Here is a 144,179-nt window from a genome sequence, read left to right as displayed (position 1 = left end):
TAGACATGATATATGTAGTCAGTGGTAGAGTTAGGGCCTTGAGTCGAGAGGATAAAAGTCTAAATTTGCCTATTAATTTTTTTTTATAACATACTAAAATGATCATAAACTCGTATTCGAATACGCATACCCAGATTCATCTACATATATATATATATATATTTATATGTGTGTGTATAAAGTGGGTTTGTCTCTTCATATTCTTAAATTATTGAAAAAATTATTATTTTTTACTCTTTTTAATCCAAATTGTATTTATCTTCTCTCTTCTTTTTTTTTCTTCTTTTTTTTTTTGTTCTCTCTCTCATCTTAACTGACATTACTCATCTTTTTTATTTGAGGGGGGAAAATATTAGAATATATGGTAATTTATACACAAAAAAGAAGGGCAATACAGGTAATTTTAGAAGTTCGGGGGGGGGGGGGGGGGGGATTGCCCACCCTCACTTAGTTGTAGATTCGCCCCTGTATGCAGTTCAAGTATTGTCTCAATTCATGGATAAGCCATCTGAGATTCATTTACGAGCTGCCTTCATAGTTATTAAGTATTTGAAGGGATCATCGGGATAAGGATTGTTTCTGTCTGCTACTTCATCTGCTAATCTCGTAGCTTATTTTGATAGTGATTAGGCAGAGTGTCCTGACACTAGAAGATCCATCACAGGGTATTGTATATTTCTTGGAAATTCTTTAGTAAGTTGGCATTCTAAGAAGCAATCTCTACTAGCTCAAAGTTCAGCTAAAGCAGAATGTTGGGCCATGGCTATTACCTATTGTGCATGGTTTGGTTGTTGTCTTTGTTTATTGATTTGCAGGTTAATTGCACTTCATTAGTTGTCCTTCACTGTAACAATCAATCAGCAATATATATAAGTAAAAATCCTGTATTTCATGAATCTGCAAAACACATTCAACTTGACTGCCATTTTATTAGAGAAAAGGTTTTTATAGGGGTGATTTTGCCTAAGTATGTTCTTTTGTACAATATGAGTATTCTTGATATTCACAATGTTTTAAAAACTAGACCGGAGAGCAAACCGGCCTATTAATTGGGTCACGGGTCAGTTGATCCGACCGATTAGACCGGAGTGGTCTGATCGGATGATATCATATATATATATTTTATAATTAAATAATATATATATATTTGAAATATTAATATTCTATATATTATTATGAGAAATGCTATTATTAACTAATATACAACTAATATTTTATATATGATTGTTATATATGTTATTAAAAAATTAATTAAGAATTAAAAATTTAAAAATAAGTGTGAGAAATGCTATTATTAACTAATATACAACTAATATTTTATATATAATTATTATATATGTTGTTAAAAAATTAATTAAGAATTAAAAATTTAAAAATAAGTGTGAGGGTGAAAAAAATCGAGGTCAATCCAGTTCCCGATTCACCGGTTCGATCGGATTTTGATCGATTTTAACCGAATTAAAGAAGATTTGGTTTTTTATATCAAACCGGACCGGATAGGCCACCGGTTCTCGATTTTGCCGGTCCGACCGGCCGATCCAGTCCGATTTTTAAAACAATGGATATTCATGCTCTTCTTGAGGGGGTGTATCAAGAATCTAATATTACAACCGAGGAAAATATTAACTGTGTAGCCAAGGAAATTACTTGGTGAGCTATCATTAGTTGTTAAATATAGAAAATTATTAGAAAGTTAGTAGAGTTAGTTGGTCAGTTAGTAGAGAGTTAGGTAGTTAACCTTGTATAATTGTAAATCTTTTTGTATATATATTCTTCTTCATAATAAAGACAGACAGAGCATTTTCTCTGCCCAACTCTAGATTTCTTTAGCTTTAACATGATTCACAAATCACCCTATATAATTTGAAGGCAAAGTACTAAATTAGAACCTCTTCAGTATTATATGTTTTCTAAGCACAAAAAGTTTTTATTAGTATTTTAAAAAAAATAATATTTAGTAAAACATTGTTATGTGTCTTTTAAAGCACTAGTGCTTTTTCTATGAGTTTTCAAATACCAGTTTAAACCAAAAATCAATCAAACTGAAATAACCAGTTTGGTCTAAGATTTTATGTATATTACTATATTCATGAGTCTTCGGTCGAAGATTTGAAAGGATTTCGTTTTCAATCCAGTTCGATCTCGATCCAAAATTGAAAACTGAATTATTCATATAATATCTTATTATTAAACCCAAATTTTAAATATTGTGTCGTGAAAAGAAAAATAAGTAATAAAATTAAGTTGGTTTTGTATGGACTCTCATGTATATGTGTATATTTTTTTTCTTCAAATTCAAATTAAAAATAAGAGAAAAAAAAATGGCTTGGACTAATTGGGACGGAACTGGATCGTGTCAATTTCCCATTTTATGATCCCGATCCAGTTTGGTTAAGAGTTGTGCCAAGGAACCTTTATAATTTTATAAAAAAAAAAAAAACATTATTTTAATGAGACACACAATCATTAATAGGTTATTTACTTTTATATACATTAATTATTTTCTTGATAATTATATTACTTTTCAAAGTAGTTATTTAATATCATAGTATCTTTTTTATTCATTTTACTAACATATAAAATATAATAACAAAATATCAACCAAACACTTTTTATTTTCTTTTAATATTAACAAACACAATGCACTTTATCAAACACTATATATTTTATCGATATTACTTTTACAACGCAACATATTAAAGAATTAATAGTATATCATTGGTAATACCAAATAAGCCCTTAGTCCCCTAAACTTTGGTTTGGGAGCTAAATTAGCTCTCATACTTTTAAATAGTCAAATAACACATTCTACTTTTAGATATTTGTGTGAAAAAATCTGGTCTTCTTACTTTTTAAAGGGCCAAACATATAACATCTCAAAATTTTACAAAATTTGAAATGTTAAATCATAAGGAAAATCAATTGAACGAATAAATTGAAAATCTTTATATTTATGAGATTGCCAAAATTGTTTAAGATTTTAGAGTATAAATTTTGATAGAAAAATCTTTAAACGAATGATCTAATGATTTATTTGAAAATTTAGGTATTAGTATAATTACTATAATTTTTGAGACTTGAGTGATTAGGAAATAACAAATCCTGTAGCAATTAATTCTTCAAAATCGATTCTTGAGGAATTATTGTAAAAAAAAAAAAGAAAAATTGATCTGCAGTTAAACTAATCGATATTCGGGTATTAGTGTATAATACAAAAAATGATGAATTCTTTTTTTGAGTAGACTTCACATGTTTAACTCGATAAATTATTAAATATATATGTATGTATACATATGTATATATATATATATCAATAAAAGAGATGAAATAAAACTTAAAAATATAAAATAAAGGTTCTGCGATAAGCTAGTTGTAGCAATTTGCTTGCTGCCATGGGTAGCGAGTAAAGCCAACCATATATCCCCATTGACTAATAAGTAAAAAAATTAAATAAATTTATTGTACTATTACCTAATTGATTTTTCAAGACAATAAAAAATATTCTTCCCGTCAATTAGGAAGAGAAGGGGTGGTATTAGATCTTTATTGACTAAAGAGAAAGTGAGATTAATGTGGAAAGAATACAATGGAAAGAGGAGGCTCAGTTAAAGAGAAACTATGGCTAAAGAAGAAGAAAAGAAACTAGGAAGGTTCTAATTCTTCTTAAGTAAAGCAAGGTAAGGGGTATGATCAGTAATTTTCTTTTGGTTTATTTAATATGATGATTTTATTTAATGCACTCTATTTTGAATACTATATGAAAATTGATGAAAATAATTATGCATATACTTGTTAAGTATTCAATAAAAAAAACATATTAATTATATGTGAATATTTTGATGTATTTAAATTAAATTTGTTGAAAGTGCAATACATGCCAAAATATTTATGTGATGCTTGATAAATGTATAACTCACTTACAAATATATATATTTTTTATAAAATATAAATATATTTATAATAAGGGAGAATGATTTTTGAAATTGAGAGACAAATGTGAGGGGGACATTTTTTGATAGTTGAGATGAGTTTTAATTTTTCATCTATGGTTGAGACTAAGTATGTTTCCACGCCCCCCCCCCCTCCAAAACTATCCCATCCCATTCTCTGCCTCTTATGTCTTGCCCCTCCCACTTTCTCTTTCTCTCACAAAACGCCAAACCCATTGTTGGCCCCTCTGCCTCTATCCCTCCCTCTTCTTTCTCTCTCTTTCTCTATCTCCCTCGCCCCTGCAGTCGCTTGGACTACCATCGCCCCCTACCTGACCACTGCCATCGCCCCTGCAGCCGCTCACACCCGTCGTCGCCGCCACCCGGCCACAGTGCAGCTCGCCTCGCCGTCCCCGTCACCCTTGCCAACACCACATATATGTGTATGTATTTCTGTGTATGTATGTAATGTACGCCAGATATGATTGTGTGTTTGCTGCTCACGATTAGATTGTCAAGGAAGTAGTCAAATTTTATATGTATGTACGCTGTGTATGTATGTATGTACGCCATTTGGAATCTAATGTTTGCAAATCTATGTATACATTTCTGTTTGTTGTTCTTTCTTTAATGTTTAATATTTTCTGTTATATATATATATGTATATATATATGTATATGCAAGATCTTAATGTTTAATCCATTTGACAGAAACGCTCCCATCTCAAATGAACTCCATTTACATTAATGTTTAATGCAAGATTTCTTTCCTACTGGTTCCCAGTCCACTTCCCATCTCACTTCATTTTAACTTTTTCCCTCTTTTCACGTATTTTCGCAAAGATTTCTTTCACATAATTCTTAATGCAAGATCTTAACAGGGGAAGATTTCTTAATGCAAGATTTCTTTCACAGATTTCTTTTCACGCATTTCCCATCTCACTTCATTTGACAAAAACTCCATTCTTAATGCAAAATTTCTTTCACATAATTCTTAATGGATTAACAGAAATGCATATATATAGCATTTTTGTCAAATGAGCATTTCTGTCAAATTTTTAATTAATGAGCGTTTCTCTCTTCATTTGAGCGTTTCTGTCAAATGAAGTGAGATGAGAGCGTTTCTATCAAATGGAGTTCGTTTCTGTGCATTTCTGTGTATGTATTTCTATCAAATGGTTTCTATCAAGATCTTAATGAGCATTTCTATCAAATGGTGTTTGTTTGCTGCTCCATTTATGTATATATTAATCCTTTCTGTAACATCCCGCTCGAGCGATAGGAAGAACCGGAACAACTTATCCTAATGGGCCTACACGAACTTCCCAGGGGGGTCACCCATCCCTGGATTACCCCAGGTCAAGCACGCTTAACTTGGGAGTTCTTTGCCAACATTTAGCCCAAAAGGTATCCAGCTGGTGTTATTTCCTTTCTTACACTATCCTCGATATATACTAACTTCTCTGGGCTCTCGGGGTATTACATTCTCCCCCCCTTAAGCACATGACGTCCTCGTCATGCGACCTTACAACTGGTCCCAGACCTTCTCCCCTTGGGGACTGCCATCCTAGAAGCCTTCCAGAAGCCGCTCCTTGTACAGGCCCTCAAGCCCCGGCGCCACTCCCCGCCCTCATCGGACCGCCTTCGCCAAGGGTCGGCTCTGATACCACCTGTAACATCCCACATCGAGCGATAGGAAGGACCGGAACAACTTATCCTAATGGGCCTACACGAACTTCCCAGGAGGGTCACCCATCCCTGAATTACCCCAGGTCAAGCACGCTTAACTTGGGAGTTCTTTGCCAACATTCAGCCCAAAAGGTATCCAGCTGGTGTTGTTTCCTTTCTTATACTATCATCGATATATACTAACTTCTCTGGGCTATCGGGATATTACACTTTCTCACTTGAATGTATATAGACAATGAGCAGCAAACAAATACACGTATGAGTTCTGACAAAAGATGCTCTATTGTTAATTAAAAATTTAATTTATGCAACACATGTATGTGTATGTAGCAAAAGATGTTGTGTATGTATATGGGCGGCAAAAGATGCTCCATGGGCGGTAATTTTTTTAAATTTTTAATTAACATTAATTGATTCTATGCATACATAAACATTAAACAGTTTATCAGCAAACTAATGTGTATGTGTATGCACAAAAGCAAACTTATGTGTATATACATAATGTTTAGAAGCAATTAAAACATTATGGACTACACTACATGTTTATGTATGCACAGATGCTCACGTTTAAAATGTTTTTTAATTTTCAGTTTGGAATCTAATATTAAGTATTCTAAATATCAATTTTTAAAAAAATTATAGACTACAACATTTGAAATTTTTTAAATAAAAAAAAAAACCAACCGTGTAACGCCCCATAAATGACAATTTAATTTAATTTTGGGTAATTTAAATTAAAAGAAATAGTAAAATAATTGGTTGTGATTAAATAAAATTAAATTTTGTGAGTTTAAGGAAATAAGAAATTAGGGTAATTAATTAATTATCTTAGAAAAATTCTGGAATAAGAAAAAATTCAAAATAAATTAAATTGTGTGATTTTTAGAAGTTATGGGCGTTACTATAATTATTATAGGGGGTGAAAGTGTAATTAATGGAAGTTTAGGGGTGCTGGCATGAGTTGTGAAAAAAGCCAAACTTCACTTTAAATATAACCTAAAGTATATATAGGTTAAAGAGGCATGCGGGCGCGCGCGAGGCAGGCATAGGCGAGGTCGAGGGATCGAAATGCAGGGGTTGCGCGTGAGGGAGGAATTTTTGGCTAAATTAATTCAGTCGCTGGACATCGAAACAACGTCGTTTCGAATGAGGCGGTGGCCTCCCCAGCGGCCGCTCCAGCGCTGCCACGTGGCGCCCCCTCCCTTGCTCCTTTTTGGCAGCATTTTAGCTCGATTTCGGGCGTGAATTTGAGCAGGCAAACAGTAAAAGAATTTCAGAAAAATCCAGCGAGCTCGCGTCGTGAAATTGAGAATTTTGAGCTTCAAAATTCAAATTAAACTCTGTTTAATCCCAGATTTAATTATCCAGGAATGTAATTAAACTAGTAATTAATATCCTGTGCGGTTGAAATTTTATTTAAAGCCTAATATTATTAATTTTGTTAATAATTGGGATATTGAAGTTTGTATAACTTTGATCTCGTTTGGTCAAATTGAACCTAAGGCTATCTTCGGAAAGGCAAGTTCTTTATACCCTCATTGTCGATTCTTTTGATGTTAATTTATTTGACCTCCCTTCGTTGATTTCGGCTGTTAATAAATTATGAAATTTAAACGGTACGTTTAATAATTTAATTTATTAACCTGGTCTCGAGGGTTTTATTCGTTGATTGCCTACGGGGGTTTATGCCACCCCCAAGCCTATGGGAATGATGTCGTACTCACCCGGGGCTAGGTTCTTAGCTATCGGGTATTATTATTGAATTTTTGGTTGTTTATTGGCTAAAGCGGTTGTGCAGTAGGGGCAAGGATTAGTTGTTCGGTGACGGTGCGACTGTCGTATGGTCCATCTTAGACCGTTAGATGGTCTCTCCTGGTCACGGACCGCTGACCGGTGTCAGGCACTGCTGACTAGCTCTGCCGTTATGTGATTATAGCATGCCTGATTATGTTTTATTCTTGTTGCATGGTTTGGTATGCACATGGGTATGGGCTACATGTCGAGATTATCATGATTTGGTTATGCTTGATCACGGACATCCTAGTTTGGTCAGGTTGCATCCAGCACGGGCATATGCATCGCGTGTGGTTTACTATATGGGCGGAGCATGGCCTGATGCCTGGATGTATGGGCACCTTGTATCACGTTGATGCTCATTACGCCTTGCATTTTATATGCACTACATGGTTACTGGTAGTTATTAGTTCTTGGACGGGAGTACCGTTCCGAGGGAGCCTATGGTTCGGCTGTCGGGAGTACCGGCAAGGATACCGGTGACGGGAGTACTGCCCCAGGACAGTGCGCACAGGTTTGTTGTGGATCTATGTTGCCTTTCAGGGCAGCGGCAGGTTGGTTTGGGACTTGGATGGCAGGTGTTTTTATGTGGGCCCCGAGGACCGGTATGTGTTTTATTATGGTGCACTATTACGTTGTTACGTCACATGGCTTGTGTGTACATGTGGATTTATATTTGGGGTGATCTCATCTTCTGTTTCATTTACCGCCTTCATTTTCATATAAACTTGCTGAGTCTTGCGACTCACCTTACTTTCCATCATTTCAGGTAAGGGTAAAGCAAAAGTCGAGGGCGAAGACCGCGCCACCTAACAGCCAGCCGTGTCGGTAGGGTGTACAGTTAGCTACCCCCGTCTTCTCTAATGTTTTGTTATGAGTTCTGACTCTCATTTTTTACTGTGCCTGGTTGTTCCTTATATCTTTTATTGTTGGCACAGGTGTCTGTATATTTTTATATACTCATTGACTGTTGTTCCAGCAGGGTACTTGTGGGCGTGCTTGTATATTATTTCGCTTCTGCTGTTGTATTTTTCGTATGTATGCATGCCAGGGTATTTTTGTCTTATGTCTAATTCGCTTTCCCTTATGTAAGTGCTTCCATTCGGATGGACCGGGTGGATTGGGATATCTGGGCGGAGGTACTTACAAACCGTGTAAATCATAAATGATTTAATTTCAAAAGAAATAAAAACTTCTTTCTTTAATGATGATGAAAGGCGATTTTTATTATTAAAGTTTAAATCAAAATTGGTTACTCAAAAAGAATTCATTTATTTGTGTTATTTTTTTATTTTATTAATTCTATTTTTTATTTTATTATAATAAAATTTTTTTAATTAAAATAACATAAAAAAAACGTGTTCCCCGACCAAGAGTTCCTGACCCATGGGGGTAGGGGAATACAAGGGTTCCCGACCACTCGCGGTCAGGAACCCAAGGTTCTTCGACCCCGAATCAGGGTTCCTTCCATTGATGGCTGCGGCCATGGCAGCCAGCAACAGGCGATGGCTGCCATGGCTGCAACCATGTGTGTTCGTATATATATAGAAATGTGTGTGTGAAATAATTATTTATTATTATTTATAAAATGACTTTGTTATCTGTTAAAATTTGTTTTTTGTACCTAAATTTATGTTTGGACTTTCCAAGTGATAATTATTCATACCAGGTTTTAATTTCATTAATATAAAAGTGAAGTCGGTTAGGAAAGATAAGAATTCAAATTTGAACAATTGTTATGCTTCAATTCTAATTTTATTATTTTAATGTGATTGTTAAAATACATCTTGATTATAACCCATTAAGTATTTTTTATCCATGACAGTTATTTATTTAAATAAAATATTAAATTTTATTATTTAATTTTATAGCAACTGATTTGGAAATAACATAACATTACCAATTAAATCCATGTTAACAATTTAATATGAAATTGACGGGGTTTGAGGAACTTGGGACTCGGTTCCCCAAACCTAGCGTCCGCCATGGGTGGTCGCCAATTGATTTTGTATGTATATATTGATTATGTTCGTGTGATTTTAATATTTTATTAGTATTGTTTATTATATGTAATATATGTATAGATTATTTTTGTTTATTATAATGTTGTTTGAGAAATCATAGTAAACTGTCAACTAAATTTTTGTATGGATTATTTTTTATTAATTAAATGTTATTATAATATTTTGTGTGTAAGTAAGTAGAATGAGGTATCATTGACGAAGGTGTTAAATTTTTTTATATTTAATTTATAATTTTAATGTAATATAACTTTAGTTTTAATTAATTTTAATTAAATTTACATGTTGATGCTCTTAATTATAAATAAATAAAAACAGTCTTCTCATAAAATAAAATTAAATCTATATAATAAAGCAAGATGATTTTTGAAAATTATTAGTGAATATTTGATTTCAATGGCTAAAATTAATTTTTAGTGTATATGAATGGTTGAGATTGGTCGAGATAAGTGGATCTTCCCGCCCACTCATTTCTTTTATCTTTCTCTCTCTCCCCATGTTTTTCACTCTCTCACAAACCCACCATTCACTCACTGCCCCTCTCTATCTCTCAAACCCACCCACCCACCCATGCTGACAGTGGGAGAGGCAACCTGCGAGGGGCAATAGCAAGCGGTGTGAACGACGGGGGGTCAAAGGGTGGGGGCGACCGACTAGGAGGGCGATGGTGGAGGGAGGGGTGCGAACTGGGGGGGCAGTTGACGGCCGACGATGCTAGCGACAGTAGCGGGGTGATGAGTGGCGATGGCAGTGCTCTTTGCTGTGGTGGGGACGAGGCGGTGCGAGCACAGAAGAAAGGGCGACGGGCTGGTGCTCGCGGCGGTGGCGGGGTGAGGGGAGCGACAGTCGGTGAATGCTGCTCTTTGGGCGATGGGTTGTTTTAGACAGAGAGAGAGAAAATGATGGCGGAGGAGATGAAGAGACAGGCGCGATGGCAGATCTGGTCCGGTGGTGTGGTGATGGGGTGCGACATCAAGCAGTGCAAACAGCGGAGGGCCAGCAAGAAAGGTGCGAATTGAGAGCGATGGTGGTGGGGCGAGGGAGGGCGATGGCAGACAACAGTGCTCTTTGCGGTGGAAGGGTGCGAATTTGAGTTTAGTGCTTGATTATTTTGTGTTCAAATTCAATGTTTGATTTTTTTAGTTGCATCGTGCCTTCAGGCACGGGTTATCCCTAATATATATATATAGATGTGGAAGTGGATATTGCAATAGCAAAAGAGAAGATCATTGAATGAAAAATATGATTTTTGAATATGACGTATATATAGATGAACATTTTATTTAGTTTTAGTTTCATATTGTAAGTTTATGTTCTTGTGAACTTTTAAATTACATAGGTTTTATTTTGGTGGGGTTTTGTATATATAAAAATGAACCCTTAAGTTGTAATTAATATGGAGACCATTAAAGGGTTATTGTGATATTAAATAAGCTAAGTGGGGAGTTACAAAATATGGCTTTATACTTTAAAGCTCAGGCCAACGATAGTTGAAGTATAACAAAAATAATAACATTAACAACCCAAATCATTCCTCATAGGCAATCACATGTCACAATTGTATTGTAAAGTCATTTTATATACAATCGAAAGAACCTTATTTTACCCAAATTAAATGCAATGACTCTAGTCGTAAAATATATGTGATGTGATTGGATTTGATTGAAATCTAAGTTTAGAGATTAGAGTTTGGCTTCGAGTAGAGTTAATTTCATTAATAAATATAAACACCCTTTAATGACATTTAAAAAATAATAATCTAATAATTAAAGACTAAAACCCCAAATCTAAAAATACAAGAAGTTGTTTGACCCTCTTAAAAAATAGAAATGTTAATCTGAGACCATAAACAAATTAACAATCCATTGAGAACAAATGAACAAATTTACAAATAAAATTCCAACCATAAACAAAAGCATTTAACACCAAAATAGTAATCTCCAATTAAAAATTAAATCAATTCAACAATCTTTAATCATGTCCAAAAGATATTAAAAATATTTTGATGCCAAAATAATTTTTTCATCCCCACAAAAACATTAAAATGATCATTAACTCCGCACCATTTGTTTTATTCCCACCAAAATATTAACAAATAATCTAATAAGTTCTTTTGCATTCTGTTTTTTCTTCATTCCCACCCTTGCCTATTAATCCTTTTTTATTAATTTCATTTCAATTTTTATTATTCTTTCTCCACAAAATAATTTTCATTTTTAATTCTTGTCATCATTGAGTCACTGGTTATGAATTCTCTTTAAAATTGTTAAGAAAATTTGTTAGTTTTTAGTCTTGAAAATAGTAAATAGTATATATCAAATAAAGCTTTTTCCTTTCTCGTACGAATATGATTAAATTAAAAAATACTGTACAAATTTACTATAGATATTCATAAAGTACTTTCAATTTGGAGTTGAATTATTAGATGATGATCTTCTTAATGTTTTGGTGGGAATGGAAAAAGATATATTTTGTCATTAAATTATTGTTTAATATTTTTAAGAATAATTAAATATTATTGAATTAATTTAGTTTATAGTTAGAAATAAATATATTGGTATTAAATTAATGCTTTGGATTTTTATTTGTCAACGCGTGTTCCATCCCATCCAAAGGAGAGCTTGAGGGAGTTGACATAATATTGAAATTGAGGGGGAGCTGCTCCCAACCCACCTGTCCATGGACCACACTGGCAAAAGTTATATATATATATATATATATAAGAACCACTAATAGGATGGAAAGATTTTTTTATGTTAAATTAGGTAATTTGAAAGATGAAACATTTAAGACGGTTTGTAGACTTTGGGACATTAAGAGGTGCCGAAATTATTCTTTCATAACTTAGGAATAAATTAAGTCTCACTATCTTACTTCTGTGTTTATCCAAAAAATAGACTTTGATCTACATTTATGTTCGAAGGTATATTTTGTTTCAAAACTTAGAATATTTTAACAAATGCAGGCTCAAAAATTGTCTAAAAAGGATTCTTCTACCATTAGTTATGAATTTTCCTGCAAAGACTCTCTAGAAAACATGGAATAATATACTATTGCATAAGTGTAAGCATCTCCGCCTGGATATCCTAACCACCCGATCTATTCGAACGAAAGCGCTTACATAAGGAAAGAGAAATAAACATAAAATAAAAATATCCTGGCATACATACATAAGAAAAATACAACAGCGGAAGCAAAACGATATACATGCACGCCTACAAATACTCCGCTGGAACAACAGTCAAGGAGTATATAAAAATATACAAACACCTGTGCCAACAAATAAACGATACAAGGAACAACCTGGAACAGTAAAAAATGAGAAACAAAAGTTCTAACAAAATATCAGAGATAATGGGGGCAGCTAACTGTACACCCTACCGACACGGTTGGCTGCTAGGTGGAACAATCATTGCCCTCGGCCTTCGCTTTACCCTTACTTGGAATGATGGAAAGCAATGTGAGTTGCAAGACTCAGCAAGTTATAAGAAAATGAAGATTGTAAATTAAACAGAAGAGGAGATCACCCCCAACACAGTCCCGCACGTACACACAAGTCATATGACGCGACAATATAATAGTGCAGCATAATAAAAGCACATACCGGTTCTTGGAGCCCACATAAGACACCTGGCACCCAAGTCCCATACCAACCTGTCGTTGTCCTGAAAGGCAACATAGATCTCCAACAGACCTGTGCGCACTGTCCTGGGTCGGTACTCCCGTCACCCGTATCCATGTCGGTACTCCCGACACCCGAGCCTTAGGCTCCCTCGGAATGGCCGAGAACTAAATACTACCAATAACCATGCAATGCACATAACAATGCAATGACGTAGTGAGCATCAACGTGATACATGGCACCCATACATCCAAGCATCAGGCCATCCTCTGCCCATATAGTAAACCACACGCGATACATATACCCGTGCTAGATGCATCATAACCAAGCTAGGATGTCCGTTACCAAGCATAACCAGATCATGAAAACCCCAATATGTAGCCATTACCCATGTGCACACCAAAACATGCAACAAGAAATAAATGACACCAGTCATGCTATAATCACGTAACGGTAGAGCCAGTCAATAGTGTTTGGCACCGATCAACGGTCAGTGGATAGGAGAGACTAGCTGACGGCCTAAGATAGACTGTACGACAGTCGGTCCGTCACTGAACAGCCGATCCTTACCCCCACTGCCCAACCGCTTTAGCCGATAAACAACCAAAATCCATAATAATACCCGAACAGCTAAGAACCTAGCCTCGAGTGAGTACGACATTATTCCCACAGGCATGAAGGTGGCACAAACCTCCGTAGGTAGCCAACGAATAAAATCTTCGAGACGAGTTTAATAAATTAAATTTTAAAACAAATTGTTTAAAATTCCATAATTTATTAACAGGCGAAACAAAGGGAGGTCAAATAAATTGACAACGAAAGAATCGACGAGGAGGGTATAAAGAACTTGCCTTTACGAAGATATCCTTAGGCTTGATTTGACCCAACATGGTAAAATTTATACAAACTGCAACATCCAAATTATTTGTCAAAATTAACAAATTTGGACTTTAAACGAAATTTCGACCGCACAGAATATTAATTAATAACTTCTCTACATACCTAGAAAATTAATTCCTTGATTAAACTTGATTTAATCCTGAATTTCTTCCAAAATCTTCCAATTTTTCTCTCGCACGCACACTGCTTTTCATCCAAAATTTGCTGTTGATTCTGCTGCATTAAAAATGCCCGATTTGGGCTTTAAATTCGTGCAAAAAGGAGCGGAGGAAAGGGTGCCACGTGGCAGTGTGTGGGCCAGTCGCTGGGAGGCCACCGCCTCAATCGAAACGACGTTGTTTCGACCCCTAGTGGCTGAAATAAATAAACCAAAATTCTAGCCTCGCGTGCCTGCCCACCCGCGGAATCAAACCCACGTCCGCTACCTGGCCACCTCGCGCGCGACTGCTCGCGTCCGCACGCCACCTTCAACATATATATGCCTTACGTTATATTTAAAGTGACTTTTCGGCTCTTTCTGGAATTCGCACCAGTACCCTCCAACTTCCATTATTCACACACACACCCCCTATAATATTTACACTAACGCTCGAAACTTCTAAAAATCCCATAATTTAATTTATTTTAATTTTTTTTATTCCAGAAATATTCTAAAATAATTAATTAATTACTCTAATTTCTTATTTCCTTAAAATCACATAATTTATTTTTATTTATAACAATAAGTCATTTTAATTTTTTTTAAATTAAATTACCCCGATAATGAATAATTAAATTAAATCGCAATTTACGGGGCGTTACAATAACAATCCACTTCAATGATTTATTTTTACTTGTTTAAGAGATACAAAAATATGAAAAAATTACACATAATATTTCTGAAACTCTAGTTTTTACAAAAAATTGTTTTACTACAACCTTAGATGTGTGCAAAAAAATATGATCGATTTAGTAAGACTAAATGACACAATCAATCTGTGAAAACAACTAACTTTGGGTCAAGTTGAAGAAGAACAAAATTTAATAAAATTAACTGAAATTTGAATATGTTGTAAACCATTGAATAATATTTCCAATGGTGTATGACTTAGAAGATAGGGATTTGATTAGTTAAATACCCTAAATATTAAGATGTATCACATTAAGAGCAAAACTGTGAATAATCAAATTTATACAACTTTTTAGAGGGTAAAATAGTTTCCTTTCTGGATGATATTTTTATTTAATGTCGAGTTATGAGTTTTTAGTCTCTAAAAAATTCATAAATTTTCACATTGGTTGTATGTATTGAAAATTTAATTTTAGTTAGACGTTGGGTTGTAACTATGTCAAATAATTAAATTGATAGATCTCTTAAATCTAAGGATGAGTTGAAGATGACTCTAAAATAATATAAAATAATAAAATTATTAGATATCGATCCAAACACATTTAAATGTATTAAAACTCTAAATTTTTACTCTTAATCAAGAATTTAGAACAAATCATCACATTTTTTCTTATGAACTTACTTAACTTATTAAACTTTTTAGGGATGATCCAAGTAACTTATTATATGAGCTAAGGAGAAGAACGTTAACTAGCAATAGAAGTTAAAAAGATTATTTTATTTTATAAAAAAATTCTCTCAAATTTAATAGTACGTCTGTAAAAGTAAAATGTTACATAATCTATCTATAATCTATTGCTTAGTTTGGCTACATATTTGTTTTAAAGCTTTTTAAGTTAGTTAGTGTTTAAGTTGTTAATAATGTTTAAGTTGTATAGCGTTTAAGCTGATAACGTGTTTAATAAAATATATTTTTAAATTATTAGTTAATAATTATGTGTTTAATTTGAAATAACTGATAAGTTATCAGAATATGATAAAAAAATAAAAATAGACATATTAATGAATAATACAAAAAATACACAAAATATTTATTTTTAATAAAATTAATTATAAATTATTGTTATATAAATCTATATATTAAAATACGATGGTTTTTGAAAATATCTCACTTTTGAGACATTTGAATGGCCGGAATGATTTTTGATGTATTTGATGGTTGAGATTAAACCATTTGCCGCCCAACAATTCTTCTCCAATTTGTGGCTGCTCAATAGCTGGCTGATTGATGGACATGTGGGTGGCTCTCTCTTTCTTTCTCTCTCTCACTCCTTCAGTCATTGCCACCCACTCACCCGCCGTCTCACTCTCTCTTTTTCCCTCTGTCGACCGCATGAAGCTCCATTCAGTGTGTATCTCTTCACTGTGTATCTCTCTCATCCCTTATCTCATCCATTTCTGTCTGTCGCCGCGCATGAAGCTCTAAGCCACTGCTCAAAGGCACCGTATGTATATAGTCATTCATATTCACATAGCAATTCACATGGTGTATATAGCTCACTGCTCAAAGCACAGTATGTATATAGCTCAATTCATATTCACACAGCAAAGCAAAACACCCACACCCACACCTATTTATATATGTGAGTGTATGTATCTCTCGTGACTGTATTTATATATGTGAGCGTATATATGGAAGCCATTTGGTTGTTTTTAGAGAGGTTCATTCATAGGCAAGGTAGATATCTGTGTGTATTTATATATACACTCAGCTGCCGCCGCGCATGAAGCTTTAAGCCACTGCTCAAAGGCACGGTATGTATATAGTCAATTCATATTCACACAGGAAAAAGCTCAATTCATATTCACACAGTGTATATAGCTCACTGCTCGAAGGCACGGTATGTATATAACTCCAATCATATTCACACAGCAAAGCAAAACACACACACCTACACCCATTTATATATGTGAGTGTATGCATCTCTCGCGATTGTATTTATATATGTGAGTGTATATCTGTGTGTATTTATACATACACTCACATATATAGTCACTGTGCGTATATAGTTCCTTTAGTTATTTATAGTCACAGCTTTAGTTTTAGTTTTTGTTATGATATCTTCATTCTCTCTGTGTGTCTAAGTCACGATTGTGTGGGCGAGAGCGAGATAGAGAGAGAAGGGAGGGTGGAGACGCAAGGGAGAGTGAGAGAGGCGATGGTGGGTGGGTTATGCCCGAGAGGTGAGAGAAACAGAGACGGAGGGAGGGGGTGGGTTTGCGCGAGCGAGAGAGATGGAGAGGTGATGGCACAAGGAAGAGTGAGAGTGAGAGAGCGGGAAGGATGGGTGGGTGGGTGGGTTTGTGCTCGCAGAAGTTTGAGGGAAAGAGAGAGAGATGGAGTGAAATGCATGTGTGCGCGCACGCGTGTGTGTGCGCCTGCGTGTGTATATAGATGTATCTATATCTGTGTGTATGCAGGAAGGAAAATGGGTGGAAAATGGTCCATTTGGGATGCAAAATAACTATTTTTCAATCACAGACACACGGATTAGTTGTTTATGGGTTTAAAAATGATCCACTTAAAATAACTTTATCAACATTGTGAATGTGAAATAATATTTGTTGTGTGATAAATTGATTTATGTGCTAAACTTTCATGAATTTTAATTTTTTTTTGAATAAAACTAGGGAATGTTACTCTTGCGTGTACAAGGTCAGGACTCTTTTTCTTTTTTTTAAAAAATTTAATTTGTAAAGCATTTAATACTTAATTTTTAAGTATTCTAAATATCAACATTATAAGTTTTTGAAATATCATGTAAGTTTTAATACTTAATTTTTGAAATTTTTAAAATAAAAATACCAAAAATGTAAGTTTTGATGTATAATAATTTGACATGAATGATTCAATTCCAAAAGAAATAAAAATCTGTTTTTTAAATCATTGATGATCAAATGTTGTTTTTAGTTTAAAACTTTATTCAAATAATGATATCAAAATAGGAAACTTAATTCAAAATTTAAGGTTGCGTTCTCTTTACTGTTTTTAAGTCAATTTTAGTTTTTAATTTTCTAAAATAATGAAAACGCGTTCTCTTTATTATTTTTAAAAATACATTTTTAAAAAAAATTATAAAGAAAACTCAAAACAACTTTTAGTTGTTTTGAGTGTTTTCATTCAAAGCAAACTTTAAATTTAAAACACATTTATTTATTTATTTATTCATATTTTATTATTGTAATGAAAAAAAATATTACAAAATTCATTAACTTTAAAATGTATATATATTTTTAATAATATATTAACATTAAATATTTATAATTTACTAAATAATTAAATTTATTGAATAAAATATTATTAAAAAAATATTTTCAAAATTTGAAAGAGAACGCGTTTTTTAATTTTCTGTTTCGAAAAATAGTTTTTTAAAATGATAAAGAAAACACGTTTTCAATTTTCTAAAAACAGACTATCAAAACAAAAAATTGAAAATGAATTCAAAACTCAAAACTGAAAATTGAAAAGTAAAGAGAACGCAATCTAATATTTTTATCTTTAAGAATTGAATCTTTGATACTTAAAAAATGTGAAATTGGTTAATTTATCATATTGAGTTACTTATGCAAATATTCAAAAAGAATTTTTTTAATTTTAATTTTATTTTATTAATTCTATTTTTTATTTTAGGCACAATAAAATTATTTTTAAATTAAAATAATCTATATAAAATGAAAAAATAGAATTATTTCATTTATTTGATCACTTACGATCAGAACTCAAGGTTCTTCATTCTAATTCAATTAAAATGAATGAAAGTTATTTAATTAAGTATTTTGGTCAAAAGTATTAAATTTCATCTCATCTATTCATATACATTTCCATGTAATATAACTTTAGTTTTAAAATGAATGAAAGGTGTTTTAGTGTCATGTGTATGTGTATTAATTTAAATAATAAATTAAATTTAAATTATAAATTAGTGTCATGTGTATGTCATGTAAAAATTGTAAATTGTAATTTTTGTCATCATTCAAGAGAAAGAAAATTTTGTATTGGAAGCACCAAAAAATATAACAAAAGAAAAAAAAATTAGGACATTGGGTACACTTTTATTCAAACATTTATTAAAAAATTTGCACCAAATATTTTAATTTTAACAATTTCTAACATTGGGTACAATTGAGTTGGACCCAAATATATAATTTTATCTTTTAAAAATTTTATGGGACGAAAATGAGTTGGATCCAATTATACAATTTTATTTTTTATTTTTTTCATATGTGTTTATATAGGTCCTACTCTTATAAAATTATGTGTTTATATAATTTTATTTTTTTCATGAGTTGGAGCTAAATATATGTGTTTATTTTTTTTATAACTCATTTGAGTTTCTCTAAGAAAAATTATAACTCATTTTTTTTTATATCTTATTTAAATTTCTCTGAGAAAAATTATAATTCATTTAAGATAATTCGTGCTTAAAGTCAAAAATTATAACTCATATGAATAGTATACGTAAATTATAACTCATTGAGAATTGTAAATTTAAATTAAACAACTAAAAATAGTCTTTTCATGGAATAAAAGTGAAAATTTCAAGCCAAAAATCAAGCAAATCCTCTATCAAGGTCTAATTTGCCCAAAAGCCCATTTAACCCAACATCAATGGTAATTTTATATAATGGAACATAATAAATGCTATTTTTTTATTTTTATAAAAAATTATCGGGTGTAAAAAATCAGGGTTGTCATCTTCCTTAATTTTACTTTCCAATTTTTTCTCTTAGACTTTCCAAGTGATAATTATTTATACCAACATTTGATTTTGGTTTTAATTTTATCATTTTAATGTGATTGTTAAAATACATCTATTCTAAATATTGGGTTAGCCTTTTATCATTTTGGTTTATATTTTTTTTTCTCCTCATCATCTATTCTATCCATGGTAGTTATTTATTTAAATAAAATATTTAATTTTATTATCTGATTTGGTAGCAAATTTATTTTTTAGGTTGAAGTGCAACAATTATGGACAATATTATTATTTTTGGTCAAATAATTTTTTTTTTCTTCATATAAATTTAATATAAAGTCTATTTTTTTTTTTTGAAAAAATTACTTATCATATCTAATTTTTTTCCTCATACTTACAGGTGGATGGAGACTTATACCGAACTGTAATATTGACTTCATTTAGTAATTTTTTTATTTATGTGTATAAAGTTTTATTTATCACTCTAAAGTTTTTATATGTATAGGTTCAATTTTTTCAAGAAATAAATTTTTAATGTTGTTATTCGCGATGAGCGTAACCTTAATACTATTCGCATTCGTGAGGTAAGCCTGAAAGTCACTTCAACATTGGATATGTATTTTCTTATCATTTAAAAAAAATTATAAATATAGTCTACTTATTTTTTATTATTATAGGCAAAAGAAAAAGAAAAGGCTATCTTTTTTGGCAAATGGAAGAAAAATGCATATCCCGTGGTATGGTTTTTCCACAATTTTTAGAAGTTTATTTTTCGAATATTGTCATATAATTTTTTTTTATGAATTTAGATGTTTTTTTTACGAATTTATTATTTCAAAAATTGTTGTGTTTTTATTATATAGATTTTTTTTTCAAATATTTAATTTGAATTTTGTTTTTCTAAAGCATGTTAAAGTAAGCATTGATATGAAGTATGTTAAAGTAAACATTAAAAATAGAAGAAAACGAATAAGAGAAAAACACATGTTGCATTTATAGCATAGCATAATAATACATAAAAATATAAGAGAAAGAAAACGAATATATGATGAAAAAAAAACTTCATTTTTTTATTTTTTTTTATAAGAAGTTCTTAATAAAATAACAAGAAAAGTGAAAAGAAAAATAGAAAATATTAGACGCAAAAGAGATGGGTAGTAAGTTTGGACCTTTGTGTGTTTAATGTGTATAGTGAGTTTTCATTAATATATGTATTGGTTCTTATGTGACTAACAATTCAAAGTATAAGGAGAAATACAACTACCTTGCTTTGATGGGGATGTAATAATGTAATTTCAATCTCAAAGTATAGTTTGATTAGTACAACAAATGTACTAATTTATATTTTTTTTGTTTCACAAATTACCAAATTATTGTGCATGTTTCTTATTGGAGATACATACAATTTGATACGAAAACTTTTTGAAAAGTAATGAGGAGGAAGTTCCGGCAAACACATGTTTGAAGACATGTTATTGACACATTTTTTGTAAAGCATACATTTTTTTGTAAAACTTTAACCCACTTTTTGTAAAATTTTAACATATTTTTTTGGTGAATGACAATATAATGTTTATTTTTCTTATGTAATTATAATTGATTGGCAGCAGTAGCACTAATTGGTGTGCATTTTAATTTTAATTTTTTTTATATTTGATTGGCAGCAATAGCATTAACTGATATGTATTGTTTGATATTTAAATTTTAATTTAATTTTTTTATTTTAATTTTTAATTTTTTTTTATATTTGATTGGCAGTAAAATTATTGTATATTTGTTTTCTTTAATTTTAATTTGTGCATTTTAAAAATTTTTAATTTAATTTTTTTATTTTTTATTATAAAACATTAAGAGAAAGGAAACAAATATATAATAATTTTTATTTTTTAGTCAATGTTTAATCTTAATATTATTTAATCATATATTATATTTACAGCATGCCTTTAGGCATGTGCATTCCCTAGTGTATATATATGTTAAAATTAATTAAAAATATAGTAATACAATATATATATGTATATAAATGTTAAAATTATTGTTATATATATGAGAGAGAGAGACAGTGACGAGGAGATGGACAGACAATGGGGGTGATGGGGTGGGAAGATGGCAGACAATAGGGGTGATGGCGGATGATGAGGGCGACGACGGGGTTACGACGATGGCCAAAAAATTGGTGGTGACAATGATGAGGAGGAGGCAGAGTGTTGAAGAAGAAAGACAATGAGTAGAAATTCTTCAAAAGATTAATGGTAAAATGATTATTTATTTGGTCAACCTAGCTTATTTAGTAACAATTTTTTTTTTTTCAAAAGTTGGTGGATGATAGCTTTTGTAAAAGGATTGGTTGATGTACGGGATGACTAAAGACATCAAATAACAAAAATATCTTTATCTTGAAATTGTCACCTCGCCTCAAATACACACTGCGCGTACGTCTAAATAAAGTCCGAGCTGCCCGAACTGAACGGGCTGACTTCATCACAAATGAAGTCCGAACAATGTTGGATGAAATCCGTTCGTTGATGAAATTCACCCAAATTGAAGCTAGATGAAATCCGCCCAAACTTAATAGCTGGATGAAATTCGTTCATTGATGAAATTCGCTCGAACTGAAGTTAGATGAAATCCGCTCGAACTGAACAGACAGACTTCATCTGTGATGAAGTCCGCCCAGTACAGTGTTGGGCGGATTTCATCATCCACCCCCACCTTGGGCGGACTTCATATGTGATGAAGTCTAACTAATAATTTTTTGATAAATTTGTGTGTCAATTATTTTTCGGCATTGTAGTAGGACTCTTTATAAAAAATTAATGCGTGAGCATTATAATAAAGCTACTGCATTAACTTTCCAGCGGTCAAACCGCTTTGTCAAACGAGCCTTATGTTTATGTTTGATTGCGTTTGGTTTGATTGGCGAGTTGAAAAATGAGCATCATTTGATTGAGGATTCTTGTCGGTCTGTCCACAACAAACCCTTCTTTTCTTGCTTCTTCGCCACGTATATATACGTCCAATCAAACCGAAGGAAGATTCATAGAAAAGCAAACAGGATATGAACGTTGGAAATTTTAACTTGCTGTCAAGCAAACAGGATATGAACGTTGGAAATTTTAACTTGCTGTCTTTTGAATTGATTGAGGAATTAGTTAGATCTTGCTTGCAATAATAACAAAGTTTTAAGATACTTAATTACCAATCAATCTGGTTTCTTACTCATTTCTTGATACGATAAATTTATTTGGATAGAATTTATTCAGATAGAAAGGTATTTAATGTTTATTTTATATTATTTTAATTATATTAAATAAAATAAAAAGACAATTTTAATTTTATAAAAATTTCATATTTTCACTAAGTGGCAACACATTAAAACTGCACATTTCTAAAGCAAAAAAAATTAGTTATGAAAATGAATAATGATAGTCATGACACTTAGGTGGCAGCACACCATTGGCTGTAATTAATGTATTCTCTTTGCATTCTCTTTCTATTTTATTTCATTCATGGATTATTTTACTTTGTTTAAATTGATTGACGCACGGGATAACTAAAGACATCAAATAATAAAAATATCCTTGTCGACGGTTCGATTTCAGCCGACCGTGATTCGTTTTAGTCGCGATGAGTAAATCCAAAATACCAAGAAGAAGAAAAGAACCCCAAATTCCAAACGTGAGTCAACATTGAAATTTTTATGTGATTCGGCCAAAACGATACATACTTTATGACCGTACTCTGATTATTCTCTCAGAATAGTCCCTACCTCTGACTTCTCAGCAACTTTACCACTTATGCGAATTAATGATCTTAGGCCAGCGACCTGAGTGGTACAACGAACTGAGGGTTTTATAGCGAGCTCGTTCGTCAATCGTTGAGAGCTCGCCATGAGTTTTATCAAGAGCTCGTAAGGTGCTTGCTTTACAGGCTTCAGGCTTCGGTGGTGTATGGATTTCATTTGACGAGGTTGCTGGGATCTTTCCGAGCTTTGGGTGATTGGGCCAGCCCATTGGACTGAGCCTGACCCATAAAGGGGTGATGTTGGAATAGCGTATAACAATCCTCATCTTAAAATTGTCGTCTTGCCTCGAACTGAACGGGTGGACTTTATCTGTGTTGAAGTTCGCCCACACTGGGCGGATTGCATCTGGCGAACTGCATCTAAGATGCAATCCGCACTGAGATGTAGTTTGCTATCTGGTGGACTGCATATTGCATCTTAGATGCAGCCCGTTGGGATGCAATCCACTAGCACTGCATGGCAGATTGCATCCCGCCAGCATTGCAGTCCGCTGGCGGGCTGCATCTGCAGTGCTGGCGGGCTGTATCTAAGATGCAGTCCGCCAGCACTGCCCCAGAAATTGGGGCATGTCTGAAGTGTTGGGTGGGTTTCATCATTAATTTTTTTGTCATTTAATGTTTTTAGTGATTTCTTGCGTCAACCAATTTGGGCAAAGTAGGATAATCTGTATTTAAAGTCATTGTGACTCTTAGGATTTTAAAAATTCATTAAATCAAGTGAGAGACTAAAATTTAAATTTAATAAGGAAGAGAGAGAATGAAATTTTGAATTGTAACTGGAGAGGGTATTGTTGGTAAATAAAATATTAAATGACATAATTATCCTAATGTCAATAATTGAAATGACAAAGAAAGACAATTCTATCTGGATAGATTCTATCCAAATAGCAAAGTCCTTGAAATTATAGTTATTGTGTGATTTTTTATGGATCATGTTCTCAATTTTGATAGAAAAAATAAATCACAAATAGAAATTGTCTCATTGTGCATGACAAGAAATTAAATTTATAATTTACTTGTACAAATTTTGACTTATCATAATCTAATCATTTGACTTATATTCTAAGAGTTTTTGATTTCTACTCGTTAATGTACACATAAGGAGAACCAAAAGCAAGAAAATGTAAATATAAATATTTAGACACACTTTAAGAAAATGTAAATATAAATATTGATACTATATATATATATATATATACACACCCACACACACTGATATATGACTGATTAGTACCTAATGCAGTTAAAATTATTTACACTCAAACGTAAATGCACTACTCTAATATGAGAAGACTATCTCTCAAACCTAGAGTTTCTGGGAAAATGTGTCAATGAAAGGCAATTTTTTCATCCACATCTAGGCATTGCTTTAATACTCTTGCCTCTTTTCACACCACCCCGCGGGCCAGCCCCCCCCGCCTATTGTCGACAATTGATATTCCCTCACAGCCTGCCGCTGCCTCAGTTCTGCTTTTTCCATTGCTTAGCACTAGGGCCGGGTCAAGGGTACGTGTGGGTCCTAGGTAATAATTAATTTAGTGGCCCTTTTAAAAAAAATAAAAATTTATTCACCTTAGAATCCCTCATTATCCCAAGCCCTCTAAAAACCTCTTACCGTCTGCACTTCCCACCAAAACCTTATTCACCTGCTGTAATATCTGAAAAGGTTAGAAATTTTGAATCTTTTTTTTCTGTAAATTTTTGAATCTTAAAGAATTAATTTTTGAATACTTGAGAACTTAAACCCAAGAGAGGTCATAGTGATATTTTGGCAAATTATGAATCTCATGAGAAATTCTGAAGAGACAAAAAGTGAATTCACGAAGAAATGGGTCTAACAATAAATTGTGAAGAATGACAAGTAACTCTTTTGAAAATCTTTGGTTAGTGTATTTTTTATTCTTTTATTTTGAACTACCTTTCATATTTTACATAAACTTAAATCATGAGTACGCTTGGGAAAGGTGTATTTTTTGAATTATCTTAGAATGTGACAATGAAAGAAATATCTTCTTGATATTTGTATTTTTTTTTATTATTAGAAGAATTATATATTCTTCTGTTCTTTAGTAGTTTTGATCTTCTTGATAAGAGAGATTACTTTGCCAAATTACGGAGTTAATTTTTGAGTATAAAATTCAACTAAATTAACTGAATCAAATTAGGTTGAATAGAATATTGATTTCATAGACAATATAAAGAAGAATTTGTGCAACCTAATTTCTTCAAAAATAGCCAGACAAATTAAAATATATTCAAGTTTAAAATGAGTTGAAATACACGATGAATTAGTTGAGTAATGTATTTTGAACCTACATAAAACTCGATCAGAACCAGGTTGAGACTAACTGAAAAATAATTAAGTGCCAAAAGTAAATATAACCAAGAATATGGGAGTGGCTTTAGATTTTGATATCACCGATCAAAAATAATGGAGCTCAGAAGATTTTGGAAATAAATGTCAAGACATGACCAAGAATTTAGAAAGACGATTTTAAGATCGAATTTATAGCAAACAAATTCGAAACAAACCAAATCGTTTGACGAGTGTCACTGATAGAATGTAATTAAAAGGGCACTTTTAATACGTGTTTTGGACCCTATGAGAAAGATATGGGAAGTAAAAAATTGAATAAGAAAAATAATCGAAACAGAATTCAATAGTTTGACGCAAATTTGCTGGATTTGCCAAAATCACTTGGATATTGATTGGAAATCAATCAAGGACCCAAGCGCTGCTTGAAAAGTGGTAGAAACGACAAAAATTGGCCAAGAATCCCCACAGCTAAAATGCACCACAAATTGGGGAACGAAAATGGAACGTTTTAAGCTATAAAAAGGGGCTTCAAGACTTCTCTGAGCATTGAGAGAGGGCATACGAGCAAGGAGGGGAAAAATAGAAGGGCGGATTATGGTGACCAGGGGGGCCGATTCTGGTGAAAGCGATGACGACGAGCAGGGCACCTGGCGACTTCCAGCGTTCCCAGTAACAGGAAAAGGGCAACGATGGTCGAAAACGGCTCTAGGGAGGTTCAGCGTGAAGCACTGCAGCGGTCGAGGCGACTGAAAGTGACTGGAGGGCTCTCTAGCGGCGAGGAGACGTATTGGAGAAGACACGGACACGGGCGGCATTTTGTCAAAAGTTAGAACTTTGCTAGGTGACATTACTACCCCAATACTTATACGTTATTGCACTTAGACCTAATATTTTATGTGACTTATGCATACACCCTCTCTTTTTGTTCAAATTGCATGAACACCCTGAAAATTGTTTGTTATTACAGTTGTACCCATTATTTTTGCATAAATTGCACTGGTGACATGAGGTTATACCGTGGTGTGCATGCATATATGACTATATCAATGCTCTCATCTATAATGCACAGAAAGTCTTGGGCCCGTTTTGACATTCTTGAAATGTTTTTTTTCGAATTGCCAAAAAATATTAAAAAAATATTTTTGAGTTATTTATATAATTTTAAAAATATTTCAAAATTATTTTATAATATCAAAAATATGTTTCTGTTCACAAATATGTTAGAGATGAAAAAAATTATGTCTTCAACTCAAAATTTTTAATTTTTTCTAGAATTTATTTGAACACATCATAGAATTTATGTTTATTTTAAATTAAATAACTATTTTTATAATTTTTTATATTAAAAATTATATTTACAAAAAGTCCCTATATTTCTTTTATTTACGTATTTTCCCAGGTTTCCGTTTTTTATTTTTTATTTTTGAAAAATGTTATTTTTTTTGTTTTCATTTCATATGATATTTGTTTTTTATTTCCATTTATGCGTAACTTAAATTTTCATAACTTGGCAAATAACAAGGGGATAGATGAAACATGGAGAAAACTTAACTAAAAAAAAATAAAACATAAATGTATTTTTTGAAGAAAGTATTGATCCAAATGATAGAACTCAAAACCTCAACGCCAAAAAAAGAAAAAAAAAAAAAAAAGCCTCAACAATGATGCAGTTTACATCTAAAAGAGAAACGAGAGAAAGCTTTGAAGGAGTTCGAATGGATCTACATTTCTTGACCGGTAAATGAAACGGCACAACGGAGACAAAAATACATGTAGTCGAGGGTGAGGTACACTACATCTAAAGAAAGAATGATTATGTAGCCTATGAGTGGCCACATTAGATAGTATGGGCTGACATTTATTTCGAGGAGGAGGTAGGTCTGAACGCAAGCTGTGACTGTAAAGATGGCTGAGACAAACAGGGCAGCCAAAGAACCAACGTATCTCAATGGCAAGGTCATGTAGAAGTCGTCGTTGGTAAACCTCGATAGCTGAATCAAAAGCATGGTTGCCAAAGCAATTCCAGAGCAAAATAAAGATACCCCAACGTACCACAGGAACGACAAAAGTTGATCTTCTTTCCTAGTACTAAAAAACTTTGGACGACCGAAACTTTTACCGTCTTTAGTGTCGTCATTATAGCCTCCAGGGATGGTAAATAATGTTGCGTAGTTGACAGTGCCAATGAGAGTAGAAACCAACATTAACCCAGTGTTCATATCTTTGAGTGCCTTCTCGGCCTTTTCTCTTAAGATGACATGATTTTCTTGAAACAGTTCACCTGGAGTCTTCCCCTCTAAGTTACGGTGATATTGGAAATGACAGGAGGAATCATACCATACCCTCTGCCAACCAAGAAGAAAAATATATTTACACACACATATAAGGAACTCAATGCGTACGTAATTTATTCTTTATTTTGTAAAGAGTAGTTGGGATATATTTATGTATATCCATGTGTTGATTGAATCACATGACATCACTCTATATATATAAACAAATTAAGATTTACTAGGTATGCAGCGTACGTACCTTAAACCAACATACATCCCAGGCCATCTGGTTCATATGTCCTAGAAGAATTCTAGGGCTATTTCCTTGCTTTGTTGCAAGATGCAGAATGGTGTTTCCCTGGTCATCAATGGCCGTCAGCATCACGTCCTTGCGAACTTTTGTCTTCAAGTAGTCATATAGCAGCTTATCTTTCTGCTCCACTGCTATATGCAGTACGTTCTTTCCATTCTTGTCAACAGTATATGCTGCATCCGGGAATTTTTCTAGTATTTCCTCAACCAACTCTTCAATGCTGTTCTCTACGGCTTGAATGAGCGGGTTTCTCATTTTGTTTTTTTTGGGTGAAGCAGTAACTGCAGAAAAATGCATAGTAAGCAGTTGTATAGGGTGTAGAAGAGCCGAGTCATTGGTTTTGCCTTGATTTTTCCTTAGGTCCATTGAGCTTTCACCATAAGTGTAATGGCTCCAATCAGTTTCTTTTGCAATTAGCCTTTTGGCTAGCAAGACTGCTAATGCGTGCTTTTTCTTTACATCAACAACTCCTCTAATCAAAATGGAAACTGCGCGCACAAGAAGAAAACATCCAAGGATATATATGTTACATATATAATATTGTGGAAAGTAAAAATATATGAAAATAATGTATTAGGCATAGAAAATGAAGAAAATTTGTAGTAATGCCAGCTGTGCAATAAAGTATTTTCTTAAACTATTCCTTGAGTATCTTCCTTAATAAATAAAAATTAATTGTATTAACAAACTAAAATTCATGATATCTAAAAAATATTAATTTTTCAAATAAATTTTTTATACTACACCCACGACTTATTTTGTTTAAAATTTCTTGAAAAAAATTAAAAAGTAAATTATAATATCAAATGATACCTTATATAAGTAATTCTATTTATGCTGGTGTATATATAAGAGAAACTAAAATGATTAGACAAGCATACGGCTTTTAATGAGCTTCTTGTTTGGTCTTAGGTACTTCTTTAATTTTAGGTTCTTTTTAATTAATATTCCGAAGATGCTCTGATTTAAAGCATCCGATCAAAATGCTTTCTAAATGTATTCCGAGCAATTCTTTCAAAAAATCTTAAAAGAAGGTCTACTAAAAGTATAGTATGAAAATTCATTTGCCTGGTAAGTAGAGTTCTGTAAGTGAGCAATTTTAAGTTAGAACAACCAACCTGCTCTAAGAATCCATCGGTACCCTGCAAGAATGGTACGCTTAGATTAGAATCAAATAATTAACAAGAGTGTAAAAGAAAATAAAGATGAGACAACACAAGCAAATAGCAAAGCCAAGCTCACTGGAAGCGAAGATACATATATACTTGTAAAACATATACTACCTATAAATATATATTTATAGATAGGTGTGGCTGCAGGTGCTACCAGCTGTGGATGCAGATGAAACATCTGGGAGACCAAAATTTAGTAATAAGGTAATTGTGTTTTAGATAGTTTTTTTAATATATTTAAGTGTATAAGTCTTTTAAATTTATAGAATTTTTACATTAGTTGGGAAGGGAAGAGGCAAAATTTTAGTATTAAGATAAATTAAGTTGAATAAGTAATTAAAGAGAAAAATACCTGATATTAGTTTCCATTTTAGATCCGTTAGCGAAGACGCTATTTGTTGCAGGATAAATCGATATAGAGGTTGACTCTCCGCATCTGCTATCGGTATTGTTCTCTCATCTATTGGTGGAATAAACACTGTTTAACATGGCACGAAACGAACACAGATACTTGAGATCAGATTGCACATTATTGCAGGGAGAGGACATCTAGCTACTATATACAATTAATTTTTGAGCGAACAATCGTCTGTCGACTGTGTAGATTAATACTCACGGAGATAGGAGATACAGCGAATCAGTTGTCCTGGAATGAATGATCTACCGCCCAGATTTATGAACGAATATGCCGACCCGCTTTTGAAGGAAACCGGCTTGCAGGCCAACAGATTCAATGCAGTTTCTCCTTTCTCATTATGTGCTTCAACAAGATTTGGAAATGATTCCACTATGTCCAAAGCTAGACCTGCAATTAACAAGCCCAAATAGTTTTCCATTTTGTCGCTCTATGATTGACGGATTAGAATTCAAGGTAGAAACTTACTGTAGTATTCTCCCAGTACGGCGGCGTGGAGTAGAGTGCAGCCATCATTTCTCCTTGTAGTAATGGTGTCCTTGACTACTGATTTCTGCATCACAAAATCGAACACATTTTTGTTCCCGGCGGCAACCGCAACGTAGGGCGGCGTCTCGCCCAAATTATTGCGCACCAAAGCCAACTCGGGGTCCCTCTCCATTATGATTTTGACGACATTGAGGCGCCCAAAGCTCGCGGCTTGGTGCAAGGGCGTGTCGCCTCTGAAGTTTCCTTTCTTCAGCATTTGGATCGTCGGCAGGCCGTCTTTGAAGAGCTCTCTGAAGGGAACTGGATCTCCATCGATGGCCAGAAAATGGAGAACTGTGTTGCCTTCGACGTCGACGTGCGCCAGATCGTCGCCTGTCTGCCTCAAGTAGTCGCGGACGACTTGGACTTGGAGTTGGAGTGAACGGTTCTTCCGATCTAACACAGTCCTGAAGGCGTCCTGATGGCTAACAATGGTGGCGCCGGAGCTGGTTGCTAGGGCCGCCATGTTTAGAACTGAACGTTTGGACTCAGAGAGAAGTTGCTGTTTTACGTGTAGCTTCTGAATTAATTAAGGTAATCTCTCTTAGCGGGAAAAGAACCTAGGAATGATATTTAATTGGTCTTTGCTTAACGAATGATGAGACCCAAAAGAGGTAAGCACGAGAATAAAGCCCCTGCCAGCGTTCCAAGAAAGGAATAACAAAGCAGTGAAAGTGCTAGCGGATCAAGCTGCTTTTTAATTAATTACAACGTTTTACGTTTTCAATGACAATAATATTACTGTAATGTTTGGCCAGATCCAAACCGTGGAGTGTGATTTTGTTCACCCCTTTAACGGGGTGAAGATAACCCCCAGTCCTTTGGGGGTTATCTTTCACATAGGGGCAGCCAAACATCAAATTAATTGGCTGTCCCTCTGTTAAAATAACCCAAATTTGATGATTTGATGTTTGGCTACCCCTATGTGAAAGATAACCCCCAAAGGATTGGGGGTTATCTTCACCCTCGTTAAAGGGGTGAACAAAATTGCACTCCAAACTGTGGGCCCTTGTGGAATTTTGAAAATAAATAGGATTGTTGATGTGGATGAGATGGCTTGGCATTTTATGACAAATGTGATTTGGACGATTTTAAAGGTTAACTTTAAGGAAATTGGGTTAATGATTTCGAGTCATCAGCTTTGCTGATGAGGTTTATGCTTTTTTGGATAAATTCCTTCGTTTAAGCCTCAAAATTAACAATTTTTCTATTTTAGGAAATAATGAATTCCCTAATAACTTTCATTAGAGAGTGAATTTTTACATGCCGTTTTGAGATATTTTCCTTATTTCTTGTTGATTTTTAATTCTGTAATAAAATCTCAATTTTTCTTTTTTTAGTAAGATTCGAGATTTAGGGTTTTTGAATGTTTTTCAAATTATAGCCTATAAATTCTTTGTTATATGAGGTTTTGAATCAATTGATTGATTTTGAATAAAGTTTCTGTTGAGATTTTCCCTTAATTCTCTTTAATTTATTTGGTATTCTTTAAGAATCAACGAGCTATTGTTTGATTCCTATAATCTGGTATTCGTGAGTGAATCAACGGATTATTAGAAAGCTTCCGCTACGTCAGTTGGTATCAGAGCCCGGTTCGTTCCTTGACAGTCACTATGCCGCCAAGACGGGCCGCTCGCAACCAAAATGTAGAGGAAGTATATGCCCAGGATAACACAAGAGAAATCCAGCGTTTGAATGGGCTCGTGAATACTATGATGGAGCAGATCGCGCAAATGAATCAGACGATGCAAGAGTTCATGATTGGACAGGGAGGTGAACGAAGGCGGCAAGAAGATGTCAATCTGTTTGGTCCTCTTAATCAGGGAGGGGGTGATGCAAACGATGGTGATAGCGAGGAAGATTTCGAAGAGGAACCACACAGACATTGTAGAGGTGGCGTGGGCGAAGACAATAGACGTTGGGAATATGGGATGAGGACTGAAATTCCAAAATTTTATGGTGAAATTAAAGCCGAAGAATTCTTAGATTGGGTGGAAACGACGAAGGAGATCTTGGAATTTAAGGAGATGCCAGGGAATAAACGTGTGCCATTAGTCATAACGCGATTCAGAGGTAGAGCAATAGCATGGTGGAAATAGATGAAATTAACCAGGACCAGAATGGGAAAACCTAAAATTTCCACATGGGACAAGCTGAAAAAGAAGATGAAGGAGGAGTTTTTGTCCCATAATTACCAAAGGTTGATGTACCAGAGGTTGCAGAATTTGAGGCAGGGAACTAGGACTGTGGATGAATATACCACAGACTTCTACCAATTGGTTGCAAGGAATAAGCTACAAGAAACAGAAGATCAGTTGGTGTCAAGGTATGTTGGAGGATTGAGATTACAGATTCAAGATGTATTCAACATGTTTGATTCTGTATCTGTTTCAGTGGCACATCAAAGAGCATTGCAGATGGAGAAACAAGCCCGGCGGGCAGGAAATCTCGCAAACAGTAGCAACATGGCTGCTGGTAGTAGCCGAACAGGAGGCAGTGGTAGTGTCCGGAACATGAATCAGGGTACTGGAGGAGGGATTAGAGCAGCCCCTAGCACAGGCCAACCAAACAGAAACAACCCTAACGACAATCAACCTAACAGATCTGGTGGCAACAGTGGGATTAGGTGTTTCGGTTGTGGCGAGATGGGTCATCGACAATCAGAGTGCAAGAAAACAGCTGGGAGAAAGGCGCTGATAGTTGAGGCAGGGGATGAAGATGATGAGTTCACAGATATGGAGCAAGAACTAGTATTTGATACAGAAACCTATGAGGAAGAGGAAGAGGTGGCTGGTGACACAGGGACTGCTCTAGTGGTTCGACGATCCTGCTTAACTCTTAAAGCTACCAACGAAGACAACTGACTGAGAAATAATATTTTTCAGTCTACATGTACCATCTTGGGCAAGGTATGTCATTTTGTTATTGATGCTGGTAGTTGTGAGAATATAATTTCTGTTGAGGCTGTCCAGAAGTTGAATTTGAAAACTAAAAAGCACCCAGCTCCATACAAGATGGCTTGGCTTAAGAAGGGTAGTAAGGTTATAGTATCTTTACGTGCTTTGGTATCCTTTTCAATAGGCTCAAAATATAAAGACTTTGTATGGTGTGATGTAATTGCTATGGATGCTTGCCATTTATTATTGGGGAGACCTTGGTAGTTTGATAGGAAGGTAGTTCATGATAGCAGGGCAAACACTTATAGCTTTGTATTTGAAGGGTCAAAAATTGTGTTATTGCCCACTAAGTTCCTAGAAAAAATTAAACCTGTGGTGGAGGGTACTAATCTGCTGTCCTTGGCAAGATTTAGTGAGGAATTGCAGGAGTCGGAGGTGTTATATGTGTTGATTGGAAAATACATAGGAACTGAGTTGCCGGTTCCCACAAAAGCAACTGCATTAATCTTTGAATTTTATGATGTCTTTCCTGAGGAGCTGCCTGAAGGGTTGCCACCATTGCGGGATATTCAACATCAAATCGATCTTGAGCCAGGGGCAACTTTGCCAAATAGACCCCATTACAGAATGAGTCCAAAAGAGCAGGAAGAATTGCGCAGACAAGTGGAGGAGTTACTCATAAAAGGGCATGTGAGAGAAAGCATCAGTCCTTGTGCGGTTCCAGCATTGTTGACTCCCAAGAAGGATGGGTCGTGGCGCATGTGTGTGGACAACAGAGCCATTAATAAGATCACAGTAAGGTATCGCTTTCCTATTCCTCATTTGGATGACTTGCTAGATCAAATTAGTGGTGCCACAATTTTTACTAAACTAGATTTGAAGAGTGGATATCACCAAATTTGTATCAGACCTGATGATGAGTGGAAAACAGCCTTCAAGACTCATGGGGGCTTGTATGAATGGTTGGTCATGCCTTTTGGATTGTCTAATGCCCCTAGTACTTTCATGCGTGTTATGAACCAGATTCTAAGGCCTTTTATTGGGGAATTTGTTGTCGTATATTTTGATGATATCCTGATTTATAGTGCTAATGTCGAAGTGCATCTTCAACACTTGTGAGAAGTGTTGTGTGTTCTTCGCAGGGAGAAGTTTTACGCTGCTGTTCAAAAGTGTGTTTTCATGACACCCAAGGTGTTGTTTTTGGGATATGTGGTTTCTGGAGATGGATTACAGGTTGATGAGTCCAAGATAGAGGTGGTCCGACATTGGCTTCAACCTAAAACACTTACTGAAGTTTGAAGCTTCCATGGATTAGCTTCTTTTTATAGGCGTTTCATTCCTCACTTCAGTAGTATAATGGCTCCGGTTACAGATTGCATAAAGGGTGGCAAGTTTGAATGGATAGATGCGGCTGAAGAGGCGTTCCAACAGATTAAGCAACGCCTTACAACAGCCCCAATTTTAGTGCTGCCAAATTTTTCCCAACCATTCGAGTTGCATTGTGATGCTTCCAAGGTGGGCATTGGAGCTGTGTTGAGCCAAAACAGTAGGCCAGTAGCTTATTTCAGTGAAAAATTATCGGGTTCCAAGCTTAACTACAATACCTATGATGTGGAATTCTTTGTTGTGGTTCAAGCAGTCAAGCATTGGAAACACTATCTTCTCCACAAAGAGTTTATCTTATATACAGATCATGAAGCATTGAAGCACTTACACAAACAGGATAAGGTATCTTGTAGACATGCTTCCTAGGTAGCTTATTTGCAGCAGTTTACTTTTGTGATTAAACATAAGGCATGATTGACGAATAGGGTAGCAGATGCTTTGAGCCGCCGACGGAGTTTGTTGACCAACATGAGAGTTGAGGTACCTAGTTTTGATGACTTTCGTGACCTGTTTGCCACTGATGCATATTTTTCTCCTATTTTGCAATAGAGGTGTTAAAAGGGCCGGGTCGGGCTTTGGCCCTACTCATTACTGTTCAAACCAGCCGGGCCAAAGAAATTGGGCCCACGGCCCGGCCCGTGGCCCGTTGGGCCCTTATGGGCCAGGCCCATGAGGCCTTTATGGGCCAGTCAGGCCCTTACTCTTTTTTTTTTTTTTTTTTTTAATTTTGTTATTCTTTAGTAATTATTGATATTGGATACTAAAAAAATTTAATTTCGCAATATATATAAATAATAACCATTAATTTATTTAAAATTTTTAAGTTAATTTTTTTATATATTTAAATTATAAATAAACATTCTCCTTTGTATATGTACATTATTTTTCATATCAATTCACAAGAAAATTTATAAGACATATAGAATTTTGAAATACAAAATGATGAAATAATATTTAAAACTTAAGAATTAAGATAGAAAGTATTTTAAAAAGAAAAAAATTGATTTTTATATATGTATTATTTTGATATTTATATATGTATATATTATATGCATTATTTTAAAAAAAATATTAAAAAAAGAAAAAAAGGGCCGGGCCCACCGAGCCCGGCCCGCTAGGCCCTGTGGGCTAAGGGCCTGGCCCGGCCCTCTAGCCCACAGGCTGGCTCGACCCGGTCCGGCCCAGCCTCTTTGTAAGGGGGCCGTAGGCCGGGTTGTAACAGCCCACTTCTTCAGGGCGTGTTATGCCTTAGGAAATTTGGTCTTTTTTTATTTTTTTTATTTTTTTTTTATCTTTACATTATCCCGAAATTCCCTAAGACCTTATCTAGTGCGAGATATCTACACTAGAAAATAAATACAAGCGGAAGCTGAATTGAACCTGCTCATATAGTAATAACTAGACATGACATTCATTACAAAGTTAATTCATAAGCGCCTGACAATAAATACAATGTACATAATTCGTTAACTACTCATATTACAACATAACATGGTACATTTACTTGCTTCTTGACGTCTCGCGTTACTATATATCACCAATCTCGGAATCATCTCTACAAGTCCCGACTGGAACGTTGAATGTTCTAGGGGCGAACCCAAGTTAGATGATGAACCATCTAAGTAAGGGTACATAATGTTATGTTATGAGTGTATGCAATGTCTTTCATCGTAGGTGTCAACTACATCCCTCATGCTGCCTACCATTTTAGCGGCCACCTCTTTCGAAGCCGGGGTGTATGGGTGCACCCTTGGTAAGGCAGCGGTGCCAGTTCGTACTCTCTACGACCTCATATGCGTGTGATTAATGACATCAACGTGTATTTATGCATTTCATAGTCATGTCATGAATGCATTCTACGTGATGGATACATATCAAGGCATGTCAATATGAGGAAAATATTTTTGAGGAAGTACCACTTACCTTTTCAAGCTTATCGAGCTACCTCGATATCCGCGCCTTACCTCTTGCATCGCCTCGATTTGCGTGCCATCCTCAAAATTTGCACGAGTCTCTTCAAATTCAACCTTAAAACATCCTAATCACCATAATTATTTAAATAAACATTAAAACCTATTTCTCCATAATTTATGGCATTTTCTATAAATTTCTTTTTATTTCTTCATATTTTTCCTCAATAATTTCAAATTATATATCTCTAAAAAATATTTTCTCAAATATTTCACTACGAAAATTCATAAAATAATATTCTTGAATTTTTGAAATTTTCTAAAAGATTTTACTTACCTTAATTCAACATCTCCGATTTTCTCAATATGCGTGCCCTATCCTTGAAACGCGTGCCCAGGCCATTTTTCTTGCCAAAATCTCCGAAATATTACCGAAATATCATTTCCTATTTTTTGAAATTTTTTCGGGATTTTTCTTCCTTTTTCTTCCATTTTTTTCCTTTTCTTTTTCCTTTCTTTTTTTTTCTTTTCTTCTTTTTCTTTTTCTCCTCCTTCTTCTTTCTTCCTCTTCCTCTTCCCGCGCAACCTGCAACTTCTTCTTCTCTTTTCCTTCTTCCTTCTCTTTTCTTCTTCTTCTTCTTCATCTTTTTCTTCTCTTTTCCATCTTCTTCTTCCCTTTCTTCTCTTCCTCTTCTTCTTCCTTTCTTCCTCCTTCCTCTGTTTCAGCCCTGCGCATGCGAACCAGTTTGCCCATTGCCGCCGCCGCTCACCTTCTGGCCTACCGCCGCCCTCACCGCCCGCCGTTGGCCTCCCCGGCCATTGCTGCTCCCGCTGCGCTGCTGCTGGCAGCCGCACGCTGCCGCCGTTGGCTGCAACTGGTTGCTGGTTCAGCGCCACCGCCTGCGGCCATGGCTGCCATGGCCGCACCAGCTCCCTTAGGCCGCCCCTCGAACCTTCCCAGCCTCCTCCGACCGTCGCACCACCATCAGCAAGCCGCCCCTCGCTGCCTCGACCCTCCCCTGCTCGCGTTGCTCAACTGCTGCTGGCCGCGGCCACCTTGCTTCCATCTCTCTCTCCCTCTTCCTTGCTTCCCTCGGCTTTTCCCAAACTCAAACTCCCTCTCTCTCGCATCTCTCGGCCAGCTTCTCCCATGCTTCCATTTCTCTTCTCCCATTTCCCTGCCATTCTCTTCTCTAAGCTCCCTATTTATAGCAAAATGTAGCTTGGGCATTACTCAACTTGGCGTGCAAAATCTTCCAAGGTTGCAGAGGTAAGCTTCAGTTGCAGACGCGTGGCTGATTTGCGCAAATCGCGGATGGCTAATTCACAGGGCATGAGATGGATTTGCAGGGCATGGCACATAGCACGCACGCCTTATATATATATATTTTATACTATATTTTACACATTAAATTAAAGAAAATTACACATTAAATTCTAAATTTCATCTCTATTACACTTGTGCAATTCCCTAATTGCAATTATGCCCTTAAACCTCAAACCTCAAATTAATTCGTATTACGATACCAAAAATCTAAAATTAATAACTCAAAACTTAGTCAAAAATGACGATTCGCCCCAGTGTCCTCACCGGGCTGTTGTTTCCTCCTGAAACCACTGAAGGGTTGTTCGTTGCGCAAAACTAGGGCCCCCTAGGGTTTCGTTGATTTTTCGGGAGCCTCCTACGACGATTCGGTTTTACAGTCTAAATAGTAACTGTATTTTAGCTGTACCGAAAATTATTCCTGATCCGATTTCTTTCGACTCCATAAATCCCAACTCGATACGCTCATCGAGACTATATACTTTTCCTTAGACAATTTCACTCCGAGGCATTCCCTGCAGTTGATTCGGTACCTGAAATTGCTATAAAATCAATTTTTTTGGTGTTCTAAACTTATTAAAATTATGTGGCAATCTTATCTAAACATGAGGTATTACATTCTCCCATTCTTACAAAAATTTCGTCCTCGAAATTTGCCACATTTTAAACCTCAAAATTAGAACTCTTGGGCTAACCACACTTATCAATTCCTAGACAAATACACTTGTCAATCATGCATACCTTTCAAATCACAACTGCATAAATCGGTTCTTGGGCCATGAGGGTTAACCTAAATTCCCATCCAACCCACATCATTATAATGAGCCCACGACTCTCATATCCACATCCTCAATTTTCAATTTGCTTTTTACTGAGTTATCTAGTCGATATCCTTAATTCTTGTCACTTCTCGATTACCGATTTTTTTACGACGTCAATTCTCTTGAACTAATCAATCATGCTTTGATAATCCTCCAACCTTAGCACAACAGTCCCTGATCTCGATACATCTTGACTTTTATTGAATCGATCCTCAATTTTTTTTTTTTTTGGTCATCAAACTATTTCACGTACCCTTAGATCCAAAAACATCAAAAATATACGTCATCACATATCCTTGAAACTAGCTATGCCTTGCCTTAGGTCATCTCAAACTTAGTCATTGCTTAATCTTTACTTGTGCTAATCTATTCGAGATTTCTATTGTTTACTCATTTTTGTAGGTATTCATCTCCCGATATAATCTCAAGTTTTTGCCAACTGACCACAATCATCTTCTAATCATGTACTATTTTCTCAAGAAATCTTTATTAATAGATTCTATCTGTCTCCAAAACTTTAATCGAAATTTAACGTTGTCTTCCAAGTCTAATATCCTTGCATCGCTTGTTCCTTTGTTACTTGGTTGCCAAACTAATACCTATTTATCCATATACTCATAACTTAAATAACTCCTCGAACTTTTCGAAGTGATCCTCAAATAACATTTTATATCATCAAATTAATCATTTAATTTGTAACACCCCAATTCCCGGGAGCGTTAACGTAACGTAAGATTCCGGGGATAAATTTTTTTTTTCAAACAAAAACCCAACACAAAAACCATTCCCCAAAGATCCTGTTACACCTTCTCAGTATATCAACTATGAACCATTAATAAATCAAGACAGGTTCACTAACACAAATGCGGAAGTTAGATCGAAACCTCAACAGGTCATAACCGAAACCACTTTATTTATATATAAAGTTGCACCAACGTTTACATGACGTTTTCAAAAGTAAATAACATAACTGAAAAGACATAATGTAAACTATCCGCTAATCGCCGTCACTCCTCGACGATTCCTTTTCCTTTTGCACCGCTACCTTCACCTGGAACGTTTGAATATTCTAGGGACAAAGTGCAAATTAGATGATGAATCATCTAAGTGAGAGTTCAAAACACATTTTTCATGAATAATGCAAGACATGAAATAAACCAATACACCCGGTAAGCCCTAATTCAAGAGAATTCCCACGCGCTTAACCCTACCATGGGGAAAGAGCAATTTCTCTAAAAGCTATACCACCACACCGACTCGACGACACGACGACGCGACGCGATTCTAGCTTAAATGGGGCTGCCAACGCATCTCACCAGAATACGTTCCCACCTTAAGCATCCAGGAACCACCATACAATCCCAACTCCAAAATTTCACATGAACCACCTAGTCGTCCTAGTGCAACTTCGCTGGCCAAACGGCCTGGCATAGAAATCAAGGCGGCTATCCTGACATGCACACCTAGCATCAGATACCCCTATTATTCCGTCACGCCCTTGGAGAATTACGGCTACACTATCCAGACAACATCCTAGGCTGACATCCCACATGAACAACACAGTATGGACCACCTAGTCGTCCTAGTGCAACTTCCCTGACCAAACGGTCTGGCACGAAAACCAAGGCGGCTATCCTGACATGCACACCAGCATCAGATACCCCTATTATTCCGTCACGCCCTTGGAGAATTATGGCTACACTATCCAGACAACATCCGAGACTGACATTCCATACGTACACATAAAACTCAAGACAATGCCACAATTCACAATTCAATGCATCGTATAAACAACATTTATAAAATGCAATGCACAGTTCAAAACGTTTAGGGACAAACCTCCCTCATAAATCCAACCGTCACCGGTTACCATTTTAATGCACAAAACCATTTTGCATGAAATCACCATATGTTCAGATAGAACAAGCACAATAAATCAAGTTTTGGGGGCAAACACTCACAACTTAAAATCAAGTTTTCAGGTAGAACACTCACAACTTAAAACCAAGTTTTCAGGTAGAACACTCATCTTGAACGAAACTCAGAACACCTCGAATCTTGTGCCCAACCTCAATTTTCGTGCAACTCCTCAAGTCTTTTAACCAAACCACCTCCTTACAGGTCCTCATGCGCTGCCCAAGTGCTCTACGCGTGTAATGCCTCGCGTATGCTTTAAAAACCCTCTATCCACTAAACCCAAAGCACTCTCGTCTAGCACAAATGTATCACAACTTCGAATGAGAGAATCCTTAGCCTTGAGCCCCTATTTATATGTTTAGGAAACTTAGCCACCAAGAAATATATATTTTGCAATCATTTCAAATCTTTCAAAATCTTTTCCAATCATTCCAAATCTTTTGATATCTTTTGCAATCATTCCAAAATCTTTTAAGATTCTCTGCAATCATTGTAAATCTTCTAATATCTTTTGTAATCATTCCAAAATCTTCTAAGATTCTCTGCAATCATTGAAAATCTTCTATAATCATTCCAAATCTTCTAATATCTTTTATATAATCATTCCAAAATCTTGTAAAATCTTCTGCAATCATTGTTATCCAAATCAAATCTTTTCTTATCCAATCAAATCTTATACAAATCTTATCCTTAAAGTCATCATGAGCCTTCATCTTATCTCTAACGTCATCATGAGACTTCATCCTTATCTCTAAAGTCATTTATGAAGTTTTTTCCTGAATCTCCCAAATGCCCCTAGTAAAAAGATTTCAAGAATTATACTTTGGCCCGAACTTTTGGATAATTGCACTTAGACCCTTTTCAACATGGTCCCCGGACTAATTTTTAATTGCATTTTAGTCCCTAAAAAATAGACTAATTACGCTAATGCCCTTAATTTTTAGGTAAATTATACTTTTACCCCAACCTCAAAAATTACGATTTTGCCACTGGCTCAAAAACTGAACTTCTCTTTAAAAGCCTTTATAACCCTTTGAAATATCCCAAAACATTCTCTTTAAAATTCCGAAAAAATATCGTTTCGATCTCCCTCTGTCAATTTCGAAAAAACTGCACTTAGGCCCGAATCTTCGTTTTAGCTACAAACCTTTTTGTTTCTTCCAAAAACTACTGAAGGGTTACTCTATATGCCAAATATGAACTTTCCTCGGGGTTCCATTGACTTCCCGGATGCCCCGTACGATAATTTGGTATTTCAGCCTAAATCACAATTGCCTTTTTTTTAGCTGTACCGGGAACCGTTCCCGATCCAACTTCTTTTGATGCCTAAAATCATAACTCGTATTACTTGTCGATACTATACCATTTTCCTTGGCTATCTAGGGTTCAGGGTACTCCCTCTGACTAATTCGATCGTCCAAAGTTGCGTTAGTGTACCCTATAGTCTTATTTTTCACAAAGTCCATTTATGCCCTTCATCAAATATTATTTATGACCTCAAATCATTCTCGGGTATTACATAATCCTCAAATTACTCTTCTAGTAATAACGTTTTATGTCAACTAACTTTAATCACGCTCGATCCTTTTTGGAGCTACTTACTCAAGTTATTGACTTTTGCTTGAACCAACCTCTACTCAAACATTTGGTTCGCCTCTCGAGACCTATTGGGATATCTAACCTTTCAGAACTTTCAATCCTCGACCTTGACTTCACAGAGCCTTATGCTCTCATCATTTCTTTCTCGATTGGCTCACGACTTGGCAAGCAAGTCTCAGTCTCAATATCTATCGCGACGTTCCCTAACATTATCCTCAATGTTTTCATGCGTCTCCCTACCTGAGGAGTACACCAATATATCCTTGATAGACATAATTACCACGTGACTTCAATGTAAATGGTACTTTGGTCAAATCATCAAATCATTATTCCATTTTCGATTTTCGGAATGTCTCATCCCTTGGTCGCACATCGATCACCATTACCCCAGCCTCTTGCAACTGTTTATAATTTATTAAATTTGAGGTAAAGATATCGACTCTTAATTATCATCTCTTTCAAAGCTTAATAATTTCACGTCCTCATTCAAGCTACTTATAACTAAGCATCTAATAACCTCAAGCTATTTATTGATAATTAAGAAATAATCCTATTAAATCTTCCGAGAGCACATTCTGATATTTCTCTTACTTCCTCAACTTCCTCACGGTTTTTCATTAACCACAAGTGCCCGTACCACATATTGACAGGCTCTTTAATTTCTTAACTTGCTTACATCACTTTAGTGATCGTCTAGCCACACATCTCTTGATTTGCCCATCAGGGTTATCTAGACTAATCGTTTAGTCCAACATGAGTTTTATTGAAAATTCTAGATCTCCAATAGATTTCGATCTATTACTAACATCTGTCATTACCTGTCTCTCTCAAACAAGACATCAAGCCGTAACCGTCCCGCTAACTGGAGTGGGTAGGTACTTACGTCTTCCATAGTATCCCGATTCTTACTGACTCATGACTTTCATAACTTAAGAAAATCAATCTCTATTTCCTTAACGAGATTACCTAAGGGCCTTCCAATCTTTCTTCTTCTTCTTTTTTTTTTTTTTTGAAAACTTTAAAGTCTCATCACACGTCCTTAGATTCTCATCCCTTAGGGGGAAATTCCTCGAAAATCCCAGATCGATTCATCTTTGAAGATCCCGGACCAGATTGCGTTAATTAGCTCCAATCATTTCTTATAAAGAACCGAGCCTCAAAACTTCCCGGAACTCTTTACCTAAGGATACCTTAAACCTCAAATAATGATTCAGGTCCCCATACTGATGTAGAAGGTATGACTTATCTTTAAGACTTTTGATTCCTCAAGCTTACTTGGCACATTGAATCGTAGTCACAACTTCGGTTGGCTAGGTTTCTCATCATCCTTCCTTAGGGTCAATACGACCTACAAGTAACTTTTCCTCGAACTGAGATTGCCATCTCGCAACTCATCATCAAAGTTTTGGACTAGCCACGCTCTACTACCTGAAATCTCATTTACCGAGGACCCACCGACTCTCGCTTTTTGTTCTTTAGGCCCAGTTGACTTATTGGCACACGACCATCTCTTGATCTTACTGCCATACTAGACACTGGGGTATTCTATCCTTTGAGCCTCACACTGTGCGTCGTGTCACCAACTCCCAAGATGACTACGAACCCTAATACAATTATTTAAATACGACACTTGGTCTATATTCAATTTATTCCATTTCGAGTTGATTCCCTAGGCTTCCAGCCTCTTTCAATCAGCTAGTGGCACACTTCGCACCCTAGACTATTGGAACTTAGACCCTAGACACTCTTAGGGTTCCTTGTCCCATCTCTGTGAGTCCTACTGGTTGCACCACTTTCATCTCATCAATTGACGCAACTCACCTGTTATCACTTGACCATTTTCGGTTTCTTGTTTAGCTCAATCTGTTGGATCTCTGATCTTACACTAAATGGTTCTCGAAAATTCTTTATTGTTTGATCCTAATTCTTTAACTAGGTAATGTCACATCAGACTAATCATCCATGATCCAATCATCCTTGATAACCATAGTTATCCTATCTTATTATAAAGATTTCAACTGACGACCTCAAATTAACAGTCTCCAAATCTCTCAGATCTATAGTAATGGTTACCGAGTCAACCTTACACGCGAATCATATCATTAGATCCTAACTTCAAGGGCTAGATTATCTTGACCGGTCATTCTATTGCTTAGCAAGATTAGATCCTCAATAACCTCTAAGACTTCAATCGATTATTCTCAAATCTCCAAATAGGGATTTCATTTTACGAACCCTTAGTCTCCTTCCCCTAAGCCTCCACTTCAGGTTTCTACTAACTAGTTCTACCAGATCCTCTAAAGTCTCCAAATTACTATTCCTTAATCTCCAAATAGGGTTTAATTCCGATCTCAACTACATCCGAGTCACTTAGGGCTTCCAAAAATCTTAAGCTCCGATACCAACTGTAACAGCCCACTTCTTCAGGGCGTGTTATGCCTTAGGAAATTTGGTCTTTTTTTATTTTATTTTATTTTATTTTTATCTTTACATTATCCCGAAATTCCCTAAGACCTTATCTAGTGCGAGATATCTACACTGGAAAATAAATACAAAGCGGAAGCTGAATCGAACCTGCTCATATAGTAATAACTAGACATGACATTCATTACAAAGTTAATTCATAAGCGTCTGACAATAAATACAATGTACATAATTCTTAAACTACTCATATTACAACATAACATGGTACATTTACTTGCTTCTTGACGTCTCGCGTCACTACATATCACCAATCTCGGAATCATCTCTACAAGTCCCGACTGGAACGTTGAATGTTCCAGAGGTGAACCCAAGTTAGATGATGAACCATCTAAGTAAGGGTACATAATGCTATGTTATGAGTGTATGCAATGTCTTTCATCGTAGGTGTCAACTGCACCCCTCATGCTGCCTACCATTTTAACAACCACCTCTTTCGAAGCCGGGGTGTATGGGTGCACCCTTGGTAAGGCAGCGGTGCCAGTTCGTACTCCCTACGGCCTCATACGTGTGTGATTAATGACATCAACGTGTATTTATGCATTTTATAGTCATGTCATGGATGCATTCTACGTGATGGATACATATCAAGGCATGTCAATATGAGGAAAACATTTTCGAGGAAGTACCACTTACCTTTTCAAGCTTATCGAGCTACCTCGATATCCGCGCCTTGCCTCTTGCATCGCCTCGATTTGCGTGCCATCCTCAAAATTTGCACGAGTCTCTTCAAATTCAACCTTAAAACATCCTAATCACCATAATTATTTAAATAAACATTAAAACCTATTTTTCCATAATTTATGGCATTTTCTATAAATTTCTCTTTATTTCTTCCTATTTTTCCTCAATAATTTCAAATTATATATTTCTAAAAAATATTTTCTCAAATATTTCACTACGAAAATTCATAAAATAATATTCTTAAATTTCTGAAATTTTCTAGAAGATTTTACTTACCTTAATTCAGCATCTCCGATTTCCTCGATATGCGTGCCCTATCCTTGAAACGCGTGCCCAGGCCATTTTTCTTGCCAAAATCTCCGAGATATTACCGAAATATCATTTCCTATTTTTTGAAATTTTTTCGGGATTTTTCTTCCTTTTTCTTCCATTTTTTTCCTTTTCTTTTTCCTTTCTTTTTTTTTTTCTTTTCTTCTTTTTCTTTTTCTCCTCCTTCTTCCTTCTTCCTCTTCCTCTTCCTCTTCCCGCGCAACCTGTAACTTCTTCTCTTTTCCTTCTTCCTTCTCTTTTCTTCTTCTTCTTCTTTTTTCCTTCTTCTTCTTCTTCTTCTTCTTCTTCCTTTCTTCCTCACTCTTCTGTTTCAGCCCTGCGCATGCGAACCAGCTTGCCCACCGACGCCGTCGCGTGCCTTCCGGCCTACCGCCGCCCTCACCGCCCGCCGTCGGCCTCCCCGGCCATTGCTGCTCCCGCTGCGCTGCTGTTGGCAGCCCCACGCTACCGCCGTTGGCTGCGGCTAGTTGCTGGTTCAGCACCGCCGCTCGCAGCCATGGCTGCCATGGCCGCACCAGCTCCCTTCGGCCGCCCCTCGAACCTTCCCAGCCTCCTCCGATCGTCGCGCCACCATCAGCAAGCCGCCCCTCGCTGCCTCGACCCTCCCCTGCTCGCGTTGCGCAACTGCTGCTGGCCACGGCTTGCTACCAGCGGCAGCCATGGCCGCGGCCACCTTGCTTCCATCTCTCTCTCTCTCTCTCCCTCTTCCTTGCTTCCCTCGGCTTTTCCCAAACTCAAACTCCCTCTCTCTCGCATCTCTCGGCCAGCTTCTCCCATGCTTCCATTTCTCTTCTCCCATTTCCCCGCCATTCTCTTCTCTAAGCTCCCTATTTATAGCAAAATGTAGCTTGGGCATTACTCAACTTGGCGTGCAAAATCTTCCAAGGTTGCAGAGGTAAGCTTTAGTTGCAGACGCGTGGCTGATTTGCGCAAATTGCGGATGGCTAATTCACAGGGCATGAGATGGATTTGCAGGGCATGGCACACAGCACGCACGCCTTATATATATATATATTTTATACTATATTTTACACATTAAATTAAAGAAAATTACACATTAAATTCTAAATTTCATCTCTATTACACTTGTGCAATTCCCTAATTGCAATTATACCCTTAAGCCTCAAACCTCAAATTAATTCGTATTACGATACCAAAAATCTAAAATTAATAACTCAAAACTTAGTAAAAAATGACAATTCGCCCCAGTGTCCTCACCGGGCTGTTGTTTCCTCCTGAAACCACTGAAGGGTTGTTCGTTACGCAAAACCAGGGCCCCCCTAGGGTTTCGTTGATTTTTCGGGAGCCTCCTACTACGATTCGGTTTTACAGTCTAAATAGCAGCTGTATTTTAACTGTACCAAAAATTATTTCTGATCCGATTTCTTTCGACTCCATAAATCCCAACTCGATACGCTCATCGAGACTATATACTTTTCCTTAGATAATTTCACTCTGAGGCATTCCCTGCAGTTGATTCGGTACCTAAAATTGCTATAAAATCAATTTTTTTGGTGTTCTAAACTTATTAAAATTACGTGGCAATCTTATCTAAACATGGGGTATTACACGGGCCGGGCCCTATCAATGGAAAAAGGGCCTGGTTAGGCCCGGCCTTTTTAAAAAGTCTGTGGGCCGACTCGGGCAGGGGCGACCCTTTTGACATCTCTATTTTGCAAGCTGTTCAAGCAGGAGAAAAATCAGCCTTTCTACTGCATGATGGTTTTTTATTCAAGGGCAACCAGCTGTGTATCCCACATTGCAGTTTGCAGTTGAAGATCATTCAGGAATTGCATGGAGAAGGTCATGTAGGGTGTGACAGGACTTTGCAACTGGTTCAAGCTTCCTACTTTTGGCCTACCATTCGCAAAGAGGTGGAGAAATATGTCCAAAGGTGCCGGATTTGTCAAGTCTCCAAGGGGGCAGCCACTAATGTGGGTCTTTATAGACCTTTACCGGTTCCTACACAGCCATGGGTTGATCTTAGTATGGATTTTGTGTTGGGATTGCCATGAACTCAGCAAGGTAATGATTCCATCTTTGTTGTGGTTGATCGCTTTTCTAAGATGGTTCATTTCCTTCCTTGTAAGAAGACAACGGACACTGTGCATGTCACCCAATTGTTCTTTAGAGAAATTTATCGCTTGCATGGATTACCCGAGTCTATTGTTTCTGATAGGGACACTAGATTCCTTAGTCATTTTTGGCGCAGTTTGTGGAAGATGGTCAATACTCAGTTGAATTTTAGCATTGCCTATCATCCTCAAACGGATGGGCAAACGGATATGGTAAATCGTTCTTTGGGTAATCTGTTGCGGTGTTTGGTGGGTGAGCATGTGAAGAGCTGGGATTAGAAATTATGCCAAGCAGAATTCACACACAACCATGCTATTAACAGGAGTACCGGGTTTAGTCCATTTTGTGTTGTGTTTTTTGTCCTTCCTTAGGGTCTTTTAGATTTATTACCTGTGCCATAGTTTACAAAACTTCATGGCAAAGCTATTGATTTTGTGGATAGTTTGCAGGATATTCACAGAGCTGTTCGAGAGAATCTGGAAAATTCCAATGCACGGTATAAGCAAGTTGTTGATCGCAAACGAAGGCATGTGGAATTTGAAGTTAGGGATTTTGTATGGGTTGTTTTAACTAAGGATCGATTCCCTATGGGAGACTACAATAAGCTTGCTGCCAAGAAGATAGGACCCGTGGAGATTGTGGAAAAAATAAATCCTAATGCTTATCGCTTGAAGCTTCCTAGCCATATTCGTACTGTGGATGTTTTTAATGTCAAGCATCTGCTTCCTTATTATGGGGATTCTTCTGATAATGATGCTGTGAATTCGAGGGCGAATTTCCTCTACCCTGGAGGGAATGATGTGGATGAGATGGCCTTAGTATTTTATGACAAGTGTGATTTGGGCGATTTTAAAGGCTAACTTTAAGAAAATCGGGCTAATGATTTCGAGTCATCAGATTCACTGATGAGGCCTATGCTTTTTCAGACAAATTCCTTCGTTTAAGCCTTGAAATTAGCAATTTTTCTATTTTAGAAAATAATGGATTCCCTAATAACTTTCATTAGGGAGTGAATTTTTACATGCCGTTTTGAGAGATTTTCCTTATTTCTTGCTGATTTTTAATTCTGTAATAAAATATCAATTTTGCTTTTTTTTGGTAAGATTCGAGATTTAGGGTTTTTGAATGTTTTTCAAATTATAGCCTATAAATTCTTTGTTATAGGAGGTTTTGAATCAATTGATTGATTTTGAATAAAATTTCTGTTGAGATTTTTCCTTAATTATCTTCAATTTATTCGGTATTCTTTAAGAATCAATGAGTTATTGTTTGAGTCCTATAATCTGGTATTCGTGAGTGAATCAACGGATTATTAGAAGGCTTCCGCTACGTCAGTTGTACTCTTTGGGTCCCCTAAGGGGGTGACTTTTGTGGAGAATTCGAAATTTCGATTACTTGGTGGTGCAATTTTCAGAAATGTTATTGTTTTTATTAGGTATTCAGATGCAATATATTGATTGTTAGTTGATTAACTTTTATATCACTTGTTAAATAATTAGACTTAAGATTAACTTTTGTAATGTACTCACATAAATTTATATTAATAAGAGATTCACAAATTTAACATGGTTTGACAAATTATCTATATCCATCTTCTCTGATATGCTCAAAACAGAGTTGCACCCAGTGAAACTCTTAACAATCAAACTAGGATGGATCAGAAGCTCTACAAAGTTAAATCTCGATAGTTTAAATAAAAAGTTGGGTTAAACTTAACATCAAGCCAACTACACAATTGGGTTGACAGACCAAAATAGATTTAGGTAGCCAATGGCTAAAATAGAGTCTTGAAGACTCCGTAATTTGGTTAAATCCCAATATCAAATGATGTAATAGACTAGACCTATTCAAACCAAAACCACATGTGGGTATATGTGTTTACATGTGGTAACCTTACTCAAATCAAATTTGGATATCACCACTGCGTTTTTGAGTAAATTAATTATTGCCCTCAAAGATATATATAATTCAAACAGTTAAGCAGTGAGAGTAATTCAAAGCTAAAGAAAACCAAAAAGATTTGGCGGAGTAGGTGTTACATTTCCTGGCCGGTAAATGAAAACGCACAACGAATAGCAAAATACATGTAATCAAAGGTCAAGTAGACCACGTCTATAGAAAGAAGGATTAGGAAGCCTACGAGTGGCCACATTAGATAGTATGGATTGACATTTATTTCAATAATAAGGTAGGTCTCAACACAAGCTGCAACTGTGAAGATGGCAGAGACAAATAGAGCAGCCAAAGCACCAACGTATTTAAGCGGCAAGGTCATGAAGAAGTCGTCGTCAGTAAACCTGGACAACTGAATCACAAGCATGCTTGCCAATGCAATTACGGAGGAAAATAGAGCTACCCCAGTGTACCATAGAAATACCAAAAGTTGATCTTCTTTTTTGGTGCTAAAAAACTTTGGACGACCAAAGCTTTTACTTTCATTATCGTCAACATAACCCCCAGGGATGCTAAACAATGTCGCATAGTTGACAGTACCAATGAGAGTAGAAACCAACATTAGCCCATTGTTCATATCTTTGAGTGCCTTCTCGGCATTTTCCCGCAGGGTAACATGGTTTTCCTGAAATAGTTCCCTTGCGGTCTTCCCATCTAAGTTACGATGGTATTGAAAATGACAGGAAGAGTCATACCATATCCGCTGCCAAAGAAGAGCAATAATAATAAGCAACTCTCTGTGCTTAATTGGTTCTCTGTGTCGATTGATTCGCATCATTCGATAAACTAACAGTTACATAAGTTGGAGAAAGGAATTTCATATATATGCATGTACGTACCTTAAACCAACATACATCCCATGCCATCTGGTTCAAATGTCCAAGAAGAATCCTAGGACTAGTTCCTTGTTTTGTTGCAAGATGTAGAATGGTGTTTCCCTGGTTGTCAATGGCTCTCAGCATCATATCCTTGCGAACTTTTGTCTTCAAGTAGTCGTATAACAGTTTATCTTTCTGCTCCACTGCTATATGCAGTATATTCTTTCCATTCCTGTCAACAGTGTAGGCTGCATCTGGGAATGTTTCTAGTATTGCTTCAACCAGCTCTTCAATGCTGTTCTCTACAGCTTGAATTAGCGGATTTCTCATTCTATTATTTCTAGGTGAGCTAGCAGTAGTAACTGCAGCAAAATGCAAATTAGGGCGGCGTTCAATAGGGTGCAGAGGAACTGAGTGATCGGTTTGTCCTTGATTTTTCCAGGGTTCGGTTGAACTTTCACCATACGTGTAATGGCTCCAATCAGTTTCTTTTGCAATTAGCCTTTTGGCTAGCAACATTGCCAATGTGTGCTTTTGTTTTATGTCATCCACTCCTCTGATTAAAATGGAAACTGCACAACAAGAAAACGTCCATCCAAAGAGTAACATTAAATTATAGACTTGAGGTAATTTTTGCATAGACTTTTTTTTGGTTTCTTGAATATTGGGATGGGATGGCACTCTTATATAAAGCATGTAAATGTGTTAATATCAATAGCACTTCTTTTATTTTTAGAAAAGATATTAAACAAAAAGACAATGCTAGGGAGTTTCATTTGCTTGGCAAATTAAGATTTTTTTTTTTTTCTTTTGTAGAGAGCAATTTTAAGTATAAAATAGAAAACAAAAATAGTTAGAAGAACCAACCTCTTCTAAGAATCCATCTGTACCCTGCAAGAACGATACATGCACCTTAGTACCAAATAATTAACAAGAGTAAACAAAATAAAGCTCATTGCTTCATAAGCAAACACATAGCAAAGGCCAAATTCTCTTCAAGCCAAGATATACTTGTAAATTTGTAGTACTTGTGTGTGTTTGTGTATGTGTATTAGTTGATTGATTAAATTTAACCAAAATAAAAACAAAAAATTAAAATCGATTCGCACCAGACTTCATACCTGTTTGTTCCACAGATATATTCCACAAAGAGATCGCAAGGTCGGAGATCGGAAATGGAACGTGATAATATCTCGCCGGAGAAAATGGCGCAAATCCATATCCGATATTATCACAGTCCATTTCGGATATCAGACTTTGCGATCTGGTCTCACCCTACTCTCTCTCTTCAGATCTAAACTATTCCGTCTTACCGGATTGCTGTTGCTGTTCTCTACCCAACAATTTGATGAGGAAAACGTGTCGAAGTTGGTGAAACAAAGAGTAGGAGAAGCGGAAATAGTAGCAGCGCCGGCGCCGCCCAAAGAGGACTGGGGAGGCGTTGGATGGGGCGGCTAACTAAATTATTTGTAATGCAGAGGTGAGGAAAAAAATACGGAGGGACTCGTAGATATTTTTTTTTAAGATCATGCTATATCTAATGACGAGATGAAATTTGATCGAATTTCATCATCGATCATCAAAACGCCGTTGACGGAAAAGTTCAGGCTTCATGAAGCTTGATCGAGATTCATTTAGAACAACAACGACGAAGTAACAAGATTAAATTGGGTGAGGGCATTTTGGTCATTTGGCGTCTTTGGTCATCTTTTTGATAACCTAATTATTTGTACAAATAATATATATATTTTTTTATCATAAGAAATTTATATTCAATGACTTCCAAGACAATATACCATAATAATACTTATATTGTCAAAGACTAAAAATGGAAACTAAAATGGAATAAAAAGGTTATTCCATTCTGTGGTTACGTTTGATATTCAATAATTTTGATGGAGTAGGGTGAAAAGAATCGACCAAATAACCAAAATGCCCCCATAAATACATACATATATATATATATGCATATTTTGATTTTGATTTTCTATTCTAAATTAAATTCCAAAACTAATTAAGATTAACTAAATAAAATAAAAACAAAGGTGGAGACAGGCAACGGAGGCATATCTCAGCCCAGCATTACGGCTGCAAGCCTGCAAGTAAATACTTAAGTCGAATAAGTAAAGCAGAAAATAACCTGATATTAGTTTCCATTTTAGTTCCGTAATTGGTTGTGGGAGAAATGAACAATTTTTACGAGGTGGATTCTCCTCGTCTCCTGTGGGAATTGCTCTCTGATCCATTGGTGGAATAATGCCTGTTTCATTAATATGGTGCAAATTTAAAACAAAAAATAATTAATTGAAAAGCAATTATACGAGGAGATCAGGAGCAGACAATTAATTAGCAGGAGGAGGAGTACTACTGGTGAAGGCAGAATGGATACTCACAAAGATAGATCAGACAGCGAATGAGCTGTATGGGAATAAAAGATCTACTACCAAGATTTATGAACGAATACGCGGACCCACTTTTGAAGGAAAGCGGCTTGCTGGCTTGCACACTCAATGCAGTTATTCCTTTCTCATCGTGTGCTCCTACAAGATGGGGAAATGATTCCACTATCTCCAAAGCCAGATCTGCAATCCACAACCCCACCTCATCTTAATTTGTTCTTAATTATTATTAAGATGGGTCATATATAAATTCATTTTCATTCTTAATTAATGTTTGATCACACAACTTTATCAAAACAAATAATATTGATTAACCAGTTAAATTTTTATTATAATATCTTACCATAATATTCTGCGACCACGGCAGCGTGGAGAAGAGAGCTGCCGTCGTTTCTCCTCGTCACATCGTTTTCCTTGCCTACTAGTTTCTGCTTCACAAAATCATACACATCTTTCTTACCGGCTGCAACAGCAACGTAAAGCGGCGTCTCGCCCAAGTTGTTGCGTGCCAAAGCCAAGCCTTCTTCCTTCTCCAACATGATTTTGACGACACTGAGGTGCCCAAACCTGGCGGCTTCGTGCAGCGCCGTGTTGCCCCTGAAGTTTCCTTTCCTCAGCATTTCGCTCGTTATCAGGCCCTTTTCGGAGAGTTCTTTGAAGGCGGATTCATCGCCGTCGATGGCCAGAAAATGGAGAACTGTGTTGCCGTCGACGTCTATGTGCCCCAGATGGCCCCCTTGCGGGCGCCCCAAGTAGTCGACGAGGACTGGAGGTAAATGATCTTTCTGTCGATTCAACAATTCTCTGAAAGCGTCGTGGTGGCTAACGGTGGCGTCGCCGGCGGTGGAGCTGGTTCCTGAGGCTGCCATTTGGGCCGTCTATACAGATGGATTCGGAGAACTGTCTAGTGGTCTTTGCTTAACGGGGGACGAAACCGGTTTAATGGAGTTAAAGGAGGAGAAAAAGCCGGTGCCAATGTTCCAACTTCCAAGTAAAGAATAAGTGAAGCGGTGAAAAGTGCCAGTGAAGAGGAGCCATATTGAAATGGATAATCCTGCGGTTTGGACCCGAGTGTCGGCAGATCCAAACACCACCAGTGGCGTGTTAATTGTACACTCCTCCATTTGTTCAGACAGTCCGTGTAATTTATAGTTCATTATAAAAAAATTTAAACTTTGCCTGTGTTGTTAAACAGACTCACCCCGTTAGGTTTCCTAATTCATTCATCTAATACCATGTTCCGGATACTGAACGAAAAAGCGACATGAATGTGCGGTTCAAACGTTCTGTCTTCTGAAATGGATTAAAAGATTCTCGCTTCAACAACCCAAAACTTGGAAATGATGGTTTTGGGTTCGTCCTACGGAAGCAAATAGCAATTGAAGATCGTTCTTAATTAAGAGATATCTCACACCATTCAGTAAAAGCAATTAAAAATTATAAAAAAAAGTGAATGCTTTTTCAAGAAATTAATGCTATCCAAGAAAAAGAAAATGAAAGGGCTTAGATGTATGCTACTTCTCGGCCAGCAAATAAAACAGAACAACAAAAAGCAAAATACAGGTAATGAAAGGTCCGGTACACTACGTCCATTGAAATAAAGATTAGGAAACCTATGGCTGGCCACATTGCTTTGTATGGGTTGACATTTATTTCGATGATAACGTAGGCCTGAGCACAAGCTGCAATTGTGAAGATGGTGGAGATAAATAGAGCAGCCAGAGAACCAAGGTATCTCACTGGCAAGATCATGAAGAAGTCGTTATTGGTAAACCTCGACAACTGAATCAAAAGCATGACAGTCAAGGCAATTAGAGCGCTAAATAGAGCTACCCCAGTGTACCACAAGAATGACAGAACTTGATCTTCTTTCTTGGTGCTAAAAAACTTTGGACGACCAAAACTCGCACTATTGTTATCGTCAACAAAACCTCCAGGGATGGTAAACAATGTTGCATAGTTGACAGCGCCAATAAGAGTAGCAACCAACATCAACCCATTGTTCATATCTTTGAGTGTTTTCTCAGCGTTTTCTCGTAAGCTAACATGATTTTTTTGAAACAGTTCAATTGCCGTCTTCCCATCAATGTTGCGGTGGTATTGGAAATTAGGGGGAGAATCATACCATATCCGCTGCCAAAGAAAGAAAATAGTTAGCAACTCAATGGTGGTTTTTTTTTTTTCCTTTGAATTCTACCTAGTTGACTATCAAAATATAAAGTAAGCACATCATTTGGCTAAGTAATGTAATAGTCGTTCATTGAATCACATTGCATGTATTGAAGAAAATAATTTCTTAGCTATAGGAACCTTAAACCAGCATACGTCCCATGCCATCTGGTTCATATAATCAAGAACAATTCTAGGACCATTTCCTTCTTTTGTTGCAAGATGCAGAATGGTGTTTCCCTGGTTGTCAATGGCTGTTAGCATCACATCCTCGTGAACTTTTGTCTTCAAGTAGTCATAGAGTCTTTTATCTTTCTTCTCCACTGCTATATGCAGTACGTTCTTTCCATTCTCGTCCACTGTATAGGCTGCATCTGGGAATTTTTCTAGTATTTCCGCTACCAACTCTTCAATGCTGTTTTCTACCGCCTGAATTAGCGGATTTCTCATTCTATTACATGGTTCCATTGTTCTTTCACCGTAAGTGTAACGGCTCCAATCTTCTTCATCTCCAATTAATCTTTTGGCTAGCAATACTGCCAATGTATGCTTTTGCTTTATATCATCAACTCCTCTAAGCAAATTGTAAACTACACAAACAAGAAATTAAAGATTCAAGGAATAACATTGTGGAAAGTAAAATCTTCAACAAAAAAAAAAAAAAAAAAAGTTTCTCACTTAGAGAGCACTTGGTGAGAAAAAAAAGAAAAGAAAAGAAAAGGAAACGAATAGTTTTCTTGGTGAGTGACCTTAAGTAAAAGGAAAAAATTAAGCTAGAACAACCAACCTCTAAGCACTCTTCTGTACCCTGCAAGAACAATAGACTTAAAAGTATAAGAGTAAAGAGTTGATCCAAAAAATAAAGTATAAGAGTAGATTAAGAAAAAAAAGATGAGACCTACATTAAACCAAGAAGAATGAGCAATTAACTCTCTTGAAGGCAAGAAGATACATCCAACGGCAAGTAAGCATTTCTCTGTTCCTCTATCAAAAATTGTTTCGTAATTTAGTGATATTTGGGATCATTCAAGTCTTTTTATATATTTTGAGATAATTTTCTATCTCGTGTTCCTTCGATTGAAGGTGCACAAACATACAACTCACCATGGTTCTGCTCTAGGTTCGATTGAAGGTGCACAAACATACAACTCACCATGGTTCTGCTCTAGGTTGATGTTTTGGAGGTTTGAATAAAATTGGTTAATGTTGGTGTAGAAATCACATACTCAAATCTACTGACAATGCTAAAGGTATGGCTTCTAGATGTGCGCACTGAGTATCTTAAAACAACTTTTATAATACAAAGAAATCTATGTTTGAATGTTTTATATACACAAAACATACTCAAATCATTAAGTAACTGTCAAAGACAACAAAACACTCAAAAGTCTTAAAGATTTTTCGTGTAATAAACAAGCCTTAAGAACGATTTAGAAGTATAGAAGAAATTCTATCTTTTAACCAAATAAAAAGTCTATTTGGCAGAGTTGTTCTTACAGTTTTAAATCAAAGAAAAATTCTCTCTCAGCAAATCTTCTAACAAATAGAAGTGAATCGATAAAGCTCTAATGCTTGTACTATAAAGCTTCTTTTTTATTGGCAAAGCAACCTACAAGCACCATGATGCTTGTGCGTAGAATTTACATATATATTGTTATGTGACAACAAAACCAAAATAAAGTTGAATAAGTAAAGCAAATACCCGATGTTAGTTTGATTAGCCACAAAGACGACGTTCTATTATCCATTGGTGGAATGCCTGTGGTCAAGGTACAATACATAAAAACCAAATCCGCATACAAAACATACATAGAACTAATGAAAAGAAAACAAACCTATACATAATTAGAAAGCAACACATGTCCGTCAGCGTAGATTAATACTCACAAAGATAGATCAAACAGCGAATAAGTTGCACCGGGATGTAAGATCTACTTCCAAGACTTAGGAATGAATATGCTGACCGGCTTTTAAAGGAATGAGGTCTGCTGGCTAGCAGATTCAGTGCAGTTAATCCTTTCTGATCCTGTGCTTGAGCAAGATTTGGAAATGATTTCACTATCTCCAATGCTAGACCTGCTCAACATGAGAAGATAAACCCTAAATAAAATTATACAATTTGGAATCTAGTAGCTATCACTAAGCTACAACTTGAGTGGTAAGAAGAAGACACTTACTATAATATTCTCCGATGACGGCGGCGTGAAGGATAGTGCAGCCGTCATGTCTCGGTGTTGTTACGTTGTCCTTGTTTAGTTCCATCAAGCAATCGAACACATCTTTCTTCCCTGATGCAACGGCAACGTAAAGCGGCGTCTCGCCCAAACTATTGCGTGCCAAAGCCAAGCCTTCATCCTTCTTCAATATGATTCCTACGACTTTGCGTCGCCCAAACCTCGCGGCTTCGTGCAAGGTCGTGTCGCCTTTCAAGTTCCCTTTCTTCAGCATTTCGCTGCTCAACAGGACAGAGAGTTCTTCGAAAGCAGATTCATTGCCGTTGATGGCCAGAAAATGGAGAATCGTGTTGCCGTGCACGTCGACATGCGCCAGACCGCCTTGCCATTTCAAGTAGTCGTGGAGGACTTGAAATGAATCTTTCTTCCAATCTAACACTGCTCTAAAAGCTTTGTGATGGCTAACAATGGCAGCGGGGCTGATTCCTGCTCCTGTCATTTTGGGAGTGGATTTCTAGGGGTGTTTGGCCAAGCGGTTTTGCTGTTTATAAACTATCAAACGTTAAGCTTTCTATAGTTTATTTAGTTATAGAAATGTTAAAAATTTAAAGGTTAAACTGTCAAGTTTAAATACTATTTAACAGCATTTTAAAAAAATATTCTTCAACTTTTCTCAAAATTCTGGACATAACTTAATTAGTTGATCAACTATTTTATAATTTTATCCTCTAATAATTATCATATTTTCAATTATTATAAAGTATTATAAAACACACTCCTCTGTCTCCTCCAAATATTATTCAATTTTAAAGTTTTATATAATTTTTAAATAAAAAAATAAAAAATACTACTTTATCCCACGCCTTGGCTACCCAAATATTTTTAAATATTTTTTTCCTTTTCAATCTACCCATTCTTTGTTTTTTACGCGCCATTGTTTTCCCCCTCTCCCGTCCTCCCCCTCCCTCTCACATGACTCTCTCTCCCTCTAAACTCTACCTCTCACGAACCCCTTTCTCTGTCTGTCTCATTAATTAAACACATCTAATTAATTTAAATCGTAAAACTTAATTATAAATGTACTTGTAATACATTTTTTGTTAGTGATAGAAAATTTTTGTAACTTAAAAACTTAAGTTATTAAATTACAAAAATTTGATATCATTAACAAAAAATATACTACAAATATATTAATAATTTAAACATTCAATTAATTAGATATATTTAATTAATGAGATAGAAAAGAAGGGTTTTCGTGGGGGGTAGAACCTAGAGGGAGAGGGGGAGGGAGGGAAAACAATGGCTGGTAAGGAAAAAAAATGAGTAAATTGAAAAGATAAAAAATATTTGGCTAGGGTAGCTTACTGGGGAAAAGTAGCATTTCTCCAAAAAAAAAAAAAAAAAACTTAAAAAAAGCCATCTTAAAAAACGGTAAGCCGAACACCCTGTTAGTGAGGAGGGAAACACGGATTCAAAGACGTTGTTGGGTTTTTAGTATTTTATTTTATGATGTATGTATGTGTAGTGTAGTGTAGTGTAGCTTCTTAATTAATTAAGGTAATTAATCTCTCTTGCGGAATCTTTAATTATTACTTTTAAGAAAAAGATAAAATTTTGAAAGAATCAAGAAACAGAATAAAGCTCCTTCGTGAGTGGAAGTGCGCCATTATTTATTAATTAATGGCACGTCCCGTCTTGCTACTTGAGTCTGATTGGGAAGAAAGAAAAACTAAACTATATCGATCTGTTTGAGATCTGGGGAGTTGACTTGACTTTGCTTCCTCCAATGCCAGCCCATTACCTCTTAGTGAGGAGGCAACCGCGGATTCAGAGAAGTTGTTGGTTTTTTAGTGTTTTATAATGATGTATGTGAAGTGTAGCTTCTTAATTAATTACGGTAATCTCTCTTACGGATGAATTAAGAATTAACGCTCTTTAATTACTCTTAAGAAAATGGCAAAAATTTGAAAGAACCAAGAAAGAGAATAAAGAAAGAAAGAAAAACAAAACTATATTGACTTGACTTTGGAGCTCCAATGCCAGCCCATTACCTCTTAATCTTATATATCTATATTATTATATCTCTCTGTCTTATGTTTTGTATTTTTAAACTAACATTTATTTTCCCATCATTAATACCTATTTTATTTTTCAGTTTGTTCATCATCATCATCAATTTGTAAGTTCTTAGAAAATTTTATTATTTTTGTTCATGAAAAAAATATTTCCCCGTTATTTAACCAAGCATTTATAGTAAAATATTCAAACACTTGCCAAAAAATAAAGATTTTTACAATGGCGGTGCAAGCATAAATAGATTGCGCATATTATGCTCATAAATTTAGAATAGCCAAAGCCATGTAAGACATCTAGAAATTGGTATAATCCATGATCTATCTAACCTAAACCTGGCTTACATCTCAAGCCATTAACTCAAAATTTTAGCTCAACTGCCTAAAGTCACGGATTGTGAACATAACTGGGCCTGCTTCGCTTGACAGCCTCCTTGTCCAAGCATGTGCAAGGCTGTGTCGCCTCTCAGGTCCCTTTCTGCAGTATTTGGATCCTTATTAGGTGGTTCTCAAAAGAGTTGTTTGAGTTATAAAGAATTATTGAGAGTGTTTTCTATTATTTTCAAGAAAGATTCTTATTGTTATCTTCTTATGATTTAAAAGGAAAGTTGTAGTTTCTATTATTTTTCATAATGAATTTTACTATTTTTACATGTGGTTTTTATCCTAATTTGTTTGAAATTTTTTTATATAAAATCCGTGTGTCTAATTTTTTAATTATTATTATTTTTCTCAAATTATTAGTTGTGACCCTACTCTATTCTGGTGTTATTTTACAACAAGTGGTATCAAAACCTACATTGAGGTGTTTATATGTCTACTTATTGTATAATTTATGGTTACCACTATAAAAGTGGATCCTTCACATAAAAAAAAAAATTAGATTATTAATCACTCTTTTGAAATGTACTGGGACTTCACAGATAATGACAAGTGAAATGAAATAGATAGAAATGTTGTTGCAAATTTTCATCTGGCACTAGTAGCTAAGATATTGTCTAACATAGAAGAGAAGAATACGGCAAATGATATTTGGGATTATCTTACAAAATTATACGAGATTAAAACACTTCACAATAAAATTTTCCTTAAGAAGAAATTATATACTTTATAGATGTCAAAATCTATTTCAGTGACATAACACATCAACACTTTGAATACTCTATTTTCTCAATTCACATCTTTGGGTTATAAAATAGAGACAAATGAACATGCTGAACTTCTACTTCAAAGTTTACCAAATTTGTATTATCAACTTATCATCAATTTGACAAATAATTTCTCTAAAAAATCCTAGTCTTTAATGATATTGCAACTGTTATTCTGAAAGAAGAAAATCAACGCAAAAACAAAGAAGACAGGTTGGCCAATTAGCAACAAGCAGAGGCACTAACGGTGGTGAGAGGCAAATCAACGAAATATGACTCAAATGAGAGTCAAAATCATGGTAGGTCAAAGTAAAAAAGTAAGAAGAACTTGAAATGCTACCATTGTGGCAAAAAGGGACACTTGAATAAGAATTGTTGGAATTTAAACAATAAAAATTCTAGTTTTCTCAAGGAAATGTAGCAAGTACCTCAAATGAAGGTGATGCACTATGTTGTGAAACAGCAATGACTTATGAAGGCAGAAAGAGATTTGTTGATGTATAGCTCATTGACTCGAGAGCCTCATTTCATATGACCTCTCGAAGAGAATAGTTTCATCATTATGAATCAGTCTCTAAAGGATTTGTGTACAGTTGTAATGATCATGACTTAAAAATTGCCAATATTGGAACTATCAAATTAAAGTTCCATGATGGTACAGTTCACACTGTTCGAGAAGTGCGGCATGTGGAAGGCCCGAGGAATAACTTCTTGTTTTTAGATAACTACATGAACTTGACTGCAAAATTATGGTTAAGAAAATGGATCATGAAAGTAATTTGAGGAGCGCTTGTACTAATGAAAGGAGAAAAGGTGATTGTGAGGTTATACATATTGAAGGGAGAGACTTACTTGAAAAGAAAATCATCCGTTGTTTCAAATAATCTAAGTAAAAGATCTACAATAGTGCGGCATCAGAAACTTGGACATATGTCTGAATAAGGAATGAAAATACTTGTGGAGAGGAATCTACTTCTGGGTCTCATAAAGATATTCTTACCCTTTTGTGAGCATCGTAAGCAGCATAAGTTGAAGTTCAACACATCACATTCTATAAGTAAAGAAATTATAAAATTGGTTCACTTTGACCTACATTTAGAGCAATTAGATGTGAAGACTGTTTTTCTTTATGAAGATCTTAAAGAAGAGATACATATGCTATAACCAGAGGGTTTTGAAGAAAAATAAAAAGAGAACTTGGTTTGCAGGTTGAATAAATCACTATGCAGTCTCAAACAGGCGCAGAGATGTTGGTATAAGAGATTTGATTCCTTCATCATGAGTCTTGGATACAACAGACTTAATGCAAACTCTGCTGCATATTTCAAGAGGTTTGGTAAAAGTGATTATATTATTTTGTTGTTGTATGTAGATGGCATGTTGGGTAGCAGGTCCCAACAAAGATTGTATTAAAGGATTTGTTAAGCTCAAGAATAAATAAATACGATTTTGATGATAAAAAAATATTTTTATGATATAAATATATTTTTTACTTATGCAAAAAGTAAATTTATTTTGAATTAAAAGTGGGTACAAAGAGTAAATTTATTTTGAATTAAAAGTGAATTACTTTTAGACATGTTTTTTTTTTTAATCATTTATGTTTCAAAAGCTTAATTTAAATTTTTATATCTTGATATATGTATTTCTTTCTCATGCAAAAAGTAAATTTATTTTGAATTAAAGGAAAATTATTTTTATACAAGTTTCCTTGTTTTAATCATTTATATCTCAAAAAGATTATATTTGAATTTTCAAATCTTGATTTCTCATACAAAAAGTAAATTTATTTTGAATTAAAGGTGACTAATCTTTAGACATATTTCCTTGTTTTGTTCCTTGTTGTTTGAAAAAGTCTAAACAATTTTTGAATTTCAAACTTCATATTAACCTTTTCTTTATTGGCTAGGGTAAGTATAGAGGTTCAAGGAAAAGAACAAACTTGATAGAGCATTCAAACAAGAATGAGAAGGTTCGAAGTGCTGGAAGTATGCTGCCTAGTGAAATTCTCAATCGTTTGTGACTTGTTTATAATTGTCTATGATTGTAAGTTTGTTATTTTTACTGACTTGTTGTGTGAGTGGATTATATTTGCTAGTAGTGTACTAGTGGTTCTTAATTAGGCAAGGGATTATATGTTGGTTCTATCTCCAATTAAAAGCTAGTATTGATTCTCTTTAGTGGAACCTCAAACTAAGTTTTAAGAGTTTCAACTGAAGTCTTGAGAGAGAGCATTAGGCTCCTTAGAGTCAAACCTCTATAAATTTCTCTTGTTCCTTGTGACTGTGTGATTTTATTGTTATCAATTCTAGTACAATCACCACATATTAAGATTACAAATTTAAGAGTTTTTAAAAGATTTAAAATTATTAATTTTTGAAAAACCCAATTTATCCCCCTCTTGGGTATTTTTCTGGGCAACAGGATTAAAGGCACAGTTGGCTAGGAAGTTTGAAATGAATGAATTAGGATTGACAAACAAGATTCTAAGGATGCAAATTCATTAAGATAGAAATAATAAGAAGATTTAGCTTTGTCAAAAAAATTATTTGAAAATGATCTTGCAACACTTCAACATGTAAGATTGTAAGTTAATTTCTATCCTACATCCCATTAATTTTAGATTATCCTCTAGTATGAGTCATAGTAGTGAAGTAGAGAGAATGGAGATATCTCAAGTATCGTATGCATCAGTAATGGGAAGTTTAATGTTCGCTATGATTTGTACAAGACCAGACATTGCATATGTGGTTAGTCGGTTTATGGCCAATCCTAGTAAAGAGCATTGGAATGCTGTGAAAAGGATCTTAAGATACACTAAAGGGACCACATATGTTGCATTGTATCATGGAGGATCAGACTTTATTGTCAGAAGATATGATGACTCAAATTATGCATGTGATATTGACAAAAGAAAATCCACAATAGGATATGTGTTTGCACTTGCTAGCAGAGCTATAAGATGAGTTTTGTAATACCCCATGTTCGTATAAAGTTGCCACATAATTTTGATAAGTTTAGGATACCGAAAAATTGGTTTGATAGCAGTTATATGTACCGAATCAATTGCAGGGAATGACTCGGAGTGAAATTATCTAAGGAAAATTATAAGGTCTCGATGAGCGTATCGAGATAGGATTTATGATATCGAAAGAAATCGAATCCGAAACAGTTTTCGATACAGCTAAAATACAACTGACATTTAGGCTGTAAAACCGAATCGTTATAGAAGTCTCCTGAAAAATTAACGGAACCTTAGGGGGGCTTCGATTTTGCGTGATGAGCAACCCTTCAATGGTTTCGAGATGAAACAAAGGTCTCGAGTAATCTTGGGTTATTAATTTTGCGTTTTTTGGTATTGTAATGCAATTTAATTTAATGTTTGAGGATGTCATTACAATTAGAGAATTGCACAAGTGTAGTAGAAATGAAAAGTGAGATTTAAATGTATAATTTTCCTATTATTATAATATAATATGTAATTATATATATATATGTGAGTGGGTGAGAAGGCTAGCTTCTGTGAAGCTTTTAAATGGCTGAGATTTGCTACAATGGGAGAGAATATTGGATGCAAGATTTGAGGAAAAAAAAGATTTGAAGAAATCTAAGGTAAAGAGATTGAGAGGATTGTGACGTGCACTTACATATATATATTTATCCGCGTACTGTGTATGCGTGTGATGGCTGCCCTTACCCTGTAATTCCAAGCCATGTCTTGTAACCCCACGATCTGCAAACATATGGTAATTTGAGTGTGTTATACGCAAAGAGAGATGGCTTAGGCAGGGGAGTCGGTGGATGCTTCGGCTATATAACGGGAAGGGAGAAGCGAGTTTGAGAGCAAGTAATAACAAAGAGAGAGAGAGAGAGAGAGAGAGAGAGAGAGAGAGAGCTGGAAGGAGGCGCGGCCATGGCAGCAGCCATGGAAGCACCGCGACAAGTAGGGGAGGCCGTCGGATCAAAGGCGTTGAAGCTCGGGCGAGCAAGAAGCGCGCGGTGTCGACCAGTGGAGGCTGGGCAGCAGGCGGGTGGCGGCTGCTCGTGGCGGACGGGACGCGACTGTAATATCCGAGAATGATTTGAGGTCATAAATAATATTTGATGAAGGGCATAAATGGACTTTGTGGAAAATAAGACTATAGGGTACACTAACGCAACTTTGGACGATCGAATTAGTCAGAGGGAGTACCCTGGACCCTAGATAGCCAAGGAAAATGGTATAGTATCGACAAGTAATACGAGTTATGATTTTAGGCATCAAAAGAAGTTGGATCGGGAACGGTTCCCGGTACAGCTAAAAAAAGGCAATTGTGATTTAGGCTGAAATACCGAATTATCATACGGGGCATCCGGGAAGTCAATGGAACCCCAAGGAAGTTCATATTTGGCATATAGAGTAACCTTCAGTAGTTTTTGGAAGAAACAAAAGGGTTTGTAACTAAAACGAAGATTCGGGCCTAAGTGCAGTTTTTTTTCGAAATTGACGGAGGGAGATCGAAACGATATTTTTTCGGAATTTTAAAGAGAATGTTTTAGGATATTTCAAAGGGTTATAAAGGTCTTTAAAGAGAAATTCAGTTTTTGAGCCAGGGGTAAAATCGTAATTTTTGAGGTTTGGGGTAAAAGTGTAATTTACCTAAAAATTAGGGGCATTAGCGCAATTAGTCCATTTTTTAGGGACTAAAATGCAATTAAAAATTAGCCCGGGGACCATGTTGAAAAGGGTCTAAGTGCAATTATCCAAAAGTTCGGGCCAAAGTGTAATTGTTGAAATCTTTTTACTATGGGGCATTTGGGAGATTCAGGAAAAAGCTTCATAAATGACTTTAGAGATAAGGATGAAGTCTCATGATAACGTTAGAGATAAGATGAAGGCTCATGATGACTTTAAGGATAAGATTTGTATAAGATTTGATTGGATAAGAAAAGATTTGATTTGGATAACAATGATTGCAGAAGATCTTAGAAGATTTTGGAATGATTACAAAAGATATTAGAAGATTTGGAATGATTATAGAAGATTTACAATGATTGCAGATAATCTTAGAAGATTTTGGAATAATTGCAAAAGATATCAAAAGATTTGGAATGATTATAGAAAATATTAGAAGATTTGAAATGATTGGAAAAGATTTTGAAAGATTTGAAATGATTGCAGAATATATATTTCTTGGTGGCTAAGTTTCCTAAACATATAAATAGGGGCTCAAGGCTAAGGATTCTCTCATTCGAAGTTGTGATACATTTGTGCTAGACGAGAGTGCTTCGGGTTTAGTGGATAGAGGGTTTTTAAAGCATACGCGAGGCATCACACGCGTAGAGCACTTAGGCAGCGCGTGAGGACCTGTAAGGAGGTGGCTTGGTTAAAAGACTCGAGGAGTTGCACGAAAATTGAGATTGGGCACAAGATTCGAGGTGTTCTGAGTTTCGTTCAAGGTGAGTTGTTCGCTACCAAAATTTGGCTTTCTTGTGAGTGGTTTTCCTCCATAACTTGATTTATTGTGCTTCTTCTATCTGAACATATGGTGATTTCATGCAAAATGGTTTTGTGCATTAAAATGGTAACCGGTGACTATTGGATTTATGAGGGAGGTTTGTCCCTAAACGTTTTGAACTGTGCATTGCATTTTATAAATGTTATTTATATGATGCATTGAATTGTGAATTGTTGCATTGTCTTGAGTTTTATGTGTACGTATGGAATGTCAGCCTCGGATGTTGTCTGGATAGTGTAGCCATAATTCTCCAAGGGCGTGACGGAATAATAGGGGTATCTGATGCTGGTGTGCATGTCAGGATAGCCGCCTTGGTTTCCGTGCCAGACCGTTTGATCAGGGAAGTTGCACTAGGACGACTAGGTGGTCCATACTGTGTTGTTCATGTGGGATGTCAGCCTAGGATGTTGTCTGGATAGTGTAGCCGTAATTCTCCAAGGGCGTGACGGAATAATAGGGGTATCTGATGCTAGGTGGTTCCTGGATGCTTAAGGTGGGAACGTATTCTGGTGAGATGCGTTGGCAGCCCCATTTAAGCTAGAATCGCGTCGCGTCATCGTGTTGTCGAGTTGGTGTGGTGGCATAGCTTTTAGAGAGATTGCTCTTTCCCCATGGTAGGGTTAAGCGCGTGGGAATTCTCTTGAGTTAGGGCTTACCGGGTGTATTGGTTTATTTCATGTCTTGCATTATTCATGAAAAATGTGTTTTGAACTCTCACTTAGATGATTCATCATCTAATTTGGACTTTGTCCCTGGAATATTCAAACGTTCCAGGTGAAGGCAGCGGTGCAAAAGGGAAAGGAATCGTCGAAGAGTGACGGCGATTAGCGGATAGTTTACATTATGTCTTTTCAGTTATGTTATTTACTTTTGAAAACGTCATGTAAACGTTGGTGCAACTTTATATATAAATAAAGTGGTTTCGGTTATGACCTGTTGAGGTTTCGATCTAGCTTCCGCATTTGTGTTGGTGAACCTGTCTTGGTTTATTAATGGTTCATAGTTGATATATTGAGAAGGTGTAACGGGATCTTCGGGGAATGGTTTTTGTGATGGGTTTTTGTTTGAAAAAAAAAATTATCCCCGGAATCTTACGTTACGTTAACGCTCCCGGGAATTGGGGTGTTACAATTGGTATCAGAGAGAAGGTTTGGAATTTAAGAGACTTTGATTAGGGTTTGAAATTTAAGGGACTCTGATTAGAGCGATGGTTATTTGAGGATTATAGATTTCGTTAGAAATTTAGAAACTATCGATTCGAGGTCAATAGTTGAAATCCTTGCGTGGAGTATTGAGATAACTAGAAGTTATCGGGAGTGATCGAGTTAGAAATAATTCCATTTGGTTTAAGGATCCTAAGGATATTGAACTTAGGATGATTCGATAAGTGTTGTGGAGAATCGAGGTAAGGTACCTCAAGGAAACGACTCATGGCAACGAGTCAAGAGTGTTTAGTTCAAATGTTGATCTAGAAAATGAAGTGGTCGGGTTGTAGGATTGAGCCCCGTAAAGATGATTGGAGATTAGAAATTGTCACTATTCATGATTTGAGATTTGGACAGGGTATCCTTAATGGTTGTGGGACCTAAAAGATCTTTTAGCAAGATAGAGATTATCTTTACGTGAGATTTGCACTGATTAAGGAAGTGTTTTTCTTTTTAAGATGGTGAAAACTCGAAGAGTCATGGATCTCAGCGAGCGAGATGAAAGTGACAGTAGTAGCAGTCATCATAGCCGTTCTGCGAATCGTGTCACAAACGATGGACGATAAGAGGAGCGATCAGGTCCTAGTGAGAATAGATTTGATCGAATGGAAAGAATCTTAGAAGGCATGCTGACACATGTAACGAGGAACGAGCCATCGAGGCATACAACTCATGTGTTGGATCAGTATCGCCGACAGAGACCCCCGGTGTTCAGGGGAAAAGCAGAAGACAACCCCTGCATGGCGGAATATTGGATGGAGCAAACTGAGAAGCTGCTCCAACATTTGCAGTGCAGTGACGAAGATAAGGTCAACTATGCTACATTCATGCTTGAGGAAGACGCTGCACGATGGTGGCAATCAGCCCAGCGAGCTTTGCAAAGGACACCTAGGCAAGTGGAACAAGATCCAAGGCCAAGGCAAGCTCAACCTGTGACTTGGGCTAGATTCAAGGAAGCGTTTGACACAAAATATTTTCCTCGAAGCTGGAGAGAAGAAAAGACTTGGGAGTTCATGAAGTTGAAGCAGACTGACGAGATGTCGGTGACCCAATATGACGTAAAGTTTACTCAACTGATCCGGTATGTACCTATGTACGAAGCCGATGAGTGGCAGAAAGCCCAGAAATTTGTGGGTGGATTGAAAGTAGGACTGCAGCAAGCTCTTAGCTCGTGGACTTTGGACACCTACAATGAGGCATTGCATGGAGTCTTATCCACTGAGACTAATCTACTGCGAGTTAGTTTGATTCGATCGGACGAGAAGAAGAAAGATCCGAAAGGTGGGGAGCATAAATCAGATGGAGGGAACTCCAAAAGCAATGAGCCGTGTTCCCGATGGGGCAAGGTACACTTCGGGAAACAATGTTTCCAAGGACATATTCGATGTTTTTCGTGTGGTGAAGAAGGACACAAGCAAAATGATTGTCCTAAGAATAAAGAGGCACCACCGACCGGGAATCGAATGAGGAATACATGTTTTTCGTGTCAACAACCTAGTCACTACTCGAGCGAATGTCCAAAGAGGCAGAAGGTGGAACAAATGGGAAAAGCAAACGAGGCTCAAAAACCTCACCCTGGACGAGTTTTCTATCTGTCAAAAGATGACGACGATATCTACTGGACAAAAGAGAAAGGTATGCCGAGTTAAGTTCAATGTTGTCAATTTCTGTGTGATTTTGTCATATGCATTAGCAATAAAGTCGGCTGGGAGTCAATGAAATGTATTTCGAGGACACGATTAGAAATAATATTAAGTATTATGAATTATTTTGGATATGTGTAACCGCCTGTTTTGAGCTACAACAAGATATTCTGGAAGATAAGAGACATGTTTGGTAAGCTCGAATCATATAGAGATGTAGGTTATGAGTAAATTCTAAGGATTAGGAATGGTAATTAGGACATTTCAATTGGGAGACATTAACAATAACAGTGATTCAATTATCACGGACCAAATTTCGAGGACGAAATTTATTTAGGGGGGGAGAATGTAATATCCGAGAATGATTTGAGGTCATAAATAATATTTGATGAAGGGCATAAATGGACTTTGTGGAAAATAAGACTATAGGGTACACTAACGCAACTTTGGACGATCGAATTAGTCAGAGGGAGTACCCTGGACCCTAGATAGCCAAGGAAAATGGTATAGTATCGACAAGTAATACGAGTTATGATTTTAGGCATCAAAAGAAGTTGGATCGGGAACGGTTCCCGGTACAGCTAAAAAAAGGCAATTGTGATTTAGGCTGAAATACCGAATTATCATACGGGGCATCCGGGAAGTCAATGGAACCCCAAGGAAGTTCATATTTGGCATATAGAGTAACCCTTCAGTAGTTTTTGGAAGAAACAAAAGGGTTTGTAACTAAAACGAAGATTCGGGCCTAAGTGCAGTTTTTTTTCGAAATTGACGGAGGGAGATCGAAACGATATTTTTTCGGAATTTTAAAGAGAATGTTTTAGGATATTTCAAAGGGTTATAAAGGTCTTTAAAGAGAAATTCAGTTTTTGAGCCAGGGACAAAATCATAATTTTTGAGGTTTGGGGTAAAAGTGTAATTTACCTAAAAATTAGGGGCATTAGCGCAATTAGTCCATTTTTTAGGGACTAAAATGCAATTAAAAATTAGCCCGGGGACCATGTTGAAAAGGGTCTAAGTGCAATTATCCAAAAGTTTGGGCCAAAGTGTAATTGTTGAAATCTTTTTACTATGGGGCATTTGGGAGATTCAGGAAAAAGCTTCATAAATGACTTTAGAGATAAGGATGAAGTCTCATGATAACGTTAGAGATAAGATGAAGGCTCATGATGACTTTAAGGATAAGATTTGTATAAGATTTGATTGGATAAGAAAAGATTTGATTTGGATAACAATGATTGCAGAAGATCTTAGAAGATTTTGGAATGATTACAAAAGATATTAGAAGATTTGGAATGATTATAGAAGATTTACAATGATTGCAGATAATCTTAGAAGATTTTGGAATAATTGCAAAAGATATCAAAAGATTTGGAATGATTATAGAAAATATTAGAAGATTTGAAATGATTGGAAAAGATTTTGAAAGATTTGAAATGATTGCAGAATATATATTTCTTGGTGGCTAAGTTTCCTAAACATATAAATAGGGGCTCAAGGCTAAGGATTCTCTCATTCGAAGTTGTGATACATTTGTGCTAGACGAGAGTGCTTCGGGTTTAGTGGATAGAGGGTTTTTAAAGCATACGCGAGGCATCACACGCGTAGAGCACTTAGGCAGCGCGTGAGGACCTGTAAGGAGGTGGCTTGGTTAAAAGACTCGAGGAGTTGCACGAAAATTGAGATTGGGCACAAGATTCGAGGTGTTCTGAGTTTCGTTCAAGGTGAGTTGTTCGCTACCAAAATTTGGCTTTCTTATGAGTGGTTTTCCTCCATAACTTGATTTATTGTGCTTGTTCTATCTGAACATATGGTGATTTCATGCAAAATGGTTTTGTGCATTAAAATGGTAACCAGTGACGATTGGATTTATGAGGGACGTTTGTCCCTAAACGTTTTGAACTGTGCATTGCATTTTATAAATGTTGTTTATGTGATGCATTGAATTGTGAATTGTTGCATTGTCTTGAGTTTTATGTGTACGTATGGAATGTCAGCCTCGGATGTTGTCTGGATAGTGTAGCCATAATTCTCCAAGGGCGTGACGGAATAATAGGGGTATCTGATGCTGGTGTGCATGTCAGGATAGCCGCCTTGGTTTCCGTGCCAGACCGTTTGGTCAGGGAAGTTGCACTAGGACGACTAGGTGGTCCATACTGTGTTGTTCATGTGGGATGTCAGCCTAGGATGTTATCTAGATAGTGTAGCCGTAATTCTCCAAGGGCGTGACGGAATAATAGGGGTATCTGATGCTAGGTGTGCATGTCAAGATAGTCGCCTTGATTTCCGTGCCAGGCCATTTGGCCAGGGAAGTTGCACTAGGACGACTAGGTGGTCCATGTGAAATTTTGGAGTTGGGATTGTGTGGTGGTTCCTGGATGCTTAAGGTGGGAACGTATTCTGGTGAGATGCGTTGGCAGCCCCATTTAAGCTAGAATCACGTCGCGTCATCGTGTTGTCGAGTTGGTGTGGTGGCATAGCTTTTAGAGAGATTGCTCTTTCCCAATGGTAGGGTTAAGCGCGTGGGAATTCTCTTGAGTTAGGGCTTACCGGGTGTATTGGTTTATTTCATGTCTTGCATTATTCATGAAAAATGTGTTTTGAACTCTCACTTAGATGAGTCATCATCTAATTTGGACTTTGTCCCTGGAATATTCAAACGTTCCAGGTGAAGGCAGCGGTGCAAAAGGGAAAGGAATCGTCGAGGAGTGACGGCGATTAGCGGATAGTTTACATTATGTCTTTTCAGTTATGTTATTTACTTTTGAAAACGTCATGTAAACGTTGGTGCAACTTTATATATAAATAAAGTGGTTTCGGTTATGACCTGTTGAGGTTTCGATCTAGCTTCCGCATTTGTGTTGGTGAACCTGTCTTGGTTTATTAATGGTTCATAGTTGATATACTGAGCGGGATCTTCGGGAAATGGTTTTTGTGATGGGTTTTTGTTTGAAAAAAAAAATTATCCCCGGAATCTTACGTTACGTTAACGCTCCCGGGAATTGGGGTGTTACAGCGACAGCGAGCTGGAAGCTCTCAGGAGCTGCGAGCAACAAGCTCGCATGAGCTGGTTCGCGGTAATGGCGGAGCTAGTTGCGCGCGGAGGAGACGGTGGAAACCATGGTGGTGGCCGGCGATGCCAGTGGCAGCGGGAGGAGGCCCAAGCGTTGTCGGCGGTTGGGCATGGTCGTGCCCAGCCCATGTTCGAGCGTTGTAGAGAAGAAACAGAGAAAAGAAAAGAAGAAGAATAAGAAGAAAAGAAAAAAAAAAGAAGAAAGAAAGAAAGAAAGAAAAAAAAAAAGAAGAAAGAAAGAATGGAGAAGAAAGAAAAGAGGGAGTTGCAGGCGCTGGGAGAAGAAATGGAGGAAGAAGAAGGTGAATAGGGAAAGAGAAATAGAAAAAAAAGAAAAAGAAAATAGGAGAAAAGAAAAGAAATAGAGAAAAAATAGAAAAATCTTGAAAAATTCTAGAAAATAGGAAATTATATTTCGGTAATATCCTGAAGATTTTGGTGAGAAAAATGGCTCGGGCACGAGTTTCAAGGATAGGGCACCCATATCGAGGAAATCGGAGATGCTGAGTTAAGGTGAATAAAATTCCCTAGAAAATTTTAGAAATTCAAGAATATTATTTTATGAATTTTCATAGTGAAATATTTGAGAAAATATTTTAGAAATATTTATTTTGAATTTATTGAGGAAAAATAGGAAGAAATAGAGAGAAAATTAAAGAAAATACAAGAAATTATGGAAAAATAGGTTTTAATATTTATTTAAATAATTATGGTGGTTAGGATGCTTTGAGGCTTAAGTTGAAGTGACTAGTGCAAATTTTGAGGTTGGCATGCAAATCGAGGCGATATACGAGGCAATACACGGATATCGAGGTAGCCCGATAAGCTTGAGAAGGTAAGTGGTACTCTCCAATTAAAGTTAGTTTTATGAAAAATGCTTGGTTTATGTTCCTCGAAAATGTTTTCATCATATTGACATGCCTTGATATGTATCCATCACTTAGACTACATACATGACATGACTATGAAATGCATGAATACATGTTGATATCATTGATCACTCGCATTTGAGGTCATAGGGAGTATGAACTGGCACCGCTACTTTACCAAGGGTGCACCCATACACCTCAGCTTCGAAAGAAGGGGCCACAAAAATGGTAGGTAGCATAAGGGGTGCAGTTGACACCTGCGACAAAAGATATTGCATTCATGCACGAAATATGTTTTCTGTACCCTTACTTAGATGATTCATCATCTAACTTGGGTTTTGCCCCTGGAATATTCAAACGTTCAAGGTGGAGATTGTAGCAGATACGAGGATAAATGAGGCATGAAATGGCACTTAGTAGAGTGCATGAGAAATGAAATGTATGTAACGTAGCCCCTGCATTTAAGTTCTGCTATTTTAGATTTTGAACATTTTGAGGAATGTTGAAGATGTAAGAATTTATTTATGATTAATATTAAGATAACAAGTTTCGATCTTTGTTTCCGCATTTGATGTGTATAGTGATTCTCTTTCGAGATTAATGTATGGAAATTTTGGGACGGGTTCGAGGAATGATGTGGTTTAACTTTAGTGTTTAAAAGAAAAAATTTATTGTCTCGGAATTGTCCCAATTTATAATGCGCCCGGAAAACCAGGGCGTTATAGAAGAAATGGAGGAAGAAGAAGGTGAATAGGGAAAGAGAAATAGAAAAAAAAAAAAATAAGAGAAAAGAAAAGAAATAGAGAAAAAAATAGAAAAATCTTGAAAAATCCTAGAAAATAGGAAATTATATTTCGGTAATATCCCGGAGATTTTGGTGAGAAAAATGGCTCGGACACGAGTTTCAAGGATAGGGCACGCATATCGAGGAAATCGGAGATGTTGAGTTAAGGTGAGTAAAATTCCCTAGAAAATTTCAGAAATTCAAAAATATTATTTTATGAATTTTCGTAGTGAAATATTTGAGAAAATATTTTAGAAATATTTATTTTGAATTTATTGAGGAAAAATAGGAAGAAATAGAGAGAAAATCAAAGAAAATGCAAGAAATTATGGAAAAATAGGTTTTAATGTTTATTTAAATAATTATGGTGATTAGGATGCTTTGAGGCTTAAGTTGAAGTGACTAGTGCAAATTTTGAGGTTGGCACGTAAATCGAGGCGATATACGAGGCAATACACGGATATTGAGGTAGCCTGATAAGTTTGAGAAGGTAAGTGGTGTAACACCCGATTATAATTTGAGGATAAAATGATATTTGATAAAGGGCATAATTGGAATTTTGAGAAAAATAAGACTATATGGCACACTAACACAGCTTTGACGACCGAATTAGTTAGAGGGAGTACCCTGAACCCTAGATGGCCAAGGAAAATTGTATAGTATCGACAAGTGATTTAAATTATGATTTTTAGTGATAAAAGAAATAAGATCGGGAACGATTTTCGGTACAGCGAAAATACAGCTGCCACAATTGGGTCATATTACCGAATTGTTGTAAACGACGGCCAAAAAGTCAACGGAGAGTGACAAGGACTAGTATTCGATGTATAGAACAACCCTTAAGTGGTTTCAGGTTGAATCGAGTGGATTTGAGGTCAAATAAATCAATCGGGCCTAAGTGTAATTTTCTAAAAATGCCCGAGGGAGGTCAAAACGATAAATTTTCAGAAATTTCAAGGGAGAAATGAGAAGTCCAAATCTTTAGGGTCTTAGTGAGAGTGTTAGAAAGATCAGGGGCATGAGGATAAGGACCAAAATGCAAAACAAAATTTCATGGGGGCCTAACTGTAATTTTTAGAAATTTCGCACGTACATGGCAAATTTGGCCGAGATTTTGGCCTGATTTTCCAATGATTTGGGCAGCCTAGGGTCGTCAGGGAGTGGCCTAGGGTGGTCTAGGAAGCGTGGGGAAGAACCCTTGGCCGGAGATCGGCCACGTGGGGGCAGATTTTGGCTATAAATAGCCAAGGGTTTCGGCCGAGAAGGAAGCACCAAATTGAGCTCGTTTTTGAACGATTCTTGGAGCTTTGATAGAGGGCTTTTGGTCTCTAGGCATCAAGGATTATTTTGGGAGTGGTTTGAAGCATTTTAGTGAGCGTTTGAGGGGGTTTCGAATTTGGCCGAGGGTTTGAGGCGGTCTGCCTCCCGCCGCCTGCAACCGGCCATTTGGGCCACTTTCCGGTGGCCTTTCCGCCTGATTTTGGTGGGGATAGGATCGACTTCTCAAGGGCTTCCGGGGGGTACCGGTTTCGAGGCGATCGGAGCAACCGCTGGCGGCTGGCTAGAGGTAGAAGACGGTGGCGCGTGATTGCCACGCGCCAGTTCAAACTAGTCAGCCACGCGCCCGCGCGTGAGGGCGCGTGAGGCTTCAGGTAATTTCGATTTTTTTTTATTTATTTTAAGAAAAAATAAATTATGAATTATTATGTAAAAATATTTTAGAAAATAGTTGTATAGATATTTATTTTGGATTATTAGAGAAGAAAATGGGAGAAAAATAGGAAAATTATGAGAAAATTAAGGAAAATTATAATTGTTGGATAAATGTGATGATTAGGGTGCCTTTAGGGTTGAGGCGAAGTGACTCGTGCGAAGTTCGAAGAAGGCACACAAATCGAGGTAGGCACGCAAATCGAGGCAAGCATGCAAATCGAGGCGTACCGCGCTTGTCGAGAAGAATTTGAAATTTCTCCAAAGGTGAGTGTTCGCCCCCAACTTTGTTTTGACTTATGAGTGGTTCTACCCGAAAAGACTTTAAGTGACATGTGAATAGTTTACTGTGAATGTTCATCCCTATGGCTTGGTTTATTATGGTTGTCCAAACAATTATTTACACATTCATTGAATTTCGTACGGTAAATTGCATACATTGAGATGTTGATTTTATGCATGTTATGATTTTTCGGCATTGGCTTGTTTTGTGTCGTCCATGTGGGATGTGGGTTGGTAACCTGTGACGTAGCCTAGAGTGACAGCACTCGGGATGCGTACCTAGGATTAATGCTAGGTGACCCACTTGGGACGGGGCTGAGACGGACTTCACCCTACGGGACCCAAGTGGCGGGGCTGAGAGTGGACACCACCCCGGTTGTTGGCTCAAGTGGCGAGGCTGCGAGTGGACACCACCCCAGGTTCCTTTGAGTAATAGCATTAATGCCGAGGTGACGTCGATTCCGAGGATAGTGCTGATGTGACACTCTTGGGGCTAGGGTTGTGTTGGGTTTTGGAATGCTTTTGAGTTGGAGCGTAAAGCCTAACAATGACAATTGGGTGATTCCCGGGTTCATGTGTCGAGGTGGTCCCTCTTAAGCATGATTGTGTTTGCCAATGGGTCGATGGGGTCTTGTCGCCTTTAGAGAGATTGCATTTTCCCCGGTTAGGGTTAAGTGCTATGTGGGATTCTCTTAGGCTGGTGCATGTCGGGATTTATTGATTATGTATATGATTTTTCATATCTGCATGAAAACGTTTTTGAACTCTCACTTAGATGATTTAGCATCTAATTTGGACTATGTCACTGGAATATTCAAATGTTCCAGGTGAAAGCAGTGGCGCCAAGGGAAAGAATGTCATCGAGATGTAGCTGCTATGTTTAGTTTTCGTAGGTTTTGTCTATGATTACGATGTTCAGAGGTTATGTAATATTTTGATATTTTCATGTGAAACATCGATTTGGTTATTGTAAAGGAATTGTCGGTTATATATCATTGAGGTTTCGATCTTGCTTCCGCTGATGTAATTGTTAATACCTGTCTTAGTTCATTATTATTAAATTTTGATATGCTAAGAAGGTACGATCGGGATTGTCGGGAAATGATTATGGCGAGAGGCTTATGCTGTGTGTATGATGATGAAAAAAAAAATTATTCCCGAAATCTCGAGTTAACGCTCGCTTGGGAAAAGTGGGGCGTTACAAGTGGTACTCCCCAATTAAAGTTAGTTTTATGAAAAATGCTTGGTTTATGTTCCTCGAAAATGTTTTCATCATATTGACATGCCCTGATATATATCCATCACTTAGACTGCATACATGACATGACTATGAAATACATGAATACATGTTGATATCATTGATCACTCGCATTTGAGGCCGTAGGGAGTACGAACTGGCACCGCTACTTTACCAAGGGTGCGCCCATACACCCCGGCTTCGAAAGAAGGGGCCGCAAAAATGGTAGGTAGCATGAGGGGTGCAATTGACACATGCGATGAAAGACATTGTATTCATGCATGAAATATGTTTTTTGTACCCTTACTTAGATGATTCATCATCTAACTTGGGTTTTGCCCCTGGAATATTCAAACGTTCCAGGTGGAGATTGTAGCAGATACGAGGATAAATGAGGCATGAAATGGCACTTAGCAGAGTGCATGAGAAATGAAATGTATGTAACGTAGCCCCTGCATTTAAGTTCTACTACTTTAGATTTTGAACGTTTTGAGGAATGTTGAAGATGTAAGAATTTATTTATAATTAATGTTAAGATAACAGGTTTCGATCTTTGCTTTCGCATTTGATGTGTATAGTGATTCTCTTTCGAGATTAATGTATGGGAATTTTGGGACGGGTTCGAGGAATGATGTGGTTTAACTTTAGTATTTAAAAGAAAAAATTTATTGTCCTGAAATTGTCCCAATTTATAACGCGCCTGGAAAAGCAGGGTGTTACAAGTTTCAAAACTGTAGTCTGTTGTAGCCATGTCAATAACAAAAGTAGAATATGTAATAGCTATACAAGTCAGTAAAGAAGCAGTATGATTGAAGATAGTATTGGAGGACTCGAGCACAAATAAGAGGAGATTTCTCTATTTTGTGATAGTCAGAATAGCTTGCATCCTGTAAGAAATTCAACCTTTCATTCAAAGACAAAGCAAATTCGAATTCAGTATCACTTCATTTGTGAGAAAGTGGAAGAAGGAATAATGGATATGCAGAAAATTCATACAAAAGATAACCTAGCAGATTTCATAACAAATATGGTCAATACTAACAAGTTGCTTTGGAGTTGATCGTCTAGTGGTTTGGTAGAGACATAAGAAACATGAAATGACAAGGAAGAAATAATGGTGTGAAAATTGATTGATTCTCAATCAAATCTTCAAGTAAGAATTTGTTGAAAAGTCAAAATAAGGAAAAAGTGACCAGCCATAAAATAAACAAAGAAAACAAATTGAAAGAAGGAGCTGACAACCGCATTTCGTATAGTAGTCGCAATTAAAATAGTAGCCACAATTTTGACAATTGTAGCAGCTGAAATTTCAGGCAACACCAAACGAGTTTTTTTCATGTAAGGAAGGCTTATAAATAAGCCTCCCCAGCTCAATTATTTTCCATCCCATATCCCATTTGTAGAGAGAAAAATAGAGAGTTAGAAAGAATCATTGAGAGAGTTTTATCTTATTTTTAAGAGAGATTATTATTGTTATCTCCTTGTAATTTAGAAGAACAGTTGTAACTCTTATTATTTTTCATAGTGAATTCTTCTATCATTACTTGTAGTTTTTACCCTGATTTATTTGGGGGGGGGGGGGGTTTGGTAAAATTTGTGTGTCCAATTTTTTTTTTTATTATTATTTTTCTCAAATTATTAGTTGCGACTCTACTCTAATTTAATGTTATTTTACAATAGTTTGAAGGAAAATGCATTGTCATTGATGGCCAAAAAATAGAGATTAATTGTGTTGCTGTGCACATCGTCGTTCTTTAGATCGTCGCTCTACTTCAAGTTATCGTGGAGGACTTGAAGCCAAGGGCGGAGCCAAGTGAGGCCAAGTGAGGGCAGTTGCCCCCACTTGGCTAGGTAAAAAAAAGTTGATTTATTTTTGATAAAAGCCCCACCCAATGGGAGCCAAGCCCATCCCATTAGGGCTCCCACTCCCAACTTATTTTCTCTTCTTCTTATTTTTCTTCCTATTACAATCTCTCTCTCTTTCTCTCTCTCTTCCAAGTGTATTTATGTAAATCACCAATTTTGTGAAATCCAACCATTCAATCTTAGATCCAATTGCATTTGACATCAATCGTATTTTTAGTATAGATTCGTGATATATATATATCTATGTATATATAAGCGGTTGGGTTTGGTTGAAAGTTTAAGCTTAAATTTATGAAAATTCAGCCATTGGATCTTGCTGGTTTTTGGGTATGTTGGTCAATGGGGGTAAGGCTGTCAGGTGGTTGCTATTAATCACTAGAAAACCATCTATCATGGTGGTGGGTGCTAACTAATAGTATTTTTCCATTTTGATCAAAAATTAAAAATAAGATCTAAGCTAATGTAGCAATTAGATCTGACCCATTTTTGGATATATTAACCCACTTGGCTTGTAACGCCCCACTTTTCCCAAGCGTGCGTTAACTCGAGATTTCGGGAATATATATATTTTTTTTCAACATCATACACACAACACAAGTCTCTCAATATACATACCCTCATCATATTCATTTCCTGACAATCCCGATTAGGGGTGGCAATTCGTGTTAGCGGGTCGTAATCCTATTGTGTCAAGACACACGTATAACACGTGTCAGGCTAACCCGAACACGACCCGTTTAATAATCGTGTCAAATTCCTTAAACTCGAACACGACACGTTTATTAAACGTGTAACACGACACGACCCGTTTAACCCGTCTAACTAAACGTGTCGTATCGTGTTGTGTCACCTGTTAAACGTGTTATTTAGTTTTAAACGTGTTATTTCGTGTATAATCGTGTTAATGTGTTCAAATCAACCCACTAACCCTTTTAATTAAACGTGTCATTTCGTATATAATCGTGTTAACGTGTTTGGGTCAACCCGTTAACACGTTTAATTAAACATGTCATTTCGTGTCTAAATGGGTTAGACGGGTTGACCCGCCTAAGACATGAAAATAATCGTATCATAAACGGGTTGACCCGTTTATGACCCGAACCCGATTAACCCCAACCCTAACCCGCTTAACTCCGTGTCGTATCGTGTAATCGGGTCGTGTCCAAAATTGCTAGCTCTAATCCCGATTATACCTTCTCAGCATATCAAAATTTAAAAATTAATAGACTAAGACAGGTATTATCAATCACATCAGCGGAAGCAAGATCGAAACCTCAATGATATATAACTGACAAATTCTTTTAATACCGAATCGATGTTTCACATGAAAATATCAAAATATTACATAACCTCTGAACATCATAATCACAGACAAAGACCTATGAAAACTAAACATATCAGCTACATCTCAACGACATCCTTTCCCTTGGCGCCACTGCTTTCACCTGGAACGTTTGAATACTTTAGGGACATAGTCCAAATTAGATGCTGAATCATCTAAGTGAGAGTTCAAAAACATTTTTATGAATATATGCAAAATCATATATAAAATTGATAAATCCTGACATGCCCCAACCTAAGAGACACCCTCATAGCACTTAGCCCTAACCGGGAAAAATGCAATTTCTCTAAAGGCAACACGACCACATCAACCCATTGGCAAACACAATCTTGCTTAAGAGAGACAACCTTGACATATGAACCCGGGAATCACCCCATTGTCATTGTTAGGCATTACACTCCTACTCAAAAGCATTTCAAAACACAACGCAACCCTAGCCCCAAGAATATCACATCAGCACTATCCTCGGGATCAACGACACCTCGGTATTAATGCTATTGCTCAAAGGAACCTGGGGTGGTGTCCACTCTCAACCTCGCCACTTGAGCCAACAACCAAGGTGGTGTTTACTCTTAGCCCCGCCACTTGAGTACCGTAGGGTGAAATCCGTCTCAACCCCGTCCCAAGTAGGTCACATAGCATTAATCCTCGGCACGTACCCGAGTGCTGTCACTCAGGGGCCACGTCACAGGATTACAACCCACGTCCCACATGGGCAACACATAACATGCCAATGCCAAAAATCATAACATACATGACATAAAATCAACATCTCAATGTATGCAATTTATCGTACGAAATTTAATACGTGTGTACGAAATTTAATGTGGATTGAACAACTCACAGTAAACCATTCATATGCCACAAACAAGTTTTTTCGGTAGAACCACTCACCTTGGCCTAAATTCAAGATTCCTCAAAATACGTGCTCGACCTCGATTGTCGTGCCAGGCGCTCTATAGTTCAACCTTGAGCTTCAATGATACCCTAGACATCATATGCATTCAAAGGAAAATAAATATCTATTTTTCTAATTTTCTAATAATTTTCATCTAATTTCATCTTATTTTTCTCTTGATAATCCCAAATAAATACCTATTCAAGCATTTTTCAAAATTTTTCTCCATAATAATTCATAAAACAATATTTATAAGCCTCTGGAATTTTTTGGAAATTTTCTAGATTTTTCTCCTATTTTCTCAAATTTTCATAATTACTTTTCCTTGAGAAAATTTATTTCTCCTTGATTTCCTTAGAATATCCTTCATGAAAAATCAAAAAAACTCATAAAATAAATTCCTTATCCTTCTGGAATTTTCTCAGAATTTTATAAAAAGCCCTCATATTTATTTTCTATTTAACTTTCCTTTAAAAAATCAAAAATAATTATCTCCTCAAGAAATTTCCAAGATAAAAATTCATCAAAATAAACTATTCATTTTTCTTGAATTTCGGGATATTTTTTCAGAATTTTATTTCCTTTAATTCTATCTTTTCTTGAATTTTCTATATTTTCAGCATTTAAAAAATACAGAAAATACCTCCGGTCATCTTCTCTGGCGACGGCACACCAAAAAATCGAAGCGACGACACTAGGCTGCTCCTCTCCCTTAATCGATCCCAATGGTACCCATCTTGGTTCGAAAAAACTACCGGAAGCCCTCTGATTTGGCCGAAAACAAGCTGCTCAAGCCACCCGCCACCGAACTCCGGCGAACCAAATTGACCTTCAATTCGAACTCCGATTGACACGGAACTTTCCAGATTAGCTACCCATAGTCTCACGACCAAAAGCCCCTTATTAGATCCTTCGATCGATCACTCTACAACCTGATTTAAACACTCACGGAATATGTATATATATACTAGGTACCACGGAAATGCGTTCGGAGTGCCGTTTCGGCGTTTCTGAACTGTTTCTCATTTCAGAAATGGCCAAAACGCCCAGAAACGAATTTTGGGCCATTCTGTAAATTGCGAAACGTATGGGGGCCGTTTCGTAATTTATTTAAACATATTGGAAACGCGTTTAAGACAGAAACGTGTTTCCAATTCCAGCGACCAGCTTTGCATTCTGGAGGCAAAAAACTGCTGCTCGGCGCCCGCCCACGTCGCACACATTCCCAAAGGAACACTGCCCAATGCCCATTTAATGCTCATTTTCCTTCTCTTCTCTTCTTCTTCTTCTTCATCTTCATTTTTCTGGTTTTCTGGTTTTCTTCTTTTGGTTTTCTGGTTAAGTTGTTGCTCCTAGTGTTAGCCTTGCTGTCGTCTGTCATTCCTTCAGCTTTCAGTTGCCATCGCTCCTTCTTTCGGTGTCGACCCCGAAGTCTTACCATCGCTCGCTCCTTCTCGGGTCGCTGCCGGTATCTCTCTCTCTCTCTCTATATATATATGTATATATATTCATTTATGTTTGTCTTTGGATTTATATTTGTATGTATTCTATGTGTGTTCATTATTATTTGAATTTGTATGTGTTCTGTGTGTGTTTGGATTTGGATTTGTATGTGTTTTGTGTGTGTTCATTATTATTTGAATTTGTTTATGTTCTGTGAGTTTTTGGATTTGGATTTTGATGGCTTAATTATGTTATGGAATTAAGAACTTGGACGGATGTATCGATGTGTTTGGCATTTATATGTATTAAAGGATTGGCTTTTGTTATTATATGAACTAATGGGAAACAAAATTCAGGGACTGGTATTGAATTCTTTTTACTGTTTTGCTACTTGTTTTTAATTTGCTATAGATGTTGATCTTGGCCTCATGAATGGTAAAACTCAAACGGGAACTTTTCTAGAGGCTTGAATTCAATGCATTTCAAGTGGTAATCAAAATAAAAATTATGTTTTGTCATAAGGAAAAAGGCTTGTAATGACATAAATGGTATTTGGCAATTTTAACTAATCTTTAATGTGAGGCTGGCCTTGGTGGAGGCTTTAAATAATCTTTAAAATTTAAGTGTTATTAACTAAATCCTCATTCAATCCTCTTTTAAGTGTTATTAACTTCAATCCTCGTTCAATCCTCTTTTAGTATTTTAGTCAACTGCTTTCAATCCTCTTTTAGTATTTTCTTTTATTTAATATACCAATATCAAAACTAGTGCTTGAAAATGATAAATTGTGAACACTAGTTATTGACAATTCACTATTCTTTCATTTACTTACAGATTTATTAATTTAATTAATAGGTTTGTTCTTTCATTTATTTATTGATTTATTAATTTAATTTATAGGTCATATGGCGCAAGCTCATTCAACTTCAAGTTCAGGATCTAATAGTTGTGTTGCATCAAAAAATAAAGATGAGGAAAATAGTCTGTTATGGAAATATGTGACTAGAATTGAGAAAATAGGAGAAGGAGGGGGTAGTTGGAAATGGACTTCTAACTTTTGCGGTTTGCAAAAATTTGGGACATATACAAGAGTTAGGGCTCATCTATTAAATATCAGTGGGAAAGGGATTACTTGTTGTAAAAAGGTAGGTCTTGAAATTATAGATGAGATGAAAAAAATTGAAGGAGAAAGTGCAGAAAGATTGTCAAATTTACAACCTAAGCAAGTGCCATTACCGACAAGTAGTGTTTCTTTGGGATTTTCTTTATCTTTACATGAACCAATAGTTTCAGAACTATTAAAGAAGAGAAAAGCTATTAATTCACCTATTGCTAGAGCTTTTGACATGCAAGTTAGAGCACAATTAAATGCTGAGATTGCTAGAATGTTCTATACTGGGGGTTTGCCTTTTAATCTTGCTAGAAACCCATATTATTTGAGTTCTTATTCATTTGCTGCTAATGATCAATTGGGTAGTTATGTGCCTCCTACTTATAATAAGTTGAGAACAACATTACTTCAGTAAGAAAAGACAAATGTTGAAAAATTATTGGAACCTATTAAAAGCAATTGGTTGGGAAAAAGTGTTAGCATTGTTACTGATGGTTGGAGTGACCCACAAAGAAGGCCCTTGATTAATTTTATGGTTGTTTCTGAAAGTGGTCCAGTGTTTATCAAATCTGTGAATTATTCAGGTGAAGTAAAGGATAAACAATTCATTGCTAATTTGATGAAAAAGGTAATAGATGAAGTTGGTGATCGAAAAATTGTACAAATCATTACTGATAATGCTGCTAACTGTAAGGGAGCTGGAGAAATAATTGAAGGTATGTTTCCGCATATTTATTGGACTCCTTGTGTTGTCCATACACTTAATCTTGCTTTGAAGAATATATGTGCAGCTAGGAATTTACAAAGTAATCAAGAGACATATGATGAGTGTCATTGGATCACTGAAGTTCATGGAGATGTTTTGGTCATCAAAACTTTTATAATGAATCACTCAATGAGATTGGCCATGTTCAATCGATTTAGTTCTTTGAAGTTACTTGCAGTTGCTGACACTCGATTTGCTTCTATTGTTATTATGCTTAAAAGATTTAAATTACTTAGACATGCACTTGAAGCAATGGTTATGAGTGATGAATGGGCACATTATCGGGATGATGACCAAGGAAAAGATCTATTTGTTCGTGAATTGGTTGTGAATGAAAATTGGTGGGAAAAAATTAATTACATTCTCGCTTTCACATCACCTATTTATGACATGATTAGAGTTTGTGATACAAACCAACCATGTCTTCATTTGGTTTATGAGATGTGGGATTCTATGATTTTCAATATAAAGAAGGTTATTTATGATCATGAAGGAAAGCTACTGATGAGAATGTAAAATCTCATATTTTACTCCCTTAATGTTTAGTCTTTTATATTTATTTGATGTCTAAATGTACTCATTATTCTTATATTTTGATTTAGGAAGCAAAAGGAGACATTAAATGAAAAATGTAGTTAATTGCGTTTTTTTGGACAGTTTTAACACTGTTCCGTAATTCGGACATAACTCTTTCGTAAGAGCTCCGATTGAGATGATTCAAGATGCTATGGAAAGCCAAGAAAACGATCTACGGCTTTCATATTTTGAGTTTCAGAGATTCTGTCTTTATCAAGGTCGAAATCTGGGTTAAAGTTTATGTAATTGCATAGTTGGAAAATAAATTCATGAATAATGGGCCATGCGCATACTTTATATATTAATTATGGAAGCTCAATTGGAAAGTAGCATCCGTGAGAACTTAAAGTCCAAGAAGCAGCTGAATATATCATGGAGAAATTGGGGGTCCACATATTTATTATATTATAAAGTGGAAAGGTTAATTGGAAGAAGGAAATTGAAGCCCAAAGGGAAGCTGCGTGCAAGTCCAATTGCAATTGATCTGGGGCCCATGGAGCAATTAAAGATAGGGTTATGCGTATATGCTATTATATATAGTCATGAAGGCAGAAAGCAGGCAGCTGCAAGGCCAAGGTTTGTTCTTTTAATTGATTTTGATATTTTAATTTGATTGATTAGTTGTTATTCTTTAAATTGATTTCGTTATACTCAAACCCCCCCTCCCCATCAATGTTCACATAGAATAAAACTAGGCTAGATACTCTCCGTGGGAACGATCTTTACTCGCACTACTACATATATTTTTAGGAGTATATGTTTTATTTTTGGTTGCCTATGACAGCACACCAAATTTTGGCGCCGTTGCCGGGTAGTGATTTTAGTTTATTTTTTGTGCTTATTGTGATCCTTATTTTGTTCTTGAAATTTTTAAAAAAATAAAAATATATATATATAAAAAAAATCACCTTGATTGTTTGTGATATAGCGTAGAAATCTTACTTATTTTCATCACTTTAGATTTTTCTAATTTATTTTTCATGGTTTATTAGAGTTCCCTTGATTGTTCATGCTTGTAACTCGATCTTCTAATCAAGATTATTAGAGAAAACGTTACGCAGGTTAAGGAGAGAAGCTCGGAGAAGTTTTGAAGAGAAGGAAGTCATGGCTGAAAATCGAACTTTAAAAGAGCTTGCCTCCCCTGATTTGAATCAACAACCCTTATGCATAACGTTCCCTACTTTAGATGCTGCTACTACTTTTGAATTAAAATCTGGACTAATACATCTCTTACCCACTTTTCATGGCCTTGCAGGTAAAGATCCTCACAAGCATCTAAAAGAGCTTCATGTGGTATGTTCGAGTATGAGACCCATGGGGGTGACAGAAGAGCAAATTAAATTGAGAGCCTTTCCGTTTTCTTTGAATGATTGTGCTAAGGATTGGCTCTATTATCTACCTTCTGGGAGTGTTACCACATGGAACGAGATGAAGAGATTGTTTTTGGAAAAATATTTCCCAGCTTCAAGGGCGGCTAATATTCGAAAAGAAATTTGTGGTGTAAGGCAGTACAACGGAGAATGCCTACACGAATATTGGGAACGCTTCAAGAAATTATGTGCAAGTTGCCCTCATCATCAAATTAGTGAGCAACTGCTTATCTAGTATTTCTATGAGGGCCTTCTATCCATTGATAGGAACATAATTGATGCTGCTAGTAGAGGAGCTTTGGTGGATAAAACTCCTGAGGTCGCGAGAAACTTGATTGCAAATATGGCGGCCAATTCTCAACAATTTGGCACTAGGCTTGACCCTCCATCAAAGCATGTCAATGAGGTAAATATTTCCTCCCTTGAACAACAAATTGCTAGTCTAACTTCTCTTGTTCGTCAAATGGCTGTAGGTAATATGCAAACAACGAAGGCTTGTGGAATTTGTTCGGTAGTAAGGCATCCAACTGATATGTGCCCAACTCTTCAAGAGGAGCCCATTGAGCAAGTAAATGCAGTAGGTGATTTTCCTGGACAACTGCAAAGGAAGTATGATCCCTATTCGAGCACGTATAACCCAGGATGGAGGGATCACCCTAATCTTAGCTATTGGAATCCACAAGTACATCATTCTGCAATTCAAAACTACCCAAGTTTCCAACAATATAAGTAGCCATACCTTCCTAGAGAACAACTGGGCCAAACTTCTAATTCTGGTATGTCTTTAGAAGATATTGTTAAATCACTTGCTACTAATACTTTGCAATTTCGACAGGAGACGAGGGCCAGTATTCAAAATTTGGACAATCAAATGAGTCAGATGGCAACTGCAATTAGTCGAATAAAGGCACAAAGTTCGAAGAAATTACCCTCTCAAACGGTGGTAAATCCAAAAGAAAATGTAAGTGCAACCGTTATGAGGAGTGGGAAAGAGGTTGAGATTCCAGGGACACGGGCGGCATTTTGTCAAAAGTTAGAACTTTGCTAGGTGACATTACTACCCCAATACTTCTACGTTATTGCACTTAGACCTAATATTTTATGTGACTTATGCATACACCTCTCTTTTTGTTCAAATTGCATGAACACCCTGAAAATTGTTTGTTATTACAGTTGTACCCATTATTTTTGCATAAATTGCACTGGTGACATGAGGTTATACCGTGGTGTGCATATATGACTATATCAATGCTCTCATCTAAAATGCACAGAAAGTCTTGGGCCCGTTTTGACATTCTTGAAATGTTTTTTTTCGAATTGCCAAAAAATATTAAAAAAAATATTTTTGAGTTATTTATATAATTTTAAAAATATTTCAAAATTATTTTATAATATTAAAAATATGTTTCTGTTCACAGAGATGAAAAAAATTATGTCTTCAACTCAAAATTTTTAATTTTTTCTAGAATTTATTTGAACACATCATAGAATTTATGTTTATTTTAAATTAAATAACTATTTTTATAATTTTTTATATTAAAAATTATATTTACAAAAAGACCGTATATTTCTTTTATTTACGTATTTTCCTAGGTTTCCATTTTTTATTTTTTATTTTTGAAAAATGTTATTTTTTTGTTTTCATTTCTTATGATATTTGTTTTTTATTTCCATTTATGCGTAACTTAAATTTTCATAACTTGGCAAATAACAAGGGGATAGATGAAACATGGAGAAAACTTAACTAAAAAAAAATAAAACATAAATGTATTTTTTGAAGAAAGTATTGATCCAAATGATAGAACTCCAAACCTCAATGACAAAAAAAGAAAAAAAAAAAAAAAAAAAGCCTCAACAATGATGCAGTTTACATCTAAAAGAGAAACGAGAGAAAGCTTTGAGGGAGTTCGAATGGATCTACATTTCTTGACCGGTAAATGAAACGGCACAACGGAGACAAAAATACATGTAGTCGAGGGTGAGGTACACTACATCTACAGAAAGAATGATTATGTAGCCTATGAGTGGCCACATTAGATAGTATGGGCTGACATTTATTTCGAGGAGGAGGTAGGTCTGAACGCAAGCTGTGACTGTAAAGATGGCTGAGACAAACAGGGCAGCCGAAGAACCAACGTATCTCAATGGCAAGGTCATGTAGAAGTCGTCGTTGGTAAACCTCGATAGCTGAATCAAAAGCATGGTTGCCAAAGCAATTCCAGAGCAAAATAAAGATACCCCAACGTACCACAGGAACGACAAAAGTTGATCTTCTTTCCTAGTACTAAAAAACTTTGGACGACCGAAACTTTTACCGTCTTTAGTGTCGTCATTATAGCCTCCAGGGATGGTAAATAATGTTGCGTAGTTGACAGTGCCAATGAGAGTAGAAACTGATGATGGTTTTTGGGACCGACCATCACGTGCCACCTCTGCGACTGGACCTCGGGAATGGAACCTCGGACTTGGGGATGTCGGACCTTGGGTGTAGGACCTGCAAGACAATGGAGGGCCGGGGCTTGGATCCCCCGGGGTGGACTCCGACGCTCAAATCAGTAGAGTAAAGCAAGTATTAGTGAGTGAGAGAGCTGTAGAGCTTTTTATACCTGATGAGGACCGGCTCGGATCTTTCAGACTCTGCACAAGATTGTTGACTTGCCACGTGTCAGCCTCTCGGGCAATCCATGTGGCGAGCGAGGCCACTAGTGCGTAGGGGTATTCTTGTAATTTTAGGTAATGCCACATCACTTGCCCCCCATTCCTTGAGCTGAGCTGAGAATCACGCTGAGTTTAGGAGTAACTTAATTTCTAAAGTTATTTGACTGTAGATTTTTCCCAATGTGCATAAGAGTATTTTTAACTCGACAAATGATAATGATGATCTGTGAGACCAACCACCATGCATCGCCTCGACAAATGGACCTTGCGAGTGGAAGCTTCGGACTTGGGTATTCCTAGCCTCGGATCTGTAGCCTGCACTTCGAACTTGGTTATACCTAGTCAAGTTGGGATTTCCCCTGGTCAAGCTAGGATTCCTTAGTCAGGTTGGGATTTCCCCGGGTCTGGCTAGGATCCCTTGGTCTAGCTGATCAGGTTGAGATTTCCCCTGGTCAAGCTGGGATTTTCTCTGGTCAAGCTAGGATCCCTTGGTCTGGTTGATCAGGCTGGGATTTCCCCTAGTCAGGTTAGGATTTCCTCTGATCAGGTTGGGATTTCCCCTGATCAAGTTGGGATTCCCTAGTCAGGTGGGATTTCCTTTGGTCAAGTTGGGATTTCCCCTGGTCAAGTTGGGATTCCCTAGTCAGGTGGGATTTTCCTTGGTCTGGCTAGGATCCCTTAGTTTGGCTGATCAGGTTGGGATTTCCCCTGGTCAGGCTGGGATTTCCCCTGGTCTAGCTAGGATCCCTTAGTTTGGCTGATCAGGTTGGGATTTCCCCTGGTGAGGCTGATTAGGTTGGGATTTCCCCTGGTCAGGTTGGGATTTCCTGATCAGGTTGGGATTTCCCCTGGTCTGGCTAGGATCCCTTGGTTTGGCTGATCAGGTTGGGATTTCCCCTGGTCAGGCTGATCAGGCTGGGATTTTCCCTGGTCAGGTTAGGATTTCCTCTGTTCAGGTTGGGATTTCCCTTGGTTTGGCTATGATCCCTTAGTCTGGCTGATCAGGTTGGGATTTTCCCTGATCAGGTTGGGATCCCTTGGTCTCTTGACCCTTGGATTTCAGTCACTCCCACGTAGAAGAGGGTGCTGGGCTTTGAATTTTTTTTCGGCTGTTAGTCCACCTTCGGCTTGGGAACGGCCTAGGACTCCTGACCCTTGGATTCTCGTCACTCCCTCGTCGAGGAGGGTGTTGAGTTTCTTCCAGCCATTAGTCCATCCTCTGCTTATGGACGACCTAAGGCACTTGACCTTTGGATTTTAGCCATTCCCTTGCAGAGGAAGGTGTTGAGTTTCTTCCGTGGCCATTAGTCCACTTTTGAGGACGGCCTAGGGCTTGTGACCCTTGGATTTTAGCCACTCCCTCGCAGATGAGGGTGTTGGGCTAGAGTTTTTCCGTGGCCATTAGTCCACTTTTGAGGACGGCCTAGGGCTCGTGACCCTTGGATTGTCGCCACTCCCACGCGAAGGAGCGTGTTGAGTTTCTTTCGGCCATTAGTCCATCTTTGGCTTGTGGACGGCCTAGGGTACTTGACCCTTGGATTTTAGCCACTCCCTCGCAGAGGAGGGTGTTGGGCTAAAGTTTTTCCGTGGCCATTAGTCCACTTTTGAGGACGGCCTAGGGCTCGTGACCCTTGGATTGTTGCCACTCCCACGCGAAAGAGGGTGTTGGGCTCTGAATTTTTTTTCTTGGCCATTAGATTTTAGCCACTTCCTCCGAAGAAGGGTGTCGGGCTAGAGTTTTTCCTTGGCCATTAGTCCACCTTTGGGGACGGCCTAGGGCTCATGACCCTTGGATGGGTTTTTCCATGGCCATTAGTCCACCTTTGGGGACGGCCTAGGGTTCGTGACCCTTGGATTTTTCTTTGGTGAAATGTTGGCCTTTGTGAGATTGCTATTTGATGGAGAGAATCTGAAGTCTTACCATTAGTCGTAAAAAGAGTACAAAGAGGTTCGGGAAATTCCCCTGCTCATTGATAAAACTTCCATAAGTTTTGCACATTTCAGGTATACTTAAAGGGCTTACCTTCCATGTCTTCTAGTCGATATGCCCCCGGACTTAAGGATTCCATCACCTAGTACGGTCCTTCCCAATTTGGAGTTAGTTTATTCGCGTCCCGAGGATGACTCATATCAAACCGTCGCAGTACAAGATCTCTTGGCATGAAACTCCTAGCGTGGACTCGTCGATTGTAGTATCTAGCAATGCGCTGATTATACGCGGCTTGTCGAATTCGTGCCAGGCCTCGGGGCTCATCCATCAAATCCAAGTTGCACCTTAGCACTTGCTCAGGGGTTGGTTAGAGCCGAGATGAGGCAGCTCTTCCTTTCCCCTCTTGAGTTCCTGGACTTGCCTCTCCAGGAAACGCAATTGCCCCTCCTACGGAGTCCCTCCTTCTCATAAGGAGGAAGAAGTAGATCCTGCCGCCTCAGAGGGATGGATTTCCTGGCTCGACTGGCGATTGACAAGGCTCCTGAGTAAAAGGAGGTGATTGGTGCTCCTCCCGCTGAGAGGGCACATGCGGACGATGTTGTTCATTCTGGAGTAGATAATCAGTCAACAACTCAGTTAACTGTTGGACCTAATTTTCCAGCCTGGTGAGTCGGTCATCTGGCATTGGATTGGCCGGAGGTGGTGGATTCTTCCCTTGTGGCTGGGCCTCTAGATTGGCACTAGCTTGGCTACGAGTCACGTCTCTTCGGGGAGTCATGTAGTTAACTATGGCCAGGAGCGAAAGTCGTGTGATACTGGTGGAAAGACCGAGGTCCGAGGTAAGGAGTTGAAGTCCGAAGCGCGAGGTAGGGAAAGAAGAGGCTAGCGAGTCTGGACGTCGGCCCCACGATGGGCGCCAAATGATGATGGTTTTTTGGGACCGACCACCACGTGCCATCTCTACGAATGGACCTCGGGAATCGGACCTCGGTGATAAGACCTGCAAGACAATGGAGTGGCGGGGCTAGGGTCCCCCGGGGTGGACTCCGACGCTCAAATTAGTAGAGTAAAGCAAGTAGTAGTGAGTGAGAGAGCTGTAGAGCTTTTTATACCTAATGAGGACCGGCTCGGATCTTTCAGACTCTGCACAAGATTGTTGACTTGCCACGTGTCAGCCTCTCGGGCAATCCATGTGGCGAGCGAGGCCACTAGTGCGTAGGGGTATTCTTGTAATTTTAGGTAATGCCACATCAGAAACCAACATTAACCCAGTGTTCATATCTTTGAGTGCCTTCTCGGCCTTTTCTCTTAAGATGACATGATTTTCTTGAAACAGTTCACCTGGAGTCTTCCCCTCTAAGTTACGGTGATATTGGAAATGACAGGAGGAATCATACCATACCCTCTGCCAACCAAGAAGAAAAATATATTTACACACACATATAAGGAACTCAATGCGTACGTAATTTATTCTTTATTTTGTAAAGAGTAGTTGGGATATATTTATGTATATCCATGTGTTGATTGAATCACATGACATCACTCTATATATATATAAACAAATTAAGATTTACTAGGTATGCAGCGTACGTACCTTAAACCAACATACATCCCAGGCCATCTGGTTCATATGTCCTAGAAGAATTCTAGGGCTATTTCCTTGCTTTGTTGCAAGATGCAGAATGGTGTTTCCCTGGTCATCAATGGCCGTCAGCATCACGTCCTTGCGAACTTTTGTCTTCAAGTAGTCATATAGCAGCTTATCTTTCTGCTCCACTGCTATATGCAGTACGTTCTTTCCATTCTTGTCAACAGTATATGCTGCATCCGGGAATTTTTCTAGTATTTCCTCAACCAACTCTTCAATGCTGTTCTCTACGGCTTGAATGAGCGGGTTTCTCATTTTATTATTTTTGGGTGAAGCAGTAACTGCAGAAAAATGCATAGTAAGCAGTTGTATAGGGTGTAGAAGAGCCGAGTCATTGGTTTTGCCTCGATTTTTCCTTAGGTCCATTGAGCTTTCACCATAAGTGTAATGGCTCCAATCAGTTTCTTTTGCAATTAGCCTTTTGGCTAGCAAGACTGCTAATGCGTGCTTTTTCTTTACATCAACAACTCCTCTAATCAAAATGGAAACTGCGCGCACAAGAAGAAAACACCCAAGGATATATATGTTACATATATATAATATTGTGGAAAGTAAAAATATATGAAAATAATGTATTAGGCATAGAAAATGAAGAAAATTTGTAGTAATGCCAGCTGTGCAATAAAGTATTTTCTTAAACAATTCCTTGAGTATCTTCCTTAATAAATAAAAATTAATTGTATTAACAAACTAAAATTCGTGATATCTAAAAAATATTAATTTTTCAAATAAATTTTTTATACTACACCCACGACTTATTTTGCTTAAAATTTTCTTGAAAAAAATTAAAAAGTAAATTATAATATCAAATGATACCTTATAAATTTTTATTTAAATTGTCTATTTTATGTAACACGAATCACCTCTTCAATAAACATTATATATAAGTAATTCTATTTATGCTGGTGTATATATAAGAGATACTAAAATGATTAGACAAGCATACGGCTTTTAATGAGCTTCTTGTTTGGTCTTGTATACTTCTTTAGTTTTAGGTTCTTTTTAATTAATATTCCGAAGATGCTCTGATTTAAAGCATCCGATCAAAATGCTTTCTAAATGTATTCCGAGCAATTCTTTCAAAAAATCTTAAAAGAAGGTCTACTAAAAGTATAGTATGAAAATTCATTTGCCTGGTAAGTAGAGTTCTGTAAGTGAGCAATTTTAAGTTAGAACAACCAACCTGCTCTAAGAATCCATCCGTACCCTGCAAGAATGGTACGCTTAGATTAGAATCAAATAATTAACAAGAGTGTAAAAGAAAATAAAGATGAGACAACACAAGCAAATAGCAAAGCCAATAGGTGTGGCTGGCATGCAGGTGCTACCAGCTGTGGATGCAGATGAAACATCTGGGAGGCCAAAATTTAGTAATAAGGTAATTGTGTTTTAGATAGTTTTTTTAATATATTTAAGTGTATAAGTCTTTTAAATTTATAGAATTTTTACATTAGTTGGGAAGGGAAGAGGCAAAATTTTAGTATTAAGATAAATTAAGTTGAATAAGTAATTAAAGAGAAAAATACCTGATATTAGTTTCCATTTTAGATCCGTTAGCGAAGACGCTATTTGTTGCAGGATAAATCGACATAGAGGTTGACTCTCCGCATCTGCTATCGGTATTGTTCTCTTATCTATTGGTGGAATAAACACTGTTTAACATGGCACGAAACGAACACAGATACTTGAGATCAGATTGCACATTATTGCAGGGAGAGGACATCTAGCTACTATATATATACAATTAATTATTTTTGCGCGAACAATCGTCTGTCGACTGTGTAGATTAATACTCACGGAGATAAGAGATACAGCGAATCAGTTGTCCTGGAATGAATGATCTACCGCCCAGATTTATGAACGAATATGCCGACCCGCTTTTGAAGGAAACCGGCTTGCAGGCTAACAGATTCAATGCAGTTTCTCCTTTCTCATTATGTGCTTCAACAAGATTTGGAAATGATTCCACTATGTCCAAAGCTAGACCTGCAATTAACAAGCCCAAATAGTTTTCCATTTTGTCGCTCTATGATTGACGGATTAGAATTCAAGGTAGAAACTTACTGTAGTATTCTCCCAGTACGGCGGCGTGGAGTAGAGTGCAGCCGTCATTTCTCCTTGTAGTAATGGTGTCCTTGACTACTGATTTCTGCATCACAAAATCGAACACATTTTTGTTCCCGGCGGCAACCGCAACGTAGGGCGGCGTCTCGCCCAAATTATTGCGCACCAAAGCCAACTCGGGGTCCCTCTCCATTATGATTTTGACGACATTGAGGCGCCCAAAGCTCGCGGCTTGGTGCAAGGGCGTGTCGCCTCTGAAGTTTCCTTTCTTCAGCATTTGGATCGTCGGCAGGCCGTCTTTGAAGAGCTCTCTGAAGGGAACTGGATCTCCATCGATGGCCAGAAAATGGAGAACTGTGTTGCCTTCGACGTCGACGTGCGCCAGATCGTCGCCTGTCTGCCTCAAGTAGTCGCGGACGACTTGGACTTGGAGTTGGAGTGAACGGTTCTTCCGATCTAACACAGTCCTGAAGGCGTCCTGATGGCTAACAATGGTGGCGCCGGAGCTGGTTGCTAGGGCCGCCATGTTTAGAACTGAACGTTTGGACTCAGAGAGAAGTTGCTGTTTTATGTGTAGCTTCTGAATTAATTAAGGTAATCTCTCTTAGCGGGAAAAGAACCTAGGAATGATATTTAATTGGTCTTTGCTTAACGAATGATGAGACCCAAAAGAGGTAAGCACGAGAATAAAGCCCCTGCCAGCGTTCCAAGAAAGGAATAACAAAGCAGCGAAAGTGCTAGCGGATCAAGCTGCTTTTTAATTAATTACAACGTTTTACGTTTTCAATGACAATAATATTACTGTAATGTTTGGCCAGATCCAAACCGTGGGCCCTTGTGGAATTTTGAAAATAAATAGGGTTGTTGATGTGGATGTGATGGCTTGACATTTTACCACAATTTGGACGATTTTAAAGACTAACTTTAAGGAAATCGGGTTAAAGATTTCGAGTCATCAGCTTTACTGATGAGCCTATGCTTTTTTGGACAAATTCCATCGTTTAAGCCTCGAAATTAACAATTTTTCTATTTTAGGAAATAATAGATTCCCTAATAACTTTCATTAGAGAGTGAATTTTTATATGCCGTTTTGAGAGATTTTTCTTATTTTTTGTTGATTTTTTATTATGTAATAAAATCTCAATTTTGCTTTTTTTGATAAGATTCGAGATTTAGGGTTTTTGAATGTTTTTCAAATTATAGCCTATAAATTCTTTGTTATATGAGGTTTTGAATCAACTGATTGATTTTGAATAAAGTTTCTGTTGAAATTTTCCCTTAATTCTCTTTAATTTATTTGGTATTCTTTAAGAATCAACGAGCTATTGTTTGATTCCTATAATTCGGTATTCGTGAGTGAATCAACGGATTATTAGAAGGCTTCCGCTACGTCAGTTGGTATCAGAGCCCGGTTCGTTCCTTGACAGTCACCATGCCGCCAAGACGGGCCGCTCGCAACCAAAATGTAGAGGAAGTATATGCCCAGGATAACACAAGAGAAATCTAGCGTTTGAATGGGCTCGTGAATACTATGATGGAGCAGATCGCGCAGATGAATCAGACGATGCAAGAGTTCATGATTGGATAGGGAGGTGAACGAAGGCGGCAAGAAGATGTCAATCCGTTTGGTCCTCTTAATCAGAGAGGGGGTGATGCAAACGATGGTGATAGCAAGGAAGATTTCGAAGAGAAACCACACAGACATCGTAGAGGTGGCATGGGCGAAGACAATAGACGTTGGGAATCTGGGATGATGACTGAAATTCCAGAATTTTATGGTGAAATTAAAGCCGAAGAATTCTTAGATTGGGTGGAAACGACGGAGGAGATCTTGGAATTTAAGGAGGTGTCAGGGAATAAACATGTGCCATTAGTCATAACGCAATTCAGAGGCAGAGCAATAGCGTGGTGGAAACAGGTGAAATTAACCAGGACCAGAATGGGAAAACCTAAAATTTCCACATAGGACAAGCTGAAGAAGAAGATGAGGGAGGAGTTTCTGCCCCATAATTACCAAAGGTTGATGTACCAGATGTTGCAGAATTTGAGGTAGGGAACTAGGACAGTGGATGAATATACCACCGACTTCTACCAATTGGTTACAAGGAATGAGCTACAAGAAATAGAAGATCAGTTGGTGTCAAGGTATGTTGGAGGATTGAGATTACAGATTCAAGATGTAGTCAACATGTTTGATCCTGTATCTGTTTCAGCGGCACATCAAAGAGCATTGCAGATGGAGAAACAAGCCCGACGGGCAGGAAATCCCACAAACAATAGTTACATGGCTACTAGTAGTAGCCGAACAGGAGGCGGTGGTAGTGTCCGGAACATGAATCGGGGTACTGGAGGAGGGATTAAAGCCGCCCATAGCACAGGCCAACCAAACAGAAACAACCCTAACAGCAATCAACCTAATAGATCTGGTGGCAACAGTGGGATTAGGTGTTTCGGTTGTGGCGAGATGGGTCATCGACAATCAGAGTGCAAGAAAACAGTTGGGAGAAAGGCGCTGATAGTTGAGGCAGGGGATGAAGATGATGAGTTCACAGATATGGAGCAAGAACCAGTATTTGATACAGAAACCTATGAGGAAGAGGAAGAGGTGGCTGGTGACACAGGGACTGCTCTAGTGGTTCGACGATCCTGCCTAACTCCTAAAGCTACCAACAAAGACAACTGACTGAGAAATAATATTTTTCAGTCTACATGTACCATCTTGGGCAAGGTATGTTGTTTTGTTATTGATGCTGGTAGTTGTGAGAATATAATTTCTGTTGAGGCTATCCAGAAGTTGAGTTTGAAAACTGAAAAGCACCCAGTTCCATACAAGATGGCTTGGCTTAAGAAGGGTAGTGAGGTTACAGTGTCTTTACGTGCTTTGGTATCCTTTTCAATAGGCTCAAAATATAAAGACTTTGTATGGTGTGATGTAATTGCTATGGATGCTTGCCATTTATTATTGGGGAGACCTTGGCAGTTTGATAGGAGGGTAGTTCATGATGGCAGGGCAAACACTTATAGCTTTGTATTTGAAGCGTCAAAAATTGTGTTATTGCCCACTAAGTTCCTAGAAAAAATTAAACTTGTGGTGGAGGGTACTAATCTACTGTCCTTGGCAAGATTCAGTGAGGAATTGTAGGAGTCGGAGGTGTTATATGTGTTGATTGGAAAAGACATAGGAACTGAGTTGCCGGTTCCCACAAAAGCAACTGCATTAATCTCTGAATTTTATGATGTCTTTCCTGAGGAGCTGCCTGAAGGGTTGCTGCCATTGCGGGATATTCAACATCAAATCGATCTTGAGCCAGGGGCAACTTTGCCAAATAGACCCCATTACAGAATGAGTCCAAAAGAGCAGGAAGTATTGCGCAAACAAGTGGAAGAGTTACTGATCAAAGGGCATGTGAGAGAAAGCATCAATCCTTGTGCGGTTCTAGCATTGTTGACTCCCAAGAAAGATGGGTCGTGGCGCATGTGTGTGGACAGCAGAGCCATTAATAAGATCACAATAAGGTATCGCTTTCCTATTCCTCGTTTGGATGACTTGCTAGATCTAATTAGTGGTGCCACAATTTTTACTAAACTAGATTTGAAGAGTGGATATCACCAATTTGTATTAAACCTGGTGATGAGTGGAAAACAGCCTTCAAGACTCATGGGGGCTTGTATGAATGGTTGGTAATGCCTTTTGGATTGTCTAATGCCTTTAATACCTTCATGCGTGTGATGAACCAGATTCTAAGGCCTTTTATTGGGGAATTTGTTGTCGTATATTTTGATGATATCCTGATTTATAGTGCTAATGTCGAAGTGCATCTTCAACACTTGCGAGAAGTGTTGTGTGTTCTTCGCAGGGAGAAGTTTTACGCTGCTGTTTAAAAGTGTGTTTTCATGACACCCAAGGTGTTGTTTTTGGGATATGTGGTTTCTAGAGATGGATTACAGGTTGATGAGTCCAAGATAAAGGTGGTCCGACATTGGCTTCGACCTAAAACACTTACTGAAGTTCGAAGCTTCCATGGATTAGCTTCTTTTTATAGGCATTTCATTCCTCACTTCAGTAGTATAATGGCTCCGGTTACAGATTGCATGAAGGGTGGCAAGTTTGAATGGACAGATGCTGTAATACCCCGAGAGCCTAGAGAAGTTAGTATATATCAAGGATAGTGTAAGGAAGGAAACAACATCAATTGGATACCTTTTGAGCTGAATGTTGGCAAAGAACTCCCAAGTTAAGCGTGCTTGACCTGGGGTAATCCAGGGATTGGTGACCCCCCTGGGAAGTTCGCATAGGCCCATCAGGGTAAGTTGTTCTGGTCCTTCCTATCTCTCGATGCGGGATGTTACAAGTGGTATCAGAGCCGACCCATGAGCCTCTGAGCACGGTGGTGGGGCAAACCTCAGCGAGGAGGCTGAGTCCCTGAGGGGGTGTGTGTAAGCACCTTAGGCGAATCCCACATTGGCCATGCATCGGGGGGAGATTTGGGACCAGTTGTAAGGTCGCATGACGAGGACGTCATGTGCTTAAGGGGGGAGAATGTAATACCCCGAGAACCCAGAGAAGTTAGTATATATCGAGGATAGTGTAAGAAAGGAAACAACACCAGTTGGATACCTTTTGGGCTGAATGTTGGCAAAGAACTCCCAAGTTAAGCGTGCTTGACCTGGGGTAATCCAGGGATGGGTGACCCCCCTGCGAAGTTCGCGTAGGCCCATCAGGGTAAGTTGTTCTGGTCCTTCCTATCTCTCGATGCGGGATGTTACAGATGCGGTTGAAGAGGCGTTCCAACAAATTAAGCAACGCCTTACAACAGCCCAAATTTTAGTGTTGCTAGATTTTTCCCAACCATTCGAGTTGCATTGTGATGCTTCCAAGGTGGGTATTGGAGCTGTGTTGAACCAAAATAGCAGGCCAGTAGCTTATTTCAGTGAAAAATTATCAGGTTCCAAGCTTAACTACAGTACCTATGATGTGGAATTCTTTGTTGTGGTTCAAGTAGTCAAGCATTGGAAACACTATCTTCTCCACAGAGAGTTTATCTTATATACAGATCATGAAGCATTGAAGCACCTACACAAACAGGATAAGGTATCTTGTAGACATGCTTCCTAGGTAGCTTATTTGCAGCAGTTTACTTTTGTGATTAAACATAAGGCATGATTGACGAATAGGGTAGCAGATGCTTTGAGCCGCCGACAGAGTTTGTTGACCAACATGAGAGTTGAGGTACCTGGTTTTGATGACTTTCGTGACCTGTTTGCCACTGATGCATATTTTTCTCCTATTTTGCAAGCTGTTCAAGTAGGAGAAAAATCAGCCTTTCTACTGCATGATGGTTTTTTATTCAAGGGCAACCAGCTGTGTATCCCACATTGCAGTTTGCGGTTGAAGATCATTCAGGAATTGCATGGAGAAGGTCATGTGGGGCATGATAGGACTTTGCAACTAGTTCAGGCTTCCTACTTTTGGCCTACCATTCGTAAAGAGATGGAGAAATATGTCCAAAGGTGCCGGATTTGTAAAGTCTCCAAGAGGGCAGCCACTAATATGGGTCTTTATAGACCTTTACCAGTTCCTACACAGCTATGGGTTGATCTTAGTATGGATTTTGTGTTGGGATTGCCAAGAACTCAGCGAGGTAATGATTCCATCTTTGTTGTGGTTGATCGCTTTTCTAAGATGGTTCATTTCCTTCCTTGTAAGAAGATAACGAACGCTGTACATGTCGCCCAATTGTTCTTTAGAGAAATTTATCGCTTGCATGGATTACCCGAGTCTATTGTTTCTGATAGGGACACTAGATTCCTTAGTCATTTTTGGCGTAGTTTGTGGAAGATGGTCAATACTCAGTTGAATTTTAGCATTGCCTATCATTCTCAAACGGATGGGCAAACGGAGATGGTAAATTGTTCTTTGGGTAATCTGTTGTGGTGTTTGGTGGGTGAGCATGTGAAGAGCTGGGATCAGAAATTATGCCAAGCAGAATTCGCACACAACCATGCTATTAACAGGAGTACCGGGTTTAGTCCATTTTCTGTTGTGTTTTTTGTCCTTCCTAAGGGTCTTTTAGATTTATTACCTGTGCCATAGTTTACAAAACTTCATGGCAAAGCTGTTGATTTTGTGGATAGTTTGCAGGATATTCACAGAGTTGTTCGAGAGAATCTGGAAAATTCCAATGCACAGTATAAGCAAGTTGTTGATCGCAAACGAAGGCATGTGGAATTTGAAGTTGGGGATTTTGTATGGGTTGTTTTAACTAAGGATCGATTCCCTATGGGAGACTACAATAAGCTTGCTGCCAAGAAGATAGGACCCGTAGAGATTGTGGAAAAAATAAATCCTAATGCTTATCGCTTGAAGCTTCCTAGCCATATTCGTACTGCGGATGTTTTTAATGTCAAGCATCTGCTTCCTTATTTTGGGGATTCTTCTAATGATGATGCTGTGAATTCGAGGGCGAATTTCCTCTACCTTGGGGGGAATGATGTGGATGAGATGGCCTTAGCATTTTATGACAAGTGTGATTTGGACGATTTTAAAGGCTAACTTTAAGAAAATCGGGCTAATGATTTCGAGTCATCAGTTTCGTTGATGAGGCATATGCTTTTTCAGACAAATTCCTTCGTTTAAGCCTCGAAATTAGCAATTTTTCTATTTTAGGAAATAATGGATTCCCTAATAACTTTCATTAGGGAATGAATTTTTACATGCCGTTTTGAGAGATTTTCCTTATTTTTTGCTGATTTTTAATTCTGTAATAAAATCTCAATCTTGCTTTTTTTGGTAAGATTCGAGATTTAGGGTTTTTGAATGTTTTTCAAATTATAGCCTATAAATTCTTTGTTATAGGAGGTTTTAAATCAATTGATTGATTTTGAATAAAATTTTTGTTGAGATTTTTCCTTAATTTTCTTCAATTTATTCGGTATTCTTTAAGAATCAACGAGTTATTGTTTGAGTCGTATAATCCGGTATCCGTGAATGAATCAACGGATTATTAGAAGGCTTCCGCTACATCAGTTGTACTCTTTGGGTCCCCTAAGGGGGTGACTTTTGTGGAGAATTCAAAATTTCGATTACTTGGTGGTGCAATTTTCAGAAATGTTATTGTTTTTATTAGGTATTCAGATGCAATATATTGATTGTTAGTTGATTAACTTTTATATCACTTGTTAAATAATTAGACTTAAGATTAACTTTTGTAATGTACTCACATAAATTTATATTAATAAGAGATTCACAAATTTAACATGGTTTGACAAATTATCTATATCCATCTTCTCTGATATGCTCAAAACAGAGTTGCACCCAGTGAAACTCTTAACAATCAAACTAGGATGGATCAGAAGCTCTACAAAGTTAAATCTCGATAGTTTAAATAAAAAGTTGGGTTAAACTTAACATCAAGCCAACTACACAATTGGGTTGACAGACCAAAATAGATTTAGGTAGCCAATGGCTAAAATAGAGTCTTGAAGACTCCGTAATTTGGTTAAATCCCAATATCAAATGATGTAATAGACTAGACCTATTCAAACCAAAACCACATGTGGGTATATGTGTTTACATGTGGTAACCTTACTCAAATCAAATTTGGATATCACCACTGCGTTTTTGAGGAAATTAATTATTGCCCTCAAAGATATATATAGTTCAAACAGTTAAGCAGTGAGAGTAATTCCAAGCTAAAGAAAACCAAAAAGATTTGGCGGAGTAGGTGTTACATTTCCTGGCCGGTAAATGAAAACGCACAACGAATAGCAAAATACATGTAATCAAAGGTCAAGTAGACCACGTCTATAGAAAGAAGGATTAGGAAGCCTACGAGTGGCCACATTAGATAGTATGGATTGACATTTATTTCAATAATAAGGTAGGTCTCAACACAAGCTGCAACTGTGAAGATGGCAGAGACAAATAGAGCAGCCAAAGCACCAACGTATTTAAGCGGCAAGGTCATGAAGAAGTCGTCGTCAGTAAACCTGGACAACTGAATCACAAGCATGCTTGCCAATGCAATTACGGAGGAAAATAGAGCTACCCCAGTGTACCATAGAAATACCAAAAGTTGATCTTCTTTTTTGGTGCTAAAAAACTTTGGACGACCAAAGCTTTTACTTTCATTATCGTCAACATAACCCCCAGGGATGCTAAACAATGTCGCATAGTTGACAGTACCAATGAGAGTAGAAACCAACATTAGCCCATTGTTCATATCTTTGAGTGCCTTCTCGGCATTTTCCCGCAGGGTAACATGGTTTTCCTGAAATAGTTCCCTTGCGGTCTTCCCATCTAAGTTACGATGGTATTGAAAATGACAGGAAGAGTCATACCATATCCGCTGCCAAAGAAGAGCAATAATAATAAGCAACTCTCTGTGCTTAATTGGTTCTCTGTGTCGATTGATTCGCATCATTCGATAAACTAACAGTTACATAAGTTGGAGAAAGGAATTTCATATATATGCACGTACGTACCTTAAACCAACATACATCCCATGCCATCTGGTTCAAATGTCCAAGAAGAATCCTAGGACTAGTTCCTTGTTTTGTTGCAAGATGTAGAATGGTGTTTCCCTGGTTGTCAATGGCTCTCAGCATCATATCCTTGCGAACTTTTGTCTTCAAGTAGTCGTATAACAGTTTATCTTTCTGCTCCACTGCTATATGCAGTATATTCTTTCCATTCCTGTCAACAGTGTAGGCTGCATCTGGGAATGTTTCTAGTATTGCTTCAACCAGCTCTTCAATGCTGTTCTCTACAGCTTGAATTAGCGGATTTCTCATTCTATTATTTCTAGGTGAGCTAGCAGTAGTAACTGCAGCAAAATGCAAATTAGGGCGGCGTTCAATAGGGTGCAGAGGAACTGAGTGATCGGTTTGTCCTTGATTTTTCCAGGGTTCGGTTGAACTTTCACCATACGTGTAATGGCTCCAATCAGTTTCTTTTGCAATTAGCCTTTTGGCTAGCAACATTGCCAATGTGTGCTTTTGTTTTATGTCATCCACTCCTCTGATTAAAATGGAAACTGCACAACAAGAAAACGTCCATCCAAAGAGTAACATTAAATTATAGACTTGAGGTAATTTTTGCATAGACTTTTTTTTGGTTTCTTGAATATTGGGATGGGATGGCACTCTTATATAAAGCATGTAAATGTGTTAATATCAATAGCACTTCTTTTATTTTTAGAAAAGATATTAAACAAAAAGACAATGCTAGGGAGTTTCATTTGCTTGGCAAATTAAGATTTTTTTTTTTTTCTTTTGTAGAGAGCAATTTTAAGTATAAAATAGAAAACAAAAATAGTTAGAAGAACCAACCTCTTCTAAGAATCCATCTGTACCCTGCAAGAACGATACATGCACCTTAGTACCAAATAATTAACAAGAGTAAACAAAATAAAGCTCATTGCTTCATAAGCAAACACATAGCAAAGGCCAAATTCTCTTCAAGCCAAGATATACTTGTAAATTTGTAGTACTTGTGTGTGTTTGTGTATGTGTATTAGTTGATTGATTAAATTTAACCAAAATAAAAACAAAAAATTAAAATCGATTCGCACCAGACTTCATACCTGTTTGTTCCACAGATATATTCCACAAAGAGATCGCAAGGTCGGAGATCGGAAATGGAACGTGATAATATCTCGCCGGAGAAAATGGCGCAAATCCATATCCGATATTATCACAGTCCATTTCGGATATCAGACTTTGCGATCTGGTCTCACCCTACTCTCTCTCTTCAGATCTAAACTATTCCGTCTTACCGGATTGCTGTTGCTGTTCTCTACCCAACAATTTGATGAGGAAAACGTGTCGAAGTTGGTGAAACAAAGAGTAGGAGAAGCGGAAATAGTAGCAGCGCCGGCGCCGCCCAAAGAGGACTGGGGAGGCGTTGGATGGGGCGGCTAACTAAATTATTTGTAATGCAGAGGTGAGGAAAAAAATACGGAGGGACTCGTAGATATTTTTTTTTAAGATCATGCTATATCTAATGACGAGATGAAATTTGATCGAATTTCATCATCGATCATCAAAACGCCGTTGACGGAAAAGTTCAGGCTTCATGAAGCTTGATCGAGATTCATTTAGAACAACAACGACGAAGTAACAAGATTAAATTGGGTGAGGGCATTTTGGTCATTTGGCGTCTTTGGTCATCTTTTTGATAACCTAATTATTTGTACAAATAATATATATATTTTTTTATCATAAGAAATTTATATTCAATGACTTCCAAGACAATATACCATAATAATACTTATATTGTCAAAGACTAAAAATGGAAACTAAAATGGAATAAAAAGGTTATTCCATTCTGTGGTTACGTTTGATATTCAATAATTTTGATGGAGTAGGGTGAAAAGAATCGACCAAATAACCAAAATGCCCCCATAAATACATACATATATATATATATGCATATTTTGATTTTGATTTTCTATTCTAAATTAAATTCCAAAACTAATTAAGATTAACTAAATAAAATAAAAACAAAGGTGGAGACAGGCAACGGAGGCATATCTCAGCCCAGCATTACGGCTGCAAGCCTGCAAGTAAATACTTAAGTCGAATAAGTAAAGCAGAAAATAACCTGATATTAGTTTCCATTTTAGTTCCGTAATTGGTTGTGGGAGAAATGAACAATTTTTACGAGGTGGATTCTCCTCGTCTCCTGTGGGAATTGCTCTCTGATCCATTGGTGGAATAATGCCTGTTTCATTAATATGGTGCAAATTTAAAACAAAAAATAATTAATTGAAAAGCAATTATACGAGGAGATCAGGAGCAGACAATTAATTAGCAGGAGGAGGAGTACTACTGGTGAAGGCAGAATGGATACTCACAAAGATAGATCAGACAGCGAATGAGCTGTATGGGAATAAAAGATCTACTACCAAGATTTATGAACGAATACGCGGACCCACTTTTGAAGGAAAGCGGCTTGCTGGCTTGCACACTCAATGCAGTTATTCCTTTCTCATCGTGTGCTCCTACAAGATGGGGAAATGATTCCACTATCTCCAAAGCCAGATCTGCAATCCACAACCCCACCTCATCTTAATTTGTTCTTAATTATTATTAAGATGGGTCATATATAAATTCATTTTCATTCTTAATTAATGTTTGATCACACAACTTTATCAAAACAAATAATATTGATTAACCAGTTAAATTTTTATTATAATATCTTACCATAATATTCTGCGACCACGGCAGCGTGGAGAAGAGAGCTGCCGTCGTTTCTCCTCGTCACATCGTTTTCCTTGCCTACTAGTTTCTGCTTCACAAAATCATACACATCTTTCTTACCGGCTGCAACAGCAACGTAAAGCGGCGTCTCGCCCAAGTTGTTGCGTGCCAAAGCCAAGCCTTCTTCCTTCTCCAACATGATTTTGACGACACTGAGGTGCCCAAACCTGGCGGCTTCGTGCAGCGCCGTGTTGCCCCTGAAGTTTCCTTTCCTCAGCATTTCGCTCGTTATCAGGCCCTTTTCGGAGAGTTCTTTGAAGGCGGATTCATCGCCGTCGATGGCCAGAAAATGGAGAACTGTGTTGCCGTCGACGTCTATGTGCCCCAGATGGCCCCCTTGCGGGCGCCCCAAGTAGTCGACGAGGACTGGAGGTAAATGATCTTTCTGTCGATTCAACAATTCTCTGAAAGCGTCGTGGTGGCTAACGGTGGCGTCGCCGGCGGTGGAGCTGGTTCCTGAGGCTGCCATTTGGGCCGTCTATACAGATGGATTCGGAGAACTGTCTAGTGGTCTTTGCTTAACGGGGGACGAAACCGGTTTAATGGAGTTAAAGGAGGAGAAAAAGCCGGTGCCAATGTTCCAACTTCCAAGTAAAGAATAAGTGAAGCGGTGAAAAGTGCCAGTGAAGAGGAGCCATATTGAAATGGATAATCCTGCGGTTTGGACCCGAGTGTCGGCAGATCCAAACACCACCAGTGGCGTGTTAATTGTACACTCCTCCATTTGTTCAGACAGTCCGTGTAATTTATAGTTCATTATAAAAAAATTTAAACTTTGCCTGTGTTATTAAACAGACTCACCCCGTTAGGTTTCCTAATTCATTCATCTAATACCATGTTCCGGATACTGAACGAAAAAGCGACATGAATGTGTGGTTCAAAAGTTCTGTCTTCTGAAATGGATTAAAAGATTCTCACTTCAACAACCCAAAACTTGGAAATGATGGTTTTGGGTTCGTCCTACGGAAGCAAATAACAATTGAAGATCGTTCTTAATTAAGAGATATCTCACACCATTCAGTAAAAGCAATTAAAAATTATAAAAAAAAGTGCAATGCTTTTTCAAGAAATTAATGCTATCCAAGATAAAACTCAAAGTCCCATCAACAATGATGCAATTCGAAGCTAGCATTTAGTATAATGAAAAAGAAAATGAAAGGGCTTAGATGTATGCTACTTCTCGGCCAGCAAATAAAACAGAACAACAAAAAGCAAAATACAGGTAATGAAAGGTCCGGTACACTACGTCCGTTGAAATAAAGATTAGGAAACCTATGGCTGGCCACATTACTTTGTATGGGTTGACATTTATTTCGATGATAACGTAGGCCTGAGCACAAGCTGCAATTGTGAAGATAGTGGAGATAAATAGAGCAGCCAGAGAACCAAGGTATCTCACTGGCAAGATCATGAAGAAGTCGTTATTGGTAAACCTCGACAGCTGAATCAAAAGCATGGCAGTCAAGGCAATTAGAGCGCTAAATAGAGCTACCCCAGTGTACCACAAGAATGACAAAACTTGATCTTCTTTCTTGGTGCTAAAAAACTTTGGACGACCAAAACTTGCACTATTTTTATCGTCAACAAAACCTCCAGGGATGGTAAACAATGTTGCATAGTTGACAGCGCCAATAAGAGTAGCAACCAACATCAACCCATTGTTCATATCTTTGAGTGTCTTCTCAGCTTTTTCTCGTAAGCTAACATGATTTTCTTGAAACAATTCAAATGCCGTCTTCCCATCAATGTTGCGGTGGTATTGGAAATTAGGGGGAGAATCATACCATATCCGCTGCCAAAGAAAGAAAATAGTTAGCAACTCAATGGTTTTTTTTTTCTTTGAATTCTACATAGTTGACTATCAAAATATAAAGTAAGCACATCATTTGGCTAAGTAATGTAATAGTGTTTTGATTGAATCACATTGCATGTATTGAAGAAAATAATTTCTTAGCTAGGAACCTTAAACCAGCATACGTCCCATGCCATATGGGTCATATAATCAAGAACAATTCTAGGACCATTTCCTTGTTTTGTTGCAAGATGCAGAATGGTGTTTCCCTGGTTGTCCATGGCTGTTAGCATCACATCCTCCTGAACTTTTGTCTTCAAGTAGTCATAGAGTCTTTTATCTTTCTTCTCCACTGCTATATGCAGTACGTTCTTTCCATTCTCGTCCACTGTATAGGCTGCATCTGGGAATCTTTCTAGTATTTCCTCTACCAACTCTTCAATGCTGTTTTCTACCGCCTGAAATAGCGGATTTCTCATTCCAATATTTTTGGGTGAATCAATTGTAGTATCCAAATTAGGCCGTTGTAGAGAAACTGAGACATTCATTTGCCCATGATCTTTATATGGTTCCATTGTACTTTCACCATAAGTGTAACGGCTCCAGTCTTCATCTCCAATTAATCTTTTGGCTAGCAATACTGCCAATGCATGCTTTTGCTTTATATCATCAACTCCTCTAAGCAAATTGGAAACTACACAAACAAGAAATTAAAGATTCAAGGAATAACATTGTGGAAAGTAAAATCTTCAAAAAAAAAAAAAAAAAAAGTTTCTCCCTTAGTGAGCACTTAGCGAGAAAAAAAAGAAAACAAACAAAACGAATAGGTTTCTTGGTGAGTAACCTTAAGTAAAAGGAAAAAATTAAGCTAGAACAACCAACCTCTAAGCACTCTTCTGTACCCTGCAAGAGCAATAGACTTAAAAGTATAAGAGTAAAGAGTTGATCCAAAAAATAAAGTATAAGAGTAGATTAAGAAAAAAAAGATGAGGCCTATATTAAACCAAGAAGAATGAGCAATTAACTCTACTGAAGGCAAGAATATACATCCAATGGCGAGTAAGCATTTCTCTGTTCCTCTATCAAAAATTGTTTCGTAATTTAATGATATTTGGAATCATTCAAGTCTTTTTATATATTTTGAGATAATTTTCTATCTCGTGTTCCTTCGATTGAACGTGCACAAACATACAACTCACCATGGTTCTGCTCTAGGTTGATGTTTTGGAGGTTTGAATAAAACTGGTTAATGTCAGTGTAGAAATCACATACTCAAATTTACTGACAATGCTAAAGGTATGGCTTCTAGATGTGCGCACTAAGTATCTTAAAATAGCTTTTATAATACAAAGAAGTTTATGTTTGAATGTTTTATATACAAAACATACTCAAATCATTAAGTAACTGTTGATAGTGAAGCCCCAAACAATGTCATTGGGTTTATGCTGGTTGGAGGGCCACGTGCAGCAATTGCAGCTTGCCATTTGACAACTGCTGGATGGTAGCACGTGGCAACCATCAGCAGCTGCCTGATGGTGCCCGTCTGCCCTCTCTTACCTGATCATATTCCTTACTCGCCTGCCATTTCTATTGGAATAATCATTGTGCCTGCGCGGTTGAATCCCAGTCTTTCATCCATGCTTTATGAGACTTGATCCCAGCCATCCAACATCGTTTTTAATCCCGCCCCTGGGGATATGAACCAGGCCAAACGAAAAAGGTGAGAAGGAAAGAAACAAAAAAGGGAAAAAGAAAGATAGGGAGAAAGGAAGTGAAGTCTTCGCCTTCGAGCTAAGGTTTTTTCTCTGGTTTGCTCTCTGTTTATTCTTTGTAAGGGATCTATATAGATTTTGTTTAATGGTTCGATAGGTTTTGCCTTTGATCTGTATTAAGTGATTATTGGGCAAGTTTTGATTCTCAAACCACAGTTTGTATAGAGAGATTAAGTGGGTTTTATGTGGGTGTATTCTCCGATTCTATTCTTAGTGCAGTGAGCTCTTCTTATCAAAGCTCAACATGGATGTAACCCTATTTTGGGTGAACCACGGTAAAAATCTTTGCCTCCTTGTCGTTTTTCTTTTCTGCTCGATGTATGTATGTTTATTCTCCCTGTTTTGTTCATCATGTGTCTGTGATTGAAACTATTGTAAGACCCTAAGGTTTGTGTTATCGGTTCCCAACAGTGACATCAAAGCCGTGTTTTAGATCAGCACTTAGCGTTTGTAAGTTCAATCGATTATCCTTTTTTCCATTTCTGGGGTTGTCATCTATTTGCGAGTGGTTTAGGGTTTCTCTGAGAGTCCTTATCAGTAGGTGTTTGTTGTGTTGGTTCTCATCAGTGTCTAGAGCCACCTAGGCTAACTTCGTGCAAGGCGAAGATGATGTCTACCCGATTTGAAATCGGTATATTTGATGGCAAAGGAGACTTCGAAAGCTAGAAAAAGAAGATGAGAGTTTTACTCTCTCATCATAAGGCGTTGATAGCACTAAAAGCTGATGATCAAAAATGATCACCTGATCAGCTTGCAAGAACAGAAGAGGTGTAACGCCCCAGAATTTCCCTAAGGAGGGGGGGGGGGGAAAGCAAGCGTTATTCTCGAAATTTCGGGCATACATTTTTTTTTCCTCATTAATCACCCATCATATACTCAACATACTTCAAAATCCCGACAATCCCGAGCCATTCTCTCAGCATATTAACTTAAGAATAAGCTGAAGCTAACATCATCATCACATCAGCAGAAGCAGAATCGAAACCTCGACATACATAACCGAATTCATTTCATTCATACCATAGAAATCGTTCGACAAGCCATTTCAAATGAAATACATAAAGTCTTATCTCTCGCAACACTGCTAATACCTTGAGCATAAACAAAATACATACTAATGATTTCTAATGAAATCAACGGCTACATCTCAATAACTTTATTTCCTTTAGCGCCACTGCTTTCACCTGTAACGTTTGAATATTCCAGGGACATAGTCCAAATTAGATGCTGAATCATCTAAGTGAGAGCTCAAAATCATTTTCATGAACATATGCAAATAGGGATAACATCAACATAACCTTTAACAAATCATGCATCATAAAATCAACCCGACCTGACCGACATACCTCAGCCCAAGAGAATCCCACATAGCACTTAACCCTAACCGGAGAAAATGCAATCTCTCTAAAGGCAACACATCCACATCGAACAATGACACAAGGCAATCCGACTTAAGAGGGGCAACATCAACGCATCTCTCCGACATCTCGGGAACAATCGTTACCTCTCCCTACCCAGGAAAGTCAAAATCAACGCAGGAACCCAGCTCACCACAATTACATCAGAGATTACGTTCCCAATCAAAAGTACCTGGACCCCACATGCCAATGCCACATCCACGACCCTGCTTAAGGGAGACAACCTTACGCATGAACTCGGGTATCACCCCATATCATGCTAGGCTTTACGCTCACACCCAGAAGCAATTCAAATCTCGTCACACCCTGGCCACAAGATGATCAACACTATCCTTGGGAATCTGCGTCCGCCTCGAGAACAATACTACCGCTCAATGGTCCCGGGGTGGTGCCCACTCGCAGACCCGCCACTTGAACCGATCCGGGGTGGTGTCCACTCGTAGTCCCGCCACCTGGTCCCATAGGGTGAAGTCCATCTCAGCCCCGTCCCAGTGGGTATTTTCCTTTGGCACGCTTCCCTAGTGCTACCACTCAAGTACCTCACACAGGTTGACGACACACATCCCACATAAACATCTCAAAACGTGCCAATCCCAACATCATAAATCGTGCATCATTTAAACATTATTTCTTGAACATAACAAAACATTTTCTCGAAATCAAATCCAGTTTAGGGTAAGACCCTCATAAAACATTTACCGTACGTTAAAACCGTTCACATGCCTCAAAACCATTTTCATGAACAAACAAAGTTATTTTTATGCGAGTAAAGCTACTCACAAAACCATTCACATGCCATAAAACGAGTTTTTCCAGTAGAACCACTCACAAAACCATTTTCAAGTTAGAACACTCACATATCAAATCCTTTACATAAACAAATCCAGTTTTGGGGCGAACAACTCACCTTCAGACGCAACTTAACTTTTCCTCGAAAAGCGCGCACCACCTCGATTAGCGCGCCCAACCTCAATTTTCGCAAAAGCTACCTCACTTCGGGCCTCAAGGCACCCTAGACATCATATTTATCTCCATAAGCATCAACATGTCATTTTTCCTTAATTTCCTCATATTTTCTTATTTTCTCCAATTTTCCTCAATAAATTCCAAATAAATAATTTCCTCAAATCTTACTTCACCAAAATTCATAATAATCAAATATCTTCAAAGGAAAATTACTGATCTTACCTCGATGCTTCGATATCACGCAAAACGAGGCTCTTCGATGCTAAAATCGAGACACCAGAAGGCCAAACTTCAAAACTAATGGCACACTTTTCAAGATTTGATTTTTCAGGAATTTAGAAATTTTTTGCAAATTTTTCCAGGCCTTCACACGCCTTCACAATGAACCCCACGCGTCTGTGCGTGTGAGTCGCACGTGCACTGCACGTACCCTTCTTCTCCGACGATCTGGTTCGCCAGCCGGCGTCAAAATTTGCCCCCGATCACACCCCTTGAAAGCCCATGTGAATTCGATCCCGATGGCACCTCTTGCTCTTCCAAAGGACGGCCGGAAGGCCTCCGATTGGCCGGCCAAAGCCTCGGCCAACACTACCGCCACCAAACTCCGGCCAAGCTCGATTACCCCCTCAAACCTTAACTAAAATGCATGAAACTCTCCAGAAAACTTCTTCAAGACATAGGATTCAAAAGCCCTATGCTTTGAGCCTCTGATTCATTCGTTTGAGCCTTTGATTTGAAGCTCAAAAATGCCCCAGATTCGGCCAAACCCTAACTTGCGACTTGGCTTTTTATAGCCAAAATTGGCCCTCTAAACGGACATGGCTACTCGACCCAAGGCCTTAAACGCCTCGCCCATCCATTGGGCTACCCCAATACGCCGACAAACGGCCTCGATCGGCCATTTTTGTTGGCACGGGTAGGTGCTATGGCACACACCAAAAGGGGGGTAAATTGAATATTTTAAAAATCTTGATAGAACTTGAAAACTTTTTAACCCAATTAAGGTTTTAGTGATTTAAAACATAGAACATATAAAATGACAAATGTAAAGCAAGAAGAATAAATGAGACAAAGGATTTATAGTGGTTCGGCTTAAACCAAACCTAATCCACTACCTTAGCTCCCACTAAGGATTTTAAAACAATTCACTAAAACCTCCTACTTACACAAGTAGGCCCTCTACCTACACAATCTAGGAAATACAACCTCCTACTTAAACCAAGTAGGCCCTCTAGCTACACAAGTTAGGAAAAACAAGAAGAATACAATTGGACAGAATCTAAGAAATGAATCTCTTAGTTACAATGTCTCTCAAAAATGATACAAGGCTTGAAATGAATAATTACAAGTGAAGATCAAAATCTTGAAGAGTGAAAATTAAAGCACAGTCAATATAAATACAAATGTGTATACGATGTAAGCTCAAATAATTTCCTTTCCATCCATTAGCCTTCTCTTGATCATCCATGACTTGTATTTATAAGCTTCCCAAAAGATTGAAGAGAAATGTAGCCGTTTGTGACCGTTGGAGTTGAAAAACTAGTTGTTGGAAGCTTTCTGTAAAAGATATAGTCGACAGAAGAAAATGCATAGTTGATTAATTTTACAAATAAAACAAAACATAGTCGACAGACAAAAATGCATAGTCGACTATCTTATAACACAAAAATCTCATAGTCGACAGATGCATATGCATAGTCGACTATTGCAAAAATGTGAAGAGATTTTTGAATTTTATGAACAAAAATAGTCGACAGATGAAAAGTCATAGTCGACAGACTGAAAAATAGTCGATAGAAGCCTTAAATAGTCAACAGATCAAATCAGCACAGTCGACTATCCTTATAACATAGTCGACTATTTTCAAGCATAATCAACAGCATTAAATCACATAGTCGACTATCCATTTAGAAAAAATGAAAACTAAACAAATCCTCATTTCGATTCTTTTGAAAACAAGTTGAGATTATTAAAAACATATTTATTTTGAATCTAAATACACTCAACCACACTTTAACATTTCTGCTATATAAATTTTCATAACTTTGCTCAAAGAGATTTAAAGATTGCTTTTCTCATTCATATAGATTGATTAAAAAAACTTTGTCCATATATATATACTTACTCATAAAGATTTAGAGATTGATTTTCATATAGTCATTATCAAAACCATTATTTTATTTTTCAAGAGTAAAATATCAATTTTCAAGTCGCGGCTATGCCGCAACAATCCGACCGCTTGTGGTCGGATTTCTTGAAAATTCGACCATTCTCGTGCTTGCCGACGACGTGGCTTGGCTCCCCACGCTTGCCCGACCGTTCCCTTGGACTCCCCGAGGTCGGAAACCCCCCCTGTCGGCGGTCGGCCATGGCTATCCCAAGTTTTGCAAAATTACAATTTGCCCTCAACTTTTGCTTTATTGCACTTAGCCCCATTTTCATCAACCCCTGAACTTTCTTTTATTACCATTAGGACCCTCACTTTCCAAAACTCACACTTCTTCTTTTGAAGATTCCGAGAAATCATCGTTTCGACCTCCCTCCGACCGATTCGAAAAATTTTAAGAAATTGCACTTTGGCCCGAATTTTCGTTTCGGCCATAAATCCGATTGCTTCTTCCAAAAACCACTTAAGGGTTGTTTAATACACCAAATATGACCCTCATCGGTGTTCCGTTGACTTCCCGGAAGGCCCCTGCGATTATTTAGTTTTTCGGCCTTACACCTAGCTGTATTTTCGCTGTATCGAAAACTGTTTCCAATCCAGTTTCTTCCGATACTAAAAATCACTTCCTGACTTGCTCATTACTACTATCCTATTTTCCTTTGATATCTAAGTCTCGGGGCACTCCCTTCGATTGATTCGGCAGCTTATTTATGCTATTAAGTCCGTTTTCGATATTTAATTCTCATTTAAATGACGTGGCCGCCTTATGCCAAAACGGGGTTTCACAAGAGGTAAGAGAAGAGGCATTCAACCTCATTTTCCTTCACCTTGGTGACATTGTCATACACAAGGTAGATGGTATGTCTACTCCTATTGATTTATGAAACAAATTAGATTCGTTATACTCTGTAATGTCTACACCTAATTTAGTTTATTTGAAAGGTATGCTGTTTAATTTCAAAATGAATACATCTAAGTCAATGGATGAGAACATAGACGAATTTACTAGGCTTGCATTATTACTTAGAGGTACTAATCAAGCATTAGGTGACACAAGTGAAGCAATGATTTTGTTAAATTCATTACCTGATGACTATGATGTTGTAAAGCATGCATTGAGGTATACTGGCATTATACTTAGTCTAGACCTTGTTATCTCGGGTATTAAAGCTAGAGAATTGGAACTAGGAACATCTAAGAAATCTAACAATAATTTGTTTGTAAAGAGTAAGAATGAGAAAAAATACTTTACCAGTAACAATGATCACCCTAATAGGTCAAGGTAAAAGGGTAAAAAGAAAGACAAGAAGGGCAAACAAAAATGGAAGTGTTATCACTGTGGAAATGAGGGTCATATTAAGAAGTATTGTTATGATTTTATTAAGAAACAAAAAATAGGGGGGAAATACAAATATGTAAATGCAGGAATCTCTAATTGTTTAGTTGAAGTTCTAAATGTCTCTTATTTATCTGCTAAAAATGAATGGATAATGGATTCTAATTGCTCTTTTCATATGTTCCCCAATAGAGAATGGTTTCAAAATTTTAATCAAAGGGAAACTGGTACTGTTTTCATGGGCAATAACTAGTCATGTAGTGTCCAAGGAATAAGCAACATATCTTTAAAATTGCATGATAATAAAATTAGAATTCTAATTGATGTAAGGTATGTACCAGATTTAAAAAGAAATTTAATATCTCTTGGCACACTTGATGAGTTAGGTTATTCATATAAAGCAGAAAACGGTTTCCTGCATGTTCTTAAAGATGATAATCTTATCTTGTCTGGTACTAAGAAAAATGGCTTGTACATTTTGAATGGTTGTTACTCTTCCCCTGCTAACATGCATTCTGCCTGCATAGCTAATACTGATAAGACAGATCTATGGCACCTGAGGCTTGGCCATATGAGCTTGAAAGGTCTTCAGGCACTGTCAAACCAAGGTTACCTTGGATCAATGCCTGTTGGGTCCCTCGACTTTTGTGAACCATGTGTTATGGGCAAGCAACATAGGCTGAGTTTCCATAAGGGAACTCACCTGGCAAAGGCATGCCTAGAATATCTTCATGCTGACCTACAGGGGCCTTCTCAAGTCGCCACCTTTGGTGGTAATATGTACATTCTATCTATTCTGGATGATTTTACTCGAAAGATCTGGGTGTTTCTATTAAAATCAAAAGATCAAACCCTATAGAAGTTTAAAATCTGGAAAACAATGGTAAAAAACCAAATAGATAGGAAAATCAAAACACTTAGAACTGACAATGGTCTTGAGTTCTGCAGTAGAGCCTTTGTTACTTTCTGTAATGATCAAGGTATACTTAGACACAAAATAGTTAGGAACACTCCCTAACAAATTAAATAAGGTAGCTGAACAAATGAACAGAACCCTACTTGAAAAAGTTAGGTGCCTATTATTCACATCTAACATGTCTAAGTCATTTTGGGGTGAGGCTCTATCTATTGCAGCCCATTTAGTAAATAGAAGTCCTTCTACTATTTTAAATTTTAAATGCCTTGAGGAAAATTGGACTGGTAGGAAGTTAAATTTAAATTACCTAAGAGTATTTTACTGTGAAGCCTATGCTCATTAGTCTGAAGGTAAACTTGAACCTAGGTCCATCAAATGTGTGTTTGTTGATTACCAAGAAGGTACCAAGGGATATAGGTTATGGGATAGGGAATCTGCTGGAGTCAAAATCATAATCAGTAGAGATGTATCTTTAATGAAAATGTTTTTCTTTATAAGACCATCAACCTAAAAGAAACAAACACTCAACAAAATCTAGATGATTTTATTGTGTTAGGGGGATCTCAGATTGAGGTGGAGCAACCAGCAGGAAGTAATGACCTGCCAATTGCTCCAGCCTCATCTGAACCTAATCAACCAAATGTTACCTTGCCTATGTCTCATCATAAAAACACCTCTAATCATGATGATGATCAAGAGGAACAAGAGGAAGAACCTGAGATTGAGGTGGAGCATAATAACTCACCTTAAGATCTCAGTGACTATCAGCTTACACGTAATAGGAGCAAGAGGGTTTCTAGACCCCTTACAAAGTATGTTTACTCAGACTTAGTGTATTGTGCTTTAATTGCTGGAAAAGAGTTGAGGAGAGTAAGCCAACCTCATATGAGGAGGCTGTCAGCTCCAAAGACTCTATTAAATGGCGTCAAGCCATGGATGAGGAAATGAACTCCCTCAAGGTAAATGGAACTTGGAAATTGGTCCTGAGACCACAGAAACAGAAATTGATCCAGTGCAAATAGCTGTTCAAATTAAAAGAAAGTATGTCTCCCACTGACCCACTTAGATATAAAGCTAGATTAGTTGCTAAGGGTTTTACTCAGAAGAAAGGTATAGACTACAATAAAATTTTCTCACTAGTAGTAAAATTTAAGACCATTCGCATTATACTTGCTGTTGTTGTTCAATTTGATTTAGAATTAGAACAATTAGATGTTAAAACAGTTTTCTTACATGGTGACCTTGATAAATGTATTTATATGGTTCAGTCAACTGATTATATTAATCATACTCATCCTGAACATGTATGTTTACTAAAAAAATCTTTGTATGGCTTAAAACAATCCCCAAGACAATAGTATAAAAAGTTTGATAGTTTTATCCTAGGGATTGGTTTTGAAAGAAGTCAATATGATAACTGTTTTTACTTCATTCTCACTGGTATTCCTGTTTATCTACTGTTGTATGTAGATGATATCCTGATAATCAGTAAGTCCAAAGAAAAAATTAGTGAATTAAAGTCAATGTTAAACACTAATTTTGATATGAAGGACCTAGGACCTGCTAGGAAAATTCTAGGAATGACAATAGAGAGAGAAAGAAGTAAATCAACCTTGAAAATTCATCAACATAACTATCTTATTAAAGCTATTCGAAGATTTGGTATGCAAAATTGTAAAATTGTAGGAGTTCCCTTAGCTGGTCATTTTTCTTTATCTAAATCTCAATGTCCCACATCTAATTCAGAATTAATTAAAATGGAAAATGTAACGCCCTGCTTTCCCGGGCGCGTTATAAACTTCGAATAATTCTAGGACAATAATTTTTTTTTTTGCTTTCAAACTAATCCTAAATCACATCATTCTTTGTATCCGTCCCAAAATTCCCATACATCAATCTCAAAAGAGAATCATTGTATACATCAAATGCAGAAGCAAGGATCGAACCTGATACCTTAACATTAATCGAAATTCAGATCATCGTTCCTCAACATAACTTAATGCATACCTTAAGTTCTCAAATAACATTAACCCTAAATAAGATTATACATTATTATTCCTTAAGACGTTCAGAATTCAAAGTAACAAAACTTAAATACATGGGCTAAATCACATACATTCAACTCTACATACCATTCATCATACACTTTGTTAAGTGTCATTTCATGCATCATTCATCTTTGTTTCTGCTATATTCTCTATCTGGAATGTTTGAATATTCAAGGGGAAAAACTCAAGTTAGATGATGAACCATCTAAGTAAGGGTACATAATGCTTTATTATGTGCGTATACAATGTCTTACTCATCGTAGGCCTCTTTCGAAACCGGGGTGTCTGGGGGCACCCTTGGTAAAGTAGCAATGCCAGTTCATACTCCCTACGGCCTCAATGCATGTGATCAATGATATCAACGTGTACATATGCATTTCATAGCATGTCATGTATGCAATCTACGTGATGGATACATATCGAAATATGTCAATATGATGAAAGCATTCTCGATGATCGATTTTTTTTTTAAAAAACATAAATCAATTACAAACCAAGCATTTTTTCCTTAAAACTAAATTTAATTTGAAAGTACCACTTACCTTCTCAAGCTTACCAGGTTACCTCGATATTCGTGCATTGCCTCGTGCATCGCCTCGATTTGCGTGCCAATCTCAAAATTTGACAAGTCACTACAACTTAAAGCTCAAAACATCCTAATCACCATAATTATTTAAATAAATATTAAAGCCTATATTTTTCATAATTTCTAATATTTTCTTTAATTTTCTTTTTAATTTTCCTCAATAAATCCAAACTAAATATTTTTCAAATATTTTCTCAAATATTTTACTATGAAAATTCATAAAATAATATTCTTGAATTTCTTAAATTTTTTAGGGAATTTTACTTACCTTGACTTAGTCTCTCCGACTTCCTCAGTATGCGTGTCATATCCTCAAAACGCGTGTCCAAATTATTTTCTCGCCCAAAATCTCCAGAATATTAGGAAATATCCAAACCCTATTTTTCGGGTTTTTTTCGAGAATTTTTCTATTTTTTCTTCTTTTTCTTTCTTTTCTTTTCTGTTTCTTTCTTTTCCTTCTTTCTTTTTTTCTTCATTCTCTTCTTCTTCTTCTTCTTCCTCCTTCTCTTCTCTGCCTCATGCGCTATGCCCAGCTGCCACCTCGCGCCATCGCCAGGCCTTCATTGGCCGTTGCACCGACCTCACCCACACGCACACATGCACCGCCCAGCATTGTCGCGCCGCTATTGGAGCTGCCCGCAGCTGTCGTTGGCCGTGGCTAGTTGCGGCCATGGCTGCGCCAGCTTCTCCCAACCGCCTCACGACCTCCTCCAAGCTCGAAGGTCGTCACTGCACCTTGCTGGAAGCTCCTCGGGAGCTACCTGATCACCCCATTGCTGCCTAGCAGCTGGAGCTCACAACCATGGCTGCCATGGCCGCGGCTTTGCTGCTTCTGGCCATTCTCATGGCTTCAGCTCTCTCTCTCTCTCTCTCTCTCTCTCCCGAAGCTCGAGCTCCCTCTATTCGAAGCTCTTGGCCCAAGCTCTCATGCTTCTTCTTCTCCAATTGCTTTCAACCACTCGCTCCCTATTTATAAGCCCTTAATAGCTCTCTCTTTCTCTCTTTCTGCCCATACTTTCTTTACGTGAAAAACACTTCATGACAGCCATCATTTGGCAGAGGTGTGGCCACCATTTTTAGGGGGCATGCATGGGTTGTACGGCATGGCCATTGCGTGCCTGGGTTGCTTTACAGAGACATGGCCTCTGCGTACATATATATATAATTATATATTAAATTATAAAAATTGAAAAATTATATATTTAAATCCTATTTTTTAACCCTATTTCACTTCTTAATTTTGTAATTACAATTATACTCTCAAATATTGAATTAATTTACATTATAACACCAAAAATACAAAATTAATAACTAAAGATTAACTCGATACAGACGATTTTGCCATAGTGTCCTCATCGAGTTATCGTTTCATCTCGAAACCACTGAAGGGTTGCTTATTACGAAAAATCGGAACCCCCCCAAGGTTCCGTTGATTTTTCGAGAGTCTCCTACAATGATTAGGTTTTGCAGCCTAAATAGTAGTTGTATTTTAGCTGTATCAAAAACTATTCCTGATCTAATTTCTTTCGATACTATAAATTCTATCTCGAAACGCTCATCGAAACCATATAATTTTCCTTAGACAATTTCACTCCGAGGCATTCACTGCAGTCGATTCGATACTTATAACTGCTATCAAGCCAATTTTTCGGTATTCTAAATCTATCCAAATTACGTGGTAACCTCTACAAACATGGAGTATTACAGAAAATATCCCCTATGCCAATGCAATCGGAGCTATTATGTATTCAATGATTAGTACTAAGTCAAATCTTGCATACTCAATATCTTTGCTTAGTAGATATATGTCAAATCCGGGGAAACCACTTTGAGATGCATTGAAATACATATGTTAAGGTATATTAATGGATCTGTAGACATTGGCCTATGTTATAGAAGGAGATTTGATACTCTTAATCTTGTGGGATATGTAGACTTTGATTTTGCAGGTGATAAGGACTCAAGGAAGTCAACCACTGCATACTTCTTCACCTTTGGTGGAAATTGTATCAGTTGGAAATCCCAACTTCAGCCTCTGGTGGCTTTGTCCACCACCGAGACTGAATTTGTTGCTGTGACTGACGCTTTCAAATAAGCTATATGGCTTCAAAGCTTAATCAAGGAGATCCACTTACTCCAAAGCAAAGTGATGGTGCTCTCAAACAGTCAAAGTGCCATTCGCCTATCCAAGAACCCGGTATATCATGACAAACCAAGCACATGGAGGTAAAGTATCATTATGTTAGAGATTTAATAGCTAATGGCACTGTGAGGATTTTGAAGGTGCCTTCAGAAGATAACCCAATTGATATGGGGATAAAAGTCCTAACTACAACCAAATTCAAGCACTGTTTGGATTTGCTGCACGTGAGAATTGGTTGATTTAATCAACCAGAGCCATGAAGGTGAGAATTGATGCATGCTACACTTGAGAGAATCTGGATTCACCTATAAGTTTGGAGCTTCAAGGTGGAGATTGTTGATAGTGAAGCCCCAAACGATGTTGTTGGGTTTATGCTGGTTGGAGGGCCACGTGCAGCAACCGTAGCTTGCCATTTGACAGCTGTTGGATGGTAGCACATGGCAACCATCAGCAGCTCCCTGATGGCGCCCGTCTACCCTCTCTTGCCCGATCATATTCCTTGCCCGCCTGCCATTTCTGTTGGAATAATCATCGTGCCTGCACAATTGAATCCTAACTTTTTCATCCATGCTTTATGAGACTTGATCCCAGCCATCCATCATCGTTTTTAATCCCGCCCCTCGAGATGTGAACCAGGCCAGAGGAAAGAGATGAAAAAGGCAAGAAAGAAAGAAACAAAAAGGGGAAAAAGAAAGATCGAGAGAAAGGAAGTGAAGTCTTCGCCTTCGGGCTAAGGTTTTTTCTCTGGTTTGCTCTCTATTTATTCTTTGTAAAGGATCTATATAGATTGCGTTTAATGGTTTGATAGGTTTTGCCTTTGATCTGTATTAAGTGATTATTAGGCAAGTTTTGATTCTCGAACCACAGTTTGTACAGAGAGATTAAGAGGGTTTCATGTGGATATATTCTTCAATTCTATTCTTAGTGCAGTGAGCTCTTCTCACCAGAGCTCAACGTGGACGTAACCATATTTTGGCTAAACCACGGTAAAAATCTTTGCCTCGTCGTTTTGCTTTTCTGTTTCATTTCTGCTCGATGTATGTATGTTTATGCTCCCTATTTTGTTCATCATGTGTTTGTGATTGAAACTATTGTAAGACCCTAAGGTTTGTGTTATCGGTTCCCAACAGTAACTGTCAAAGACAACAAAACACTCAAAAGTCTTAAAGATTTTTAGTGTAATAAACAAGCCTTAAGAATGATTTAGAAGTATAGAAGAAATTCTATCTTTTAACCAAATAAAAAGTCTACTTGATAGAGTTGTTCTTGCAGTTTTAAATCAAAGAAAAATTCTCTCTCAGCAAATCTTCTACAAGTAGAAGTGAATCGATAAAGCTGTAGTGCTTGTACTATAAAGCTTCTTTTTTATTGGCAAAGCAACCTACAAGCACCATGAAGCTTGTGCATAGAATTTACATATATACTGTTATGTGACAACAAAACCAAAATAAAGCTGAATAAGTAAAGCAAATACCCGATGTTAGTTTGGTAAGCCACAAAGGCGACGTTGGTGGAATGCCTGTGGTCAAGGTACAATACATAAAAACCAAATCCGCATACAAAACATACATAGAACTAATGAAAAGAAAACAAACCTATAAATAATTAGAAAGCAACACATATCCGTCAGCGTAGATTAATACTCACAAAGATAGATCAAACAGCGAATAAGTTGCACCGGGATGTAAGATCTACTTCCAAGACTTAGGAATGAATATGCTGACCGGCTTTTAAAGGAATGAGGTCTGCTGGCTAGCAGATTCAGTGCAGTTAATCCTTTCTCGTCCCGTGCTTGAGCAAGATTTGGAAATGAATTCACTATCTCCAATGCTAGACCTGCTCAACATGAGAAGACAAACCCTAAATAAAATTATACAATTTGGAATCTAGTGAGAAAGTAACCGAGATTTGAATTCGAGATCTCAAAAACTCACATAGGCTAGTAGCTGTCACTGAGCTACAACTTGAGTGGTAAGAAGAAGACACTTACTATAATATTCTCCGATGACGGCGGCATGAAGGATAGTGCAGCCGTCATTTCTCGGTGTTGGTACGTTGTCCTTGTTTAGTTCCATCAAGCAATCGAACACATCTTTCTTCCCTGATGCAACGGCAACATAAAGCGGCGTCTCGCCCAAACTATTGCGTGCCAAAGCCAAGCCTTTATCCTTCTTCAATATGATTCCTACGACTTTGCGTCGCCCAAACCTCGCGGCTTCGTGCAAGGTCGTGTTGCCTTTGAAGTTCCCTTTCTTCAGCATTTCCCGGCTCAACAGGACAGAGAGTTCTTTGAAAGCCGATTCATTGCCGTTGATGGCCAGAAAATGGAGAATCGTGTTGCCGTGCGCGTCGACATGCGCCAGACCGCCTTGCCATTTGAAGTAGTCGTGGAGGACTTGAAATGAATCTTTCTTCCAATCTAACACTGCTCTAAAAGCTTTTTGATGGCTACCAATGGCAGCGGGGCTGATTCCTGCTCCTGTCATTTTGGGAGTGGACTTCTAGGTGTTTGGCCAGGCGGTTTTACTGTTTATAAACTATCAAACGTTAAGCTTTCTATAGTTTATTTAGTTAATTATAGATATGTTAAAAATTTAAAGGTTAAACTGTCGAGTTTAAATATTATTTAACAGCATTTTAAAAAAATTCTCAATTTTTCTCAAAATTCTGGACATAACTTAGTTGATCAATTATTTTATAATTTTACCCTCTAATAACTATCATATTTTTAACTATTATAAAACACATTCCTCCTCTCCTCCAAATATTATTTAATTTTAAAGTTTTACATAATTTTTAAATTAAAAAAAATAGAAATACTACTTTTCCCCTCTAGACTATGCGTTGACTACTCTAATATTTTTTTACCATTTCAATCCAACCCTTTTTTTTTTGATAAAAAATAAATATATATAGATTAAAAAGTGTACAAGATATCATTGGGCATACCCAGGATGATACAATGACAAGACGCAAAAGCCAGTGGCCCGCGAGATGCAGTGAATAAAACATACAATACAAACAACAATGACTTTGCAAAATATTTAAATCCGCACACAGCAACCAGCCAGCGAATCCAATTGGAACCGGACCCACGCGCTGGTGCAAAACCATACATGAAGGCCCAAAGTAAAAATCCCAATCGGGCCCATGTGCATAAGCCCAAATGACATCTCCGATCAATCTGGATCCCTCACATCACAGCTGGAAAAGTCAAATGGTAGCAGCCAATCAATCTGCCAAAACAGATGGTCAGAACCTGCCAGAACATACTGACAAAGCAAGCACCCGCTAAGGCAAGACGCAATGAAAATTCAAATTTGAATTTTCAAACATGCCAGATCAGCCGCGAACAAACATTGAAAATTCAAATTGAATTTTCAAAACACACACCAGAATAGCCGTGGACATCCAAGGACCAACTGGGCCCCACCGATCAGAAACCCACCACGATAGAATCCGCAAGGAGAACCTTCAAGCTAGCAGGAGACCATCAATGGAGCACCAGCGCGATCCAGATCTGGTCATCACGCAACAAACTGGATGCCCAATCAGAAACCCACATCAATCGGATACCCAAATCAAGGATCCCAACCCGCGAGCAACAAAAACCCACATCAGTCGGATACCCAAATCAAGGATCCCAACCCGCGAGCAACAAAAACCCACATCAGTCGGATACCCAAATCAAGGATCCCAACCCGCGAGCAACAACCGAGCAGACACCCCCCACACGGACAGAACCCAATCAAGGATCCACCCAACCGGATTGGTCAATCGGATCGAGCTCTCCGCGACCAGACCCATTTCGAGAGAACCCCAGACCAGAGAACACAACCTGTGAGCCTCAATTCGTCCACCATCGGAAACCTTGCACGAACAGAAGTTACCATGGACTCAACCGAGCAGACACCAAAAACGGAAAATCCAACCTGCTTCCACACAAGAATCCATTGAAAATACGCACCGAACAGCTTCTGAAATTATCACGCATAAGGAAAAAAAGACGATCAAAGCCGGAAATGCCAGATCCAACTAAAGATCACATTAACCAGCACCCCATACATGAACCAGCAGCAATATCGAGCAGAAAAATACGATTCGTGGACGCAGCAAACAGCCAAAGCCATTAATCGGAAATCCCAGCACGCAAGCAGACCCCATCCGAAGAACCCCCAACCGAACCTGCCCAAACGGATGCCCAATCCATGGACAGACCCAACCGAAAATCCAATCAGGAAGAAGAACAACCTGCGATCAAACCTTGCTAGAAGAAGTCCCCAAACGGATCCCAATTAAGGAAGTACATCACGCGACGCAAAAACACAATCAGAGAACCACACCGCGGACAAAAAACAGGAATTCAATCAGTAAAATCCAACCAGCAGCGGCCATCAAGCATAAGACTCAACACACAGATCGGTCTCAAAACGAAGTGAGCCAACCTGCGGACAGCCATAGCAAGTAGAAATTCCCATCCGAACCCCCAAGAAGAAGCCCCATTCCGCAACGAGGGACTCGTCAAGCAGTAGTCACCCCACGATCCGACCCCAATCAGAACAACCATTAGAGACTCCAACCAGCGAACACCCACCGAAACAGAACCCAGCTCGCCTTCACATCCCAATCGAGTGGATTCCCATCCGAAATGACCAATCGCGACCCCTCAATGTCACGTGGGTCCGCCAGCCAATCTGGAAGGCCGAGCTGAATTGCTCAAGGATTGGGTGGGGAAAGAGAAGAGAAGAAATCGGAAGCAGCGGAATTGATCAAATTTTGTCTCGAACGCCTTCGAACTAAACGGTGCCGTCTTATTACGTTTATTACATCTATTGTATTATATTTTATATTCTTTTTGCAGATGCACTTTAAGGAAAAAGGTATAAATAGTCTGTTAGCTAAGGAGAAACCACGTGAATAGTTGTTGAACCTGACTTTTCTCACCTCTTGCCTCTGTAATTCTCCTTCTTCTCTCATCTTCTTCTGGATTCTTCTATTGTTCGCTGTATTTTTTGCATTTTCAATACAATAAACCAGTGGGGTAGAGAAATTCCCATTGAGTTTTGGAGGTTGCAGTGTTGAATTGTGTGAGTGGATTGTGTATAACCTTATCAATTGTGACAATTGGTATCAGAGTGGTTCAGATCTAATAGGGATATGGAAACCAGAAACAAGGGCATGGAAGAACACTTTAAGAGATACGATAAGGAGATCAGTGAATTGGAAGTAGCCTTCCAGGATGTGAAGAATTCTGTGAAGGCTGTAGATGAAAGAATAACTGGGAGACTTGATACAATCGAATGAGCCATAGCGGAAATGAATAAGAGGATGGCTGATACGGTAGATAAATATGAATCTGTTCTCTCAATGATGGCTCAAATGGCTAATGGAAAGGGAAATGGAAAGGAGAAGATGGAAAAAGCATCCGGTTCGCCTTGCTTCTCTGGAACTGGAATTCTGGCTGCAGTTCCTGGTAATTCTTATTACACCTCTGGCAAATCTGATGGTAGAATGAATATTAAGCTACCTAAAATAGATTTCCCTTATTTTAATGGAGAGGGGCCTAAGGAATGGCTGCGGAAGGCCAGAAAATATTTTCAAATTCATCAAGTGCCTGATGACTTGAGAGTTGGCATAGCTGAGATGTACTTAAGGGGGAAAGCAGACATATGGTTTCATAGTTTTATAGCTAGTCATCCTAATGCTAGCTGGGGAGTATTTGCAACGGAGGTGTGTAAGAGATTTGCAGAGACCACGGGTGAAGAAGTAATTGAGACCTTTAGTAAAATCAAACAAAAAAATGGAGTGAGTGAATACCAGGAGTTGTTTGAGGAATTAAAGGCACAAGTCATGATGGCTCTACCCCACTTGCCTGAGAGCTATTACATATCAATCTTCACCAGTGGACTCCGGGAGGAAATCAAGTCTATGGTGAAGATAATGAAACCCCACTCATTATCCCAAGCCTTTGAGATTGCCCTTTTACAAGAAGCAACCATCCATGCCTTATCCAGAAACTCCAAACCTCAGAAGCCAACCCTACCTTTAAAAACTTACCCCTCTCAGAAACCAAACTTCCCATACACTCAAAATTTCAACGCTGCCCAAATACCAAACCCCACCAGCTCACTAAACCCAACAAATAAATACAAAACCATTACCCCAACCGATATTCAGACCAAAAGAAGCCTAGGACTGTGCTTTAAGTGTGATGAGAAATACACACCAGATCATGTTTGCAAGAACAGAATGCTGAATTTCATTGTTGTAGATGAAGAGGAGAATGGGAAAGAACCAGAACCAAGGGAAGAAGGTTCTGATGATAAGAATGACACTGAGGAATTGATGCAAATTTCTATGAATGCTTTGTGGGGAAATACTAAGCATAAGTGCATCAGAATACAGGGGAGGGTGAAGGGCAGGAGGGTATCAATTTTGATTGATAGTGGAAGCACACATAGCTTCATTGGTGAGAAGTTAGTGAAAGCATTAGGGTATACAATCAAAAAGAACAACCCTATGATTGTGAGAGTGGCCAATGGTGAAAAACTGGAGAGCAGGATTATGTACCAACCCATCTGCTGGCAGATGCAAAATTATGAGTTCCAATTTCAGTTGAGAACCCTAAACTTAGGGGGAAGTGACATGGTGTTAGGGGTTAACTGGCTGAGCCAATATGGGCCAATTACTTGTGACTTCGCAGAGGGCTATATGAGTTTCAAATATAAAGGAGAAACAGTGACCTTCAGGAGGGAAAATAGTAGCAACATTGCAATGATGACTGGTGTGGAGTTAGAAGCTTGGTTGAAGGACCATGAATATGGCATAATGGCTCAGCTATATTCACTAGAAGAAGGAGAGTTAACAGATGTGCCTGAAGATATCAAACCAATTCTAGATGAATTTGAAGATGTCTTTTCAACTCCAACAGGCTTGCCCCCTGAAAGGTGCCATGAGCATCAGATTGTGCTTAAGGAAGGGGCACAACCTTTTAAATTGAGACCGTACAGGTTCCCTTTTGTACAGAAAACAGAAGTGGAGAGACTGGTACAAGAGATGCTGGACTCAGGGGTCATCCAGGTTAGTAGCAGCCCATTTGCTTCTCCTGTTTTACTGGTTAAAAAAAAAGATGGAACCTGGAGGTTTTATGTTGATTATAGACAATTAAACCAATTAACCATCAAAGACAAATATCCAATGCCAATGATAGATGAATTATTGGATGAATTAAATGGGGCTAAGTGTTTTTCTAAGATAGACCTCAGGGCTGGATATCATCAGATCAGGGTTAAAAAGGAGGATGTGTATAAAACAGCTTTCCGAACTCACCAGGGGTTGTATGAATTTAAGGTCATGCCATTTGGGCTGACCAATGCTCCTGCCACTTTCCAAAGTTTAATGAACAAGGTTTTCCAAAGTTACTTGAGAAAATTTGTTTTGGTGTTTTTTGATGATATACTGGTGTATAGTCCAGATATTAAGAGCCACTGCAACCATCTAAGGACTGTATTAAGGGTGCTGAGGGAGAATCAGTTGTTTGCCAAACTCAGTAAATGTAATTTTGGACAACCACAAGTTGAGTATTTGGGCCATATCATTAATCAACATGGAGTGTCTGTTGATCCTACAAAAATAAAAGCTATGCAAAATTGGCCTATTCCCAAGAACTTGAAGCAGCTCAGGGGTTTTTTGGGGCTCACTGGATATTATAGAAGGTTTGTTCGAGGTTATGGATCGTTAGCTAAGCCCCTGACGAATCTACTAAAGAAAGATGGTTTCATTTGGAGTGAGGCTACTGAATCAGCTTTTAACCATCTCAAAACAGCCATGAGCACAACCCCTGTACTAGCTATGCCTGACTTTGATCTCCCATTCACAGTGGAAACTGACGCATGCTATGGTGGTTTAGGGGCTATTCTGATGCAGAAAGGAAGACCTATAACCTATTACAGTACAGCAATTGGCCCTGGAAAATTGAGGCTGTCCATATATGAGAAGGAATTGTTAGCTTTGGTATCTGCAGTTAGTAAATGGAGACATTACTTAGAAGGGCATCATTTTGTAATAAAAACTGATCATCAATCTCTCAAATTCCTTCTTCAGTAGAGAATCACCACTCCTTTGCAATAAAAGTGGTTGACCAAACTAATGGGGCTCGATTATGAAATCCAATATAAGAAAGGGACTGAGAATTGTGTTGTAGATGCCCTTTCCAGGAGATTTGAGATTGCTGAGGAATGCAATGCTGTTACAACACAGATTCCAGCTTGGGTACAAGAGGTTATAGAAAGTTATGAGGGAGACCAGGCTGCCAGTAACATTATCCAGTCGCTAACCTTGGATTCTAATGCAGCTACTAACTATAAATATCACAATGGAGTTCTAAGGTACAAAGGGAAACTATACATTGGTGCTAGTGGGAAAATCAGACAGAAGCTTATACAATGCATACATGATTCGCAAGAAAGGGGACACTCAGGGATACAAGCAAGTATCCACAGAGCCAAGCAACAATTTTACTGGCCTGGAATGACCCAAGACATTAAGAAAATAGTGCTGCAATGTGAGGTCTGCCAGAGGTGTAAAAATTAGCATGTACCATACCCTGGCCTACTCCAACCTTTACCAGAACCTACACAACCGTGGAGTCATATCTCTATGGATTTTATTGAAGGCTTACCTTCCTCTGAGGGCAAAACAGTTATACTAGTGATTGTGGACCGGCTTACCAAATATGACCACTTTATAGCACTGCAGCACCCTTACACTGCCAAGAAGATAGCACTAATATTCTTGGACAACATTGGTAAATTACATAGCATCCCTCAGAGTATTGTTTCAGATAGAGATAAAGTGTTCACTAGTATCTTTTGGCAAGAGTTATTCAAACTTTTGGGGACTAAACTACAAATGAGCTCAGCCTACCATCCCCGGACGGATGGCCAGACTGAGAGACTCAATCAGTGCTTAGAATTATACTTGAGATGTATGTCGTATACTCAGCCTAAGACATGGATTAAGTGGCTATCATTAGCAGATTGGTGGTACAATACCACTCATCACACTGCAATCCAAAGAACCCCTTTTGAAGTCTTATATGGTTTTCTTCCACCTCATTTGGCTTTGGGGCCTTATCAGTAGACAAAAGTAGCCTCAGTTGAAGAAGTATTACAGGAAAGGTATCAGATGGATAAGAAGCTTATGGAGAGTCTGGGACAAGCACGATCTAGAATGAAGTTCTATGCAGACAAAAAAAGAATAGAAAGAGAATTTCAGGTGGGAGAATGGGTGTATCTGAGGTTGCACCCTTATCAGCAACAGTCTTTGGCCAAAAGAGTGAATTACAAACTCAGCCCCAGATTTTATGGCCCTTATGAAATCACAAAAAAGGTTGGAGCAGTGGCCTACAGATTAGCCCTCCCTGAGACAGCTAAAATACACCCCATTTTTCACGTTTCTCTTCTCAAGAAGAAAATAGGGGATCAAGCAGTAAAAGTGGCTGCACTCCCCACTGCAGATCCAAGCCAAGACATAGTATTTTACCCTGAGAAAATCTTACAAACAAAGGACTTACCGAAAAAGAGGGGCAAGGTGATCTTATGGCTGATTAAATGGAAGAATCGTAGTCTCGAAGAATCCACCTGGGAATCAGCTGAAGAAATATTGAAGAAATTTCCAAACTTCGAAACTTGGGGACAAGGTTATGGTAAGCGAGAGGGATGTCACGTGGGTCCGCCAGCCAATCTGGAAGGCCCAGCTAAATTGCTCAAGGATTGGGTGGGGAAAGGGAAGAGAAGAAATCGAAAGCAGCGGAATTGATCAAATTTTGTCTCGAACGCCTTCGAACTAAACGGTGCCGTCTTATTACGTTTATTACATCTATTGTATTACATTTTATATTCTTTTTGCAGATGCGCTTTAAGGAAAAAGGTATAAATAGTCAGTTAGCTAAGGAGAAACCACGTGAATAGTTGTCGAACCTGACTTTTCTCACCTCTCGTCTCTATAATTCTCCTTTTTCTCTCATCTTCTTCTGGATTCTTCTATTGTTCGCTGTATTTTCTGCATTTTCAATACAATAAACCAGCGGGGTAGAGAAATTCCCGTTGAGTTTTGGAGGTTGCGGTGTTGAATTGTGTGAGTGGGTTGTGTATAACCTTGTCAATTGTGACACTCAATACCGCAAACGACCTTCAATCGAAAAACCCCCAATCGGAAAAACATCCAGCAAGTAGAGCTCAAAAACGGAAGAGCAATCTGCTATACTCATGCAACGATATAGAACGGGCCGAACAGATTCAAAGCCCATCGCGCACAGAAAATATAGCATCAAATACATCCTCAGGCACAATGAAATCAATAATCCTTAAATTCGGTGGACACCCAATTCAAAAGGAAAACTGAAAACACAATAACCCAGATGCGAACAGTACAAATGAACGCGAAATTTTCAGATCCAGCATCGAAATCTCACAAAATCAATAAAGAATCTGAGAAACAGCGCAACCCAAATGCAAAACACAGCAGAAATCGCATGAACCAGGAGACACATCTGCAATACTCTTGCACCGATTGGAACCCAGCTCCGGATCTGGGCGAGAACCAGCACAAAAACCTGTAAGCAGCATCAGATCCCAGAACATTGCAACCCAGATGCGACAGGGTAAGATTTCAGCAACCCATGCGCGAACATATCCAGATCTCTGTAACCCAGATTTGAACACAGCAAATGAGGATCGAAAATCACCCAAAGAAGAACACCGCTCCACAGATGCGGCCCAGCACCAACGCAATGACCAGCATGCGCAAACCGAAAAGAAACAGCAGAGATCTGATAGACCTCCACTACCCCCATCGTAAAACACGAGCCGAAAAGCATCATATGAGAACGAAACAAACCCCGCTGCAAAGAGACAAGGCAAATGAACAGCTACGAATAGCGTAAACCACTGCTAAGGACTGAAGATCCCAGCAACTTGCAACTCCTGAGTAGATTCAAGAAGATGCAGCGAAGAAAGACCCTGAGCAAGTCACGCAATGAGGCAGCCGGGTGGGGTTTCCCCCACCCAGTGAGAGCTTCTCTCTCTAAACCACAAGCTGATTCACCCATTCTTTTTTCTTACCGGCCATTGTTGTCCCCTCTCGCTCTCTCGTATGACTCTCTCTCCCTTTCAGCTCTATCTCTCACGAACCCCCTTCTCTCTCTGTCTCATTAATTAATTAAATACATTTAATTAATTTAAATCATAAAATTAAACTATAAATGTACTTGTAATACATTTTTTTTTTTGTTAGTAATATCAAATTTTTGCAACTTAATAAATTAAGTTATTTGATCAAATAACTTAATAATTTAATAACAAAAAATATACTATAAGTACATTAATAATTTAATTTTATAATTTAAACATTCAATTAATTAAATATGTTTAATTAATGAGATGGAGATGGGGGGTTTCGTGAGAGATAGAGCCGAGACAGAGCCGAGACGGAGAGAGCGTCATGTGAGAGAGGGAGAGGGAGAGGGAGGGGAAACAATGGCTGGCAAGGAAAAAGAATGAGAAGATAAAAAATATTAAAAAATATTTGGGTAGTCAAGGGGTAGCTTAGAGGGGAAAAGTAGTATTTCTCAAAAAAAAAAATTAAAAAAAGCGATCTTAAAATAGGGTAAGCCGAACACCCTGCTAGTGAGTGAGGAGGGAAACATGGATTTAGAGACGTTGGGTTTTTAGTATTTTATTTTATGATGATGTATGTGTAGTGTAGCTTCTTAATTAATTAAGGTAATCTCTCTTGCGGAATCTTTAATTATTACTTTTAAGAAAAAGATAAAATTTTGAAAGAATCAAGAAACAGAATAAAGCTCCTTCGTGAGTGGAAGTGCGCCATTATTAATTAATTAATGGCACGTCCCGTCTTGCTACTGAGGAGGGAACCACGGATTCAGAGATGTTGTTGGTTTTTTATTGTTTCATTATGGGCCTGACTAGAAATATAAAAATGGCACCTAAATGTTGTGTATATTTAAATTTTATTTTTTATAATAAAATATCAAAAAAATAAATAAATATTCATACTATATCAAAAAAATAAAATAAAAAAATTTTAAAATGATCAATTAAAAACTACTTTCTTTACAATTTTAAAGATAAAAATATTAATTAAATTAACATAATTAAATTATTTGAGATTTTTTTTAATAGACAACATAGTCTATCTATTCAATCTATTTTATCATATAATATATCCTAAAGAGTCAGCTATTGCACGCATGTCTTAACCCATTGTCTGATCAACTAATACAACATTTTAATCTATTTATGTATTGTAATTAATCTTAATTTTTAGACAACACTAAATGAGCAACATCAGCAAATATATATATATATATATATAACGAGTTTAGGATTGAATAGGAACCAAATCCAATTGGTTGTGGCATTATAAAAGTGTTAAAATAAAAAATAATTATTGAGTCTTAATTATAAGAAGGAAAAGTAGTGATTAAAATAAGTATTTTTGAGAGAGTGAAAGAGAGAGAGAGAAATGTTAGGCATTTTGCAAATTTTGGGGAAGGAGAAATTTTATACAAGGGCAAAATTATTATTTTAAAATAAGAGCAAAATGATCAATTTATTCCCAAATTTATGAGTCCTGAATTGGCAAAATTTTTTGGCCATGAGACAATGGTCTCTTGGGTCACAGTGTAGGTCCGAGCCTATGTATGTGAAGTGTAGCTTCTTAATTAATTACGATAATCTCTCTTAAGGATGGATTAAGAATTAATGCTTTTTAATTACTCTTGAGAAAATGGCAAAAGATTGAAAGAACCAAGAAAGAGAATAAAGAAAGAAAAACAAAGCCCCAGAGGCATAGGATAGATGGTTCATAGGATAGAAAATTACACTTAAAAATACAAGTTCGAGTCATGATAGTCGTAGTATGAAAATTTCATCCTCTTGTAAGGGTGATTTTTTGTGGACATTGTGTACTGTGCCTCTTATCTTAGGAGTCGTCGTATTTTGTGATTAACCCCTCCCATGTACATGGGATAGTATATGAAAAACTCTTAAAATAGAAATTTCACCTTTTACACCCGAAAAAGAAAAACAAAACTATATTGACTTGACTTGACTTTGGAGCTCCAATGCCAGCCCATTACCTCTTAATCTTATTGTTGGTTTTTTCTCCCTAACTAAGCCCAAGGCTATGATGTGGGCTAATCTATCATAGGCCTTAGGGCCCAGGATTGATAGCAAACCAAATGTCCAATCCACACAAATGGCAGCCCAAAAAGGAGATGGCCCAAAAGAAGCTATGTGGCCTTATTTGAGGGGGTTTGGGCCAAGCCTGGCCCAAGCAGCTCAGGCCATATTTTGGCCCAGCCCAAAGCCTCAGTGAGACGCCCATATATAAGCTGTTGGTTGAACTAATCTGCTCTCTCTCCCCTTTGCTCGTTCGGCCGATTCTCTCTTATCCCCTTTCCTGTTGCGATTCGAAACCCTATCCATCTGTTATGGCGATTTCAGATTGCTCCGTGTTTTCGTCGTCATCCTTTGAGTATTATCCATCCTATAATCCAGGTTTTGTTATCCCTCTTTCAGGCGGATTTTTTGCTGGTTTGATGGCTATATATACTCGTTGTTATCTAGGGTTTAAGTGTGGGAAAAACAGAGAGCAAGAGAGACAGGAAGAGAGGAGCCGAGTGTTGCCTTCGTTCTTTGTGAGCTTTGCCTTTTGTGGGTTCATCAGTTAGGTTTTCCGGGTACCTCACCGAAAGGGGTTTTGGGCTGGGTGTTTAGCTTCAGTTTGGAATCCGATCCTTGGTGTTACCTTGTGTGGTATTGGACGACTGAGCCTTGGAATCCTTATCCTTCAACCAAGGGAAGTATTGTTCTAATCCTTTTGATTTTGTTGTTTATATATATAGCTTTGTGCTTGCTTTCGCTTGTTAGGTGGACTAACCAGTGCTCTATGTGCGAGGTTTTTCCCAACAAACTGGTATCAGAGCCTTCTGTGGTGACCGCGACCGAAACCCTAGTACTCGGATCCTAGAGTCTCTCTCGTTGATCCGACAGTACTAAGGCTCGTGGCCCTGCTACTCGATCTCTGGTCTTTGAAGCGCACCTCCGGTGGTGGCGCGCGGCTCTCCTCGGTGGTATGCTCAGACCAAGGACGCTTGGTTGGTTATTTCTGTTTCAGCTTCGGACTGAAAGTCAGTCCGCTCGGTGAGATCCTTCTAAAACCCTAGTTTATGTTTTCAGTACCTAGCAGGCCATCGTGTGGGGGTGGCCATTAGTTTGGGGGTTACCCTGTGGTTGGTAACCATTGTTTGCTGTTATCTCTAGGGTTCTGTGTGATTCTGTGTGATTGGTCTCTTGCCTGATTATCTGTTTTTGATTGTGAATTGTTAAGCTACCAGTAATCTGTCTAAGTGTCAGTTTGTGCATCTAATTTTAAAATCTGTCTCTTGTGTGCTGTGTGCATCATGTCTTCTCAACACTTTGAGTTAGGAGTTTTTAATGGTAAAGGGGATTTTGCTATATGGCAACAGAAAATGAAAGGTATTCTAGTTCAACAAAAGGTGTCTAAGGCTTTAACTGGTTTTGTCAAACCTAGTACATCTGAGGAAGGAAAAGAAATTGTAATTTCTGATATCACAGAAGAACAAAAAGAGATGGATGAACTAGCATATACTTCTATCATTCTTCATCTTTCAGATTCCGTTTTGAGAAAGGTAGGAAAATTAGATTCAACTAAAGAATTATGGAAAAGACTTGAATCCCTTTACCTAACTCAATCCACCCCTAACAAACTCTTCCTACTTGAGAGCTTTTTTAGTTTTAAGCTTGATCCCTCAAAAGATATTGATGATAATCTTGATGTTTTTAACAAATTGGTACAAGATATCAATAATACTGGTGAAACCCTATCTGATCAATACAAAGCTATCATCCTCTTGAATGCTATACCTGATATGTATAAGGATGTTAAGAGTGCCATTATGTATGGTAGAGATACCCTTACTCCTGACATTGTAGTAGAGTCTCTTAAAATTAAAGAAAAAGAGATAAAAGCTGAAAGAAATGATAGGAGAAGTGGAGAGGTTCACTATGTGAGGGGTAGGTCCCAAACTAAGGGTAGTGAGGGACAAAATAAAAACTATAAGAAAAAGGGAAGAGGAAGATCTAAATCTCAAGGAAAAACAAAAGGCAGAAAGTGTTATGGATGTGGTAAAACTGGACACTATATTAAAGATTGCTACATAGAAAAGAATAGACAAAAAGAAAAAGAAAGTAATGAAGCAAATGTGGTGTCTACTCAATGTGAATCTGGGGAAGTATACATGCTTGCTAAACCTGAAATTAACCTGTCTGTGAATTCCCATTTATCTGAGTGGATCTTAGATTCCGGTGCCTCATTTCATGTTACCTCTAATAAACACTGGTTTGAACACTTATATGAATCTGATCATGGTAATGTTGTTACATGTGATAATATTGCATATAAAGTGGTTGGTGTTGGTAATATAATTGTCAAATTTGATAATGGCTATGTGCTAACTTTAATTGGGGTTAGATACATCCCTCAAATGGGTAGGAATCTACTATCAATGGGAGAACTAGAAAAGGTAGGTTTTAAAGGAGAAGTAGGGAATGGCATGATAAAAATGAATAAGGGTGCACTTAGGGCATTTAAAGCTATAAGAAGTAATGGTATCTATATAACACATGCTGAAGTAGCTAGTGACACTATTGCATTAGTTAACTCAGATTACACACAAAAATGGCACAATAGGTTGGCACACGTTAGTATCAAAGGGCTAAAGTATCTAAGTGATAAGGGTGTCTTTGGAAAAGATCAAGTGTCTGACCTACCATTTTGTGACCATTGTGTCTTAGGAAAACACCATAGGCTGTCTTTTTCTTCTAGCAGTCACAAAACCTCCAAAGTGTTAGAATATGTTCATGCAGACCTTTGGGGCCCGGGTAGCAATCCAACATTTGGTGGAAATAAGTATTTTCTCTCCATAATTGATGATTGTTCTAGAAGAGTGTGGGTTTACTTGCTAAAAGATAAAACTGAAACTTTTCAGAAATTTAAAAACTGGAAAATACAAGTTGAAAACCAAACTGGAAATAAAATAAAATTTCTAAGAACAGATAATGGCCTTGAATTCTGCAATGTCAATTTTGATAATTTGTGTGTTGAAAATGGAATAACTAGGCATAAAACAGTCCCATATACTCCTCAACAAAATGGAATTGCTGAGAGAATGAATAGGACTTTGTTAGATAAAGTAAGATGTATGATGCTTAGTTCTGGAGTGCCTAAGTCTCTTTGGGGTGAGGCTATTATGACTGCTTGCTATTTGACAAATTTAACTCCTTCTATTGTGTTAAATGGTGACACTCCTCATGAAAAATGGTATGGTAAATGTGCTGAATATTCAGTTTTAAGAACTTTTGGATGTGCTGCATTTATTCATCAAAATGAGGGAAAATTAGAACCTAGGGCTAGGAAGTGTGTCTTCTTAGGATATCCTGAGGGAGTTAAAGGCTATAGGTTGTGGGATAGGAACCAAGTAGGAATTAAAATTATTATATCCCGAGATGTCACTTTTAATGAACAAGAAATGCCTTGTCTTAAAGAAGAGTCAGATTTAGTGGATAAAAATCAGCAAGAGAGCACTAGGTTTGAGGTGGAGAAGATTAGTACCCAAATTCCCATTACTCAAATTGAGGTGGAGGATAACACACAAACCATTGAGGAAGAGGAAGAGAGTGTTTTAGAGGAACCTCAAATTGATCAAGGTCCTAAAATTGATTATCAATTGACTAGAGATAGGGAAAGAAGGCCACATAGACTCCCTAAGAGGTTAGAAACCGACTTTAGTCTAAATTATGTTAGTGATCAAGTTGATAGGGAGCCAAATACATATGAAGAGGCTATTAAGAGTGAAAATTCAAAAGAATGGATTAAAGCAATGGAAGAAGAGATGAGTTCTCTCCATAAAAATCAAACATGGAAATTAGTACCTAGGCCAAAAGATAAATCCTTAGTGGGTTGTAAGTGGGTCTATAAGATAAAGGAAGGGTCTAAAGGGGATGAGCCAATAAGGTTTAAAGCTAGATTAGTAGCAAAGGGGTTCACACAAAAGGAAGTGATAGATTACAATGAGATCTTCTCACCCGTTGTCAAGTACACCACCATTCGAGTCATGCTAGCATTAGTTGCTCACTTTAATTGGGAACTCGAACAATTAGATGTAAAAACGGCTTTTTTACATGGTGACTTGGAAGAACAGATTTTTATGTCACAACCAAGAGGTTTTGAAAATAAAAATAATCCTAATCATGTGTGTTACCTGAAAAAGTCCTTGTATGGTCTAAAACAGTCCCCTAGACAGTGGTACAAACGTTTTGATGTCTTTGTTCATTCTATTGGTTTTAAAAGAAGCGAGCATGATCACTGTTTATTTTTCCAGCAATCTGATTCTGTGTTTTTATTGCTGTATGTTGATGACATGCTCCTGATTGGTCCTGATTTAAAAGGGATAAATGAAATTAAACTGACTTTAGGTAAAGAATTTGACATGAAAGACCTAGGGAGTGCTAGGAAAATCCTAGGTATGGAAATAGAAAGAAATAGGTCAGATTCAAGTTTATTCTTGCATCAAACAGCATATATTTTAAAAATTTTGAAAAAATTTGGCATGCATGAATGCAAACCTGTGTCATTACCTTTGGACAGCCATTTCACCCTATCTAAAGACCAATCACCTGCTAGTGAGGAAGAAGAAGCATACATGAGTAAAATTCCATATTCTAATGTGATAGGGTCTATAATGTATTTGATGGTATGCACTAGACCGGACCTAGCTCATGCAATTAGCACCCTTAGTAGGTTTATGTCAAATCCAGGTCTTAGGCATTGGGAGGCTGTGAAATGGTTATTGAGATATCTGAAGGGATCTTTCGATATAGGCTTAGTATACAAAAACACAAATGAAGAAATAAATCTAAAGGGGTTTACAGATTCAGATTATGCTGGTAATAGAGATAATAGGAAATCCACATCTTCCTATATGTTTACTCTGTGTAACTCTTGTGTGAGCTGGAAATCTCAACTCCAGCATATTGTTGCTCTTTCCACTACTAAATCTGAATATATTGCTGCCACAGAAGCCATTAAAGAAGCTTTATGGTTTAAAGGGTTATTAGGTGAACTAGGTGTTCTAAAGACCAATGTGGTAGTATATTCTGATAGTCAATCTGCTATTCATTTGTGTAAAAACCCAGTGTTTCATGAACGTACTAAGCATATAGATGTTAGACTGCATTTTATTCGTGACATTATTTCTCAAAAATTGGTTGAACTGGAGAAAATTATGTCTGAATATAATCCCTCAGATATGGGCACCAAAATTTTGACTTTGAATAAATTTAAAAGCTGTCTTGAACTTTTAAATATTGGCAAAGGTAACTGAGCATTCGTTCAATCTGTTTGATACATGCTTTATGTGCATTTTACAATTCGTTTGAGCTATGCATTGTTTTAGTCTGCTGTGTGCTTTTATCTGCTGTGAATGTTTGCTGTTTGCTGGCTTAGTTAGGGATTAAGGTGGAGATATGTTGGTTTTTTCTCCCTAACTAAGCCCAAGGCTATGATGTGGGCTAATCTATCATAGGCCTTAGGGCCCAGGATTGATAGCAAACCAAATGTCCAATCCACACAAATGGCAGCCCAAAAAGGAGATGGCCCAAAAGAAGCTATGTGGCCTTATTTGAGGGGGTTTGGGCCAAGCCTGGCCCAAGCAGCTCAGGCCATATTTTGGCCCAGCCCAAAGCCTCAGTGAGACGCCCATATATAAGCTGTTGGTTGACCTAATCTGCTCTCTCTCCCCTTTGCTCATTCGGCCGATTCTCTCTTATCCCCTTTCCTGTTGCGATTCGAAACCCTATCCATCTGTTATGGCGATTTCAGATTGCTCCGTGTTTTCGTCGTCATCCTTTGAGTATTATCCATCCTATAATCCAGGTTTTGTTATCCCTCTTTCAGGCGGATTTTTTGCTAGTTTGATGGCTATATATACTCGTTGTTATCTAGGGTTTAAGTGTGGGAAAAATAGAGAGCAAGAGAGACAGGAAGAGAGGAGCCGAGTGTTGCCTTCGTTCTTTGTGAGCTTTGCCTTTTGTGGGTTCATCAGTTAGGTTTTCCGGGTACCTCACCGAAAGGGGTTTTGGGCTGGGTGTTTAGCTTCAGTTTGGAATCCGATCCTTGGTGTTACCTTGTGTGGTATTGGACGACTGAGCCTTGGAATCCTTATCCTTCAACCAAGGGAAGTATTGTTCTAATCCTTTTGATTTTGCTGTTTATATATATAGCTTTGTGCTTGCTTTCGCTTGTTAGGTGGACTAACCAGTGCTCTGTGTGCGAGGTTTTTCCCAACACTTATATCTATATTATATCTCTCTGTCTCATGTTTTGTATTTTTAAACTAACATTTATTTTCCTATCATTAATACCTATTTTATTACTCAATTTGTTCATCATCATCAATTTGTAAATTCCTAGAAAATCTTATTATTTTTGTTAATGAAAAAAATATTTCCCGGTTATTTAACCAAGCATTAATTTATAGTAAAATATTCAAACACTTACCAAAAAATAAAGATTTTTACAATGGCGGTGCAAGCATAGATTGCGCATATCATGCTCATAAATTTAGCGTAGCCAAAGCCATGTAAGACATCTAGAAATTGGTATAATCCATGATCTATCTAACCTAAACCTGGCTTACATCTCAAGCCATTAACTCAAAATTTTAGCTCAACTGCCTAAAATCACGGATTGTGAACATAACTGGGCCTACTTCGCTTGACAGCCTCCTTGTCCAAGCACGTGCAAGGCCGTGTCGCCTCTCTCTCGGGTTCCCTTTCTGCAGTATTTGGATCGTTATTAAGTGGTTCTCAAAAGAGTTGTTTGAGTTATAAAGAATTATTGAGAGCGTTTTTTATTATTTTCAAGAGATATTTTTATTGTTATTTTTTTGTGATTTAAAAGAAAAGTTATACTTCTTATTATTTTTCATAATGAATTCTACTATCCTTATCCGTAGTTTTTACCCTGACTTATTTGGAAATATTTTACATAAAATCCGCGTGTCTAATTTCCTTATTATTATTATTTTTCTAAAATTATCACCTGCAACCCTTCTTTAATCTGATATTATTTTACAAGAAGTTGTATCAGAACCTATATTGAGGTGTTTATATATCTATTTATCGTATGATTTGTGATTGTCACTATAAAAGTGGATTATTCACATTAGAAAAATAAGTTAAATTATTAATCACTCTTTTGAAATGTATTAGGACTTCACAGATAATGACAAATGAAACGAGATGGATGTGAATATGGTTCCAAATCTTCATCTCGCACTAGTAGCTAAGATATTGTCTAGCATAGAAAAGAAGAAAATGACAAATGATATTTGGGATCATCTTACAAAATTGTACAAGACCAAAACACTTCACAACACAAATTTTCTTAAGAAGAAATTATATACTTTACAGATGTCATAATCTACTTTGGTAACAGAGCACGTCAACACTTTGAATACTCTATTTTCTCAATTCACATCCTTAGGTTATAAAATAGTGACAAATGAATGTGTTGAACTTCTACTTCAAAATCTACTAGATTTGTATTATCAACTCATTATCAATTTGAAAAATAATTTCTCTACAAAAATCTTAGTCTTTGATGATATTGCAACTGCTATTCTGGAAGAAAAAAATCAACGCAAAAATAAAGAAGACAGATTGGCTAATTAGCAACAAGCAAAGACACTAACGGTGGTGAGAGATAGATCAATAGAACGTGACTCAAGTGGGAGTCAAAATCATGGTAGGTCAAAATCAAAAAGCAAAAAGAACTTGAAATGCTACCATTGTGGCAAAAAGAGACACTTGAAAAAGGATTGTTGGAATTTGAATAAGAAAAATTCTAGTTCCGAAGGAAATGTAGCAAGTACCTCAAGTAAAGGTGATCCACTATGTTGTGAAGCAGCGACGACTTATGAAGGTAGAAAGAGATTTGTTGATGTATAAATCATTGACTTGGGAGCCTTATTTCACATTACCTTTCAAAGAGAGTGGTTCCATCATTATGAACCAATCTCTAAAGGATTTGTGTACAGTTGTAATGACAATGACTTAAAGATTGTCGGTATTGGAACCATCAAATTAAAGTTCCATAATAGTACAGTTTGCACTATTCGAGAAGTGTGGCATGTGGAAGGCTTGAGAAAGAACTTGTTGTCTTTAGGACAACTGGATGAACTTGACTACAAAATTATAATTAAGAGATGGATCATGAAAGTGATTTGAGGAGCGCTTGTACTAATGAAGGGAGAAAATGTGACAGTGAAGTTATACATGTTAAAGGAAGAGACTTTTTTGGAAGGAGAAGCATTAGTTGTTTCAAATAATCTAAGTGACAGATCTACAACAATGTGGCATAAAAAACTTGGACATATGTCTGAAAAATGAATGAAAATACTTGTGGAGAGGAATCAACTTCTGGGTCTCACAAAGATATTCCTACCCTTTTGTGAGCATCGTAAGTAACACAAGTTGAAGTTCAACACATCACATTCTAGAAGTAAAAAAATTCTAGAATTGGTTCACTCTGATGTATGGAAGCACTAGTTTCGTCTCTGAGAGGAGTAAAATATTTTGTGTCATTCATAGATAATTATTCAAGGAGATGTTGAGTGTATTCTATCAAAAGAAAGGCATATGTGTTTTCAATCTTCAAAGCATACAAAGCACGAGTGGAACTTGAATTTGAAAAGAATACCAAGTGTTTGAGGTTAGATAATGGAGGAGAATATATGAGCAATGAGTTTATTGAATTTTGTAATCAAGACGACATCAAAAGATAGTTCACTACGACATACACTTCTCAACAATATGAAGTGATAGAGCGGATGAACAGAATATTATTTGAAAAAATAAGAATAATGTTAGGAGTTGTAGGCTTAGAAAATTTTTTCTAGGAAGAAACAATTAATACTGCCTGTTATGTGATAAATCGAGCCCCATCAACTATAATTGAGTTGAAGACATTGATAGAGCCCTATCAATATTAAAGTCGTAGTTAGTTTTTTTTTTCTTTTCCTTTTCCTTTCTTTTAAATATTATTATTAAATATTTTAATTATATCATTAATTATTTAATTGATAAAAATATAATAATTTATGATTATCATAACTAATAAAATAAAATTATTTTTTTTATAAATTTGAGAAGGATTAATTTTTGTCTCTAAATCCATTTTAAATTTGAAACGAAATTTTGAGACGGAAATTAATCCGTCTCAAATTTAAGACAAATTTTTTTCCATCTTTAAATTCATCTATATTTTTTTAGATTTTTTCATTTTCTTCTCCTTCTTCTCTTCTTCTTTCATGCGTCTTCTCTCTTTCCAGATCCACCAGTCACTCCTGGTCACCGTGTACCTTCCAGATCCACCGACACCACCTTCCAGATCCACATACATCGCCTTCCAGATCCACCGATCACTTCTGGTCGCCATGCACCTTCCAAATCCACCATCTTTTAGATCCACCAACACTACCTTCCAGATCCAGCTATACTGTCTTCTAGATCCATAGGTCACCATGCACTTTCCAGATCCATCGACACCGTCTTCCAGATCTACTGGCTCCACCTTTCAGATCCATCGGTCACTCTCGATCACCATGCACCTTCCAAATCCACCAACAGTGCCTTCTAGATCCATCGGCTTTGCCTTCCAGGTCTGCACTACCTTTCAGATTCACCGGTCACTCCCGGTCACCGTGCACCTTCTAGATCCACCGTCATAGCCATACAGATCCACTAGCTCTGCCTTCCAAATTCATCGGTCACCGTGCACCTTCTAAATCCACTAGCATCGTCTTTCAGATCCATCGATCACTCCCAGTCACCGTGCATCTTTCAAATCCATCGCCTTCCAGATCCTTCGGCACCACCTTCCACTTAGATCACCGTGAGTTTTTATATTTTCCTGATTCTCCAGTTATTCATTGTTCCAAGTCTATCCGTCAATTTGTCTATTTGTCTGTCCGGCCCGATCTACCCAGGTCCAGTTAGATCTACTAAGACCTACTAAGACCCAACATCCAGCCAGATCTATCCAGATTCGGTCAAATCTATCTGGTACCCAAATTTACCCAGATCTAACTAGATCTACCTAGTCTTCGAAAAA

At 37.4% G+C, this 144,179-nt stretch overlaps 6 protein-coding genes and 1 non-coding gene across 10 annotated transcripts; 1 reads left to right on the top strand and 6 right to left on the bottom strand.

Annotated features, from left to right (window-relative positions):
* Window positions 1-27,368: 27,368 nt before the first annotated feature.
* Window positions 27,369-30,911, bottom strand: LOC127790703 (uncharacterized). The gene is made up of 6 exons (XM_052320320.1): window positions 30,303-30,911; window positions 30,036-30,224; window positions 29,772-29,897; window positions 29,366-29,389; window positions 28,194-28,735; window positions 27,369-28,006 (listed from the first exon to the last, which is right to left on the bottom strand). Exons 1-6 carry the CDS (start codon window positions 30,826-30,828, stop codon window positions 27,383-27,385), a joined length of 2,031 nt encoding a protein of 676 aa, XP_052176280.1. The 5' UTR covers window positions 30,829-30,911; the 3' UTR covers window positions 27,369-27,382.
* Window positions 30,912-32,482: 1,571 nt separating this feature from the next.
* Window positions 32,483-34,558, top strand: LOC127790885 (uncharacterized). The gene is made up of 4 exons (XM_052320614.1): window positions 32,483-33,178; window positions 33,272-33,427; window positions 33,524-34,221; window positions 34,402-34,558. The coding sequence occupies exons 1-4, from the start codon at window positions 32,483-32,485 to the stop codon at window positions 34,556-34,558; spliced, it is 1,707 nt and encodes a 568-aa protein (XP_052176574.1).
* Window positions 34,559-49,762: 15,204 nt separating this feature from the next.
* LOC127790701 (protein ACCELERATED CELL DEATH 6-like) lies at window positions 49,763-95,046 on the bottom strand. 2 transcript variants are annotated; one of them, XM_052320316.1, is made up of 6 exons: window positions 94,494-95,046; window positions 94,227-94,415; window positions 93,956-94,081; window positions 51,426-51,449; window positions 50,580-51,130; window positions 49,763-50,443 (listed from the first exon to the last, which is right to left on the bottom strand). In XM_052320316.1, the coding sequence occupies exons 1-6, from the start codon at window positions 95,017-95,019 to the stop codon at window positions 49,823-49,825; spliced, it is 2,037 nt and encodes a 678-aa protein (XP_052176276.1). In that variant the 5' UTR covers window positions 95,020-95,046; the 3' UTR covers window positions 49,763-49,822. The 2 variants fall into 2 exon arrangements, with proteins under 2 accessions (XP_052176276.1, XP_052176277.1); XM_052320317.1 differs by lacking the exons at window positions 93,956-94,081; window positions 94,227-94,415; window positions 94,494-95,046 and adding exons at window positions 52,699-52,818; window positions 52,952-53,140; window positions 53,301-53,920.
* On the bottom strand, window positions 54,415-57,803 carry LOC127790706 (uncharacterized). Its single transcript, XM_052320324.1, has 6 exons — window positions 57,304-57,803; window positions 57,014-57,202; window positions 56,829-56,885; window positions 55,914-55,934; window positions 55,268-55,716; window positions 54,415-55,090 (listed from the first exon to the last, which is right to left on the bottom strand). Exons 1-6 carry the CDS (start codon window positions 57,797-57,799, stop codon window positions 54,461-54,463), a joined length of 1,842 nt encoding a protein of 613 aa, XP_052176284.1. The 5' UTR covers window positions 57,800-57,803; the 3' UTR covers window positions 54,415-54,460.
* LOC127791269 (small nucleolar RNA R71) lies at window positions 86,300-86,406 on the bottom strand. Its single transcript, XR_008020909.1, has one exon. It is a non-coding gene; the product is annotated as a small nucleolar RNA R71 (small nucleolar RNA).
* A 7,091-nt stretch (window positions 95,047-102,137) lies between the features above and the next one.
* On the bottom strand, window positions 102,138-106,318 carry LOC127790702 (protein ACCELERATED CELL DEATH 6-like). 2 transcript variants are annotated; one of them, XM_052320319.1, is made up of 6 exons: window positions 105,699-106,318; window positions 105,431-105,538; window positions 105,097-105,216; window positions 103,824-103,847; window positions 102,978-103,528; window positions 102,138-102,841 (listed from the first exon to the last, which is right to left on the bottom strand). In XM_052320319.1, the coding sequence occupies exons 1-6, from the start codon at window positions 106,222-106,224 to the stop codon at window positions 102,221-102,223; spliced, it is 1,950 nt and encodes a 649-aa protein (XP_052176279.1). In that variant the 5' UTR covers window positions 106,225-106,318; the 3' UTR covers window positions 102,138-102,220. The 2 variants fall into 2 exon arrangements, with proteins under 2 accessions (XP_052176279.1, XP_052176278.1); XM_052320318.1 differs by having other exon boundaries at window positions 102,142-102,841; window positions 105,350-105,538.
* A 498-nt stretch (window positions 106,319-106,816) lies between these two features.
* Window positions 106,817-123,397, bottom strand: LOC127790705 (uncharacterized). Of its 2 annotated transcripts, XM_052320322.1 has the most exons (6): window positions 122,890-123,397; window positions 122,547-122,735; window positions 122,374-122,418; window positions 108,430-108,450; window positions 107,718-108,241; window positions 106,817-107,547 (listed from the first exon to the last, which is right to left on the bottom strand). In XM_052320322.1, exons 1-6 carry the CDS (start codon window positions 123,383-123,385, stop codon window positions 106,918-106,920), a joined length of 1,905 nt encoding a protein of 634 aa, XP_052176282.1. In that variant the 5' UTR covers window positions 123,386-123,397; the 3' UTR covers window positions 106,817-106,917. The 2 variants fall into 2 exon arrangements, with proteins under 2 accessions (XP_052176282.1, XP_052176283.1); XM_052320323.1 differs by lacking the exon at window positions 108,430-108,450.
* Between the last annotated feature and the right edge of the window lie 20,782 nt (window positions 123,398-144,179).

This window comes from Diospyros lotus, chromosome 14 (assembly GCF_014633365.1).
Source record: "Diospyros lotus cultivar Yz01 chromosome 14, ASM1463336v1, whole genome shotgun sequence".
In the NCBI taxonomy this organism is placed as follows: Eukaryota; Viridiplantae; Streptophyta; class Magnoliopsida; order Ericales; family Ebenaceae; genus Diospyros; species Diospyros lotus.
The sequence above is the reverse complement of the archived record's forward strand: the minus strand, read 5'-3'. Positions and strand labels throughout refer to the sequence as shown.

Excerpts from the sequence above, each read along its gene's own strand:
- LOC127790703 (XM_052320320.1), bottom strand. The coding sequence starts at position 30,828 with ATGGCGGCCCTAGCAACCAGCTCCGGCGCCACCATTGTTAGCCATCAG. Across the intron at positions 30,225-30,302 it reads CGTACTGGGAGAATACTACA|GTCTAGCTTTGGACATAGTG; the intron begins GTAAGTTTCTAC and ends TGTTAATTGCAG. Across the intron at positions 29,898-30,035 it reads TCGCTGTATCTCCTATCTCC|TGTTTATTCCACCAATAGAT; the intron begins GTGAGTATTAAT and ends CATGTTAAACAG.
- LOC127790885 (XM_052320614.1), top strand. The coding sequence starts at position 32,483 with ATGGGAAAACCTAAAATTTCCACATGGGACAAGCTGAAAAAGAAGATG. Across the intron at positions 33,179-33,271 it reads ACACAGGGACTGCTCTAGTG|GTATGTCATTTTGTTATTGA; the intron begins GTTCGACGATCC and ends ATCTTGGGCAAG. Across the intron at positions 33,428-33,523 it reads TAGTATCTTTACGTGCTTTG|TTTGATAGGAAGGTAGTTCA; the intron begins GTATCCTTTTCA and ends AGACCTTGGTAG.
- LOC127790706 (XM_052320324.1), bottom strand. The coding sequence starts at position 57,799 with ATGACAGGAGCAGGAATCAGCCCCGCTGCCATTGTTAGCCATCACAAA. Across the intron at positions 57,203-57,303 it reads CGTCATCGGAGAATATTATA|GTCTAGCATTGGAGATAGTG; the intron begins GTAAGTGTCTTC and ends CATGTTGAGCAG. Across the intron at positions 55,717-55,913 it reads GTACAGAAGAGTGCTTAGAG|TTTACAATTTGCTTAGAGGA; the intron begins GTTGGTTGTTCT and ends TTGTTTGTGTAG.
- LOC127790701 (XM_052320316.1), bottom strand. The coding sequence starts at position 95,019 with ATGGCGGCCCTAGCAACCAGCTCCGGCGCCACCATTGTTAGCCATCAG. Across the intron at positions 51,131-51,425 it reads CAGATGGATTCTTAGAAGAG|TTTCCATTTTAATCAGAGGA; the intron begins GTTGGTTCTTCT and ends CTTGTTGTGCAG. Across the intron at positions 50,444-50,579 it reads GGGATGTATGTTGGTTTAAG|CGGATATGGTATGACTCTTC; the intron begins GTACGTACATGC and ends CTTCTTTGGCAG.
- LOC127790702 (XM_052320318.1), bottom strand. The coding sequence starts at position 106,224 with ATGGCAGCCTCAGGAACCAGCTCCACCGCCGGCGACGCCACCGTTAGC. Across the intron at positions 103,848-105,096 it reads AAAATGGAAACTAATATCAG|GGTACAGATGGATTCTTAGA; the intron begins GTTATTTTCTGC and ends TCGTTCTTGCAG. Across the intron at positions 103,529-103,823 it reads CAGATGGATTCTTAGAAGAG|TTTCCATTTTAATCAGAGGA; the intron begins GTTGGTTCTTCT and ends CTTGTTGTGCAG.
- LOC127790705 (XM_052320322.1), bottom strand. The coding sequence starts at position 123,385 with ATGACAGGAGCAGGAATCAGCCCCGCTGCCATTGGTAGCCATCAAAAA. Across the intron at positions 122,419-122,546 it reads TCGCTGTTTGATCTATCTTT|GCATTCCACCAACGTCGCCT; the intron begins GTGAGTATTAAT and ends CCTTGACCACAG. Across the intron at positions 107,548-107,717 it reads GGGACGTATGCTGGTTTAAG|CGGATATGGTATGATTCTCC; the intron begins GTTCCTAGCTAA and ends TTTCTTTGGCAG.